General features: G+C 40.0%; 3 protein-coding genes and 1 pseudogene across 6 annotated transcripts; 1 reads left to right on the top strand and 3 right to left on the bottom strand.

Annotated features, from left to right (window-relative positions):
- Positions 1–43,232: 43,232 nt before the first annotated feature.
- On the top strand, positions 43,233–47,706 carry LOC107830786 (zinc finger CCCH domain-containing protein 18-like). Its single transcript, XM_075252139.1, has 4 exons — positions 43,233–43,437; positions 44,005–44,313; positions 46,085–46,145; positions 46,613–47,706. The coding sequence occupies exons 1-4, from the start codon at positions 43,306–43,308 to the stop codon at positions 47,593–47,595; spliced, it is 1,485 nt and encodes a 494-aa protein (XP_075108240.1). The 5' UTR covers positions 43,233–43,305; the 3' UTR covers positions 47,596–47,706.
- Positions 47,707–48,855: 1,149 nt separating this feature from the next.
- On the bottom strand, positions 48,856–54,787 carry LOC107830789 (uncharacterized). 4 transcript variants are annotated; one of them, XM_075252137.1, is made up of 8 exons: positions 54,578–54,787; positions 53,544–53,806; positions 51,156–51,216; positions 50,964–51,052; positions 50,782–50,862; positions 49,794–49,898; positions 49,641–49,694; positions 48,856–49,179 (listed from the first exon to the last, which is right to left on the bottom strand). In XM_075252137.1, exons 5-8 carry the CDS (start codon positions 50,830–50,832, stop codon positions 48,964–48,966), a joined length of 426 nt encoding a protein of 141 aa, XP_075108238.1. In that variant the 5' UTR covers positions 50,833–50,862; positions 50,964–51,052; positions 51,156–51,216; positions 53,544–53,806; positions 54,578–54,787; the 3' UTR covers positions 48,856–48,963. The 4 variants fall into 4 exon arrangements, with proteins under 4 accessions (XP_075108238.1, XP_075108236.1, XP_075108227.1 ...); XM_075252135.1 differs by having other exon boundaries at positions 49,794–49,880; XM_075252126.1 differs by lacking the exon at positions 54,578–54,787 and adding an exon at positions 54,332–54,467.
- Positions 54,788–62,664: 7,877 nt separating this feature from the next.
- Positions 62,665–63,084, bottom strand: LOC142162997 (uncharacterized). The gene has a single exon (XM_075220243.1). It carries the CDS (start codon positions 63,082–63,084, stop codon positions 62,665–62,667), a length of 420 nt encoding a protein of 139 aa, XP_075076344.1.
- Positions 63,085–80,440: 17,356 nt separating this feature from the next.
- Positions 80,441–139,559, bottom strand: LOC142162993 (uncharacterized; annotated as a pseudogene).
- Between the last annotated feature and the right edge of the window lie 4,620 nt (positions 139,560–144,179).

Below are 144,179 nucleotides of genomic sequence, written 5' to 3'. Positions count from 1 at the left end.
GTTCATGGTCGATCTACCGTAGCAGACTTAATCAAGTTAGACATGGTAGAATTTGATGTTATAATGGGTATGGATTGGTTGGCTTTTTGTCATGCCAATGTTGATTGTAGATCAAAGATAGTCCAATTTTAATTTCTAGGGGAGCCTGTTTTGGAGTGGAAAGGTAATACGATATCACTGAGAGGAAGATTCATTTCCTATCTCAAGGCAAGGAAGATGATCAATAAGGGCTAAATTTATCACTTAGTTTGGGTTCAGGATATGGAAGTAGAGTCACCAACCATTCAGTCCATTCCAGTGGTTAATGAGTTTCCCGATGTTTTTCCCGATGAACTTCCGGTTCTCCCTCCAGAGCGAGAAATTGAGTTTTTTATTGACCTACTACCAGATACCCACCCAATATCTATTCCTCCCTATAGAATGGCCCCCACAGATCTGAAAGAATTGAAAGAACAATTAAAGGATTTACTTGAAAAAGATTTTATCAGACCTAGTACGTCACCATGGGGAGCACCTATTTTTTTTGTGAGAAAGAAAGATGGTTCCTTACGAATGTGTATTGATATAGGTAGCTGGATAAGTTGACGATCAAGAATAAGTAGCCACTCCCGAGAATTGATGATTTATTTGATTAGTTGTAAGGTGCCACGTATTTTTCAAAGATAGACTTAAGGTCTGGGTACCATCAGGTAAGGGTTAAGGATGAAGATATTCCGAAGACAGCATTTAGGACTAGATATGGTCACTTTGAGTTTCGAGTTATGTCATTCGATATGACCAATGCCCTAGCAGTATTCATGGATTTGATGAACCGTGTGTTTAGGCTTTTTTAGATCTGCTCATAATTGTATTTATTGATGATAAATTGGTATATTCTCGTTCAGAGGCTGAGCATGTAGATCATCTGCATACTGTGCTTAGAGTTCTATAAGAAGGGAAGTTGTATGCAAAATTTTCTAAATGTGAATTCTGGTTGAACTCTGTAGCTTTCCTTGGGCATGTTATTTCGGGTGAAGGCATTCGGGTGGATACACAATAGATTGAGGCAGTAAATACTTGGCCTAGACCCACAACACCGACGGAGGTTCGTAGCTTTCTCGGTTTGGCAGGTTATTACAGGAGATTTGTGGAAGGATTTTCTTCCCTTTCAGCACCTTTGACAAAGTTGACTCAAAAGGGAGCAAAGTTTCAGTGGACTGATGCTTGTGAACGGAGTTTCTAGGCATTAAAGGACAGATTAACTTTAGCACCGGTTCTAATGCTCCCAAAAGGGACCGATGGTTATGTTATCTATTGTGATGCTTCACGCATTGGATTGGGTTGTGTGTTGATACAGCATGGTAAGGTTGTGGCTTATGTTTCTAGACAACTACGAAATCACGAGAAGAACTACCTGACCCACGATTTAGAGTTAACCGCGGTGATTTATGTACTAAAGATGTGGAGGCACTACTTGTATGGCATTCTTGTTGATATCTATACGGATCATAAGAGCCTCCAGTAGATCTTCAAGCAAAAGGAATTGAATCTACGTCAAAGGAGATGGTTGGAGCTACTTAAATACTATGACGTTGATATTTTATACCATCCGGGGAAGGCGAACATAGTAGCTGACGCCCTCAGCCGTAGATCTATGGGTAGCCTATCGTATTTGCAGCTAGAAAAGAGGGGAATAGGCCATGAGGTTCATTAGCTAGCTAGTCTTGGAGTTCGGTTACTGGACTTAGGTGACGTTGGAATTACTCTTCAGGATACGGCAACATCCTCTTTAGTAACTAAAGTAAAGGAACGACAGTACAACGATCCTATGTTAGTTCATCATAGGGATACCACCCTTCAGAAGGAGAAGACGCCATTTGAAATTACAGAAGATGGGGTCCTCAGATATCAAGGATGATTATGTGTGCCTAATGTTGCTAGGCTGTGTCGGCAGGTTATGGGAGAAACTCACTATTCTTGTTATTCTATCCATCCAGGGAGCAACAAAGATGTATCATGATATCAGGGAATTGTATTGGTGGGACGGAATGAAAAAGGATATAGCAGATTTTGTTGCTCAGTGTCCAAACTGTCAGCATGTTAAAATTGAGTATCAGAAACCTGGTGGGTTATTGCAGGCTATGGAGATTCCGACTTGGAAATGGGAAGTAATCAATATGGATTTCATCGTAGGCTTACCTCGTACCCAGCATAAGTTCGATTCGATATGGGTGATTATTGATAGGCTTACAAAGTTAGCCCATTTTTTGCCCGTTAGAACTACATATTCCTCAGAGGATTATGCAAGGCTTTATATTAAGGAGATAATACGACTACATGGTGTCCCTATATCTATTAACTTGAATAGAGGAGCTCAATTTACAGCTAACTTCTGGAGGTCCTTCCAAAAAGGATTGATGACTCAAGTAAGTCTTAGTACAGCATTTAATCCCCATAGAGACGGACAGGCTGAGCATATTATTCAGACATTGGAGGATATGTTACGAGCTTGTGTGATAGACTTCAAAGGTAGTTGGGACGATCATCTGCCGCTTATTGGGTTCGCATATAATAATAGCTACCATTCCAGTATTCAAATGGCTCTATACAAAGCCCTCTATGGACGGAAGTGTAGGTCACCTATAAGGTGGTTTGATGTTGGAGAATCTAGGTTACATGGGCCAGACCTGGTTCAGCACGCCATAGAAAAAGTAAAGCTTATCCGGGATCGACTATTGACAGCTCAGAGTTGTCAGAAGTCATATTCTGATGTGCGGCGTTGAGATTTAGAGTTCAGGGTTGATGATTGGGTATTCTTAAAGGTGTCACCTATGAAGGGTGTGATGAGGTTTGGCAAGAAAGGCAAACTTAGCCCACAGTATATTGGGCCTTATAAGATCATTTGGAGAGTGGGCCAAGTAGCTTATGAGTTGGAATTACCCTCGGAGTTAGAGTCTGTTCATCTAGTTTTTCACGTATCTATGTTACGAAAGTATATTGGCGATCCTACCCGAGTTGTGCCCACGGATGATGTATAGATTATAGAGGACTTATCATACGAGGAAATCCCGATTGCCATCTTAGAATGACAAACCCGCAAGCTGCGGAATAACGAGATAGCATCCATGAAAGTACTTTGGAGGAACAATAATGTGGAAGAAATGACTTGAGAGGCCGAGGAAAACATGAAGTCTAGATATCCCTACCTATTTCCTCCTCCAGAGGAGGGTCCGACCGAGACGTCATAATCATAAGGTACGTGTATAAATTCTTGTATTGGTTATTGTCGTTGGTCATGTGAGGCCATTGTCATTATTAATAATTATGGTCCGGTATGGCGTTGGGTTATTAAGCTTCTACGGGGAGAGTTGGTAGTAGTGTTGTTACAAAGGCGACCCTGCCAAAGTTATATGGATCATTAGGAGTTGAACATTCGAGGATGAATGTTTCTAAGGGGGGAAGGATGTTACATCTCGCGTTTTCGTACGTTAAAATTTTTTTTCAGTTAACCGACGTAGATTCGCGTACTTACGCTATTTATAACAAGCGATAAATAAGTGTTATGAAGGATAAAGGGGTACACGAATTAAAGAAAACAAGTTTCGTTAAAAGTGGAAATTTGGGATAAAATACGAGTTGAGCGATAATACCTGATAGTTATGGACTAGTACCACGGAAGGTATCATATGACTACGGTAGTATAATGTATAGAATATATACATAGTATATTAATAATAAGTGGAATTTTAAGTAATTTGGGGCTATTTTTAAATTATGCGGGTAATTGATTAATTACCGAGTAACGAGACATTACCCGATTAACTAATAAGCGGATAAAAATTTAATAATTTACACCCCCCCACCACGTGGCATCCCTCCCTACCAAAAAGAATGACTCTTTAGTCTACTATCCTAGGTGGCAACTTATTGTCTTGGATGGAAGACACCTTTTATGGTTTAAAATAACCAAGGTGATAATCCATTCAAAAACTCCATAATCCAAAAAGGGATATGTACGATTAGCCTTTTCTGATTCTATCATTGAGACTAATAACTAGGGCTTTTGACACATTTTATGTTCCTTCTTGCTTTCTCTTTGATTATAAATTCTTACAAATAGTCCCAAAAGGCTCATAAGTTTTGCTTGATTGCAGGTTTGATCAATAAAGTAACAAGATATCAAAGATCATCTCAAAAGGAGTGAAAACTTGCACAAGTACCAAAGACAAGACAAACTCAGGAAAAACAGGCCTAGTGCAGCCGCACTACACTTTGTGGAGTCCGCACTAGAGAGGTTCAGAGACTCAGCATTTCAGGCTTCGAAGCAATGTGGCCGCACTACACTTTGTGCAGTCCGCGGTGGACCTCTGCGGCCACTCACATTCTGTGCGATCCGCAGAGACAAGGTTCAGAGAGATGCCAAGTTCAGAGGTTCAAGCCTGTGCAGTCCAGGGTCGAGTTTGTGCGGGCCGCGCTAGAAGCCTCCGCGGCCGTAGTCCATTTTGTGCGGTCCGCGGAGCGTGGGTTCAGAGAGTCAAAATTTCAAGTTCAAGAGCCTAGTGCGGCCGCACACCATTTTGTGTGGTCCGCACTAACCCCGCAGGGGAAATTTTGTCCAGTTTTTCCAGCTTAGTATAAATAGAACCTTTTTCAATTTTTAGGGCATCAGATATTATCAAACGTTAGCTGCGCTCGTGAGAAGACTTTTCTTAGCCATTTTGGGCATTTTACTTAGTTTTTATCATTGAATCTTTGTATTTACCTTAGCAATTAATTAATATGTCTTTATCTTCATCTATTTCTCTGTTTTTCTCTTCAAGCATGAGTAGATCGACCCATTATCTAGGGTTGTGGCTCAACTCTAGTGTGGGTAATTGATGGGTGTTGTGATTTAAGGTTAGATTGACTATGGGTATTTGTTATTTGGGTCAATTTCATGGTTTAATCTATGAATTAGTGGTTGCAAACACTAGTTTGTGCTAAGTTGACTTGGGTTCTTCTTGAGAAAGAGAGCCTAAGTCTCAAAAATTGACCCAACAAGGAATTGGGATGGACTCAAGAGAATTGATAGTCCCAATTAAAGGGTTAAACCTCGAGAGAGTAATACCCGACTTGAACCCCAGTTGCTTGAGCAAATTTGCCTACCCTATTGGTCTTGAGAAAGTCAATTGGGCAAAATCACTCTCTCTACCGAGAGGTATGAGAGTGGATAAAATTTAGCAATGGTTGTAGCATATTCCCCAATTATGTCAATTGTGCCATAGGTTCAATTACCCGTCAATTGGCCACCTAGGAAGATGCCACTACCCTAGTTCCTTTTAAACTATTAGATACAACTTGTGGCAATTTACTCGTAGTTAATCTAGTAGCAATTATAATTTGTAGTTTGATAATAGTAGAATATAAAGAAAACCCAAAAATGATTAGAAGTGATATTTGGAACAAATACGCAATTCCAACCTAACTAGATACTCGACTCCATTCCTAGCTCTCTGTGGAAATCGATCTCGACCCACAAATCGGGTAAAAGCTATTGCGACCCTCTTTTCCTACTTTTTAGTAGTGTGGGGTAGGCTGCGATCACTTTTTGGCACCGTTGTCGGGGAGCTAACGGTTTTGGCTATCTATTTAGTTAGTTTTGTGTATTGTTCTTCTTTCCTTCTTTGTTACTTACTTGTTGTGTCATTACACATGTACCAACATAGCTTTAAACAACGCTAATGACCCTCTTGGAAATGTGATAGCGGGGGAGGAGGTAGATGATCTTGAGAAAGATGAGGTGCCTTTTGCACCTCAAGGACAACGTAGAGGTCGCAATGCCAATGCAAATCCAAATGACAATATTCTAGACCGTCCTCCGCCACCTCCAAGAGTGGCTCCCAGAGTACTTCCGAACCAGGGTTATGTAAGTGCTATTGTCCCAGCCAGAATTCGAGCGGGCAACTTTTAGATAACCAATGTGATGTTGACCTTACTTGAGCAGCTTGGGTACTTCACGGGCGCTACGAATCAAAATGACTACAAATATCTCAAGGGGTTCGTAGATACATGTTGGGGGAGAAAGCAGACGAATGTGTCCGAGGATGCGCTGAGATTGAGACATTTTCCGTTCTCACTTCAAGGGAAGGCATTAGACTGGATCGAGAGACTCCCCAACCATTCCATCACAACTTGGGATGAGTTGGCGGATAAGTTTATTGCCAAATTCTTCTCTCCTAGTCATATGGCGGCACTTCAAGATGAAATATTAGCCTTCAAGCAAGAGCCAACGGAACCTTTGCATGAGATTTGGGAGCGGTATAGGACAATGGTGAAGGAGTGCCCAAATAATGATATGACCGAGGCCATGATCCAACAAACCTTCTACCGGGTCATAAATACTACAAATCAATGCATTGTTAACCAATTGGCTGTGGGCAATTTTATGAAGCTTTCTTATGATGAGGCATGTGATGTACTTGATGAAATGGCGGACACTTCTTCATCACGACAGAGTAGAGCAAATGTGCCTCAAGGTGACCCTATGATTATCTATTTGCACAAGGAATTATATGATCGCGGGCAAGCGATAGCTGAGATTACTACTACTATGAACCAATTGGCTAAGGCGCAGTTGCAACAAGTTCAGAATCCTCACCAAGTGAAAGCCATAGAGGGTGTTAGTATGCTTGTCAACAAGAGAAGGCAAAGGAGGCAACAAAATTAAGGGAATTCTGAGCAATATGATGATACATGTGATGGGTTTCAAAATGATGGTTATGATGATCAAAGTGAAGAGGTACAATATGTCAACAACTATCAAGGCAATAGAGGCAACTCTTCAAACCAACAATGGCACCCCCAAGGAAATTGGGGCAATCAACAACAAGGTGGTGGTAATTGGAACAACAACAACCAAAACAACAATTGGGGTAATCAAAACAACAAATAAGGCAATTGGAATGGAAATAAAAACAATTGAGGCAATAATAACAATCAAGGCGGGTGGAACAACAATGGAAACCAAGGTAACCAGGGGCAAGGCTTTCAAAGGCCCCCAATGTACCAACAACTGAACAATCCACCCCCTTTCCCTTATCAAGGTCCTAGTTCTTCTGGTAATGATATGGGTAGAATTGAAATGATGTCCGAGCAGATGATGAAGAGGAATGCGGATTTTGATGTACAGTTAGCTTCTTACAACACCTCTATCCGAAACTTGGAGGTGCAATTAGGCCAAATCTCTCAGTCATTGAATACTTTCCCGAAGGGTTCTCTACCAAGTGATACGGTAGTGAACGCAAAGGGTAGGAACAATCATGTTATGCCGGTCACAACAAGAAGTGGAAGAGGCGGTGATGTGAATGCCTCTAAGCAAAAGCAAGTCGTGGATGATGATGTTGAGTTGCAAGATGATGAAGTCCCTTTGGTAGTTAAATATGTGGTTGATGAAAATATGAACAATAAAGTGAGGATTGATATTCAAGAAGTCGAGGTGGAAACTCAAAATGATGTGAACCCGTCTAGGGAACACATAATTGACATGCCGGAACCGGTTGTGCCAAAAGCCAAGGCTCCTTTGCCAAGGCCACCTCCACCTTATCCTCAAAGGCTTGCGAAGCAGAAGAATGATAATCAGTTTAAAAAGTTCATTGACATGATAAAGAGCTTATCTATTAATGTGTCTTTGGTGGTGGCACTTGAACAAATGCCAGGTTATGCAAAATTCATGAAGGACTTGGTTACAAAGAAGCGTTCTATGGATTGTGAAACTATAAAGATGACTCACCAAGTTAGTGTTATAGTGCATTCAATGGCCCCGAAGCTTAAAGATCCCGGTGCTTTAACCATTCCTTGCACCATTGGGAGTGCGGATTTTGCCAAGGCTCTATTTGACTTGGGAGCTAGTATCAATTTGATGCCCTACTCGGTTTTCAAAACTTTGGGTATCGGGCAACCTAGACCAACTTCAATGAGACTTCAAATGGCGGATCGATCGATGAAGCGACCTTTGGGCATTATTGATGACGTGCTTGTCCGGGTGGACAAATTCATATTGCCGGCCGACTTTGTCATTTTGGATTGTGAAGTGGACTATGAGGTTCCTATTATCTTGGGTAGACCTTTCCTTGCAACGGGGAAGGCATCGGTTGATGTTGAAGCGGGTGAGCTCACTTTTCGAGTGGGTGATGAAAAGGTCGTTTTCCATGTTTGCAAGTCTATGAAGCAACCCAATAGCACCGAGGTATGCTCTTTTGTAGACCTTGTCACAGCTGTGATTGTGGATGATACCAGTGCTATGATCAACGTGGAGGATCCTCTTGAGGCCGTGCTATTAAATCTTGATGTCAATGAGGATGCAAGTAGAGTGGAGTGTGTGAATGCCTTACATGGGATGGGCTCTTATTCTTATGAGCCTAGAAAATTGTCTTTGGATCTTGAAAACCGGAAAACTTCACCAACAAAACCATCAATTGAGGAGCCACAGGTGTTGGATTTGAAACCACTTCCTCCACACCCCAGGTATGAATTCTTGGGCTCAAACTCTACTTTACCAGTTATTCTTTCTTCTTGCCTTACTAATATGCAGGTTGAGGCCACTTTGGCGGTGCTTCAAAAGCGAAAAAGGGCAATTGGATGGACTCTAGCTGACATTCGGGGAATAAGCCCCGCATTTTGTGTCACGACCCAAACTGGAGGGCCATGACTAGCACCCGACCATACTTGTCGAGCACCAACGTACATTTCATTTAACCTTCTTTATTATCTTTTAGGGCTGACGAGATCAATATAAATGGTAGACCTGGATCATGGACAACCAGCAATAAAATATGACGGCATGAACATACATAGCAGGGGATGACCAGACAATCAAGAAACTACATATAAGGTATGAGCTACCACGCTACCATGAAAGACTATACAACAAAAACTAGCCGACAAGGCATACCAAACTACACATGAGTCAACACTTGTCTATGAGCCTCTAAATGAAAATAAGTGCTGCAACATAGCCGGAACAGGGCCCCGACATACCCATAATGTCTATAATAGAAATGCATACCAAGACCACAGCAAGTCCGGAGAAGGGATCTCGCCAATCACCGCTGAACTGGACAGCCTACTGTGGTGGGGGAGCTGCACCTGCCTGTCTATCAGGACCTGCAACATGACATGCAGCATCTACAAATAAAAGGATGTCAGTACGAATAAAGTACTGAGTATGTAAGGCAGGGAACCATAAATACGAACAGTAATGTAAGCATGGATAGAGAATATACAACCTGGAAAATCTGAGTACCTCTGAGGGCTACTGACATGCAATGCATGATACATATGTATGTATACATAAACTTTTAAAACATACGCCTCTGTGGGCATCATCATCATCATATCGTACCCAACCATAATAGGCTCGGTAAAAACATACTCGGCCATCATAAGGCTCGATAGAATCGTACCCAGCCATGGAGCTCGGTAAAACCCAACTGATTAGTAGTTGCATAATAGGTGTCGTACCCTGCCAACTATAGTGCGGCTCTGTAGAGTAAAATAGAAAAATAGATACATATATATAATGCTTGCTCGACTCATGGAATCACATTCTAAACCTTTCGGAGTGACGTAAGGTCGGTATCCTCTGTACACGTTATTAGGACCAACTCTTCAGTACGAACCTTATAAGAATCAGGAAGTACCAACAACATTGATAACATAAGAATAAGAGAAGCAACATTAACATCAATTGTTCCATAAGAGGGAATGCAATGTAAGTACTGCTAGCTTCTAAGAGTAGAGTATCTTTGGAAGCTCGTTCATTACATTATGTACAATCGGAGTCGTGCAAAAGAAGAAAAGGGATAGCCTCACATACCTTGTATATACTGCCCCAATCACAAGCTATGCAATTGTCACAACTCCTTAGTCTACGATAAGAGAAACGATACTATCGTTATCATTTAAGCGTCATAACTATTATGTATCAACCACAACCTATTTTATGTTGAAACGGACAGCACCTCCCCTATATATATGAATTCACACCATTCCAAACAATCACCAAACAGCCCAAACAACATCAATAATAAACATATTGAGCCTCCCAAAATAGTCCACGCACAACCTTATTACAGCATACATATGACGACCACCGTAGTCGTGTCAAACGACCCGGAAATGTTACGAATCACTATCAGCCCACAACCCTACATATATATGGTGTTCCTCTACACCCTTCCACCTCCAAAACTCCACAAAATAGTAGTAAAACACGCAGCCTAATAGCAACACAAAACAGTCCACAAAACAGTCCGCTACAAGTGAATAACTCGAACTCACGGCTTCCGATCACCGTCCCGTGAGTTCTTACATGTATAGAACGAATTACCATGAATTCACAGCAGATAAAAATGTATGAAAGATGGCAGTAACTTACCTTACTTGTTGGATAACCCTTGGTTCTTTAAACTCTAGGTTTTACCTTCAAATAGAACTTGAAAGAGAAGGAAAATATATTAGGGTTTGTGTGGGATTTTTGGGGAGGAGTTGCAGGGGTTAACTTTGGTTTTGAGGGTCTGAAATATGGATGAAATAACTGAGTTCATAACCCCTTAAAATTCCTCTCTTGTCCGACTTAGGTCTTTTAATTTTGTCCTATCATTTTGGCAAGTAGGTGATGCACCTACTTGTCATCTACCAATCTGCGCAGTCTTGCGAAAATATGAATATCTCTATACTCCGAGATTGTATTGATAAATGGTTTAATGCGTTGGAAACTAGACTCATAGATATTTAATTTGGTGGGTAGATCACCCCGTAATACCTTGTAAATTAGGAGAACAGCTTAGAAACATTTAACCTAATATTTAAGTAAAATTATGAACCTAAGTTGCGACAACGTTTGTCGACTTTTGTTTCATAACTCGTTTGACTTCAAGAGTTATGATACGGATAATATAAGATTCAAAAACCTTAATACATGACCTTGAGTGTATTAAGAACCTCTAGGTTTATCTGAAAATACGAGTTACTACATCCTTGATTTGTTTAACTTCTAATACTTGTTAATCACCCTTATACACCCTTGTATCACTTAAGACCAATAGGATTAACTTCTTATCATCTCAAAGGTAATTACTTCTTGAATTTATGTTAACTAATATATGGCATGAACTAACGCGTGTGGATATGGGTTGTAACACCCTTCCCCCTTAGGAACATTCGTCCTCGAATGTAAGGGTTCATGGGGAGTTTAAATCATCGTGGATTCCGGTCAAGTTTCTCCCATAAATAGAGGACAAACTTGCAAGAGGTTAACTCAACGTATGGCCTTACAAGAGTATGCAAAGCATTATGGACATGTACATTATCTGCATATCACCATTTTGTATTAAGGAAGAGTATTCTAAAGTTATTGATTACCTCATAGAGCCATTTCACCTTCCAATGTATCATGTGTTCCACCAGCATCCTTGTTATCTTCATTCTGGAATAGGTATGGGTATTTAGACTTCATCTCCTCTTCTGTTTCCCATTTTATTTCTTCCATATTCTTGTTCTTCCACAATACTTTGATGGAAGTTACATCTTTTGTTCTCAGCTTGAAGACTTGTCGATCTAATATAGCCAATGGCACTTCTTCATATGATAGGTCCTCTGTAACCTGTACATATTTGATAGGGACGACTCGAGAAGGGTCTCCAATACATTTCCTCAACATAGATACATGGAATACCGGGTGGATAAATTCCAATTCGGATGGCAATTCTAACTCATAAGCAACCTGTCCAATCCTTCGAAGAATTTTATACGGCCCGATATACCTTGGACTCAACTTACCTTTCTTCCCAAAACGCATAATACCTTTCATTGGTGAGATCCTCAGGAAAACCCAATCACCAACCTCAAACTCCAGATCACGATGTCGGACATCGGAATAAGATTTTTGCCTGATTTGTGCCGTCCTCAATCGCTCCTGTATCACTCTCACCTTCTCAATAGCTTGGTGAATCAAATCTGGCCCATATAATTCTGTTTCACCGACTTCGAACCATCCAACTGGTGATCTACATCTTCTCTCGTATAGTGCCTCGTATGGGGCCATTTTAATACTGGAATGGTAGCTATTATTATAGGCGAATTCTATGAGTGGAAGATGGTCATCCCAATTTCCCTTAAAATCTAGAACACATGCTCGTAGCATATCTTCCAGTGTCTGAATGGTACGTTCAGCATGTCCGTCAGTCTGCGGATGAAATGCAGTGCTGAGATTCACTTGTGTGCCTAAACCCTTCTGAAAAGACCTCCAAAAGTTAGCTGTAAATTGAGCTCCTCGGTCTGATATAATAGATACCGGCACACCATGAAGCCTAACAATCTCCTTGATATACAACTTCGCATAATCTTCAGCCGTGTAAGTTGTCTTAACTGGCAGAAAATGGGCACATTTTGTAATTCGATCAATTATCACCCAGATGGAGTCAAACTTATGATAAGAGCGAGGTAATCCAATAATGAAGTCCATATTAATCACCTTCCATTTCCAGGTCGGAATCTCTATATTCTGAAGCAATCCACCGGGTTTCTGATGTTCTATCTTTACTTGTTGACAATTGGGACACTGGGCTACAAATTCTGCAATAGACTTCTTCATGTTATCCCACTAATACTGCTCCTTGACATCATGATACATCTTTGTCGAGCCGGGATGGATGGAATATCGGGATTGATGAATCTCATTCATAATCTTCTCTCGCAACCCTGCCACATTGGGCATACATAATCGGCCCTGGTATCTCAGTGCCCCATCTCTTCGGATCTCAAAAGCCATACTTTTACACTGCTGAATGCTCTCTCTTAATCGTACTAAGATAGGATCTTCATATTGCCATGCTTTTACCTCGGCTACCAAAGATGATTCTGATGTATTCTGTACAGTAACACCTCCGTCATAAGAGTCTAACAATCTGATTCTCATATTGGCTAGCTGATGAAGCTCTTTAGTCAACCCCCATCTACCTGCCTCAATATGTACTAAGCTTCCTATTGATTTATGGCTGAGAGCGTCTGCCATAACATTGGCTTTACCGGGATGATACAATATCTCGACGTCATAGTCTTTCAATAATTCAAGCCACCTACGCTGCCTTAAATTCAACTCTTTCTGCTTGAAGATGTATTGTAAACTCTTGTGATCTGTGTAGATGTCAACATGGACGTCGTATAAGTAGTGCCACCATATCTTCAAAGCATATATTACTGCAGCCAATTCCAAATCATGGGTTGGAAAATTCTTTTCATGCTTCTTCAATTGTCTTGATGCATAAGCAATCACCTTCCCACGCTGCATCAATACGCACCCCAAACCTATACCTGAGGCATCACAATATACCACATAACCTTCTGTTCCTTCAGGAAGAGTGAGCACTGGTGCGGATGTCAATCGATTCTTCAGCTCCTGAAAACTACGTTCACAAGTGTCAGACCACTGGAACTTGGTAGCTTTCTGTGTTAACTTAGTCAATGGTGATGATATAGAGGAAAACCCTTCCACAAACCGCCTATAATATCCTGCTAGCCCTAGGAAGCTGCGGACTTCTGATGGTATTGTAGGTCTCGGCCAATTCTTTACTGCATCGATCTTCTGAGTGTCGACAGTAATACCCTCGTCAGATATCACTTGGCCAAGGAACGCTACTGAGTTCAGCCAAAATTCACATTTGGAGAGCTTAGCATATAACTTACGATCCTGAAGCGTCTGTAATACTATCCGCAAGTGGCCCGCATGTTCCGCCTCCGAACGAGAATATACTAGAATGTCATCAATGAATACAATCACGAACACATCAAGATAGGGCCTAAATATAGTATTCATGAGATCCATAAAAGCTGTTGGGGCATTTGTTAGCCCGAACGACATCACCAAGAACTCAAAGTGCCAGTATCTTGTCCGGAAGGCCGTCTTTGGAATATCCTTCTTCTTAACCCTCACCTGATGATACCCTGAACGTAAATCAATCTTGGAGAAATACTTGGCACCCTGGAGTTGGTCAAACAGGTCATCAATTCTTGGAAGTGGATACTTGTTCTTTATAGTAGACTTATTCAACTGTCGATAGTCGATACACATCCGTAACGACCCGTCTTTCTTCGGTACGAATAGGACTGGTGCACCCCAAGGTGAAGTGCTAGGTCTAATGAAGCCCTTATCCAGCAAGTCCTTCAACTGCACCTTCAACTCTCGCAACTCTGCCGGGGCCATTCTGTATGGAGGGATAGAGATCGGTTGAGTGTCAGGCAACACATCAATGCTAAACTCAATCTCCCTTTCAGGAGGAAGGCCTGGGAGTTCATCTAGGAAAATATCTGGGAATTCGTTGACCACGGGGATTGATTGTAAAGTAGGCGGTTTTTCCTCCGCATCCCTAACGCGAACGAAATGATAAATGTAACCTTTTGAGATCATTTTCCTTGCCTTAAGATAGGAAATAAACCTACCTTTTGGTGTAGCAATATTCCCTTTCCATTCAATGATAGGTTCACCAGGAAATTGAAACCTAACCATCTTTGTACGGCAGTCAACATTTGCATAGCATGAGACCAACCAGTCCATTCCCATTATCACATCAAAATCAACCATTTCTAACTCAAATAAATTTTTCGAGGTTTGACGACTACAAATCATCACAGTGCAACCTCTATATACCCTTCTAGCAATCACAGAATCTCCTATCGGAGTACATACCGCAAGGGGTTTACTTATTAATTCAGGTTCAATGCCAAAAGTATTAGCTACAAAGGGTGTAACATATGATAATGTAGATCCCGGATCAATCAACGGATATACATCATAAGAAAACACAGATAAAATACCTGTAACAACATCTGGAGACGACTCGAGATCCTGTCGACCTACTAGAGCATAGGTTCGATTTTGACCACCCCTAAAACTCGGAAATGCACCTCTACCTCTACCACGACCTGTCGACTACTGAAAACCTCGTGCTGGAGGTCGAACTGATGAGGAAGAAGCAGACACAGATCCAGTCGGCTGAGCCATACCATCACCTCCGCTGTTAGGACAATCCCGCATCATATGGCCAGTCTGTCCACAAGAATAACATGCATCAGAACCTCGATGGCAAAGTCCAAAATGGGCCTTGCTGCAATGATCACAACGTGGTGTTGTGGGTCTCGTCTGACTAGTATCCCTGTGATGTTGCGAGCCTGATGCCTGCGAACTATGACCTGGACCAAAATGGGTAAATCGATCATATTGAGGCCTCTGAAACTGTGGGGTAGCACTAGCTACAGGTGGCGCCGAACTCCTCGAAGATTGGGGCCTGACGCTGCCTCTGAAGTCATTAGAATACCTTGCAAATCTCGCCCTCTTATGATGGCCCCTATACTGCTCCCTATATGCCCTCTGCTGGCGCTTACGATCCTCTAGGGTCTGGGCATAAGCCTGAATATAGGAAATATCCATGCCCTCCACCAAGGAGGCTGTCGTGCACTCATTTATCAGATGTGGTCCCAATCCGTTCACGAACAAATGCACCCTATCACTCATCTCGGCCACCATATGGGGAGCATACCTTGCTAAAGAATCGAACTGCATACTGTACTCTCGCACACTCATATTACCTTGTTTAAGGTTCAAGAACTTATCAGCTCTAGCTCGTCGTATCTCAACTAGCAAGTAGTGACGAAGAAAGGCCTCAGAAAATTCCTTCCACACAGCTGGGAAGCGTTCGAACCCCTGGTTCTCTCCCAACTATCATACCAGAGAACCGCTAAATCCCGTAGCCGATAAGAAGCCAACTCTACTGCCTTTGTATCACTAACATGCATAACCCGAAGTGTACGATGAACCTGGTCAATAAAAGTCTGCAAGTCCTCCTTGGGGTCTGATCCGGTAAACATTGGAGGGTCTAAATTAATAAAATCACGAACTCTCGTACTAACTGGTTTCTCAGCAACACCTGTATTCTGCCTCTGAGCCTGATCAGCTACCAAGCTAGTCAATAACTGCAAAGCACTCCGCATATCCTGGTCTGTAGTGCTAGACGGAGGAACTGGAGGTGCTGGGTGCCTCCTAATATCCTCTGGAGGAGACGGGGTAGATGAGGTATGAGATGGCATCTCAATCTGAGCCTCACTTTGGCCTGCTCTGGCTTGGGGCACCTGACTGGTACCCTCTCCCGCAGCTGTATCAAGCCGTCTACTAATTGTTTGCTTCCTAGTCGAAGGCATCGCTGAAAGAAAATAAGGTGAATATTAGAGACAAACACTTAAAACTCAACTCTACGCACGATCTAGATTCAGGAAGAAGGTAACAACCCTAGATGTCATGTAGCCTCCTAATTATAAATGTCGTGCACTACACATCCATAATCAAGACTTTACTAGACATGGCTCATAGACAATCCCTAGGACAGACTTGCTCTAATACCAAGTTTGTCACGACCCAAACTGGAGGGCCATGACTAGCACCCGACCATACTTGCCGAGCACCAACGTACATTTCATCTAACCTTCTTTATTATCTTTTAGGGCTGACGATATCAATATAAATGGTAGACCTGGATCATGGACAACCAGCAATAAAATATGACGGCATGAACATACATAGCAGGGGATGACCAGACAATCAAGAAACTACATATAAGGTATGAGATACCATGCTACCATGAAAGACTATACAACAAAAACCAGCCGACAAGGCATACCAAACTATACATGAGTCGACACTTGTCTATGAGCCTCTAAATGAACATAAGTGCTGCAACAAAGCCGGAACAGGGCCCCGACATACCCATAATGTCTATAACAGAAATGCATACCAAGAACACGGCAAGTCCGGAGAAGGGATCTCGCCAATCACCGCTGAACTGGACAGCCAACTATGGTGGGGGAGCTGCACTTGCCTGTCTATCAGAACCTGCAACACGACATACAGCGTCTACAAACAAAAGGACGTCAGTACGAATAAAGTATTGAGTATGTAAGGCATGGAACCATAAATACGAACAGTAATGTAAGCAGGGATAGAGAATATACAACCTGGAAAATCTGAGTACCTCTGAGGGCTACTGACATGCAATGCATGATACATATGTATGTATACATAAACTTTTAAAACATACGCCTCTGTGGGCATCATCATCATCATATCGTACCCGACCATAATAGGCTCGGTAAAAACATACCCGACCATCATAAGGCTCGGTAGAATCGTACCCGGCCACGTGGAGCTCGGTGAAAACCCAACTGTTCAGTGTTTGCACAATAAGTGCCGTACCCGGTCGACTATAGCGCGGCTCGGTAGAGTAAAATAGATACATATATATAATGCATGCTCGACTCATAGAATCACATTCTAAATCTTTCAGAGTGACGTAAGGTCGGTATCCTCTGTACACGTTATTAGGACCAACTCTTCATTACGAACCTTATAAGAATCAGGAAACACCAACAACATTGATAACATAAGAATAAGAGAAGCAACATTAACATCAATCATTCCATAAGAGGGAGAGCAATGTAAGTACTGCTAGCTTCTAAGAGTAGAGTATCTTTGGAAGCTCGTTCATTACATTATGTACAATCGGAGTCATGCAAAAGAAGAAAAGGGATAGCCTCACATACCTTGTATATACTGCCCCAATCACAAGCTATGCAATTGTCACAACTCGTTAGTCTACAATAAGAGAAACGATACTATCGTTATCATTTAAGCATCATAACTATTATGTATCGACCACAACCTATTTTACGTTGAAACGGACAGCACCTCCCCTATATATATGACTTCACACAATTCCAAACAATCACCAAACAGCCCAAACAACATCAATAATAAAGATATTGAGCCTCCCAAAACAGTCCACACACAACCTTATTACATCATACATACGATGACCACCGTAGTCGTGCCAAACGACCCGGAAATGTTACGAATCACTATCAGCCCACAACCCTACATATATATGGTGTTACTTAACACCCTTACACCTCCAAAACTCCACAAAATATTAGTAAAACACGCAGCCCAATAGCAACACAAAACAGTCCACAAAACAGTCCGCTACAAGTGAATAACTCGAACTCACGGCTTCCGATCACCGTCCCGTGAGTTCTTACATGTATAGAACGAATTACCATGAATTCATAGCAGATAAAAATGTATGAAAGATGGCAGTAACTTACCTTACTTGTTGGATAACCCTTGGTTCTTCAAACTCTAGGTTTTACCTTCAAATAGAACTTGAAAGAGAGGGAAAATAGATTAGGGTTTGTGTGGGATTTTTGGGGAGGAGTTGCAGGGGTTAACTTTGGTTTTGAGGGTCTGAAATATGGATGAAATAACTGAGTTCATAACCCCTTAAAAGTCCTCTCTTGGCCGACTTAGGTCTTTTAATTTTGTCCTATCATTTTGGCAAGTAGGTGATGCACCTACTTGTCATCTACCAATCTGCGCATGCTTGCGAAAATATGAATATCTCTATACTACGAGATCACATTGATAAATGGTTTAATGCGTTGGAAACTAGACTCGTAGATCTTTAATTTGTTGTGTAGATCACCCCGTAATATCTTGTAAATTAGGAGAAAAGCTTAGAAACATTTAACCTAATGTTTAAGTAAAATTATGAACCTAAGTTGCAACAACATTTGTCGACTTTTGTTTCATAACTCGTTTGACTTCAAGACTTATGATACGGATATTATATTATTCAAACACCTTAATACATGACCTTGAGTGTATTAAGAACCTCTAGGTTTACCTGAAAATACGAGTTACCACATCCTTGATTCGTTTAACTTCTAATACTTGTTAATCACCCTTATACACCCTTGTATCACTTAAGACCAATAGGATTAACTTCTTATCATCTCAAAGGTAATTCTTTCTTGAATTTATGTTAACTAATATATGGCATAAACTAACGCGTGTGGATATGGGTTGTAACATTTTGTATGCACAAAATTATATTGGAGGATGATACAAAGCCTTCCTTGGAGCATCAAAGAAGATTGAACGAGGCTATGCAAGAAATAGTGAAGAAAGAAGTGATCAAATGGTTGGATGCCGGGGCTATGTACCCCATTTCTGATAGCTCATGGACTTCTCCAGTGCAATGTGTACCGAAGAAGGGTGGTATGACTGTGGTGACCAATGACAACAATGAACTTATTCCTACTCGGACAGTCATAGGTTGGAGGGTTTGCATGGACTACTGAAAGCTAAACAAGGTGACCCGAAAGGATCATTTCCCATTGCCATTACTTGACCAAATGCTTGATCATCTTGCGGGGCGTGCTTTTTATTGCATATTGGATGGATACTCGGGGTATAATTAAATCTTAATTGCCTCGGAGGACCAAGAGAAGACCACCTTTACTTGTCCATATGGAACCTTCGCTTTCTCTCGGATGTCGTTCGGATTGTGTAATGCTCCGGCGACATTCCAAAGATGCATGATGGCTATTTTCACCGACATGGTGGAAGATATATTGGAGGTCTTCATGGATGATTTCAGTGTGGTTGGTGATTCCTTTGAAGAATGTTTGAGAAATTTGGATAGAGTATTGGCCCGATGTGAAGACACAAACCTCGTACTCAATTGGGAAAAATGCCATTTCATGGTTGAAGAGGTTATAGTGTTGGGTCACAAAATTTCAAAGTGAGGGATTGAAGTTGACAAAGCCAAGATAGAGGTGATTTCGAGGCTTCCTCCCCCTACTTCTGTCAAAGGGGTGAGGAGTTTTCTTGGGCACGCGGGTTTTTACCGGAGGTTTATAAAAGATTTTTCAAAGGTGGTAAACCCCTTGTGCAAGCTACTAGAAAAGGATGCAAAGTTTGTGTTCGATGAGGAATGTATGCAAGCATTTGAGCTTCTCAAGCTTAAGTTGACCACTACCCCAATCATTACCACACCAAATTGGAGCTTGCCTTTCGAGCTCATGTGTGACGCAAGTGACGTTGCGGTTGGGGCTGTCTTGGGTCAAAAGGTTAACAACATGTTTCATCCAGTGTACTACACAAGCAAGACCATGAATGAATCTCAAAAGAACTACACGGTTACCGAAAAAGAGTTGTTGTCTATAGTATTTGCAATGGAAAAGTTTTGGCCGTATCTTATGGGGGCCAAAGTCATAGTGCACACCGATCATGCTGCCCTTAGGTATTTGATGACAAAGAAAGACTCCAAGGCAAGATTGATGAGATGGGTGTTACTACTTCAAGAGTTTGATCTAGAAATTGTGGACCAAAAAGGTAGTGAGAACCTGTTCAAAGATGCGGGTGATTTTGTAAAGAGGTGTGATGAATGCCAAAGAGAGGGTGAAATTTCAAAAAGGGATAAGATGCCTCTCAATACCATTCTTGAAGTGGATATCTTTGATGTTTAGGGCATCGATTTCATGGGTCCATTTGTTAGCTCTTGTGGGAATACTTACATTCTTGTGGCAGTCGATTATGTCTCAAAGTGGGTTGAAGTCGTGGCTCTACCCAACAATGAAGCCCGGAGTGTTTTGCATTTCTTAAAAAGAGCATTTTTACAATGTTTGGCACTCCTCGCGCGATTATTAGTGATGGGGGGTCTCACTTTTGCAATAAAGCTTTCGGCACGTTGCTTTCCAAGTACGGTGTCAATCACAAGGTTTCTACCCCCTATCATCCCCAAGCAAGTGGTCAAGTGGAAGTCTCCAATAGGGAAATAAAAAGTATATTGTCAAAGACGGTCAATGCTAATAGGACCGATTAGTCGAAGAAGTTGGATGACGCTTTATGAGCTTATCGGACGGCTTACAAGATTCTGATTGGTATGTCTCTGTATCGGTTGGTGTTTGGGAAAGCTTGCCATCTTCCGGTTGAGTTAGAGCACAAGGCCATGTGGGCTTTGAGGAAGTTTAATTTGGAATGGGATGTTGCAGCTAATCTTCGTGTTGAACAACTCAGTGAACTTGATGAATTTAGATTCCATGCCTACTCCAGTTCATCCTTGTATAAAGACAAGATGAAGTACCTTCATGATAAATATGCTCGTGGAAAGGAGTTCAAAGTTGGTGATTTGGTTCTCTTATTCAACTCTCGGTTATGTCTGTTTCCGGGAAAGCTCAAATCCAAATGGAGTGGACCGTTTGAAGTTGTGTTTGTGACCCTTTTTGGTGCTGTTGATTTGAAAAATAAAAATGGTGAAGTCTTCAGAGTTAACGGGCACCAGGTCAAGCATTATCTTGGGAAAATTGATGACAACCACGTGGTGGCACTTCTTCACTTCGAATGATGTGGTGGTAACATGCGTCGTGCCGCGACGTTAAATCAGGCACTTTTTGGGAGGCAACCCATGTGTTTTTCTTCTTGTTGTTTTCTTTGATTTTCTTTGTAGTATAGGATTGATTTTTGGGCTAACTGGTTGTGAGATGTTGCAGGGATTGTGTTGATGCAGTGCAAGACATAATGAAGAAATTGTTCAGTCTCTGAAGTTGCCAGTGCAGCCGCACTACACTTTGTGCGGTCAGCACTAGTGAAGGCCAAATTGATACCTCTCTGAAGTTGGCCACTGCGGCCGCACTACACTTTGTGCGGTCCGCAGTGGACCACTACGGCCGCGGTCTGCTTTCTGCAGACTGCAGTGGGATAATTGGCCAAGTTTGATCATAACAGCTCAGTGCAGAACGCAGTCCATTTTGTGCGGTCCGCACTAGTAGGTGAGAATGGGCCCCAGGGGTTTTTATAAATAGACCCTGAGGGCCTCCTTTTTACCATTTTTGCAAAATTGAACCTCAGAGACTCTAAATACTGTTCCTCTTCTTCTTTGATCGTAATTGCTTGATTGGCACTATTTAACTTCACTTCATCTCATAATTTGGTAACATTACACTCATTTATCCTTTGTTTAATTTTGTAATTTTGTCTAATTTCCATTTTTTTTAACTTCTGTTCTTCTTCCTCCCGTAATTAGTTCGATTTCTAGGTTAGATTAGTTTAAATGTTGATTCCTGTGGACTTAGTAGTTTAATGGACTGGGTAATCGATTAGGGCCTCTAATTAGGTGGAAATTTGACCTTAAAAGCAAAATCTCAAGCCCTAACTTAGTGCCACTTCTGGGCACCTTGTGCGGACCGCGGTCATTTTTGTGCGGTCCGTAGTGCCCTAGTGTGATCTGCAGTACCACTTTGTGTGGACTGAACTGATGAACTTCTGAAATATGACCCTTGGGCAGTGCGGCCACACTACATTTTGTGCGGTCCGCACTGGCCCCGTACGGCCGCAGTACCATTTTGTGCGGGTCGCACTGTCAAGATTCAGAGGGTGGGTATTCTGAACCCCACCCCTGTGCGGACCGCACTGGTCCCTGTGCAGACCGCACTGGTCCCTGTGCGGCCACACTCCATTTTGTGCGGTCCACACTGGGCAGCTTCTAAGGACTGTCTGCAACACTTTGATTCTGTTCTGCAATTTGTTCTGCTGCAATAACTTGAACTACCTTGATTGATACTAACAAATACATTGAATGATGTTTGTAGACAATGGTAAAACAAAGAGGCAAGGGATCAAAACAACCAGGCAGAGGTGAATCCTCCTAGGGTGGAAACAGAAAATGGTCAAACTCACTCCCCAAGCTAGGCAAAACATCAAGAACATGAGGAAGGCCATAAAAGCGGCTGGCAGAGCCATTGACATGTCAGGGAGTGAGTACGAGCGCTCTCGGGAGATCTCTTCGGACTCAGTCCCAAAATACAACCCGTATCCAGAGAGGGCCAGACATAGAGACATTTCTCCCTCTTCCCCCGATGCCCAAGCATCAGTGAACATTTCTTCTGGGTCGTCTGAGGGCTCAGGTGAAGGTAGTAAGGAATACTCCACCTCTCCCACACCTTCATTATCCGGGGAGGGTGCAGGAGGAGGTGAGGAGGATATACAGGGAGATGAGGGAGCAGTTGGAGGTGGTGAGCCTTAGGTAGGAGGTATTGCTAGAACAAGAAAACCTGATGTCTGGGAGGATAGGTTCGTGAGCGAGGTGGCGTACCACAAATTTTAGGAGTGGTGGCCGGTGAGGAAGTTGATACCGAAGCGAAGTTTCATTGACACAGATCTACTACCCCACAACCCCAATGTACAGAGATAGTTCAGAACTAGAGTGGGTTGGGAGCACTTCTTAGATAGTTGTGTGGACGCCAACGAGCACTTGGTCAAAGAGTTTTATTGTAATGTAGCCCACATCAAAAAGGTCTCCAAAGTGACCAAAGTTCGTAATTTGAAAGTTTTGTTCCATGGTAAGTCAATCAATGAATATTTGGGCTTTGATGAGGAGGATGAGACTCTATATATGGCGAAGATGGAGATGGGCGAGGAGGTCCGTCCATGGTTAGCTCAGTACCTGGCAATCCCAGGTACCGTTCCTGATTGGTTGACAGTTGGGGTCAAAATATTGTAGAAGACCCTAAACTTTGAGGCAAAGGGTTGGGAGACCTTTGTTTGCAGTCGGTTGGACCCGACCACTCATGACCAGACCCTTCCTCTCCACCAGGATGTTTTGGTTGCTTCCATTATGGCGGGGTACCCCACCAACATGGGGAATATGATGTCCAGAGTTATCACCATTGTAGGAGCAGAGCATGACCGGAACTACCCTTTCCCCAGCTTCCTCACTGAGTACTTAACAGATCTAGAGGTAGAGCCGAGGCCATATGATATCAAGGTCAAGGCGACAGCCCCATTTTCCCGGTATAGCTTGAAGGGGAATGACAACCCCAAGGACAAGAACTACAAAGCCCCTGCTTCTGCCCCAACTGGCCAGTCTGAAGAACCAGTTGTGGTAGAGGTCCCTCCTGAACCTACCTCCACTTCTGCTGACTTACCTCCTAGACCTTCCACATCTTCAGCCATTCCTCTTGGCCCTTCCACATCAGCAGGCTCGGAGATCCCATCTACCCGGGCCCATCCCATTACTGCCCACCGGTTGAGCCAGGCCCTACTGAGTATAAACAACTGGATGCAGACTGCCTCATCCAAGTTGTCCACATTGACTACTACTGTAGAGGCTCAATCGGTACCTTAGCCAGCACAGGTCCCACAGTCGATAGAGGATGCTTTGAAGGAGATACTTGAGAACCAGAAGAAAATCCTTACCACTCAGGATGCAATGGACAAGGCAGTTGATTCACACAGCAAGGATCTCAAGGAGCTTGCTCGGAAGCACAAAAAGCTTAGAAAGACACGGGCCTCCAAAGAGTCCATGAAGGAGCTGCGGGCAGATGTTGATAGACTGAAGGCAGACCAGCTGCCTTTGGACCTATTGCTTGATAATCTAGTCCCAGCAGCTCATCCACAGCCAGAGCAGACCCAAAGGCCTCTGAAGAGGAGGAGGATTCCTAGAGCAGATGATGCCATCATCCAGTTGGCGGACCCACCGAAGACTTCCTCCAGTCAGCCGTCGGATGTACCAGTTCCACAGCCTATCGAGGTCTAGGCCCCAATCCCAGTAGCAGCAAAGAAGACCATCGGGAACCAGTCTGAGGTTCCCGAGCACATAGAGGACCCAGGGACCACCCATGATCCTATGGAGACAGACACGACTTAGGGATTCTTCTATATCCTTTTTCTCTATATTTTTGGTGCTTAGTTAGACTAGTTGGCATTGGGGACAATGCCAGCTTTCATTTGAGGGGGTGCGCCCTACATTTTTTTTTAGATGACTGTATATATTGATTTTTTTATGCTTTCTTGATTTTTCACATTTGGTCTGTATATAATTTGATATTTAGTTACTTTTATCGCACTTTTTATCTTTCTTTGGGTCTGTATATAAAGTTATATCACATTGTATATATTCATCCCATTTGTTGTATATTCAAATCTCTTCTCGTATATATTCATTCTATTTTCCGCAAAATTTTTCGTTTTTAGCCTTCTTATTTATGTTCGTAGCTTTTTGATTTGTTTTGAACGTTTTCAATGTTCTTTCCAAAGGTGGAGTGTTGTATGAACCGGGTGACTCTTCCCAATGATGGATGGCGTGACAACCTTCTTAAGGGTTTGAGTCCGTTTTCTTTTTTGTTTTTAGTAGTTTGTAGTTAAGGATACCTCAAGCAAAGCTTCACTTGGGCCTAGCACATTTGCCTTTGATCTCATGATCAAAAACAAGTTGTTGTGTTTAAGATGGTGAAAGTCGTGACCTTGAGACTCTTGTGTCGACCAATAATCATCAAGTGGTTTTTTTCGGACCCTTGTGTGCTCAAATCGTATCTAAGGTCATTATGGGCCTCCGACTCTATGTCTTTAGCAATCCCTTAGCTTGTGTGGTGAGTAATTGAATTGCAAGTCCAAGTCCGAGCCATTGGTCTAGAACTTGCCCTGAATGTTTGTTGAGGCGAAATCATAAGTGAATTTTGACTTGAGGCATGATAGGCTCTCCTTGATCCAAATGATAGTTTGAACAAATCCATAGCCTACCAATGATATGATCCCTAGTTAACCCTTTTGAGCCTTAGACTTTCATCTTTCAAGAACCATGATACAAGCCTATACCCGTTCTAAAAGATACCCTCTCTTGGCACCTAATCTTTCCTTTAGCACATGACAAAAGTATAAGTTTGGGGGGAGAAACGAGGATGGCAACAAAGTGGTAAAAAAGCACAAAAAACGAAGAAAATAAAAGGCAATGAAAAAGAAAGAAAAGCAAAAGACAAAAAGAATGATCAATGTGAAAAGGAATAAAGAGGGATTCAAGAAAAGCAAAGAATGAAAGGTGTGGAAAAGTTGAAAAAGGAGAAAGGGTTTGAAAAGCATAAGAAAGAGTGACAATGTGTCTCTCTAACCCCTTGGAAAAGAAGTGAAATGACTCCAAGAGTCAAGAGAATGTTTGCCAAATGAATCAAAAGAAGTGCTTAAGGGAAGATGGAACCCACTTAGACCAAAACATTTCCTACCCTGAACCAAAAGCCTTCACAATGACTCCATAAAAGCCCTATATGATCTTGAGTTGAATGAAGCTTACATTAGTGGATACTCACATAAGGGGCAAGCATATGGTACTTAGAGCTGGACTTGTAACTTTTTCTTGAGAGAGATGAGCGAATTTCCATTAACCTCGGTTTGTGTGCCAATATTCTAAAAAGGTGAGATTTGCTTAAGGAGAGTTGAGGATGTGTGAGTTTGGGTTCCATAATGATCAAAGTAATTGAGAGAGTTCTTTGATGTGTTGAGTCAACTCTTGATGCTCTTGTGTCGCACTTGATCCATGGTTTTTCAAAGGTTAAATGTTGTTAATGATTCGTTTGTATTGAGGGAAATTGTTAGTTCCAATTGATGCTAGTTGAGGTTGCTTTAGGACAGCTAAAAATTTCTTGGATTTTCCTTTAAGGTGTGGTCTTATTTTGTTTGTTTGAGGACAAGCAAAAGCTTAAGTTTTGGGGAGTTGATAACTAGGGATTTTGACGCATTTTATGTTCCTTCTTGCTTGCACTTTAATTATAAATTCATACAAAATAGTCCCAAAAGGTTCATAAGTTGTGCTTGATTGTAGGTTTGATCAACAAAGTGACAAGATGTCAAAGATCAGCTCAAAAGGAGTGAAAACATGCACAAGTACCTAAGACAAGACAAACTCAGGAAAAACAGGACTAGTGCAGCCGCACTACACTTTTTGCAGTCCGCACTAGAGAGGTTCAGAGACTCAGCATTTCAGGCTTCGAAGCAATGCGGCCACACTACACTTTGTGTGGTCCGCAGTGGACCTTTGCGGCAGCACTCACATTCTGTGCGGTCCGCAGAGGCAAGGTTCAGAGAGATGCCAAGTTCAGAGTTTCAAGCCTGTGCAGTCCGGGGTCGAGTTTGTGCGGGCCGCGCTAGAAGCCTCCGCGGCCGCAGTCCATTTTGTGCGGTCCGCGGAGCCTGGGTTCAGAGAGTCAAGATTTCAAGTTCAAGAGCCTAGTGCGGCCGAACACCATTTTGTGCGGTCCGCACTAACCCCGCAAGGGCAATTTTGTTCAGTTTTTCCAGCTTAGAATAAATAGAACCTTTTTCCATTTTTAGGGCATCAGATATTATCAGACGTTAGCTGCGCTCGTGAGAAGACTTTTCTTAGCCATTTTGGGCATTTTTACTTAGTTTTTATCATTGATTCTTTGTATTTACCTTAGCAATTAATTAATATGTCTTTATCTTCATCTATTTCTCTGTTTTTCTCTTCAAGCATGAGTAGATCGACCCATTAACTAGGGTTGTGGCTCAACTCTAGTGTGGGTAATTGATGGGTGTTGTGATTTAAGGTTAGATTGACTATGGGTGTTTGTTATTTGGGTCAATTTCATGGTTTAATCTATGAATTAGTGGTTGCAAACACTAGTTTGTGCTAAGTTGACTTGGGTTCTTCTTGAGAAAGAGAGCCTAAGTCTCCAAAATTGATCCAACAAGGAATTGGGATGGACTCAAGAGAATTGATAGTCCCAACTAAAGGGTTAAACCTCGAGAGAGTAATACCCGACTTGAACCCCAGTTGCTTGAGCAAATTTACCTACCCTATTGGTCTTGAGAAAGTCAATTGGGCAAAATCACTCTCTCTACCGAGAGGTATGAGAGTGGATAAAATTGTGCAATAGTTGTAGCATATTCCCCAATCATGTCAATCGTGTCTTAGGTTCAATTACCCGTCAATTGGCCACCTAGGAAGATGCCACTACCCTAGTTCCTTTTAAACTATTAGATACAACTTGTGGCAATTTACTCGTAGTTAATCTAGTAGCAATTATAATTTGTAGTTTGATAATAGTAGAATATAAAGAAAACCCAAAAATGATTAGAAGTGATATTTGGAACAAATACGCAATTCCAACCTAAATAGATACTCGACTCCATTCCTAACTCTCTGTGGAAATCGATCCCAACCCACAAATCAGGTAAAAGCTATTGCGACCCTCTCTTCCTACTTTTTAGTAGTGTGGAGTAGGCTGCGATCACTTTTTGGCTCCGTTGCCGGGGAGCTAACGGTTTTGGCTATCTATTTAGTTAGTTTTGTGTATTATTCTTCTTTCCTTCTTTGTTACTTACTTGTTGTATCATTACTCAGGTACCAACATAGCTTTAAACAATGCTAATAACCCTCTTGGAAATGTGATAGCGAGGGAGGAGGTAGATGATCTTGAGAAAGATGAGGTGCCTCTTGCACCTCAAGGACAACGTAGAGGTCGCAATGCCAATGCAAATCCAAATGACAATATTCCAGATCCTCCTCCGCCACCTCCAAGAGTGTCTCCTAGAGTACTTCCAAACCAGGGTTATGCAAGTGTTATTGTCCCACCCAGAATTTGGGCGGGCAACTTTCAGATAACCAATGTGATGTTGAACTTACTTGAGCAGCGTGGGTACTTCACGGGCGCTGCGAATCAAAATGCCTACAAATATCTCAAGGGGTTCATAGATACATGTTGGGGGAGCAAATAGATGAATGTGTCCGAGGATACGCTGAGATTGAGACTTTTCCCGTTCTCACTTCGGGGGAAGGCATTAGACTGGCTCGAGAGACTCCCCAACCATTCCATCACAACTTGGGATGAGTTGGCGGATAAGTTTATTGCCAAATTCTTCTCTCCTAGTCATATGGCGACACTTCAAGATGAAATATTAGCCTTCAAGCAAGAGCCAACGGAACCTTTGCATGAGATTTGGGAGCGGTATAGGACAATGGTGAAGGAGTGCCCAAATAATGATATGACCGAGGCCATGATCCAACAAACCTTCTACCGGGGCATAAATACTACAAATTAATGTGTTGTTAAACAATTGGCCGGGGGCAATTTTATGAAGCTTTATTATGATGAGGCACGTGATGTACTTGATGAAATGGCAGACACTTTTTCAGCATGGCAGAGTAGAGCAAATGTGCCTCAAGGTGACCCTATGGTTATCCATTTGCACAAGGAATTATATGATCACGGGCAAGCGATAGCTAAACTTACTACTACTATGAACCAATTGGCTAAGGCACAGTTGCAACAAGTTCAGAATCCTCGCCAAGTGAATGCCATGGAGGGTGTTAGTATGCTTGTCAACAAAAGAAGGCAAAGGAGGCAACAAAATCAAGGGAATTCTGAGCAATATGATGATACATGTGATGGGTTTCAAAATGATGGTTATGATGATCAAAGTGAAGAGGTACAATATGTCAACAACTATCAAGGCAATAGAGGCAACTCTTCAAACCAACAATGGCGCCCCTAAGGAAATTGGGGCAATCAACAACAAGGTGGTGGTAATTGGAACAACAACAACCAAAACAACAATTGGGGTAATCAAAACAACAAACAATGCAATTGGAATAGAAAAAACAACAATTGGGGCAATAATAACAATCAAGGCGTGTGGAACAACAATGGAAACCAAGGTAACCGGGGGCAAGGCTTTCAAAGGCCCCCAATGTACTAACAACCGAACAATCCACTCCCTTTCCCTTCTCAAGGTCCTAGATTTTCTGGTAATGATATGGGTAGAATTGAAATGATGTTCGAGCAGATGATGAAGAGAAATGCCCAGAGAGTAATACCCGACTTGAACCCCAGTTGCTTGAGCAAATTTGCCTACCCTATTGGTCTTGAGAAAGTCATTTGGGCAAAATCACTCTCTCTACCGAGAGGTGTGAGAGTGGGTAAAACTATGCAACGGTTGTAGCATATTCCCCAATCATGTCAGTCGTGCCTTAGGTTCAATTACCCGTCAATTGGCCACCTAGGTAGATGCCACTACCCTAGTGCCTTTTAAACTATTAGATACAACTTGTGGCAATTTACTCGTAGTTAATCTAGTAGCAATTATAATTTGTAGTTTGATAATAGTAGAATATAAAGAAAACCCAAAAATGATTAGAAGTGATATTTGGAACAAATACGCAATTCCAACCTAAATAGATACTCGACTCCATTCTTAGCTCTCTATGGAAATAGATCTCGACCCACAAATCGGGTAAAAGCTATTGCGACCCTCTCTTCCTACTTTTTAGTAGTGTGAAGTAGGCTGCTATCAGAGACTTGGCATCATTTCTTAGTAAAACATTCAAGACAACAAATCTATCTTTGGTTTGAAACCAAGAATGTTGAAGCGGGAACCATTTCGTCCAAATTTTTAGCCAAATTTCGATTGAAATTTCAAAGAAGCAATTTTATCCGAGTTTCATAAAATCCAAGCAAGAAATTTCATTCAAATTCAAAGAAGCAGAAGCTTCACTTCGTGCAAATAATTCAAGGAACATGTATGTTAAGGTCATCCCTTCTTTCTTTTGGCATGGTCCAAATTATGCACAAGAAAACGAGCAAACACACAGTTTTCATAAATTACTCTATTCATAGAGATACTGGGGTGTCTATATTCTTGATTCCCCATGAGAAATATTATTATCTTCTATTCATGGGTCTCAGAATAATACGCAGTTGAAAAAGTTTATCTGGAAGGAATATTGAGATTATTACGTATTTTTCATGCATTTCACTCATTTATACATGTGCATTGACCCATGACCAGATGGTGTTATATACGCGTATATATGTAAATATATGTATATGAGATATGGGAAAAGGTTACGGCGTTATATACGCACCACCACCTGATCAGCTGGTATATGTTAATGATGTTGCCCACAGTGGCCGAGACGATTTGATGGGATTCCCTCAGTGGCTTGATGATATTATGTACACTCATACCTATGCATGGCACGAAATTTATACGCACGGGCATGGTATTATAAATGTTTCAGAATTTACAAAGTTATTCAAATTTAAAGATGTGTTTCTGTATTCCATGTTTCATCTATGTCTTTTACTTACTAATTTTCATGCCTTACATACTCAGTACATTTTTCGTACTGACGCCCTATTTCACGGGGCCTGCATTTTATGCCTGCAGGTACAGGTAGGCAAGCTGACGGTCCCCCTTCTTAGGATCCCTGATCAGCGAGAGTTGGCGTGCTTTACTTGATCCGGAGATGCTTTGATTTTGGTACGATAAAATTGTATTATATATATATATATATATATATATATATATATATATATATATATATATATATATATATATATATATATATATGTATATGGGTATGATGTGGCTCAGTCCCGTCTTTGTACAGTTATGTTTCTATTAGAGGTCTATAGACAGTATGTCTAGTTGGGTTGTATGTGGCCTTGTCGGCTTTCAGTTTCGGATGTATAGTTGTCTATAGCAGCCTTGCCGGCTCGCCCACTATATTCTTCATGTGTACGTACATATGCCTTGATGGCATGTTTCCTTCATGTAAGTTATTTTCGTAATGCAACAGATGTTATTCATATTCATATCTTAGACGCATGCTTAGGGGTGTTTGACAAGTAGGACTCAGGCATTCGTCGTGGCCCATCGGTTTGGGTCGTGACAATATGACTAAGAGGTAAGGACTATTCATGCCTCTGTAATGGGCCCTGAATAAGTTGACGAAGTGACAGGTTTGGTGAAATCCATTTGTCATTTCAAAGACTAATGTTAACGCCAGAAGCAACATTCCATGCAGTTCCTTCTCGACATAAAGGGGCAGCCTTTGCCATGCTTTTCCAAATTGAGGAGTCAATCAGTTTGATGTTAAAGGAATTTGTGTGAGGTAGTATAGCTCTAGGCGCACAATACTTGCCATGTAGTACACGAGCCCATAATGGGGTCGATTGTGTAGCAAAGCGCCATGTTAGGAAGCATGGCAATGTTTTTGGCATTAGTTTTCTGAAGGTCAAGGCCCCTTGTGTCTTTGGAGTGGTAACAATATCCCAGTTGATCAAATAAATTTTTTTGTGGGTGGTGGTAGAGCTCCACAGAAAATTTTGCTGAATACGGTCAATATGGTCCCTTGTTTTTAGGTGAAGCAAATTATTTTGCATTGCGTATATAGGGATAGAATTAAGGACAAAGGGCACGAGCGTTGTACGTCCTGCAAGGTTAAGGAACTTAGTTTTCCACCCTTGCAGTCGAGTATTCATGCGGTCTAGGATGTATTGGTACTCAGAAGATTTTGGGTGCATGTTCGGCATTGAAAAGCCTAGATATTTACCAAAAGCTGAAGAAGAGGGGATATTGTGGAGGAGGGGGTGCCTTTGGAGTCGGAGGGGACATTGTTGGAGAAAATAATTTTGGATTTGGAAAGGTTAACCAGTTGACCTGATTGTACATTTAAAATATTAAAAATGTGAAGTATGGAATGTGCACTAGGGATATCTGCTTTGGAAGGACAAGGTCATCCGCAAAAAGTAAGTGCGACAAAGTTGGTCCACTACGAGAAATGGTTATAGGGTTCCACTGTTTAGCAATGACAGTTTCCTCAATAAGCTGGGATAAGGTTTTCATGCAAATGATAAAATAATAAGGGGACAGAGGGGCGCCCTGAAAAATTCCATGAGAGGGTTGAAAGAATGGAGTTGCCCAATTATGAGAATAGAAATAGAAGAAGTGGTAATACAAGACATAATAGTGCTATAAGTGACCGTAGAAGGTTAAATTTTGAAGTGAATAACGCACAAAGGACCATTCTAGCTTATCAAATGCTTTTACAAGGTCTATTTTTAGCATCATTTTCCCTACACGCCATCTGGTTCAACAGAAAGAGTGAAGGGCTTCTTGTACAATGATTGCATTATCTACTGCTCAACGCCCTGAAAAAAAACTGGATTGAGTGGGATTGATGAGGGTTGGTAGAAAGGGCCTAGTCCGGTTAACTATGATTTTAGTAATAATTTTGTAAATTGTGTTGCAACGAGAAAAGGCCCACATTTGTTCTATATGTAATTTAAAAGAGACCTTTTATTCGAAAATGTTCATTAGAAAGTATAACAAAAGGCATGTGGTATCCATGGCGGAAAGCCCTAACAGCGGAAGGGTAATTTTGCACTAGTTTTATAATGTCAGGACCAAGATGCACCGAAAGTATAACAAAAGGCATAACTGATTTTTTTGCCCAAAAATAAATAAAATATTGACTTACTTTCCTTCGGAGACTACAAACATATTATCTTATTTACAAAGTCTTTTTAAGATAATTCTTGGTTGTTTATAATTTTGATTACATGTGAAAGTATTTTTTTCGTTTCAACTTTAGATAATATACTACTCCTAGTTGAATGCTGAAATCTATTGCTATGATTTATATTCTTTCACTTTCAACCATTTTGGTGGTAGTTGGTATTGTTGGAGTCATGTCTAATAAACTTAGAATCAAGGGAATTATTTGGTTAAGCAAATATAGTAGGTGAACATAATTTAAAGCAATGAATTAAAAAGGACTTCTATAAAATTAATAAAGATCTTTGATCTACTAATTTTGTTTTAATTGAACTTTGTCAATTTATGAAAATTATAGTTGAGACATTCTGCTGAGAATGTTTGGCTTGTCCAATGTGGCAATAGTCGAGGATCAAGTTGCCAGCAAATAATAATTTATTAGTTATCGTCAAGATGCTCGAATTGTATATTTGATATCCTCGCAAATCATGGATAGGCTATGTATTATTTATTAGATTGCCTAAAATTATTCCTTACTCCTTATTAAAATAAGAGATCTTAATATTTTTAAATATATTTTCACGCAACCACTTGGACATCCATCGAGAACAGACATGTCCTCTCTTTGTAGTTACTGGGACCAATAGGATCACCGACTAAAAGTTTTTAGTGTCACGATTCATCTAACTCACCATCATATAAAGTTAAGGCATTTATTAAAAGAGTTAATATCCTAAAACTCGTTTAAATCATATATTGTTTGTCAGTTGCTTATCTAAATTATCGCCTGAACACAAAAACCCCCTAAAGTATATCACACTTTATAATAAAACCATTTCGTCACATTTTTACTAGTGCGTATAATACACGCTTCAAAAAAAATTAAAATATGCCATATGAAAATTTACGTGGATATTTATTTAGCTTAATCTAAAAAATAGACGTAATTAAGATTTTAATACACTTTATTATATCATTGTAAAAAATTATATGGTAAAAATAAAAAAAGAGGACTAGGGTTAAAACTAGTGGGTCAATTGTAAAAAACTCATTTTCTCTTTGCTCTTACCGAAGAATGGCTACACCCTTCTTTTAGTAGGGATTTTCTCCATTATTCTTGATTCTAACCTCAATTGCTTTGTCTATTCTTGTTTCTGTTCGAAAATCGGGATAAAAATTAGGGTTATGCTTCTGAAGCAATATAGAATATTAGGGTTTTAACAAGAGAGAGAATCTCAGATGGATTCAGATGAAAAAATGTGGAAAAAAAATGGTGAATAAAAGTAAAGAAAGATGACAAAGGAAGGTGAAATATAAAGAAAAAGAGGAGAAAATAAAATAAATGTTTTTTTTTTAAAAAAAGAGGCTAATTAGCCATTAAATATTGTCAGGTGGCCCATTTTAATGATATTATTCAGTATTCACGCGCTCTTTGGCGGCTTAATATACACATTATGCCACATAAGTGACGAGGGGGTTTTATTATGAAGGGGGTATAGTTCAGACGGTTTTCGAGGACATGCGATAGTTTAGGTAGGCAACTGACAAAGGTTGTATAGTTTAGACGAGTTTTAGGGTATTAACTCTTTTTAAAAGCATTATAATCTAGAGCCTAACTACAATACGTAATTATAATTTCCCTAATTACTGTTGGTAGCTAATGTATCAATTTTGATGTATCAAACACATACAACCAAACTCAAACTTCGTTGTATCAATTTGTTGCCATGTTGTATCAATGAATACAATTTTGATGGAAAAATTGTATCAGTTGTATTCGTTCGAGCATAATGGTTGTATCAATTAATACAATTTTGATGAAAAGTTGTATCAACTGTATCATAGCATGTAATGGCTATTCGGGATACAGTCAATACAACCTGAGAAATTAGATACAGCTTAGAAAAATATATTTAATGTGTGAAAACTAGAATACAATTATTAAATAGCTCAATCATACACTGTATCAAAAAGAAAAAGCATCAATAAATAAAGTTAAATACAACTATATTCTTAATGTATACAGGTAGAGAATAGAGAAAAAATTCGTTGGAGATAACATTTTTCAACCAAGAACATTGTATACATTGTATTTATACTCAAAAGGGAGACGAATAAAAATTCGACTAGATGTGAGAATACATTGTATATATTGTATTTATTATTTGAAAATCCGACGATGTGAGAATGAGGCTTCCAAGCTTCGCGTCACCAGCATCACCAGAGATGAACTAAAATCTAGACAAATCTGAGAATACTCTATATTTACTCTATATTAACCATTCGAAATCCGGCTAGATCCGAGAATACACTATATATATCATATTATTGTACATAACTTCATATCATTGTATGTGACTCCATAAAGAGAAGAGAAGAAAGTTCGCTGAAAATGGCATCTTCCAGCCAAGCAAAATATTGTATATATTATATTAAAACTAAAAATGAAGACGAACAAAAATCCGGTCAGATATGAGAATACACTATTACACTATATTTACCAAAATCCGAACAAATCTAAGGATGAGGCTTCTTGGCTTCTCGTATCTCTTTTTACCATGGCCTATCATTATTCCTTCTCTGGAATCTCTCCGAATAGTTTCTCATATACCTTCAATCACTATATTCTGAGCTTTGCAAACGATTCGTGCTCCTCGTGGAACGATTTTGGAGAAGAAATTAGTGGAGATAGATGAGCGACTTCGCTGGATCTTAAGGGCTTAGAATTAAGAGAATCTAACAGAGGAATGAGGGCTTGAGAAGCAAGAATCAGCTACTAGAGCTAGTGACAATGAAGGTAGTGCCTGTTGTTGTTGTTTCCTGTATAGTACTTCTTATCTGGTATAAATATGGAATGATGGAAGATCAAGTTTTAACTTTTCCACTCTTAGATATATATTATCCTCTTTATCAGCTACCTACAGCAGTAACATATGTAAATATAAATGATATAACTGAAACAAAATTAATTCGAGCCCACTGAATTCACAGTATTTCCTTAAGGAATTTAATCTCCTCCTAGTACCCAAGGTCATGGATTATTTCCTTCCAGAATAGAACTAATTACACACTGGTGTAGCGGTACTTCAAACCCTAGTATTTCAGCGAACGCAAAGTTCGGCAGCAAATCACACTTACAGTTGCTTTGTTTGTAGTTTTAAAACAATGCAGAACAAGAGAGGAGAACTCAGAAGTCGAATGAAAATTCTGAGAGGAAGGAATGCAATGTATAGCCGATGTTGAATTCTTACTGAAGAGGATATCAGATTGCAATTCGTTTTTCCAATGTATACACAGTGTATACAGAGTGTAGTTTGAATGTATACAGAGTGTATATCAATTATATACAGAGTGTATATCAATTGGATACTGAGTGTTTCGAGTGTTTTTTTCCGGTGTGTTCTTCTTTCTCTACAACTTCTGATCTATTTATAGCAGTCATGTGAGAGAAATCCGCCCCCTCCATGGTGGAACAAGCATTAGGATATCATGGAGGAAGCACTTACATGGTGGAATGAACACTTGCTTGGTGGGAGGAGCACTTGGCCATGGTGGGAGGTGCACTAGGCATCTTGTTGCTTTCTTGGTGCAACACAATACACGGATTGGAAAACATCCGTTACAAACACGGATTATATCACGTTAATATTCACTATTAAAAAATAAATTTGGTCCAAATAATTAATCAATCGATCGATCATTTGATCAAATCCAAATCCAAATCTCATTTCCCATTCACTCTCATTTTAAGACTATTTCATCTTAAAGTAAAACTCAACAATCCAAAACTCAACAATCCCCCACATGAATGAGGAATGGCTATATCACGGAAGTATGCATGAAAAACTTGTGTGATTTGCAAGCAAGAATTAATCTGGATAAGTAGGTTTCTCTTTGAACTTTCCGTAGTGAACTTATGTCGGATATACTCGGTCAATCGGTAGATTTGATATCTTTGAACCGTCGAACTTTAGTGTATACCTAGACAACCATAAGTCACATAATCAATCCCTTAACCGTCTTTGGCTCTCATTGTTGTGTTCGTTTCAGCAATGAACACTACCTGGTTTCATAAGTGGGTAGAGAATTGGCCTTGCAAAATTCTCTTTGAAGCGGCTAACACTTCACACTTACATAGGTGATTCCTAAACGTGTCATCCCGTAGATACACTATTTGATATACCCTGTATCAAATTTAGAAATCATTAAAAAGCCTTAATGCTTTATACTTGGTACTGAACATTGTCTCATCACGAGAATGGACTAAAACTTTTTGTTGACAATGTTGAACCGTCATTAATGACTTTGTTTGATCTCCTTGAACCTAGATCTTGGGATCTCCAATCTTCTAGGTAGAGTTACCGCCACAATGACTTGTTCTCGGCCATAGTCTCATTCCCCTCGATGATTTCTCAACTACCTCTCTAGTTAGTCCTTTTGTAAGTAGATTCGACACATTATCACTTGACTTTACATAGTCAATCGTGATAATTCCTCTAGAGAGAAGTTGTCTAACGGTTTTATGTCTTCGTCGTATATGACGAGATTTACCCTTATACATAACACTCCCAGCCCTTCCAATTGTCGCTTGGCTATCACAGTGTATGCATATTGGTGCCAACGGTTTGGGCCAAAATAGAATATCTTCCAAGAAATTCCGGAGACATTCAGCTTCTTCACCGGCTTTTCTAAGGCTATGAACTCAGCCTCCATTGTAGAGCGGGCAATACATGTTTGTTTGGACGACTTCCAAGATACCGCTCCTCCACCAATAGTGAATACATATCCACTTGTGGACTTCGAATCAGTTGAACCGGTGATCCAATTTGCATCACAATATCCTTCAATCACCGTAGGATATTTACTGTAGTGCAAATCAAAGTTTTGGGTATGTTTTAAGTATCTCAAAACTCGTTTCATTGCCATCCAATGAGATTGACCTGGATTGCTTGTGTATCGGCTTAGTTTACTTATAGCACAAGCTATATCTGGTCGTGTACAATTCATGATGTACATTAAGCATCCCAATACACGAGCATAATCCAATTGTGATATGCTTTGGCCTTTATTCTTTGCTAGTGCAAGATTTACGTCAATTGGAGTCTTTGCAACTTTAAAGCCCAAGTGCTTGAATTTTTCAAGTATTGTCTTAATATAATGAGATTGTGACAATGCCAGACCTTGAGGAGTCTTTTGGATCGTAATCCCCAGAATTAAATCCGCAATTCCCAAGTCCTTTATATCAAACTTGCTAGTTAACATATGCTTAGTAGCATTTATGTTGGCAATGTTATTACTCATTATCAGCATATCATCCACATATAGGCAAACAATGACTATGTGATTTGGAACATTTTTAATGTACACACATTTATCAGATTCATTTATCTTAAAACCATTTGACAACATTATTTGGTCAAATTTCACATGCCATTGTTTGGGTGCTTGTTTTAGTCCGTAAAGGGACTTAACAAGTCTACATACCTTATTTTCTTTACCTGGAACCACAAACCCTTCAGGTTGTTCCATGTAAATTTCTTCCTCCAACTCTTCATTTAAGAAGGTCATTTTAGCATCCATTTGATGAATTTCAAGACCATACACTGCAGCTAATGCTACTAACATCCATATGGACGTAATCCTTGTAACTGGGGAGTATGTATCAAAGTAGTCAAGACCTTCTCATTGTCTGTACCCTTTGACAACAAGTCTTGCCTTAAATTTATCAATAGTGCCATCATCTTTTATTTTTCTCTTAAAAATCCATTTAGAACCCAAAGGTTTATTTCCAGGAGGAAGATCAACCAATTCTCATGTATGGTTTTTCAATATGGATTCTATTTCACTATTGACTACCTCTTTCCAGAACAATGATTCCGAAGAAGACATAACTTCTTTAAATGTTCGAGGCTCATTTTCCAATAAGAAAGTCACAAAATCTGGTCCAAACGAAGTAGACGTTCTTTGACGTTTACCGCGTCTTGGATCCCCCTGATTAAATGTACTTTCTTTTGTTTCTTCCCGAGGTCATTTAGATCCTTCACCAATCAAATCGCATTCCTTTTTATACGGATATATATATTCAAAGAACTCAGCATTATCTGATTCTATAACCGTATTGTTATGAATGTCGGGATTTTCTGATTTATGAACCAGAAATCGATATGCTTTACTATTGGTCGCATATCCAATGAAAACGCAGTCAACTATTTTTGGTCCTATTTTTACCCTTTTGGGTTTAGGAACTTGCACTTTTGCTAAAAACCCCCACACTTTAAAATAATTCAAGTTGGGCTTCCTTCCTTTCCATTTTTCATATGGAATGGATTGTGTTTTGCTATGGGGTACTCAATTTAGTATTCGGCTGGCCGTAAGAACGGCTTCCCCCCACAAGTTCTGTGGCAAACCAGAACTTATCAACAATGCGTTCATTATCTCCTTTAATGAACGATTCTTTCTTTCCGCATTCCCATTGGATTGGGGCGTGTAATGGGCTGTTGTTTGATGAATAATTCCATATTCTAAACATATTTGTTCAAAAGGAAATTCATATTCACCACCCCTATCACTTCTTATCATTTTGATTTTCTTGTTAAGTTGTATTTCAACTTCATTTTTGTATTGCTTGAATGCGTCTATTGCTTCATCTTTACTATCAAGTAAGTAAACATAGCAATATCGAGTACTATCGTCAATAAAAGTTATGAAATACTTCTTTCCACCGCGAGATGGTATTGACTTCATGTCACAAATATCTGTGTGAATTAAGTCTAAAGGATTTGAATTCCTTTCAACCGACTTATAAGGATGTTTAACATACTTAGATTCCACACATATTTGACATTTTGATTTTTCGCATTCAAACTTAGGCAATACTTCCAGGTTAATCATTTTTCGCAAGGTTTTATAATTGACATGACCCAAACGTACATGCCATAAATCATTTGACTCAAGTAAGTAAGAAGAAGCTGAAGTTTTATTATTAGTTTCAACAACTATTACATTCAGCTTGAAAAGGCCCTCAGTAAGGTAACCTTTTCCTACAAACATTTCATTCTTACTAATCACTACCTTGTCAGATACAAAAATGCACTTGAAACCGTGCTTTACAAGAAGTCCAGTAGAGACTAAGTTCTTCCTAATCTCGGGAACATGAAGGACGTTGTTCAAAGTCATGACCTTGCCAGAAGTCATCTTGAGAAATATCTTACCGTATCCTTCAATGTTTGTTGTAGCAGTATTTCCCATAGAGAGCGTCTCTTCGGGTCTAGCAGAAACATATGTAGAAAATGCTTCCCTCACAGCACAAACATGGCGAGTGGCTCCAGAATCAATCCACCACTCATTTGGGTTTCCTACCAGGTTTCATTCAGAAAGCATGGCGCACAAGTCATCAACATCATCATGCTTTTCTACCATGTTTGCTTGACCCTTTTGCTTGTCTTTCTTCCGAGCACGACACTCCGTAGATTTGTGTCCGGTTTTCCCACAGTTGTAGCAGTTTCCACTGAACCGCTTCTTGCTTGGGTTGTATTTCGGACCAGAAGCCTTCTTTCTCTTTTTGTTATCTTCAACAATATTTGCTCTCATTATTGTTGAATTTCCACGGCCTCTCCTTTCAGCAGCTTTATTGTCCTCTTCGATTCTCAATCGAACAACGAGATCTTCAAGGGACATCTCCTTTCGTTTGTGTTTCAAATAATTTTTAAAGTCCTTCCACAATGGAGGCAACTTCTCAATTATTGCTGCTACTTGGAATGCCTCATTGATGACAAGACCTTCAATGAAAATTCCGTTAGTAAAATTACTAACAATTTTACTTTCAACATTTTGAAATATACCTTCAGCAAGTAGATCATGAATAATCACTTGTAACTCCTGGACTTGGGTAATAATAGACTTGCTATCTACCATTTTGTAGTCCAAAAATTTTGCAGCAACGAATTTCTTCATCCCGACATCTTCAGTTTTGTATTTCTTTTCAAGCGCATTCCACAATTCTTTTGACGTCTCCACGCCACTATATACATTATACAGATTATCCTCCAGTCCGCTAAGAATATAATTCCTGCACAAGAAGTCAGAATGCTTCCACGCCTCAATCACGAGAAAGCTATCATTCTCTGGAGTTTCATCTGGAAGATCAGGAACATCTTCCTTGATGAACTTCTGTAGACATAACGTAGTCAAGTAGAAGAACATCTTTTGCTGCCAGCGCTTGAAATCCATCCCGAAAAATTTTCCGGGTTTCTCTGCCGGTGCCAACGTCGGAATTCGACTTGTCGATGCGTTGGCAATCATCATCGAAACAGCTTGATTTCCGTCATTCGCCATTTTTACTGTAAAAATGACACAAACAAACGTTTGAAACTGGAGTGAAAAATCACGTAGATTTTAATCTCCAACAAAACGCCACGAAGGCTGTACTCTCCAAATGGGAGTACACAAAACCACAAAGGTTTTAAGTTTCCAGAATAATAAAAGTAACACAAATACAGAAATTAAAATTATTAAATTTCTTAAGCTTGTTGTTGCTGTTTCCTGTATAGTACTTCTTATCTGGTATAAATATGGAATGATGGAAGATCAAGTTTTAACTTTTCCACTCTTAGATATATATTATCCTCTTTATCAACTACCTACAGCAGTAACATACGTAAATATAAATGATATAACTGAAACAAAAATTAATTCGAGCCCACTGAATTCACAGTGTTTCCTTAAGGAATTTAATCTCCTCCTAGTACCCAAGGTTATGGATTATTTTCTCCCAGGATAGGACGAATTACACACTGGTGTAGCGGTACTTCAAACCCCAGTATTTCAGCGAACGCAAAGTTCGGCAGCAAATCACACTTACAGTTGCTTTGTTTGTAGTTTTAAAACAATGTAGAATAAGGGAGGAGAACTCAGAAGTCGAATGGAAATTTTGAGAGGAAGGAATGCAATGTATAACCGATGTTGAATTCTTACTGAAGAGGATATCAGATTGCAATTTGTTTTTCCAGTGTATACACAGTGTATACAGAGTGTAGTTTGAGTGTATACATAGTGTATATCAATTATATACAGAGTGTATATCAATTGTATATTGAGTGTTTCGAGTGGCTTTTTCCGGTGTGCTCTTTATTCTCTACAACTTCTGCTCTATTTATAGCAGTCATGTGAGAGAAATCCGCCCCTCCATGGTGGAACAAGCATTAGGATATCATGGAGGAAGCACTTACATAGTGGAATGAACACTTGCTTGGTGGGATGAGCACTTGGCCATGGTGGGAGGTGCACTAGGCATCTTGTTGCTTTCTTGGTGCAACACAATACACGGATTGGAAAACATTCGTTACAAACACGGATTATATCACGTTAATATTCACTATTAACAAATAAATTTGGTCCAAATAATTAATCAATCTATCGATCATTTGATCAAATTCAAATCCAAATCCTATTTCTCATTCACTCTCATTTTAAGACTATTTCATCTTAAACAAAAACTCAACAATCCAAAACTCAACAGTGCCGAGGAGCGTGGGATTGTAATGGTTTCTAGCACACCAGCCATTGAAAGAGAGCCTGTGTTACAGAAAAAGGCAAGGGATCATGATTTTGCAGGCTAGCCCCATTGAATATAAAGAGTTTGGATATTTGCTATAAAACCCAAAGTGTAACTGTGTATTATTATTATTATTATTTTAAAGTATATTTATTTATTATAAATATAGTGTATAAGTTAGTTACACCATGTAAATTTTTCCTAAAGTTATTTAACCAAATCACAAAAGTATGTGTCTGTACCTCTATATTCACTCAATTTTTATGTTATTGTACAAAAAACTAACTATTTTTTTTTTTTATAATTTGAAAGTCACTATTCTCTCCATTCTAATTTACGTGAACCTGTTTGCACGGAGTTTAAAAAAATAATGAAATTTTTTGGAATTTATGGTCCTAAAAGACCTAAACAAGTCAAAAAGGGCATACAGTATTTGTGTAGTTATAAAAACTACTCGTCAATGGTAGAATTGTATGTTTAAGCTAAACTGTTTTCAAATTTTGAAAGAGATTATTTTTCTAAAATGGACCAAAAATGAAATATTTCACGTAAACTGGAACGGAGAGAGCAGCTTCTTCAAAATATCACACAAAATCACTAAACAATTTTTCTTTTAAAACTCAGTAAATAATTTTTCATTAAAAAAAGGTAATTTTGTAACATTAGCCAATAAAACAAAGCTGAGTACAGGAAGGTCTAAATTAATTCTTTGTCGGATTAATAATTTATACACCGTATAATCAAACCGCCAGGCCAAGGCTCTCGATAATCCGGGAAGGAAATGGCGGAGGAGGAGGAAGAGAGAGCAGTATTGGAAAGGGAGTTGGAGCTTCAGGTGGAAGAGCAGAGAGACGCCCTCCACTCTCTCGCTCAAGCCCTTTCCTCTGATCCTTCAAATCCCGAACTCCTTGAGGTTAGGGTTTTCTCCCCCCTTTTATTATGCAATTGTGTTGAGCCCTTTTTTGCATTTTACAGCCCCCTTCTATGCAATCGTGTTGAGCCCTTAAAAAAACTCTAGGAGTTATGTAACTATATCTTTCAGTTTGTGCAAATTATGAGAAGTTGAATTTATACAATCATCATTCCATCTAATAAAAAGTACTCCCTTTGTTTCAATTTATTTGACATGTTTTGATTGGGTAAGAAATTTAAGAAGAAAAAAAAAAGAAATACTAACTTGTGGTCTTGAATACGTTAAACTTTTGAAACTAGTGGTTTTAAGCATGACATAACATTTGTGTGGTTATAAAAACTTTTCATTAAGTGTAAAATGAGAAGATTAAGTTGATTTTTTCCTAATTTAAAGAGGTGTCATTCTTTATGAAACGGACTAATAAGGATATAATGTCAATTCTTTTTGAAATGGAGGGAGTAACTATCTAATTGCAAAATCCAGCTTTCAGGGATAACATAAAGGTTTCCAATTTAATGTGTTTAAGTGCAAGGAGATGCTTGAATATGACTAATTTTTTTTAAAAAGGTACATGAGGAGCTTGTTCAGTCTATAAAAGATGCTGAGGAAGGTCTCCTCCACCTAAAACGAGCCAGGTTGTTGCTAGAGGTTGATGCTATACATTGTCCCATAAAAGAACCTGCTGATGTTGTGGTGGAGCCTCTTGATCCGACAGAGGTTAAAACAGAACCACTAGTGGATGAAGAGTATTCTGTTGGATCAAAATGTAGATTCCGCAACAATGACGGAAGGTGGTATAATGGCCTAGTCGTGGGGTTGGAGGGTTCTCGTTCTGCCAAAATTTGTTTCCTTAATCCAACATCTGAAAACATGGTGGTGGGTACCCCCTGGTCTTGCTTTTCGTGTGTTCTAAACTTGCTTTTCCTATTCTCACTAACATTGGTTTTAATATGATGTCTCCTTATCGTTCTTAGTGTTTTCGTTGCATCATTTGAATTTTACTTTCTTTCAGTTTGATAAAGGAATTGGGTTTCCTCATGGGACATATATAAGGGATGATTGATAAATCCATTATATGTCGTCTAGACCATTTGGTGTGTTCATTTGTTTGATGTTGCTTCTGTAGTCTGTTTAGCAGGCTTAAACGACATGCCTGCTTGTTATGCTCGAGCTTAACCACCAAGCTTATGTATTGCGTATCAACAAAATCATATTCAATTACTTCTTGTTTACCAACTTTTGCCCATAGGAAGACTTTTGTTCAGCTCTTCTTTAAATTGGTATCTCCCAGAGAAGATCCTGTCTTAGTACTTCAATGCATGGAACCAAAATTCAATATGAACTAATCTGTCACTTCATGACGATTCTCAATAGCTGCATTTTGATAGAAATACTCGGGATTTAAATAATGTGCAGCTGCATGTAATGGTTGATGCACCTGGCATTCCCATCTTTTATAAGTGATCGTAAAGACATCTTTATACTTTGCATCATTCCCATTGAGTATCTTATTTAATGGCTTCGTTAGCTTTATCGGTAGCATCATAAAAATATATCCCACAGCAGATTTCTTCTCATTGTGAACCAATCGCAACACCTTTTCCATTATAATGTGATTTCAGTACGAAGGCATCATGGGCTAGATAATTTTGAGTTCTTCTCTCTTTTGGTTAGCAACATTCTGCAGGGGGATGAAACCCTGTGGGCAAGCAGATTGGACGCCGCAAAACCCACACCACTGAAATACCTCTCGCCTAACCACAATATATAAAAAAGAAATTAAAAACTTTTAATGAAGATGAGATCAGTTTTTAATGAAGATGAGATCCTCAAAACTTGGAATTCTGAATCCAGCAGAGAACGTTGATGAACTTTTACAGATTTGATGGGATGCATCATGCTTCCTATTTCTGACCACTGAAATTTTTATTTGGAGGCATCAGAATATTCACTTTTCACTATGTCGCACTTCCATATTTTTTCTCCTCCATATTGCCCCTATTCAAGGATACATATCAAAAAACAATTCTTCAAATTTGGAAGGATGGAGTCATTGGTAAGAGCTTTTGCTTGTTAGTGGATATGGCTCTGGCACAGAAAGCAATGGTACAGACATTGTCATTCAAACTGAGTTTTCTGAATATACATGGATAGATTGATGACTGATGACAATCGTCATAGTTATTTGAACAGAATTTAGTGCAGTTCATTGATCGGACCAAAAGATTAATTAAGCTTTCCACTTTGTGTTAGCATATTTTCCGTCTTTCTATTATCAAAACTTGTGGAACCTAATTCCAATTTGCTTTTTGTTTATCAGTCTAATTGTAAAAATTTGTCTCCTGTCTTTCATATACCAACATAGTTTGGGCAATTGTTGTGCTAGTCCTAGCAGTTTACTTCCATTCTAAAAAATTGATGTACTCTTGTCTCATTTTGATCTTTCGTATTTTTCGTGTTCACGGGTAAATCTTAGCACAATCACCTCCATTTCTGGTTGTGGTTGAGAAACAGTGAAGTCTTTTTTATATCTCTTTTTCTCAGATTATGCAGTCCTTGCTTCTTGAATCTTCTTTTGATTTTCCTAGTCACAAAGTGCATACATTCTAGTCATATCACTTGCTAATGATAGACCACCCTAGTGCAGATGTGCAAGTTCTTTCTACAGCAGCGATGTCGATTTGGTAGTAGTTGCCGCTTATCACACGGTATGTTGGAATGAATAGATCTGGACAGAGATCTTAAAATTGGTTTGACATTCACAGATTTCTTTTGTCTATCATTAGTGGAGAAAATCAGGCTTTTGCTTCCAGTTTGATCCTCTAGTCAAATTAAAAATGTATATCCATTATTTTGAAATAAAAGTAATTTGACTATGTAACATAAAGATCTTTCTCTTGAATGGAGTAATACTGGTCAAGTTTTCTCTGTTAGTGCAAGTCCTGTGGTACGCTACAGTCAAATGATCTACATTTTAATGAAACAGGTAGCAATCTTTAAGCACTATTGTTTGTATTTTGCTAACAGTTCTTTGCTGCGCTATTAGATGGATGATTATAAACATCGAGTTCCGAATTTACTGCTGCTGCATAGATCAGTGTGTGATCATGTTTGCTGCTTGGCAGTTTGCTGAGCCTCTTAAAACTAAGCTGATGTATAATTATTGATGTTTCAGGTATCAACATTCCAATATCCTCATTAAAGAAGTATATCCCTATGAAATGGGATCCATCACTTGCGGGTTCCAGTATCTGGGCTCTCTCAGATAGCAAAGTTGGCCTTTGGAAAGAAGCTGAACTTGAGTGTTGGGATGAAAAGCTTAATTTGGGTCACGTTGTTTTCCGTGATGATGGAAGTTCTGCTATGCTTGGAGCTGAAAATATTGAACTGTCCGAACTTGCTGAGGCTAGTGATGAAGAAGAGAGTTACTCAGGTTCCGAAGAATCTGATTCTAGTGACTATGAAGATGATAGTTCACAAGGGTTAGGATTTGTTGAAAGCACAGCCCTGCAGCGTGGGGTCCAGACAGAAACGACACTGTTTACGAAGTGGGAGAATCACACACGCGGCATAGCTTCCAGGATGATGGCAAACATGGGGTACCGTGAAGGAATGGGTTTAGGCGCATCTGGACAGGGAATGGTGGATCCTATTCCCGTGAAAGTTCTCCCACGAAAACAATCTCTTGACCATGCTGTTGGAAACCAGAAAGCTGTAGATGAAAACAAGGGTAAGAAAAGTAGGGGTGGTAAGAGGAAACGCGAGAAGAAATTTGCAGCAGCAGCTCGTGCTGCAAAAGAAGAAGAGGAATCAAGACCAGATGTGTTTACTCTTATCAATAATCAGCTTGCAGTGCATGGAGAAACCACTAATAATAGCGCAGTAAAGAGGCAGCAAAGTAAGACGAACAGGGAAGAGAAGAAAGAAGATAGGAGGGCTCTGGTTGCATATGATGATGAGATAAAAGAGTTGAGGATACGAGCTCAGAAACTGGAAGAAATGATGCAGCGGAACAGGAATGAGAAACTGGTTTATGAAGCTGCTATGAGGAAGCTAAATGAAACTCGAAAAGCTATAGCCAGTGCTGAAGCTGCTCATACTTCTGCATCTAATGCAGTTCATAGCAAGGAAAAAGAAAAGAGATGGCTGAAATTTTAGAGTAAAGCTCAAAACATATCTTGTATAACCTGAATGATTTCAAGGTCTTTCTATTTAGTATATGATGGTTCCGATGAATAATAATTCTTTTAATGTTATTTCTTCTCTTTTTATTTATAAGCCCCTTTTCATATGAGTTCATTTTACTACTTCGATTATTCTTTAACATGCATATGTTAAGATTTTGATCCCCTGCAATTTGATGTTTAAATATCTAGAATTTCAATGTAGTATGTTCTTGTTTGTTATGGTATCCTTTTTCCTCTTAAGCTTGCTAAGATTATCCTTGTTCTGCCTTTGTTTTTCTTTTAATAAGTGAATGAGAGAGTATTCTCGCTAATAGAACAAACTCACAAATTATTAAGCTTAATTAAGTACCTTTTACAGCAACTCATGCGGAGTTAGGGAAATAACCAACTACAAACTGTGAAGAAATAGAGTGATCACATAAGGAAAGACCTAATTGTGGGTGCTGTCATCCACGGTCTCCGAGGAGACTAGATAGAAGAGTCCGTCGACTTTTTTTAGTTTTAGAAGGTTTAAATAAGTATTTGTAGACGTAAAGTAATGTGTTTTAATTTAGGGTGTTCTTTGTCTTTTTTATTGGAGATCTACTCTGATGCCTACTGGAGATAGACTTCTATCTATGCTAGCTATCTTTGTTTGGTTTTATTTATTATGTTTGCAAATTGCATGTATGGCAAAACACCCTAGTTGAAAATGTTTACTTCTTATGCTAATATAATAATTAAGACTTTTTCATATAAATGTGCTGAAAATGCTGTTCTTTCTTTTTTTCAGATAGTCGCACGTAATGACAAACATATTATTAAAGGACTCTACCATTGCTTCTTTATCGTTGCAATATTTGATTGATCGCAATTCTATATATTCCATTGGCTATAGAAGTTCCAAGGAATTCATTAGAGGAATGTTTCCAATAAAAATTGTTTGTTCTTGCATAGGGATCAAAACTGAGAAGAATGAGGAAAAGCTATAAATACACTTGATGGGCAAATCCAGTAGTCAGCCCGACGATTAGATTTGACAATAAAAGAGGTAATTCATCCATTTGAAGATATTAACAACAAAAAACGCCTTTCAGTTATTTGACATACTTAACATAAGATAACAAATTAAGGAATAGGGAACAAAGGATGTTCATATACCTTTGAATTAGTTACTTTATAATAGGGAAAACTACCACTTCATTGATTATTTTACACTTGAGAATATCAAAAAGCACTTGCTCAAAGTGGAGAAGAAAAATGTTATAACCATTGTATTATATCGCTTCTTTGCATCTGGCAGCTCTAAGCTAAAGATAACATAAACCAGACCCAGAAAATAAAAAAGAAATTTTGCAATTCAATAATCAGTATCAAAATCTTCACTATTATAGTATCCAGTTTCATATCCATAGCATGAATCATCATTATTGTCTCTATATGAGTCATCATCTTCACCATACGCATTCTCCTGTTCAAGATCATGGAACCCGATATTCAGGTTATCAGCTGAATCACCATTAGCGCAAGCCTTAGGTTCCAATCGTCCTAGCTCTGCCTCTTCAGAAATTTGATTCTGCAGCACCATTCAACAACCATATAAGTGCATAAGAACTTGTTAAGTCCACTTCTGGCACGGTCAGAAGGAGTTGGTGTCCAGCATACATGTTCCTCACTAGTATGTATTCATGGTTCCTGATAAGAAGCAACTTGAAATGTAGCCGGAAATAGTTAAAAGTATATTATGCGCTGAAAGAGGTATTCATCTTTTTTAATCTAGGTGGAGGGTAGAGGTACGCAAAACAGAGTTACCAGGTAAGCTTCCCACTTTGCATAGCTCCCCCCCCCCCTTCCCCTCCTCCTCCTCCTCCCTCTTTTTCTTTTCTTTTTCAGAAAAATCATAATTTCCATCTTTCAGATCCTATGACATGATAATATGTGGATTAAGCACATCATTGGATGTTCTAACTAAAGCTCAAGAAGAGAGCACTAGAAAGGCATAGCAATTATTGCAAAAAGGTAAAAAGAAAGAGATACCAAATCGTCAGTCAGCTTCTGCAAAGCATCATAATTTATTTTCGAACTTGTTCTCTGCAAATATTTGAATCGTATTTAGGTAAAATCAGCACATTATACCATCTAAAATATGTAACATGAGCAAAAAGGATGTTTAGCTGAAAAAATGCGCACCTTGTTCTCAACTCTTTCAGTTGTTTTAGCAGATCTCTTCGCACAGACATCTTTTTTACATCCAGTTTCCTGTTTTCGTTTCTTCCCCTGTAATTTATCATCACTCTGAGAAAGAAAAAGGTTGAGTAATTTGTGGTACAACGTCACGTAGATGGGTGGTTAGTAGATCAAGAGAAGAGTTGTACATTTAAGAAGTAAGACAGACTAAAGTACTTCTCTTTATCTAATGAAAGATGGAGAGGAGAGAGTAAGTCATTGATCAAGAAATGTGCATCACATGACAGATCTCGTTGACTGTCATTCCTTTTCCTTTTTCTTTCATTTACACTGGAACAATTGAGTTCATTAGATACTTATTCCTATCTCATGAGTCTCTATTTGTCTAATGAATGGAGAGGGTAGGATGACATCACTGCATAAGAATAAACTGTCAGCAACCTAAGTTAGGCTAAGCACCTTTCAGCCTATCTCTCACTGGGACAGGGAGGTTCTTGGGCCTTTCCCCAATTTATAACATTAGCACATTAATAGACTTATATGAAGATCCAGCCATACGCATATATTATTATGTACAGCTAGCTAATACCGGTTTTAGAGGCATTTCACTTCAAAAATTTCCAGTCTTCAGTGTGACATAATCACATATGTCCTTTGACAGTAAGAGAGGAATCTAACTTTTGAACGAGTCTAATCAAATACCCAGAAGGTGGAAGACAAGGGGGGAGACAGGAAGGTGGAAGACAAGGGGGGAGACAGGAAGGTGGAAGGCAACCAGAAAGGAGAAAAATAACGAGGATAATGCATATGTATGAAATGATAAGTCAGGACACCACAACAAGAAATAAACAGAAACTCTATTGTTTATCTTATATATAGCACTTGAACGAGCAGAAAGGCATTAGTTTTTACAAAACGTGGCGATTACTTCAACCAAAATTCTCTAGAGCTAAACTACCATGTAGCGGAGTAGATGGAAGAAAGGCAATACCTTTGAAAACTCTTGATTCATTTTTTCCCATAAGATTTTCTTGTAATGCATCTCCTTCTTGTTATTGAGATATCCAACAACCTTTGCCACATCCAAAAGTTAAAAAATGTGATTACAAGATGTCCATAAGCACAGAACTAACACAGACATTGACTTGAACTGCCATTAGACATTGGAAGTACCTCGAAATCATCAATATCGGATAGATTTTCTGCATCATCTGCAGCTATATGTTCTCTCTTATCAAAATCCTGAAATTTAGTCCTACCACCTGACTCACCAAGAAATAATTTGAAATGGAATTTAACTTATCCATCAATGTATAAACGATGTCAAATATTTAACAATACAACAAGGGTAAGATATGATACTACCGCCGAAGTTTTTCACAAGTTCTGCAACCAAATTATGTTTGACTTCGGACGCTTCCACTGCCTAAAGACCAAAAAGCAAAAATGTCATTTTCCCGATGAAAGAGTTGTGGAACACATTCTAACATTACATTTCAATATAACAGACCAGAAAATAAGAAAGACATTCTGATTGAGGACCATTTTAATAATTTAGCAGTTAGATATAAGAATGAGTAGTGAATACATTTCCTTGCTTTATAAGGACCTCAATGCCATTTGGATCAGATATGCAAGTCTCCGAACCCAACTAGAACCTACCGACCAATCCAAAGTATCAACCTTATTCCCTGGTTTCTGCCTATGAACTACCAGAAAGAGTACGCTACAAAGAATTTGGAGTCCAGTACATTCCAAGAGGTACATACCAACCAATCTCAGACTCACAAAAACATATGGTATATAGGAACACCTCACTGGCTTACTGCAGAACCCCTTTGTGAGAAGTTCCCATAGACTATTAGCCAAAGCTAGAAGATCATGGCTCAGGGGGCAGTATCCAAAATTGGGCCACATGCTATGCATAGATAAGACAAGGACACTAATAATGTATCTTAATATTTCTCAACATGCAATTGATGCTCAGCATATCCTAAAGCAGAACTTGCGCAAATGAATTGCATTTTCCAGATTAAGGAAGGATTCAGTAGAACATAAAACAAACTATCCCTGGAAAAGCAATACAAATTTCTGCTGGATAATACGAAGAACGTGAAATTGATTTCAAATGGACATCATGAATTTCAACAGCTAGATTCTCGATTTACAGAAAAGCTTGTGGAATTGTGCACTCTCTTTCTAATGAAAGAACAGAGGCACGAAACATCCCTATTATAGAGACTCTTTTTGTTTCCAATTTCAATGATCGTCATGGTAAATTCTCAGACTTTTTTTTTTCAATTTCAATGATGTCAAGACGTCTTTGGAGCAACGGTAAAGTTGTCTCCATGTAACCTATAGGTCACGGGTAAGAGCCGATGATGTTATTGTAAATTCTAAAACCTAACAGAAACAAGTTTTATATGTAGTCCACCAGCTAACCATTACGCCACTGCTTCACCGCAAATGTTATAACACTAACAGAAAAAATCCTTCTACCGTAACTTAGAAAATATAAACAAAAGAAACGGACTACATATATGAGAGAAATAATAATGCAATAATCTGTACATACAAAAAGAAACAAATAAAACTTTCGATGAAGGCATACCCTTTGTTCTTTAGGTTTGCCAATGTCGGCGGGTCTCCGTGTGATGGCCATTGCCTTTTCAAGGCTTTCTCTAATTCGAATCAGTGGCAGATTTATAGAAAAAGGTATGAAGCGTTTGCCGACTCAACTCGATTCGGGGTTTTACGTCTCTCTTACCCGAGCCCGAGCCCGAAATCGAACCGACCTGTTTATTCTTTTCAAGTCAAGATCCCTATTTATTTTATTTTTTTATTTTTTTGTTTCTCAATCGATGTCTGGTACCCGTATTGGAGTCCGATTATATCCGGATTCGCACTGTGTAGGACCCCATTCGGGGGGAGTGCTCCCTACCAAGGATTTTTACATACCCAGGCTCGAATCCGAGACCTCTAGTTAAGGGAGGAGCAATCTCATCCACTACATCACACCCTTTAGTGATCCCTATTTAGTTAAACCGCGAAAATGCTAGTGCATATTTGCATATGATTTTGGACATATCCCTTGAATTTTTAATTATGTCTCGTTATTTAGCTAAGGGCAAAATACATATAATTTTGTCTCGTTATTTAGCTAAGAGCAAAATACAGACCCATTAAACTTGTCCAAAAAATAAGTTTGAATATTTAAACTAAAAAGGTATTTTTTTTACCCTCCCCCAAACGTATTTGGAGTGAATTTTATTCCACCCTAATAGCTGATGTGGCAAAAAAATAATTAAGCGCATACAAAGTGAAAACTAGTCACAGTTAGCCCGTACTAAGCACGGGCCTAATAATTTAAAGCTCAAATATTTGAACTCTTAGAGCTTGTTTGGAAGTTTTTATGTAATCGAATTTGAGTGTAGTTTAATGTAATTACACAATTTAACATATTTTTGTCTATACATTTAATTACTTAGTCCACATAAAATGATGCATAATTAAAATGAGGTAACTACAGTTTGTAATTATCAAAGAGGATAAAGAATTAATTATGGTAATGATATAGTATAATTACCATATGATATTTCAAATCTTATTTTTTCTTTTTAAATATATTTTAAAAAAACAAGAACGCATGCACTTCTCTAACCCCTTCATATTCTACATAACTAAATGGCAGGTTATGTCTAACTATAGCCTTGGCTACAATTTCACAATATTCTTTATGATCAATTGGCGTACCTTGCTTTGATGCTTCAATCTTGTGCTTAGCTAGACGTCGCTTTAAATTTGTTGTTCCAGCTTTTGAGTCAGCCAAAAATATTATCCCGCATTTCTTACATTTAGCTCTAAGTCTATTATCAGGATCTGTATCCAATGGCAACTTCTCATAAAAATCCCACACAACAGAAGTAGTTTTACGTTGTCCTTTTGAACTTGAAACACTTATTTCATTGGACTCTACATCATCATGCTCTATCGACATCTTCTTACACAATGAGATCCTACAGTAGATTAAATACCATAAACTTAGTTTCTAACTCAGTTTAAATATCTCATAAACTATGAAACAACAACATAGTCCTAAAATAAAGAGAAATAATGCTATTGTTGGAGCAGAAAGGACAAATGATTGAAACAAAATAAAGGCACAAATAATTAAAGATTTAACACCATGTAAACACCCACTTCATAAAAAATCTAAGAAAACTCTATGAGTAACAATGATGAAACAGTAAACTCCTAAAGGAAATGACAATTAGGTGATCATACATTGAAAAACCACAAAACTCATGCATACCTTTTTTACCATTTTTTTTAAAAAAAAAACACATACGGAAAAACCAAAAATCAAGAAAAGAATACCAATCAACCCCCCCCCCCCATCTCAACCCCATCCAAAACAAAACATTACAAGTTAATCACATATGCATAAAAGAGTAATCTGTATGAAAAACACCCAGTTGAACAAAATGCATAAAACAATGATATTTATGAAAAAAAACACATAAATAGTTGAGAAAACTCACTGGCTAGAGTTGAATTGCAGGATTGTGAAGAATATTTCAAACAATTTTGAGTGTTCAGTGAAGAAGAAAAAGTAAGAGAGTTACAAGGGTACTATATGTAGAGGTTTTTAGCTTCTATGGCAAGGAAAAATACACTCCCCACCCCACCCCACCGCCCCCACCCCCACCCCTTAATTCTCTATAACACCACCACCACTCACCCACCCCCAGGGAAAAGGCAATGATAGTACAATTTATTATCAATACCTTATACGTGAAAATTCGAGATCCAATGAAATCTCCAGCAAAGAGTTCGCCGGAGAGAAGGAAAACGCCGGAGAAATGGAAGTCGCCAGAAAAAAGACAGAGACCGGAGATCGTATTTGAAGTTTAGAGAGAAACTTGTCATTTTTTTGAGTGCAGAGAGAGTGGAAGAGAAAATGTCTGTCTTGTGTTTAGGTTTTGGGAGTTTGACGGGTTTGTTTGGGCACCTAAATGGGTTAGAATTGGGCTAACTATTTTAATGGGTTGAAATGGGTTTAGCCCGAAATGACCCATTAATAAAATTGTTTCAGCCCAACCCATTATTTGCTGGCTTAGTTGGGCGGGTTAGTTGGGCCGGGGCTCAAAATGCCACACCTACTTCCTACTTTCATTTTTCTTAGTGCATATGTATATTGTAGTAATTTGTGATTTATTGTATATTTTTCTTCTTTATTCTTCCTTATGATGTCATTATTAACAAATATTATGCTTTATTATAAATTTAAAATGCTCATTTTATATGTCTTCTAGATAGACTAATAAATAATGTTCATTTTTCTAATTGCTTTATCATGTAAGATTTCAATAATAAACTAAAAATTACGATGTTGAGAGACAATATATATGCAATGTAAGAGATAACTCAATAGAATTGATGCCAATAAATTTAATAAGAATTCTTTTAATGAGAAAGAATTTTTTAAACAAAAATACTACAATTTCACAAGTTACATTAGCTTTACTTAAAGGCGTAATGGCTTCCTGGCCACTTAAACTTGCATCAGTTTGTAAAGCCGATACATGAACTTGCACTTTTTCCATTTGAGCACTCCAACTTGATGCGACAAAAACTAATAAACACTTTTGACTGTTGACTATGCCTATGTGAAAGCGGCGCAACTGACATGGCTAAATTGTGTGCATATCACGCTACAAAGGCGCGTGGACAGTAATTACTTTTATTAAAAAAGAAAAAAAGAAAAGAAAAAAGAGACCTTTCTCCTTTTCTATTTTCCCCTCATGATGTCTAACGAAGCATGTGTTCAAGATGAGCAAACAATATTTGGCAAATGTCTCCTTGAAGAGCAATGTCAAGGTGCATCCACTTGCTATTCTATTAAGATAGTCACAAAGAATAATGAGGCTGGTGATGATTAGGAGGAGGAAGAGGCCATTTTGAAGGTATTTTAACTTCCAGTCCGTAATTAGATCTTCAAGATTATTTTAGTCCGGATCCATCCTAAACCAAAGAGCATCGGGATCCCCTTTTGGAAATTAATTAGGAAATGACAACAGTCTTCCCTACCAAATCCAGAATGACCACCTGAGCTGCTGCTATTAGTACTGACGGCGTAGACGGACGGAAAGCCTAACGGGTAGGCCTGAGATCGGTCGGGTTTGAAGAGGCCATAATTCCTGTCCGAGCTAGGACCAGGCTTGAGTTTCTCGTTAAACAAGGCAAAAACGTATATGTTCAAATCGAAGTTAGGCCTCATAGGCGTTCCCTTCTTCTGACCAATAAGCTTCATTAGAAATTGAAAAGCTGTTAGAAATTAGAAATTAGAAATTGAAAAGCTGTTAAAGCTTATTTCAGACCAGGTGTTTGATAAGTCGGTGTCGATTGGGCGACTCATCACTGACTACCAATTAGATGGTTGCGATAATGGTGATGAAGCTCTTGATTATGATGTTGGTGTAGCAGTTGAGTTTGAGGAGAATGAAGACGAAGAAGAAGATCAAGAGAGTGAGCTTGATGATGAAGAGGAGGATGATGTTGGAAAAGAGATGAAAAGTAAAGGGCCCACAAATTGGGATCTTGAATATACAGGTGTCAACAAATGTGAATGAATGGATGACGTACCTATATAAAATATTAAATTAAATCCATGTCAGCAGCAACTGAACAACACGCACCATCAAAAGTGTTTATTAGTAGCCATTTTTTCATGTAAAGGTGTTCAAATGGGAAACTCAAGAGTTTATATATCGGCTTTACAAACTGATGCAAGTTTAAGTGGCCAGAAAGCCATTTCGCCTTAATTAAACTATAAATCTTTTTGTGTAAATTATTGTGAAAGAAAATAATATTTTAGTTGCCAATTTGAGATAATTAAAGTAAAAAATTCACATTTAGATATTAAAATTTATGAAGTATTATTTTTTTTGAGTAAATAATACTAAATATCACATGTTAGTTACCCTGATCAATCTAACACTGAAACAGTATAAATCAAACGAAGAAATGGGAAAGATAAATGGGACCTGCAGGTGCATCGCTGAGCTCTTAGGGACGAAGTTGGGTGGGGTGGGAAGTGGGGCCCACGTGAGGGGTTGGAGTGTAAAAGTGTGTGGTGATGTTTGATGATGTAACTCCAGGGACAATTTAGTCAAAACACTCAAAAGATTATGTTGAAACTACAGTAAAGTAACTTTTTTTAAGCAATCATATTGCTACACTTTAACTGAAATTACCAAAACGCCTTTTAGGTGTCAAACAGGCATGTTGACCATCAGCTGCTTATTCTCTCTTATATTCCCTCCGTTTCAATTTATTTGAATCTATTTGACTGGGCACGGAGTTTAAGAAAAGAGAGAAGACTTTTGAACTTGTGGTGTAAAATGAGATACATATATTTCGTGTGGCTATAAATCATTGATAAAGGTAAATTGTTTCCAAATAAGAAAAGGGATCATTCTTTTTGGCACGGATAAAAAAAAATAGGTACACATAAATTGAAACGGAGGGAGTATATTAGTAGTAGATATAAATAGGTGGACCCCTTTTTATCTGTTCTTCAGATCGCTTCAACCACACATTCTTTCTCCTCCTCCCCTTTCTTCTTTAGATATTATTTCATTCTCTTTCTTCTTCTTTTTTTTCCTACTTGCTACAGTTAGTCATCGGCGTCGAAAATACTGTTCATCGCCCCAAATTTGAAATACTATCATGAGTCCACCAACCAACTGTCCAAACATAGAATCTTAGGCTCAAATTCAAGTCCACTGGTTCAAATTAGAAACCTTCGATCATAGCAATAATAGTGTGAATGATGAAATTGTTGGTTCCGTTGAAAATTTTGGCTGAAGGTATCATTCTGAAATAGTCAGGTAGCAAATATTGGTTGTTTTGAGTGGTTTGTGAGGTTGGTTTGGGTGTTGTTTCGGTCGAATCTTAAGCTAACGGTGAGCACTGGGTCTCCGACAATCTGATTTTTTCTTGTTTTCCTAATGCAGATCTTCTTTTTTGTGCAATTTTTCTATCTGGTATTGGTTTTCCCTTTTGCTTAGTATTATTATTTAATTATTTTAATGGTTAATTAGGAATATTAGGGTAAAACTATGAGTAAACAAAAGAAAAAGAAAAAGAAAAAGAAAAGGAGGAAAGTTAAAAGATTTCTGACATGGCGCTGACGTGATATTGACGTGGCACGCGTGTAAAACATGAGACTGGTACTAGTGTTTCGGTGGAAAATAATTCACTCCAAATACATTTGGGTGGGGGTGTTAAAAGAACACCCGTTTAGTTTAAGTGTTTAGACCTGTTTTTTGAACAAGTTTAATAGGGTCTTTATGTATTTTGCATTAGCTAAGTTATCTATTTCTTTAATACAAGTAGGGGTGGAAAACAGACGGGTCGGATCGCATACGGGCGGGTAAAAAATGGGTAATAAAAAATGAATAAATTATCCGACCAGACCCATATTTAATACGAATAAAAAACGGGTTAACTGATAGATAATATGGATATCCATATTATCTATGGCTTCTTGAATATGATCACTTTTTTGAGAGAATTTTTAGTCTCCCAAACTTGAGGAACCCATTTGAGGCTTTACAAATATAAAAGTTAAATCCATTAGTTATTCATTTTTAAGTAGATAATACGATTCTTATCTATATTTGACTCGTTTTTAAAAACTTTATTATCTAACCCATTATTAATGGATAATGGGTGGATAACTATTTTCTTTTGATCATTTTGTCACCACTAAATACAAGGTATTACTTGGGGAATGATGTTTTTCAGGTGAATTGTAAATGATCATGTATATTGTATTAGACAAATCATGTTCTTAATGAAGTAACAGAAACTTCTTTCGGGGACAAGAGAGTCAAAAATGATTTCTTCATACTTTATACTTCTAACTTATCTATAAAATATATATTTTGTCAAAATCAGCTATCCATAAAGCTTAGCCATGGAGTCTTAGCTGATTGAAACTGATATGATGAGCTTGAGTAAGTCTGCAAAACAAGGATGAAGATGGAGAGAGAATATTCCAAAAGATTCTATTATCTCTTGTGTATCTCATGTATCTGTACATGTATATGTATATGAATGAAACTAAAACTAACTCTACCATTAGATATGGTTAACTAACTCTACTATTAACCATAGTAAATTAAGTTACAATCAGTACAATTAACTAACTGTCATTACAACTAACTATTACAACTAAGTGACATTGCTTGGCTCATTACTCCCCCTCAAGCTGGAGGGCAGGAACAATTTTTCTACTCCCAGCTTGCTCAATAGATGATAGTGTGGTGCTTTCCCAAGGCCTTTGGTAAGTAAATCTGCAAGTTGATCCTTATTACTAATATGATTAGTTTGGATGAGACCTTGCTGCAACTTCTCCCGTACAAAATGACAATCGATGTCAATAGTTTGGTCCACTCGTGAAATATTGGATTGGCAGCTATCTGTAAAACTGCTTTACTGTCGTAAAAGAGGTCTATGGGCAATTCCACATTGATTCCTAACTCCTTAAACAGACCCGCAAGCCATGATAATTCAGCTACTATTGAAGCCATACTTCTAAACTCTGCCTCTGCTGAACTTCTTTACACTGTGCTTTGTTTCATGGATTTCCAAGAAATAAGTGATTCCCCATATTTCACAATGTAACATGTGACAGATTTTCTGGACTGTGGATAGGCTTCCCAGTCGGAGTCACAATAAGCAACCAAGGAATGAGAGTTTGCAGAAGACATCAGTAATCCAAAACCTGGAGCATTCTTCACATATCAGATGACTCTTAGGGCTGCATTCATGTGTGATCTTTTAGGTTTGTGGATGAATTGGCTCAATATCTGAACCATATAAGCTATATCAGGTCTGTCATGGTAAGGTAGAGCAACCTTCCTACGAGCCTTTGATAGGGTTCATCATTAGCCAGAATACTATCCTCATCATTCTTGGTCTTCGTAGCTTCTTCAAATTCCACTAATGTGAGCTTCTGATTGACTTCCAAAGGTGTTGACATAGGTTTTTCTCCCCCTAGCCCTGAATTAGATATCAAATCAAGGGCATATTTGCATTGATTCATTAGAATTCCCGCCTTACTTCTGGCAAATTCTATGCCTAAGAAGAATTTGAGCTCCGTTAAGTCTTTCATTTTGAATTTCTTCTGAAGGTTATCTCTAGCAGCTTGAATAAGTTGCTGATTATTACCTATCACCAGAAGGTTATCCACATAAACTAGGACAACAACCAAAGCATAATCTCTCCTTTGTGTAAACAAGGAATAATCAAAATGGCTTTGAACAAATCCCAGGTCTTGGAGAGCCTCTGTGAGTTTCAAGTTCCACTGTCGAGATGCTTGTTTGAGGCCATAAAGTGACTTTCTCAATTTGCATACCTTGGCTATAGACTCCCCCTTGGTGCCAAAACCTTGAGAAAGATGCATGCATACTTCTTCAAAGAGATCCCCCTGCAAGAATGTATCGTGCACATCCATCTGATAGATATGTCAATGCTCTGAAGCAGTTGCAGTTATGACTGATCTGACGGACACCAATTTAGCTACATGAGAAAAAGTCTCCTTATAGTCTAAACCTTCCTTTTGGCTGAAGCCTTTGGTTACAAGCCTAGCCTTGAACCTTTCCACCTCCCCATTGGCTTTGTATCTGACTTTTTATACCCACTTGCATCCGATAGGAGTTTTACCTTTAGGAAGATCAACTATATCCCAAGTCATGTTGTCTTCCAATGCTTGAATTTCTTGTTGCATAATTGTGACCCATCTTGCATCTTTGGCTGCTTCAGAGTAATATTTGTGCTCAACAATGACTGATTGTGCAGTGAGACATTTTATATATAAAGGATATAACCCATCATAGCTCAGATAATTGGACATAGGATATGCACAAGAACTTGTCACATAATCTTGCATCCATTTGGGAGGACCAATTGTTCTTTGGGATTTTCTAACTGCAATGGGTTGAACAACCTCTACATGTAAAGGAGATTAGGGAGTTTCAACATTCCGTGGTGCAGGAATATCAAATTTTGCTTTAGAAGTTAGTGGTGAATCAACATCAGTAAGTGCAAAGTCATTGGTAGGTGTAGGTGGATTCTCCTGAACAACATCAGAAGCAGGTGATGCTAAATGCTCATCTGTTAATTCAAGAACCGAAAATAAGGGATTAGGCAACATCTTCATCTGTTTAAAAGGAAACACCTACTCCTTAAACGCCATATGTCTACTGATTAGAAACTGCATGGATTGCAAGTCATACAGTTTATACCCCTTCTTTGTTGGTGAGTATCCCATAAACACTGCTGGCAATGCTCTCGCAAAAAACTTGTCTTGTTTTCTTACATTTACAGCATAACATAAACACCCAAAGACCCTAAGGTGATCTAGTGATGGTGCAGTGTTATAGAATACTTCATAGGGGGACTTTTCTTTCAAGGTTGTAGAAGGAGATCTATTTATTATGTGTACTGCTGTAAGAGCACACTCACCCCAATATCTTAAGGGTACTGCAGATTGAAATCTTAAAGCTCTAGCTGTTTCAAGGATATATCTGTGTCTTTTTTCCATTATGCCATTCTGCTGCGGAGTGTAAACACATGTAGTTTGATGTATAATTTCTAATGTCTCAACTAACTGCTTCATATTTGAATTAACAAATTCAGAACCATTATCTGTTCTCAGGATCTTAACAGAACAATCAAACTAAGTACTGATCATAGAAAATATTTTCATTAACCAACAAGTCTCATCTTTAGCATTCATCAGGAAGAGCCAAGTAATGCTAGAGAAATCATCTACTACTGTAAGGAAAAATCTTTTGCTATTATAAATGGGTACTTTGAAAGGTCCCATACATCAGCATGCAAAAGATCAAATGGTGCCTTAACTCTACTAGTACTAACTGGAAATGGTAATCGAGTCTGCCTAGCTAATAGAAAAACATGACACATTGCATGATCACTGTTGCTATTACTAATGTGGAGATTTTTGAACTTATCAATCCTCTTAAGTGTCTCCATAGGTAGGTGACCAAGTCTCTGGTGCCATATCTCCAGTTTTATTAAATCTTGACTAACTGACATAAAAGTAGGCATGATTGTGGTATGTACAGTTGGTGTCGTAAGATTTCTCTTGCATATGAAATCTTTGAGTATGTACAGTCCATTTGTGTCACTACCAATCTCCAACACCTTCCCAGTGTAGAGATCCTGAAATACACATATATCAGGAAAGAAAGCTACCAAATATTGCAGCTCTTTTGTCAATTTTGAAACTGACAGTAGGTTATACTTAAAGTTTGGAACATGAAGAACATCACTAATCTATTGGTTCTTGAATATACTAGCTGATCCACTATGTGTAATTACAGCCACATCCCCATTTGGTAAATGAACTGAGTTAGGTTTTAGGAATGAGGTTGAATTATCTAATTCTTCTAGCTTTGAAACTATGTGGTTAGAGGCACCTCTATCTACAATCCAAACATCTTGATCCAAGTTAGACATTAAGGACATTATAAAACTTGAATCCATTCCTGTGGCATTAGCTACTACTTTAGTTTCCTTGCCTTTAAGCAGTTGTAAAATCTGGTGATATTGTTCTGGAGTGAATGTAGGAGCCATATGAGTAGAACCAGTTGTTGTTGGGACATCTTCAGCTGCAAAATTAGTTGTTGCCTGTGAATTGTACTTCTTCATGAATTTGTTATCTTTTGGATATCCTACTACCTTGTATCAATTTCTTTAGTGTGGCCTTTCATGTGGCAGACATCACACTGAAGATTGTAATTTTTCTTTGGCCTCTGCTAATTTCCAGACCTATTCGTCATCAACGCCACCATCTCACCCCATCAACAATGGTAGTGTTGGACATTGTCCTCTGACTCTCACGCTCCATTAACATAGAATAAGCTTTGTTCACAGATGAAACATGAATCTTCATCAAGAGTTGGCTACATGTATGTTCATAAGACTCATTTAGTCCCATTAGAAATTGTAGAAGCTCTTGACGCTCTATAAATTGGACAAATTCACGAGAGTTGGCAGCATCACGACCAGAAATTGGTGCCAAACTATCAAATTCTACCCAAAGCACTCTCAATTTTGAGAAATAAGTCGAAATTGAGCTAGTGCCCTGCCTAGTAGTAGCAATTTTTCTGTGGATCTGAAAATTCCTAGAGCAATCCACCTTATCAAATCGCTCCTTCAAATCATCCCATACCTCATTAGAATTTGACGAATATACCATTCCACTAAACAATTCTGGAGAAACACATTTCATCAACCAAGACAATATAATCGCATTACAACATTCCTAGAGATATATGAGATTTGTACCGTAATTCTCCCTTTTGCATATGCCGTCAATGAACCCTAGCTTATTTTGACCTAGGATTGCAATCCTCATTGCCCGACTCCACACAGAGTAGTTTTACGGTCCTCGTAATTGCAACAAAATCAACACAACTCATGAATTATCATTTGAATTCAGGAAAAGCGGATGATTGTGACCTAATTTCTCTGGTTCAGTGTTATTGACAGTCGCCATTGTTGATCCTTAAAATTAGCTTGAAGAGGACTAAATTGGATGAAATTGAAAATGATAAGACCACACTAATGGCCGTGTGACTTTGATACCATGTCAAAACCAGCTATCCATGAAGCTTAGCCATGGAGTCTTAGCTGATTGAAACAGATTTGATGAACTTGAGTAAGTCGACAAAACAGAGGATGAAGGCGGAGAGAGAATATTCCAAAAGATTCGATTATCTCTTATGTATTTGTACATGTATATGTATATGAATGAAACTAAAACTAACTCTACCACTAGATATGGTTAACTAACTCTACTATTAACCATAGTAAACTTAACTTACAATTAGTACAACTAACTATTACAACTAACTAAGTGACATTGCTTGGCTCATTATATTTCATTTACTTTTTGAGGAGTTTAGTTCTTGTGACCACCCGGCCGGTCGTCTTAAGAATTTATGCCCCGATCCCCTATTAACTACTTTTCCCGTATTTATTTTTGCTATTTTGATTTGCCAGGATGTTCGGTTGTGAGTTTTGGAGATCTTTGGGACACTTAGTCCCTAAATGAGAGCTTAAGTATTAGAAATTTGACCGTAGTCGGAACAGTATGAAGACAGTCTCGGAATGGAATTCCGACGGTTACGTTAGCTCCGTTGGGTGATTTCGGGCTTAGGAGCATGATCAAATTGTGTTTTGGATATCCGTAGCTAATTTAGGCTTGAAATGCCGAAAGTCGAATTTTGAAGTTTCCGGTTCGATAGTGAGATTTTGATCCAAGGCTCGGAATGGAATTCCGGAAGTTGGAGTAGCTTGGTAGTGTTGAATGTGATGTGTGTGCAAAATTTCAGGTCATTCGGACGAGGTTTGATAGACTTTTTGATCGAAAGGGTGTTTTTAGAGTTTTGGAGTTCTTAGGCTTGAATCCGTAGTTGATTCGTCGTTTTGATGTTGTTTTAGGTGTTTTAAGGATTGGTATAAGTTTGGAAAGTGGTATTAGACTTGTTTGTATTTTTTGTTGAGGTCCCGGGGGCCTCGGGATGGTTTTGGAAGGTTGTCGGAAGAATTGGGAGTTGTTTGAGCAGCTGATCTTCTATCATAACCGCACCTGCGGTTGGGTACCGCAGGTGCGTAGCCGCAGAAGTGGCATTGTCATCGTACAAGCGGAGTTTGGGAGGAACAGAAGGATCCGCATATACGGGAGATTTACCGTAGAAGCGGTACCGCATCTACGAATGGGGAATCACATGTGCGGAGAAGGCTGAGTTAGTGATTGTCGTAGATGCGACCGTTGGTCAGCAAAAGCGGGGTCGCAGGTGCGGTCCTATGACCGCAGAAGCGGATTAGCTGGGCAGAAACATATAAATTCTTGCCTTCGCGAATTTGAGCTATTTTCACCTCTTTTCAAATGGGAAGAAGCCTTGGGGAGCATTTTCAAGGGATATTTTCAGAGGAATTCATTGGGGTAAGGTCTTTGGTCCCTAAACTCGTTATTGGGGTGATTGTTATCATTATAAACATGAAAATTTAAGGAAAATCAGTGGTAATTTGGGGGTTAGGGCTTGACTAATTAGAGACTTTTGAGTGATGATTTGAGGAACCATTTAAGGTCCGATTTTGGTACTTTTGGTATGACTGAACTCGTGAGAGTGTGAGGATTCTGGAAATATACATTTTACCCGATTCCAAGACATGGGCCCGAGGGGCATTTTGGTCATTTTACCTAATATTGCGTATTAGTTTAAAATTTCATTGTAGAATCAATTATTTAAAGTGTTATTTACATTATTAAATTTAATTGAATAGATTTGGGCCATTTGGAGCCGAGTACTCGTGGTAAGAGCGTGGTTTCAGATTGATTTGAGCTGGTTCTAGGTAAGTGGCTTGCCTAACCTTATGTGGGGGATATTCCCCTTAGGATTTGGTATTGTGGTAATTGAAGTACCTTGTACGTGAGGTGACGAGTGCGTACTTGTGCTAATTGTTGTAAAACCTGTTTCACTAAAGTAACTTTAATTGTGTTTTTCCTTCGTGCTTAATCTACTTGAAATTCTAGCATGTTGTTAGCTTAGAAAAACATGTTTAATTGACTTAATTGCTTTATTGCTTAAACTATCTTAATTGTATTATGTGAAGCATGTTAGGTTAGAATTACCTGTTTTACTTGGTACGAAATTGAGCTTAATTGAGTGTTCCTTGTGTTGTTACTGTGTGTTTTACTTTGGGACTACGGGAAGGCATCCGGGGAGATCCCCTGTATGTATTTATGATTGAGCTGAGGTACGGGATACCGAGAGATCCCTGGCATGTATATTGAGGATAACAATAGATCATCGGGATACCAAGAGATCCCTAGCATATATTGAGGATACCAAGAGATCCTCGGGATACCAAGAGATCCCTGACATATATTGAGGGTACTAAGAGATCCTTAGGATACTGAGAGATCCCCGGTTATTATCCTTGTGAAGAGTGGTATTTCCTTGTGATTGTTTTTCTTTGTCTCTGTTCCAGTCATTATATTCCTTATTATCCTGTGTTAAATTCTTACTGTTAGCTTTCAACTATACTACTTGTCTTATTCTGTCATCCCTTATATTTTATTTAATCTCAGTAGGGCCCTTACCTTCCTCGTCACTACCCGACTAAGGTTAGGCTTGACACTTACTAAATACCGCTGTGGTGTACTCATACCCCTTTCTGTACATGTTTTTCATGTGCAGATCCAGGTACCTCTACTCAGTCTTACCATCCTTGAGGCGAGGATATCCTTCGGAGACTTCGAGGTACATCTGTCGTGTCTGTAGACCGAGGAGTCTCTCTCCATTCTCTCTTGTAGTTATAGCCCTTCTGTATTTACTTTTTTTAGACATTCTGGATTTAGAGCACTATGTAGTATCCTTAGCTTGTGATTTCATGAGATTCCGGGTTTTAGGAAAATATTAGTTTTTTTAGAGTTGATATTGTGTATGTCAAGCGACACTATTAATCACTGTTTTATTCACTACTTCGGTTTTTATTTGTTTTCTTCTGCAAATTGGTTTATTTTACGCAATATTACACTTACCTAGTCATATGGACTAGGTGTCATCACGATGGTTTACAGAGGGCGAACCAGGGTCGTGAAAAGTTGGTATCAGAGCTCTTAGTTCATAGGAGTCATGAATCACAAGCCGGTTTATTAGAGTCTTGCTGATCGGTACAGAGATGTCTGTACTTATCTACGAGAGGCTATGTAACTGTTAGGAAAATTCCACTTTATTTGATTTCCTTATCGTGTGAGATTTTGATATCACAATTCTAAACTTATGTCTTCTATTATCTCACAGATGGTGAGGAAACGCGCTACCCGAGATGATATGGCACCCGCACCCCCTACTATAGCCGTCAGAAGCTGGGGCAGGGGTAGAGGCGAGGAAGCGTACGGGGTGCAGCTAGAGCACCTGCGCGAGCTGACATCGAGGTACCTACAACAGTTCCAGCCGGAGTCCAGGCACCTGATACGCCTATTACTACTACTATAACTCTAGCACTTCAGGAGACTCTGGCACAGTTCATGAGCATGTACACCACTTTGGATTAGGTAGGATTGCTTCCCCTTGCTGCAGCTACATATCAGGCCGGGGGAGGAGCATAGACTCCCGCCGCCCGCACTCCTGAGCATCGAGTGCATGTTGAGAAGGCCCCTGAGATTATTCTTGTACAACCTGCAGCCCGAGATCAGCCCGAGGACAGGGCAGCAGTTTCCGAGGATGAGCAGTTGAGGCTTGAGAGGTTCAAGAAGTACAAGCCTCCTATATTCAGTGTTCTAGCATCAGATGATGCTCTGGGATTTTTAGATGAGTGTTACCGCATTCTCCGTAGCATGAGCATATCGGGGTCGAGCGGGGTTTCCTTTACTATTTTCCAGCTTCGAGGAGCCGCCTATGAGTGGCGGCGCACCTATGAGTTAGACAGTCCGGATGGGGCTGCTTCACTGACTTGGACTCAGTTTTTAGATCTGTTCTTGAGGGAGTATGTTTCTCAGAGCGTCAGGGACACATGGCGCGTAGAGTTTGAGCATTTGCGCCAGAGTGCTATGACTATCTCAGAGTATGCTGTCTGTTACACTAGCTTGGCCAGACATGCACCAGCCTTAGTTTCTACTATTCGCGAGAGGGTTCACCGGTTTATTGAGGGGCTTATTCCCATCATCAGGTCTAGCATGGCTCGTGAGTTGGAGATGGATATTTCTTATCATCAGGTGGTGAGCATTACTAGGAGGATTGGGGGAATGCATGCTAGGGAGAGAGAGGAGAGGGAAGCCAAGAGGTCTCGAGAGTCGGGCCACTATTCTAGTGTCCGTGCCCCAGCTGTAGGTCGTCATTGTAAAGGTTATATGAGTCACCCTTTTCACTCAGCTCTTCCAGCAGCCAGTGGTATTCCAGCTCCTCCTAGGCCTCAGGAGCCTTATTATGCACCTCCAATTTCTAGCGCACCTCCTGCGCCGGGTGCTTTCAGAGGTCAGTCCAGCCGACCTGGCCCGAGCTAGTCACAACTGCCACGTCGTCCCAGTGCTTTTTTTAAGTGTGGTGACACACGCCATATGATAAGGGATTGCCCTAGACTTGGGAGGAGTGCGCCTCCACAGACTTCTTAGCCACAGCGCACCCCGCAGAGTTCTTAGGCTATGGTTACAGCTCCAGTTGCTACCCTACCCGCTCAGCCAGCTAGAGGTGAAGGTCGGGGAGGTAGAGGTCGCCCTAGAGGGGGAGTCCAGGACCGATACTATGCCTTTCCTGCCCGTATCGAGGTTGTTGCCTCCGATTCTGTCGTCATAGGTATTATACTAGTTTGTCACAGAGATGCATCGGTTCTATTCGATCCAGGCTCCACTTACTCGTATGTGTCTTCTTATTTTTCTCCGCATTTGGGTGTACCTCAGGATTATTTGAGTTCCCCTGTTTATGTTTCTACTTCTATGAGAGATTCTTTTTTTGTGGACCGCATTTATCAGTCGTGTTTGGTTGCTCTTAGTGGTTTTGAGATCCGAGCCGATTTATTGTTGCTCAGTATGGTAGATTTTGCCATTATCTTGGGCATAGACTGGTTATCGCCCCATTATGCTATTCTTGATTGTCACACCAAAATCGTGACACTAGCTATGCCAAGTGTACCGCGTGTTGAGTGGAGGAGTACTTTAGATCACACTCCCAGCAGAGTTATTTCTTTCCTTAAGGCTTAGTGAATGGTTGAGAAGGGGTGTGACGCATATTTAGCTTATGTGAAGAGTTATCAATATTGATACCCCCTCAGTTGATTCAGTCCCAATAGTACGGGATTTTCCCGATGTGTTTCTAACTGATCTTCCGGGCATGCCGCCTGATAGAGATAATGATTTTGGAATTGATCTGTTGCCGGGAACTCAACCTATTTCTATTCCTCTGTATCGTATGGCTCCTCCTGAGTTGAAGGATCAGTTACAGGAACTGCTTGATAAGGGTTTTATTTGGCCTAGTGTATCACCTTGGGGTGCTCCTGTCTTGTTTGTGAAGAAAAATGATGGTTCTATGCATATGTGTATTGATTATCGCCAGTTGAACAAAGTTACAATAAAGAACCATTATATTTTGCCTCGTATTGATGATCTGTTTGACCAGCTTCAGGGCGCATGAGTGTTTTCTAAGATTTACTTGTGCTTAGGTTACAATCAGTTGAAGATTCGGGAGCCAGATATGGTCGTTACGAGTTCCTTGTTATGTCATTTGGGCTGACCAATGCCATAGTAGCCTTTATGCATTTGGTGCACAGTATGTTCCCGCTGTATCTTGATTCGTTCGTCATTGTCTTTATTGATGATATTCTGGTGTATTCCCGGAGTCGGGAAGATCATGAGCAACACGCGAGGACAGTGTTTCAGACCTTTAGAGAAAAGAAGTTATATGCTAAGTTCTTGAAATGTGAGTTTTGGTTGGATTCCATGGCATTCTTAGGCCACGTGGTGTCGAGTGAGGGTATTCAGGTGGATTCAAAGAAAGTAAAGGCAGTGTAGAGCTGGCCCAGACCATCCTCAACCACAGAGATCCGTAGTTTTCTTGGCTTGGCGGGATATTACCGTCGTTTTGTTGAGGGTTTTTCAACGATTATAGCCCCTATGACCAGGTTGACCCAGAAAGGTGCTCCGTTCTAGTGGACAGAAGAGTGTGAGGCAAGCTTTCAAAAGCTCAAGACAGCTTTGACTACAACCCCAGTTTTGATATTTCCTACAGGTTTGGGGTCTTACACTGTCTATTATGATGCCTCGAGGATTGGCCTTGGAGCGGTTCTGATGTAAGACGGTAGGGTGATTGCCTACGCGTCCAGACAGTTAAAGGTGCATGAGAAAAACTACCACATTCATGACCTTGAGTTAGCTTCCATTGTTCACGCCTTGAAGATCTAGCGCCATTATTTGTACGAGGTTCCTTGTGAGATTTATACTGATCATCGGAGCTTGCAACACCTGTTCAAGCAAAAGGATCTAAATTTGCGCTAGAGGAGGTGGTTAGAGCTTCTGAAGGACTATGATATCACTATTTTGTATCACCCGGGCAAGGCCAATGTGGTAGACGATGCTTTGAGTCGCCGGGCAGAGAGTTTGGGGAGTTTGGCTTATTTACCAACATCGGAGAGGCCTATGCCGATGGATATTCAGGCCTTAGCCAACCAGTTTGTGAGATTGGATCTTTCGGAGCCCAGTCGGGTTCTAACTTGCGTGATTTCTCGGTCTTCCTTATTTGATCGTATCAGGGGCATCAGTATGATGACCCTCATTCGCTTGTCCTCAAAGACAAGGTTCAACATGGTGATGCCAAAGATGTGACTATTGGTGATGGCGGGGTATTGAAGATGCAGGTTCGGATTTGTGTACCAATGTTGACGAACTTCGAGAGTTGATTCTAGAAGAGGCCCACAGTTCGCGGTATTCCATCCATCCGGGTGCCGCGAAGATGTGCCATGATTTGAGGTAGCACTATTGGTGGAGGCGGATGAAGAAGGATATAGTTGGGTTTGTAGCTTGGTGCCTCAACTGTTAGCAGGTGAAGTATGAGCACCAGAGACCGGGTGGGTTGCTTCAGCAGATAGAGATTCTGGAGTGGTAGTGGGAGCGGATCACCATGGACTTTGTAGTTGGATTCCCACGGACTTTGAGAAAGTTTGATGCTATTTGGATGATTGTGGATCAACTAACCAAGTCCGCTCACTTTATTACTATGTGTACTACCTATTCTTCGGAGCGGTTGGCGGAGATTTATATCCGGGAGATTGTTCGTCTGCATGATATTCCAATTTCCATCATTTCAGATAGCGGTACTCAGTTCATATCTTGGTTCTGGAGGACCGTTCAGCATGAGTTGGGGACTCGGGTAGAGTTGAGTACAACATTTCACTCTTTGATGGATGGACAGTCCGAGCGCACTATTCAGATTCTTGAGGATATTCTCCGTGCGTGTGTGATCTTGTTTGGAGGGTCTTGGGATCAGTTCCTGCCACTTGCAGAGTTTGTTTACTACATTAGCTGTCAGTCTAGCATTCAGATAGCACCGTATGAGGCCTTATATGGTAGGTGGTGTAGAACCCCGGTGGGTTGGTTTGAGCCGGGCGAGGCTAGATTATTAGGTACAGACTTGGTTCAGGATGCTTTGGAGAATGTCAAGGTGATTCAGGATAGACTCCGTACAGCCCAGTCCAGACAGAAGAGTTACGCAGACTAAAAGGTTCGTGATGTTTCCTATATGGTTAGAGAGCGGGTTCTACTTCGAGTTTTGCCTATGAAGGGCGTTATGAGATTTGGGAAGAAGGTGAAGTTGAGTCCGAGGTTTATTGGCCCTTTTGAGATATTGAGGCGTGTTGGGGAGGTTGCTTATGAGCTTGCCTTACCTCCCAGTTTGGCGGGAGTTCATCCGGTATTTCATGTTTCGATGCTCTGGAGGTATCACGGCGATCTATCGCACGTGTTGGATTTAAGTTCAGTCCTGTTGGAAAAGGATCTATCTTATGTTGAGGAGCCAGTGGCATTATTGGACAGACAGGTTAGAAAGCTGAGGTCAAAGAACATTGCATCAGTAAAGGTTCAGTGGCGGGGTCAGCCAGTCGAGGAGGCGACCTGGGAGACCGAGCAGGATATGCGCAGCCGTTACCCTCATCTTTTTACTACTTCAGGTATGTCTCTATGCTCGTTCGAGGATGGACGAATGTTTAAGTGTAGAAGGATGTGACGACTCGGCCGGTTATCTTAAGAATTTATGCCCCGATCCCCAATTAACTGCTTTTCCTGTGTTTATTTCTGCTATTTTGATTTGCCGGGATGTTCGGTTGTGAGTTTCAGAGAGTTTTGGGACACTTAGTCCCTAAATGAGAGCTTAAGTGTTGGAAATTTGACTGTAATTGGAACAATGTGAAGACGGCCTCAGAATGGAATTTCGATAGTTCCTTTAGCTTTGTTGGGTGATTTCGGGCTTAGGGGCGTGATCAGATTGTGTTTTGGAGGACCGTAGCTAATTTAGGCTTAAAATGCTGAAAGTCGAATTTTGAAGTTTCTGGTTCGATATTGAGATTTTGATCCGAGGGTCAGAATGGAATTTTGAAAGTTGGAGTAGCTCCGTAGTGTTGAATGTGACGTGTGTGCAAATTTTCAGGTCATTCGGACGAGGTTTGATAGACTTTTTGATCAAAAGCATATTTTTAGAGTTTTTGAGTTCTTAGGCTTGAATCCGTAGTTGATTCGTCGTTTCGATGTTGTTTTAGGTTTTTTAAGGATTGGTATAAGTTTGGACAGTGGTATTAGACTTGTTTGTGTTTTTGGTTGAGGTCCCGAGGGCCTTCGGATGGTTTCGGAAGGTTGTCGGAAGAATTGGGAGTTGTTTGAGCAGCTGATCTTCTATCATAACCGCACCTGCGGTTGGGTCCCGCAGGTGCGTAGCCGCAGAAGAGGCATTGTCATCGTAGAAGCGGAATTGGGGAGGAACAGCAGGATCCGCAGATGCGGAGATTTACCGTAGAAGCGGTACCGCATCTGCGAATGGGGAATCGCAGGTGTGGAGAAGGCTAAGTTAGTGATTGTCGCAGATGCGACCGTTGGGCCGTAAAAGCGGGACCGCAGGTGCGGTCCCATGATCGTTGAAGCGGATTAGCTTGGCAGAAACATATAAATTCTTGCCTTCGCGAATTTGAGCTATTTTCACCTCTTTTCAAACGGGAAGAAGCCTTGGGGAGCATTTTCAAGGGAGATTTCACAGGACTTCATTGGGGTAAGGTCTTTGGTCCCTAAACTCGTTATTGGGGTGATTTTTATCATTATAAACATGAAAATTTAAGGAAAATCGATGGTAACTTGGGGGTTAGGGCTTGACTAATTAGAGACCTTTGAGTGATGATTTGAGGGACCATTTGAGGTCCGATTATGGTACTTTTGGACTTTTGGTATGACTGAACTCGTGAGAGTGTGAGATTCTTGAAATGTATATTTTACCCGATTTCGAGACGTGGGCCCGAGGGGTGTTTTGGTCATTTTACCTAATATCACTTATCAACTTAGACTTTCTGTGTAGAATCAGTTACTTGAAGTGTTATTTACATTATGAAATTTAATTGAATAGATTTGGGCCATTTGGATTCGAGTACTCGTGGCAAGAGCGTGGTTTCAGACTGATTTGAGCTGGTTCGAAGTAAGTGGCTTGCCTAACCTTGTGTGAGGGACATTCCCTTTACGATTTGGTATTGTGGTAATTGAAATGCCTTGTACGTGAGGTAACGAGTGCGTACTTGTGCTAATTGTTGAAAAACCTGTTTCACTAAAGTAGCTTTAATTGGGTTTTTCCTTCCTTCTTACTCTACTTGTAATTCTAGCCTACTGTTAGCTTAGAAAAACATGTTTAATTCACTTAATTGCTTTATTGCTTAAACTGTCTTAATTGTATTATGTAAAGCATGTTAGGTTAGAATTACCTGTTTTACTTGGTACGAAATTGAGCTTAATTAAGTGTTCCTTGTGTTGTTTCTATGTGTTTTACTGTGGGACTACGGGAAGGCATCCCGGAAGATCCCCTATATGTATTTATGATTGAGCTGAGGTGCGGGATACCGAGAGATCCCTGGCACGTATATTGAGGATACCAAGATATCCTCGAGATACCAAGAGATCCCTAGCATATATTGACGATACCAAGAGATCCTCGGGATACCAAGAGATCCCTGACATATATTGAGGGTACTAAGAGATCCCCGGTTATTATCCTTGTGAAGAGTGGTATTTCCTTGTGATTGTTTTTCTTTGTCTCTGTTCCAGTCATTGTATTCCTTATTATCGTGTGTTAAAGTCTTACTGTTAGCTTTTAACCGTACTGCTTATCTTATTCTGTCATCCCTTATTTTTTATTTAATCCCAGTAGGGCCCTGACCTTCCTCGTCACTACTCGGTCGAGGTTAGGCTTAGCACTTACTGAGTACCGCTATGGTGTACTCATACCCCTTTCTGTACATGTTTTTCATGTGCAGACCCAGGTACCTCTACTTAGTCTTAGCATCCTTGAGGCGTTGCGATACTTCAGAGACTTCGAGGTATATTTGCCACGTCCGCAGACCGAGGAGTCTCTCTCCATTCTCTCTTGTAGTTACGGCCATTCTGTATATACTTTATTTTAGACATTCTGGAGTTAAAGCACTATGTAGTATCCTTAGCTTGTGATTTCATGAGATTCTGGGTTTTGGGAAAAGTATTAGATTTTTTGAGAGTTGATATTGTGTATGCCGAGCGGCACTATTAAGTACTGTTTTATTCACTACTTTGGTTTTTATTTGTTTTCTTCCACAAATTGGTTTATTTTCTGCATTATTAGGTTTACCTAGTCGTAGGGACTAGGTGCCATCACGATTGTTCACGGAGGGTGAACCGGGGTCGTGACAAGTTGATATTAGAGCTCTAGGCTCATAGGAGTCATGAATCACAAGCCAGTTTATTAGAGTCTCGCTGACCGGTATGGAGACGTCAGTACTTATCTACGAGAGGCTATGTAACTGTTAGGAAAATTCCACTTCATTTGATTTAGTTGTCGTGCGAGATTTTGATATCACAATTCTAAACTTCTGTCTTCTATTCTCTCACAGATGGTGAGGATACGCGCTACTCGAGATGATCAGGCACCTGCACCCCCTACTACAGCCGTTAGAGGCCGGGGCCGGGGTAGAGGTCGAGGATGCGCACATGGTGCAGCCAGAGCACCTGTGCGAGCTGCCGCCGAGGTACCACCAGCAGTTCCAGTCAGAGTCCAAGCACCTGATACACCTACTGCTACTACTACTCTAGCACTTCAGGAGACTCTGACACAGTTCATGAGCATGTACACCACTTTGGCTCAGGCAGGGTTGCTTCCCTTTACAGTAGCTACATCTCAGGTCGGGGGAGGAGCACAGACTCCCGCCACCCGTACTCCTGAGCAGCGAGTGCATGTTGAGAAGGTCCCTGAGATTATTCCTGTACAGCCTGCAGCCCGAGATCAGCCCGAGGACAGGGCAGCGGTTTTCGAGGATGAGCAGCTGAGGCTTGATAGGTTCAAAAAGTACAAACCTCCTGTATTCAGTGGTCCAGTATCGGATGATGCTTTGGGATATCTAGATAAGTGTTACCGCATTCTCCGTACCATGGGTATATCAGGGTTGAGCGGGGTTTCCTTCACTACTTTCTAGCTTCGAGGATCCGCCTATGAGTGGTGGCACACCTATGAGTTAGATAGTCCGGATGAGGCTGCTTCACTGATTTGGACTCAGTTTTCAGATTTGTTCCTGAGGGAGTATGTTCCTTAGGACCTTAGAGACGCATGACACACATAGTTTGAGCATTTTCGCTAGGGTGCTATGACTGTCTCAGAGTATGTTGCCCGTTACACTAGTTTGGCTAGATATGCATCGGCCTTAGTTTCTACTATTCATGAGAGGGTTTTCCCGTTTATTGAGGGGCTTATTCCTAGCATTAGGTCTAACATGGCTCGTGAGTTGGATATGGATATTTCTTATCAGTAGGTGGTAAGCATTGCTAGGAGGATTGAGGGTATGCATGCTAGGGAGAGGGAGGAGAGAGGAGAGGGAGGCCAAGAGGTCTCGAGAGTCGGGCAATTATTCTGGTGCCCGTGCCCCAGCTACAGGTTGTCATGGTAGGGATTATATGAGTCGCACCGTTCATTCAGCTCTTCCTACAGCCAGTGGTATTCCAGCTCCTCCTAGGCCTTAGGAGCCTTATTATGCACATCCGGTTTCTAGCGCGCCTCTTGCGCATGGTGACTTCAGAGGTCAGTCCAGCCGACCTGGCCCGAGCCAGTCATAACCGCCACGTCCTCCCAGATCTTGTTTTGAGTGTGGTGACACATGCCATGTGGTGAGTGATTGACCTAGACTTGGGAGGTGTGAGCCTCCACAAACTTCTCAGCCACAGCGCGCCCCGCAGATTTCTTAGGCTATAATTACAGCTCCAATTGCTACCCTACCTGCTCAGCTAGCCAGAGGTGGAGGTCGGGGAGGTAGAGGTCGCCCTAGAGGGGGAGGCCAAGCCCGATACTATGCCCTTCCTGCCCGTACCGAGGCTGTTGCCTTGATTCTATCATCACAGGTATTATACTAGTTTGTCACAGAGATGCATCGGTTCTATTCGATCCAGGCTCCACTTACTCCTATGTGTCTTCTTATTTTGCTCTGCATTTGGGTGTACCTTGGGATTCTTTGAGTTTCCCTGTTTATGTTTCTACTTTTGTAGGAGATTCTCTTGTTGAGGACCGCATTTATAGGTCGTGTTTGGTTGCTCTTAGTAATTTTGAGACCCGAGCCGATTTATTGTAGCTTAGCATGGTAGATTTTGATATTATCTTGGGCATAGACTGGTTGTCACCCCATTATGCTATTCTTGATTGTCACGCCAAAATCGTGACGCTAGCTATGCCAGGTGTACCACATGTTGAGTGGATGGTACTTTAGATCACACTTCCAACAGAGTTATTTCTTTCCTTAAGGCTCAGCGAATGGTTGAGAAAGGGTGTGACGCATATTTAGCTTATGTGAGAGATGTCAGTATTGATACCCCCTCAGTTAATTCAGTCCCAGTAGTACGAGATTTTCCTGATGTGTTTCTAGCTGATCTTCCGGGCATGCCGCCTGATAGAGATATTAATTTTGGCATTGATCTGTTGCCGGGCACTCAGCCCATTTCTATTTCTCCGTATCGTATGACTCCTCCTGAGTTGAAGGATCAGTTACAAGAACTACTTGATAAGGGTTTTATTTGGCCCAGTGTATCACCTTGGGGTGCTCCTATCTTGTTTGTGAAGAAAAAGGATGGTTCTATGCGTATGTGTATTGATTATTGCCAGTTAAACAAAGTTAAAGTAAAGAATCGTTATCCTTTGCCTCGTATTGATGATCTGTTTGACCAGCTTCAGGGCGCACGAGTGTTTTCTAAGATTGACTTGCACTCAGGTTACCATCAGTTGAAAATTCGGGAGCCAGATATCCCGAAGACTGCTTTCAGGACTCGATATGGTCATTACGAGTTCCTTGTTATGTCATTTAGGCTGACCAATGCCCAGCAGCCTTTATGCATTTGATGCACATTATGTTCCAACTGTATCTTGACTCATTCGTCAATGTCTTTATTGATGATATTCTGGTGTATTCCCGGAGTCAGGAAGATCATAAGCAGCACCTGAGGACAGTGCTTCAGACCTTGAGAGAAAAGAAGTTATATGCTAAGTTCTCGAAATGTGAGTTTTGGTTGGATTCCATGGCATTCTTAGGCCACGTGGTGTCGAGTGAGGGTATTCAGGTGGATCCAAAGAAAGTAGAGGCAGTGCAGAGCTAGCCCAGATCATCCTCAACCATAGAGATCCGCAGTTTTGTTGGCTTGGCGGGATATTACCGTCGTTTTGTTGAGGGTTTTTCAACGATTGCAGCCCCTGTGACCAGGATGACCTAGAAAGGTGCTCCGTTCTAGTGGGCGGAAGAGTGTGAGGCAAGCTTTCAGAAGCTCAAGACAACTTTGACTACAACCCCAGTTTTGATATTGCCTACAGGTTCGGGGTCTTACACTGTCTGTTGTGATGCCTCGAGGATTGGCCTTGGAGCGAATTTGTTGCAGGACGGTAGGGTGATTGCCTACGCGTCCAGACAGTTGAAGGTGCATGAGAAGAACTACCCTGTTCATGACCTTGATTTAGCTGCCATTGTTCACGCCCGAAAGATCTGGCGCCATTCTTTGTACGGGGTTCCTTGTGAGATTTATACTGATCATCGGAGCTTGCAACACCTGTTCAAGCAAAAGGATCTAAATTTGTGCCAGAGGAGGTGGTTAGAGTTGCTGAAGGACTATGATATCACTATTTTGTATCACCCGAGCAAGGCCAATATGGTGGCCGATGCTTTAAGTCGCCGGGCAGAGATTTTGGGGAGTTTGGCTTATTTACCAGCATCGGAGAGACCTATGGGGATGGATGTTCAGGCCTTAGCCAGCTAGTTTGTGAGATTGGATCTTTCCGAGCCCAGTCGGGTTCTAGCTTGCGTAGTTTCTCGGTCTTCCTTATTTGATTGTATCAGGGAGCGTCAGTATGATGACCCTCATTTGCTTGTCCTCAAGGACAAGGTTCAGCACGGTGATGCCAGAGATGTGACTATTGGTGATGACGAAGTATTAAGGATGCAGGGTCGGATTTGTGTACCCAATGTTAACGGACTTCGGGAGTTGATTCTAGAGGAGGCCCACAATTCGCGGTATTCCATCCATCTGGGTGCCGCGAAGATGTACCAGGATTTGAGGCAACACTATTGGTGAAGGCGGATGAAGAAGGATATAATTGGGTTCGTAGCTCGGTGCCTCAACTGTCAGTAGGTGAAGTATGAGCACCAGAGACCGGGTGAGTTTCTTGAGCAGATAGAGATTCCGGAGTGGAAGTGGGAGCGGATCACCATGGACTTTGTAGTTGGGCTCCCACGGACTTTGAGAAAGTTCGATGCTATTTAGGTGATTGTGGATCGGCTAACCAAGTCCGATCACTTCATTCCTGTGTCTACTACCTATTCTTCGGAGCGGTTGGCGGAGATTCATACCCGGGAGATTGTTCGTCTGCATGGTATTCCAGTTTCCATCATTTCAGATAGAGGTACTTAGTTCACATCACAGTTATGGAGGGTCGTTCAGCATGAATTGGGGATTCGGGTAGAGTTGAGTACAACATTTCACCCTTAGACGGACGGACAGTCCAAGCGCACTATTCAGATTCTTGAGGATATGCTCCGTGCATGTGTGATCGAGTTTGGAGGGTCTTAGGATAAGTTCCTGCTACTGGTGGAGTTTGCTTACAACAACAGTGTCACACCTCCTTTTCTACACCTACACGGGTAAGGGCGTAAAGGAGTTTTTCCATTTAAAGGACAATTGGAATGGGATTTAATTATTAATTATTTAGAGTCACCACTTGGGAGATTAATGGTGTCCCAAGTCACCGGTTGAATCCCGAACCGAGGAAGAATATGACTCTGTTACAGTCTGCGAACCAGAAATCCGAGTAGGGAATTCTGTTAACCCGAGAGAAGGTGTTAGGCATTCTCGGGTTCCGTGGTTCTAGCACGGTCGCTTAACTGTTGTATTGATTATATCTGATTTTAATACATGCTAGATTATGTTCCTTCTATTCGTAAACCACTTTTTATCATTATTTATTTTATAAGAATTACGATGTCGTGAAAATGCGTTTTGAACCCCGTCGCAATCAATGCGCCCGTGGTTGTTGACACATTTCGACTTCATCGAGATTTGGATTTGGGTCGCATCAATGCGCACCCGAATTTAAGAAAGTAATTTAATTAAATCGTGCCTAAAGATGCTAACGTAGTATTATTTTGGGGAAAAACTATGAAGTTTGCTAAATGGCCATTCCAAATTCTAATCATTTCGGTAATTATTTATTGAGGGCCCCATATTTATTTATTTTTTGTGCGGTGAGGCTCGTCTCAATTTGTGAACCTCTTTTCTATCATCATTTATTTTATAAGGATTACGACGTCGCGAAAACGTGTTTCGAACCACGTCACAATCAATGCACCCGTGTTTGTCAACACATTTTTGACTTTGTCGAGATTTGGATTTGGGTCGCATCAATGCGCACCCGAGTTTAAGAAAGTAATTTAATTAAAACTGCGTTTAAAGATTCTAACGTAAGGTTATGGAGAGAACCGTGGAGTTTGCTAAATGGCCATCCTAACTCCTAATCCATTTTATACACCATCATTGAGGACAGCCGCGTACGTGATTTGCGTTGGGCGAAATTCACTTCTAACATTTTAAAATAAACCAATTGAGATTAACTTACAATTTTTAATGATCAAATGTCCCAAAAAAAAGAACTCAATTGTGTGTAGACTGAAAAAGTTCAGTCGCCCAATTTCTACACTGGACTGGACCATTGACGGGCCTCAAAAGTGGCCCAAAGTTTGGATCAGGCAACGAAAGGGAGGCCCAGGCGACAGACTTCAATACCTGGGCTCGAATCCCTTGAGAAGCCCAGATTCACGAAGGCTGTTCGCATACTAGCCTGAGATGGCTTATCTTTGAGCCAGCGAAGCCTTAATTTGTTTGCCCAGACAACACTTTGAAATTATCTCTAAACTATTGCAAGTATTCAATAATCAGCCAAGGGGAAGTAATGCACATCTACTTAACTTATAAGGAAATTAGTCAATTGAATTCCACTTCATATATAGGCTACTTCATCTACTGACATTCTGGTGATTTTCTTAGACATCATCAAGGTAAACTAAGCTATAAACACAATCTCAATAACATGAAGCAAACGAGCTATTTCTGAATCAATTCATGTCAACATTGCTATCAATCTATCATGTAGTCAACTAGCACTGGTGTTCACTTCATAGTACTAACATGACTCTAAAATATAACAGTTCATATGATTTATTTAGCTCTAGAGCAAGCAAAACTTTAAATAATATCCATGAATTGAACACTGAGTAATTAGATCTGAAAGTTAGCTAAATCAGAACTCAGTTCTGCATGTACATTAATTCTTCAAATAATTCATTTCTGCCCATTTCAGCTCACATTCATCAGGGGTATAATTGTGTACCTGGACAAATGAAAATATAAGAAGGAAAGGAGTCAGCTACTTTGAACAGCAACAGCAGCAAACTCAACAATATATACCCCAGAACAGGCCAGGAACTACTTTTGAAGACCAGAAATACAGGCAACCCCACAGAGCAATCCAACACATACTTCAAATACACTTCTAGACCTCACAACTGAGTTTAGTCTAAACAACCCTACAATTCTGCTGGACCCCAAACCCAACTAAAATCCTAAACTAGTAATGAAACTGTAAAATTGTTTAGGATTTCTTCATATTTTTTTTGCTGTTTTGTTTTCTGAATAAACTTGGGATTAAAGTGCCAGCTGAAATTGAAAACAGGAAGAAGGGTCTTTAGTGGAGGTTTTTAAGCTTAGAGCTGAAGGCAGAAGAGGAAGAAGCCCCCTTTTCCAAGGCATTTCATGCCCTTTTATAGGCAAACCCCAAAGAGAATAGATCAGATTCTCATTTTCTATTCAGTCCCTTCCCTATTTTCAGTTTGGTCCCTCTATTCTTAACTTGCTAAACAAGTAAATGCATTACAATTATTAAAATCTACACTTGTACCCCAATCTAGAAGGCCCTAGGGTATTCCTCTACCCATACAATACCTATACTGCCCTTCCATATACCTTGGTATTACTATTCCTATCAGAACTACCCTTTTTCATACCCAGATTACCCCTGAAAGTCCCTCAAAGTTACTGAACCTAACCTCATCCTTAACAGCTATAACCAATACTCTAACCCAATCTAAAACTAACTGAGAATGATTAACTAGCACTCAGAAAACAATTAATCAACTGACCAAACCCAATTGTTCAATTATATTAATTCAATCAAAACTAAATGATATCAAACTAAACTTAAACTAACATGAACAATATTAAATGAACTAAAGCTAATTCTTAATCCGTAAACTCATAATCATTCAAACAAATATCGATTCAGAACTAATCAACCATTGGCAGAACTTAAACTAATACGAATAAATCATAAAATTTAACAGAAAAAATTAACGAAACAACAACTGTAAATAACACTTCAAACATGCGAGTAAAAGGAAGCAGTAAAACTCACAGAGGCACAAGGGACTCCGTCCAGTCAGAAACGTCTGAATCCTTTCAGATTTTTGACGCGTAACATCCCTATCCATGTGTTCTTACAAGAGAACACATGGTTAAGGATACTACGGTTCGAAATCAAAAGGATTTGGTTTTAGGGTTTGGCCAGAAATTCTTAGATCTAAGATTCGGGCCGTTTCACAGTGATTTGAAGGAAAAAAACCATGGATTAGTGTTGAGGAAGGGCCAGGGGTTGCGTGGTGTGATTTTGGACTGATTTGGATGAACTTGTCACTTGGCCGGAAAACTTCAAACTAAGATTCGACGAGTTCCGGCCTTGTTCGAGGTGAACCAGTGGGTGCAATGGACAGAGGAGAGTGAGGGGGATCTATGGTGTTAATCTCGAAGTGAACAGCGTAGGTTGTGTTCACCGCCGGCGAGGGGTTTGATGGCAACGCGGATTAGGGTTTGTTTAGGAGGGGTAGGGTAAGGACGATGAGGCAAATGGGGGTAGGGGGGAGAGTTTCGAACCCTTTTATATTAAGAACCTCGTTAGTTCTGGACCGTTGGATTGATGAGATCCAGCGGTCCTGATTTGGAGGCCACGAAACGACGTCGTTTCGATTAGAAAGGGGGTCGAACCGGGTTGGGGACTTGGGCTGGGGCTGATTTACAACGGGTTGAGACGTTTGGGCCTGAACAAATCCTCTGATTTGGCCCAAATTTGGGCCTTTTATTAAGACCCAATTTCTATTCTTATTTCCTTTTTGTTTTCTTTTCCCACTTTTACAATTTTTATAATTTTCTAATTTTTATGGAAATGTAAAACTAACGTGAAATCCTAGCTATTTCAAAAAAAGACTAATTAATTACTAAAATTGTTCAAAAGCTATTTCATGACAAGTTCATGGTAAAAATCATTAAAATGTGAAAGTGACTAATTTTTGTGATTTTCATGTTTTGCTTTTTTTTAAACAATTAACCCTTAATTGATACTAAAACCTAAGCGCAAAAAATGCATGTTTTTGTACTTTATAGAATTAACATGCGCAAATAGCATGCAACAATTATCAGAAAATGACGCCAAAATTGCAAAAAATTGTAAAAAATAAAGGAAAATTATTTTGTTTGGGATTTTGGGAATAATCATATTTTAGGGCAAAAATCACGTGCTCACAGCTACCCCTCTTTGCTCGGAAACACGAAGGGTTTTCGGGCAAAGATAAGTGAGCAAATACGAGCGATTTTTGCTCGTTTGAAAATTCCGTGTGAAGCATTTTTGAAAAGTTTGACCGCATCCTGCTTCGAAGGTTGCCTACATATCCTGGGCTGAACAGGAATCAGGTCAGTGTAGTTCGGGAATGTTTGGTAGCTGGGACTACCAGGAATTATGATTGTACTATGCTTGCTGTTGTTACTGCTGCCGTTACTGCTTGCTGACCTCCCTTATTACACCATGTCAAAGATAAAAGAAGCTAAACTAACTATGCTCTATGAATCATAAAAATCCTATCTAAATTCTTCAAACTTGCTCTTGTACTTCCTTGTTGCCTTGTTGTCTTGTTCTTTCTCGATAAAATCCATATCGCTATTCCCTTAGGCGGACTCCCAACTTCTGAAACTTGAACTGTATGTATTCCTCTGTTATATAGGCGGGCTCCTGACTTCTGAAACTTGAACTGTATGTATTCCTCTGTTATACAGGCGGGCTCCTGACTTCTGAAACTTGAACTATATGTATTCCTCTGTTATACAGGCGGGCTCCTGACTTCACAACACAAACACAACAACGGAAACTTTCTGCCCCAGTTTGAAAGCTGAGCACATGTTACTGGCTGAGATTTTAAAAACTAAAACTTGAATCATAATACCTCTATTCTCCAGGCGGATTCCCTGACCTCCGAAACTTGAATCGCATGCCTCTATTCTTCAGGCGGGCTCCTGTCTTCAAAATAAACAAAGAGATTGATTGAAAACTAAAATTGAATTATATCACCTCTGTTCTCCAGGCGGGCTCCTGATTTCGACTGCTATAAATATTTAACACCTCCATTTTCCAGGCGGGCTCCTGACTTTTGAACCTAAAATTGAAACTATGTCTCTATTCTTCAGGCGGACTCCTGATTACTAAAATTAAATTGTATGTCTCTATTCTTCAGGCGGACTCCTGATTACTAGATGAACAAAGAGATTGAAGGGAAGCTAAAAACTTGAATTGTATCACCTCCGTTCTTCAGGCGGGCCCCTGACTGCTTAAAAATCTGAATGATATGTCTCTATTTTCCAGGCGGACTCTTGATTTTAGGGTATATGAACTACGTCTTATTATCCAGGAAGGTCCTGACAACTTGCACTTATTCTAATCATGCCAACTTTGCAATCAAATTCCATTCCCCTTATGCACTTCAAGATTATCTCGTATTTAATCAAACCGCACTTTGCGATCAAACCTGATTACTGCTTGTTTCCTTCTTGGAGAATTCCTTTTCAACGGCTAACTTTTTGCCCCTGTTACAATCAAAGAAAATTTCGTCAGTTTAAAATGGTGGTTAGTTGATGGCCTTCTTGCTGACAAATCCTTCCACTGCCTTGCTTCGTGTTGATTGCCTTCCACGCACTGTCCCTGAATCGCTTGACTTTCTGACCAACTTTTAAATTTCCCAACATCCGGCGACCTAAATGTTTTATGTACATGCTGTTATTTCATTTTCTGACCTTTTGTTTAAGCTTTTGCCTTTCCCACGACATTCCCCAATCATTTCACCGATGAAACTTCCGTTAATTCCCTGTGTTCCACCTGACATCAAGTTATTTTTTGACATGCTCTGACCACGTTATTCTTTACATTTCTAGAAACCGGTAGTGAGCTTTGAAGTCCTTTCTACTTGCATTGACCAAGACTAGCACTGAAACATCTCAACTAGATAAAACCCTCAAAAGGAAATGAAATGCGATGATTTTTGAGTCAAGGATAAGAAGAATCCAAAACCAGATGGTTATTTCAAAAAGAGAAGGAAAAGAAACTTATCTGAGCGAGACAGATGGTACCAATGGTTATGACATGCATTTTGAATTGATCGGCCCGATCTGTCCATATAACCGTCTTTCAATCGCCGCACTTTGTTGCCCAGAACTTCATCACTTGTTTGAATTACCCAGACCTTAACTTTGCTTTCCTGCGGTACCTCAAAACATTTTTCTACCCACAGACCTTTTGCCATTAAAACGTTTTCCAGCTCACTTTCGCCTCAAGGTGCCCGCGAGGGTTTTCACCAATAAGACTCTCTCATTTATTTTATCTTAGCTCCCGTCGCCTTACGGTGCCCGTGAAGGTTTTCACCAATAAGACTCTCTCATTTTTACTTTCGTTCTTTCTTGCTTGGATCAGAGTGTCGCCACTGATACGAATTACCGTCACCTGCTCGACCTGGCATTTCTTAGAAATTGATCAAAAGGTCTTTCTTTGGACCATAACGTAGGCTTTTGGATTGGGTTAGAAAGAAAGGTATAAAGGCTCAAAACAATTCGAATGGGTTTGAATTACAACTTTCGGAATCCAATTTTCACAAAAAATCACAACTTCTGCCCCAGTTTCTTACTTGGGGATTTTTGGATTTCTATTTTGGTATGACTGAACCTCGGAATAAGGCTGCCTACGTACCCTTTCGAAATCAAGTCAAACGTAGTTCACTGTATTTAACTTTTGTTGTTGTGTTTTTCTTTCTTCTCTTTTCTTTCTCTTTCTTTTTCCTTTTCCTTTTCTTTCTCTTTCTTTTTCCTTTTCCTTTTCTTTCTTTTCCTTTTCCTTTGTTTTTCTCTTCTTTCTTTCTTTTGCTCTTCTTTCTTTCCTTTTCTTCTTTGCTTTTCTTTTCTTTCTTTTTCCTTTCCTTTGTTCTTTTTTTCCTTTGTTTTTGTTTTTGTATTTCTCTTCTTTCTTTTTCTTTTGGTCTTTCTCTTCTTTCTTTTATGTTCGGCACCTATGTTCCCTGATAGTGCCGTTGATTCCGAAAGAGGGGTATGAAAAATAACTAAGGCTCAAAGGGGATAACAAGGGATAATAGTGTTTGGATAGCAGGACAAAATGCCTTCATCATTTCAATCTTTAAGATATGCCAAATACAAACAGATACATTCAGAAAATAAAGAAATCATACATAATATCTCTTGACCGCATCAGAATTGATGGCCATTTCTATACATTTTCCTTCCACATCTGTCAAATACAATGCTACGTTAGACAACACTCTGGTTATTACGAATGGTCCCTACCAGTTTGGGGCAAACTTTCCTTTCTCCTCAACCCAATGAGGCAAAATCCGCCTCAGTACTAATTGCCCGACTTTGAATTTCCTTGGACGTACTTTCTTGTTGTATGCTCTTGCCATTCTTCGTTGGTACAGTTGGCCATGCTCTTGCCATTCTTCGTTGGTACAGTTGGCCATGACACACTGATGCCAATCTCTTCTCGTCAATCAAACTCAACTGCTCAAGACGGCTTTTCACCCATTCATCATCATCGATCTTAGCCTTTGCAATGATTCGCAGTGATGGGATTTCCACTTCTGCGGGTATTAATGCCTCGGTACCATATACCAAAGAATAAGGAGTTGCCCCCACCGAGGTACGGACGGTGGTGCGATATCCTAACAAAGCAAAAGGTAATTTCTCATGCCACTGTCTAGATCCTTCAACCATATTCCGGAGTATTTTCTTTATATTCTTATTGGCTGCTTCAACCGCACCATTTGCCTTGGGGCGGTACGGAGTAGAATGCCTGTGAGTAATCTTAAACTGCTCACATGTCTCCTTCATCAAATGACTATTAAGATTAGCCCCATTATCTGTGATGATTATCTTTGGAATCCCAAACCGACAGATGATATTTGAATGCACGAAGTCGACTACAACTTTCTTAGTCACAAACTTGAATGTCTTAGCTTCCACCCATTTGGTAAAATAATCTATAGCTACCAGAATAAACCTGTGCCCATTTGATGCTGCTGGATCAATTGGCCCAATAACATCCATGCCCCACGCAACAAAAGGCCATGGTGCGGACATCGTATGTAATTCTGATGGTGGAGAATGAATCAAATCTCCATGTACTTGGCATTGATGACACTTACGCACAAAACTAATACAATCCCGCTCCATCGTGAGCCAATAATAACCAGCTCGGAGAATCTTTTTTTCTAGCATATACCCACTCATATGCGGTCCACAAACTCCGGAATGTACCTCAGTCATGATAGTTGTGGCCTGCCTTGCATCTATACATCTCAACAACCCGAGATCTGGAGTTCTTTTGTACAGCACTCCTCCACTAAGGAAAAACCCGCTTGCCAATCGCCGAATAGTTCTTTTCTGATCACCAATGGCCTGTATCGGATATATTCCCATTCTAATGTACTCTTTGATATCATCGAACCACAGCTCTTCATCAATTTCCTCTTCTATCACATTACAGTAAGCATGCTGATCACGAACCTGAATCTGCAATGGATCAACATAAGCTTTATCCGGATGGTGCAACATTGACGCCAAAGTAGCCAAAGCGTCAGCAACCTCATTATGAATCCTTGGAATGTGCCTGAATTCTATGACCTGAAAACGCTGGCAAAGCTCATGCAAACACTGCCGATACGGTATAAGCTTCAAATCCCGTGTTTCCCATTCTCCTTGAATCTGGTGTACCAGTAAGTCCGAGTCACCCATGACCAAGACTTCCCATACACCCATATCCACAGCTAATCTCAATCCCAATATACACGCCTCATATTCTGCTATGTTGTTTGTACAATAGAAACGAAGCCAAGCCGTAACAGGGTAATGCTGACCTGTTTCCGAAATAAGTACCGCTCCTATTCCCACGCCTTTCATATTTGCAGCCCCATCAAAGAAAAGTTTCCATCCCGACTTCTCAGCTTGTTCTAATTCATCAATGTGCATCACCTCTTCATCAGGGAAATAGGTTTTCAAAGGCTCATAATCTTCATCGACGGGGTTCTCAGCCAAATGATCGGCTAATGCCTGTGCTTTCATGGCGGTCCATGTTACATAGATAATGTCGAACTCGGTAAGAAAGATCATCCACTTTGCAAGCCTTCCTGTGGGCATGGGTTTCTGAAAAATATACTTCAATGGGTCTAAGCGAGATATAAGGTAAGTAGTGTAAGATGACAAATAATGTTTCAACTTCTGTGCCACCCAAGTTAGGGCGCAACATGTCCTTTCCAGATGAGTATACTTAACCTTGTAAGATGTGAACTTCTTGCTGAGATAGTAGATAGCCTGCTCCTTTCTGCCCGTAGCATCGTGCTGCCCCAGTACACAGCCGAATGAACTGTCCACAACTGTCAGATATAAAATCAAAGGCCTCCCTGGTTCTGGCGGAACCAACACGGGTGGGTCTGACAAATACCCCTTTATCTTATGAAAAGCCTCCTGACATTCATCAGTCCAATTGACCGCGACATCTTTCTTCAACAACTTGAAAATTGGTTCACACGTTGCCGTGAGCTGAGCAATGAACTTGCTGATATAGTTCAATCTTCCCAATAAACTCATCACCTCGGTTTTGTTTCTTGGAGGTGGCAACTCTTGAATGTCTTTGATCTTCGACGGGTCTAATTCAATACCCCGCCGGCTGATTATAAACCCCAACAACTTCCCGGATGGCACCCCGAAAGCACACTTTGCAGGATTGAGCTTAAGAATGTACCTGCAAAGCCTTTGAAAGAACTTTCTCAAATCTCTGACATGGTCGGATTGCTGTCTAGACTTCACGATCACATCATCCACGTATACCTCGATTTCCTTATGTATCATATCATGGAAGATGGTTGTCATGGCCCTCATATAAGTTGCCCTAGCATTTTTCAAACCAAACGGCATGACCCGATAACAATATGTTCCCCACGGCGTGATAAATGCCGTCTTTTCTGCATCTTCCTTGTCCATTAGAATCTGATGATAACCCGCATAACAATCCACAAAAGAGCCAATATCATGTTTGGCACAATTGTCGATCAGTATATGGATGTTAGGCAATGGGAAATTATCTTTTGGACTTGCTTTGTTAAGGTCTCGATAATCGACGCACACCCTGGTCTTGCCATCTTTCTTCGGCACAGGCACGACATTAGCTAACCAAGTGGGATACCATGTAACCTGAATGACCTTTGCCTCAAACTGCTTGGTAATCTCTTCTTTGATCTTCACACTTATGTCCGTTTTGAACTTTCTCAACCTCTGCTTGACAGGGGGAAGTGCCAGATCAATGGGTAATTTGTGAACCACCAAATCGGTGCTCAAACCTGGCATATCATCATATGACCATGCAAAGACATCTTTGTACTCATGCAATACTTTAATTATCTCCTCCTTGAGTTGTGGCCCCGGATGAACACTTATTTTAGTTTCTCGCACATTATCTTGGTCCCCTAGATTAACTGCTTCTGTGTCGTTTAGGTTAGGTTTGGGTTTTTCTTCAAAATGACATATTTCTTTACTAATTTCCTCATAAGCTTCATCATTGTTACAATCCACCCCATCATCACACTCGATTTCTTGTATTATTACTTCCGAGCTAAATTGTCTTTTAAAACTGGGCCGAAGATTCCTCACGCATGTCATATCATTGATATCAGCATAAAAAGAACTGTACAAAAAGAAAAGAAAATGGAAAGAGAATTAGGGACGAAAAAATTTGCATTTCATTAAAGGTAAAGATAACAAGGTTTTAACTCATCCAAACGGACGAAACATAGCAACTGGATTACAAAAATCTGGAATAATCCAGGTGACAAAAGGAAAACAAAGCCCACTACCACGACTCCCTCCGAATTGGAAGAGGAGTAGCTTCCCAATTGTTGATGTTAGCATGTGGTCCGATGTACTGTATGTCTGCTCCGCTTGACCCTTCCCCGGCCTCAACCATGTTTACTTCAGCAAATACTCTCTCGAACACCTTATCCAAATTCCCCTCTGCCCCAATCAACGAACCTGACATCTTTGCCAATGACTGTTTCTTACTACCCGGCCTGACGAAGGACCTGGACAAACGTGGAATAGGTTTAGGAAGAAACCAAGCTTTCTTTTTCAATTTACGGGCTCTTCTAACATCTGCCGCTGTTGGTTTGAAACCTAATCCGAAGGTGTCCAGATTTTTGGGAAGGGATACAGGTTGAATAATGCCCTGAAGTTCAGCCCCCAGACCCTTCCCTGGCACGAACCCGTTATTCAGCATTTCTGATACTACCATGACGGTCGCAGCTGCCACCCTAGGACATGGCATGCTTTTCCCTTCGGGCACTCTACTCACCGGGATCGTGTCGAAGACTTGATAAACCCATGGTCCCTTATCATCTTCAGTTTCTATAAAGGGCACAATGGTATCATTCATGGCGCATGTGGGATCTTCCCCATGTAGCACAATTTCTTGTCTGTCCCACTCGAATTTAACCATTTGGTGCAGCATGGAAGGCACGGCTTTGGCCGCGTGAATCCATGGTCGGCCCAACAAAAGATTGTAGGATACTGCAGCATCCAACACCTGAAATTCCATAGTGAACTCGACTGGGCCGATAGTTAATTCGAGTACGATATCCCCTACTGTGTTTGTTCCCCCTCCGTCAAACCCTCGAACACAAATGCTATTTTTTCGAACTCTATCCTCATCGATCTTTAACTTGTTCAATGTGGACAACGTGCAAATATTGGCGCTTGACCCATTATCGATCAGTGCCCGGGTAACCATTGAACCTTCACATTTGACCGTCAAATAGAGAGCCTTGTTGTGTTCTGTGCCTTCCACATGCAATTCATCATCAGAAAATGCTACCCTATTCACTTCAAAGATCTTGTTGGCAATTGTCTCCAGATGGTTCACCGAAATTTTGTCGGGCACATGAGCCTCATTCAATATCTTCATCAAAGCTTGGCAATGTTCGTCAGAGTGAATCAATAATGATAACAACGAAATTTGGGCCGGTGTTTTTCTCAGTTGTTCAACAATGGAATAATCTTGTACTTTCATCTTTTTCAGAAACTCTTCTGCTTCTTCTTCCGTCACAGCTTTTTGACTGGCACTGGATTGTCTTTAGTGCACTTAGCCTTTCTCAACTCTTCGGGAGCGAAACAACGTCCCGACCGGGTTAGTCCTTGTGCTTCACAACTTTCTTCTTCAACTTCCTTTCCTTTTTATGTCACCATTACCTTGTCATATCTCCACGGTACGGCTTTGCTATCAACCACGGGCAACTGGACTACCGGTTTTATGACAACCGGCTCCACGTAAGCTCCTCTCACAACCACCACGGGTGCAGATGATGACCCTGGTACCATTAACTTGACTGGCTCTGGCTTTTTTGCAGCCACAAATGGTCCCTTTCCCATTACCAATACTGGCTTGTCTTTTATTGATTTTAACTGAACCACTGGCCTTGCACTCACTGTCTTTTCTTTGGCTTCCGTAGAACGAATCACCATAACCACTTGCGAAGGTTTTTTAGGCTCTGCCCCTTTGTGTATCAGTTCGATCATGTTGGCCTCATAATGCGCTGGTAAAGGATTTTGATTGATGTTCGGGGCTTCTGGAGCCAGTACTTCAATACGGCGATTATCAATGAGCTCTTGTATTGCGTTTTTCAACTTCCAACATCTTTCAGTATCATGCCCCGGCATCCCTGAGCAATACTCGTAGCTAACAGAGTGGTCCGGGTTTCTGGGAAGAGGGTTTGGTGCTTTGGATTCAACTGGGGTCAGCATTCCCAACTGTTTCAATCTATGGAAGAGAGCAGTGTAAGATTCTCCCAGCGGAGTAAATGTTTTTCTGTTTGGGGCCTTCTCACTTCTAAAGGCTTGGTTTGGGTGGAAGTTGGTTGCTGGTCTGTTTGCCCTGGGAGGTGGATAGGTGTTTTGTGGGGATGGATGTGTGTTTTGAGGATTCGGTGCACGCCATTGCGAGTGCACCGGGGGCTGAGTGTAGGTCTGGGCGTGGTGAATAGAAAAGCGTGGTTCCGGTGGTGAATAGTAGTGTTGTGGTGGGCCATATGGGGTATATTGGTAGCTTGGGTGGTGGGGTCTGGGTTGGTTGTAATAGAGTGGAGGGTTATTGGGCCTGGACCAAGCACTAGCTTCAATTGTAGCCACTTCTTCTTTCTTCTTCTTTCCAAGCACACCACCAGTACCGCTTTGGATGGCCTGGGTGGTTGCTTTCAACGCCGAGTAACTCAAGATTTTGTTAGATTTCAATCCTTATTCAATTATGGCTCCTATCTTTACCACTTCATTAAACGACTTTCCGACAGATCTCACTAGATGACCAAAATAGGTAGGTTCCAATGTTTGCAAGAAGTAATCTACTATCTCACTCTCCCTCATGGGAGGATCAACCCTTGCAGCTTGTTCCCTCCAGCGGAAACCAAACTCTCTAAAACTTTCCCCAGGTTTCTTTTCCAGTTTCAACAATGACAGACGATCGGGGACTATCTCGAGGTTATATTGAAAATGGCCAATGAATGCCTGTGCCAAATCATCCCATGTATACCATCGGCCGAGGTCTTGCCTCGTGTACCATTCTAGCGCTGACCCGCTCAGGCTTTGACCGAAATATGCTATCAACAATTCATCCTTTCCCCCAGCACCTCTCATTTTGCTACAGAAACCACGCAGATGGGCTACTGGGTCACCGTGCCCCTCATATAAGTCAAACTTCGGCATTTTAAACCCCGCAGGCAACTGGACATCAGGAAAAGGGAACAAATCTTTGTATGCGACGCTAACTTGGTTACCTAAACCATGCATGTTCCTGAAGGATTGCTCCAGGCTTTTGACTTTACGAATCACTTCCTCTTATTCTGTATTCTTAACCGGTTTCTCAACTTCTCCCGAGATTTCAAAATGGGGAGAATAGGTATATGGCTCAGGCGCTTTGAAAGTGGGTTCGGGAGGGTAATATTGTGTGTCGTGAGCTTGGAATAGCGGCTCACTGGATGATCTATGTAGTGGGGCTGGGGGAGGTGCCATAAAGACGGGAACCATGGGTGGTGGAGGGTTCTGTTTAGAGGGTGGAGCTGGGGGAGCGTATGAAGTGGTACCATAACCCTGGGTCTGATAGGGGAAAGCTGAAGATGCGTGGGGAGTGGTAGGCTCCTGAGCTTGAGCCAGGGGTGGGATGTAAGATGGGTTAGCAGGATATAGTGGCGCCGGATGTCCCTGAGACCATGCCCGATGCATTTCAGCCATCTGTGCTTTTAATTTCCTCATCTCCTCTTTCATAGCACCCACATCTGTTACCTCAACCTCATTCGAAGGGTCTACAATGCTGATTTCCGAATCCTGCCCTGTCATTTTTACTTGATCTTTCGACCGGGTGTTGTACGGGTGAGTTGCCAGAATTGCCAATCAACTAACCACCTGCCTGGACTCACACATTTAGACAACCACTTTGTTAGCGATTAGGTCTTAACAGATTTAACAACCGCATGTTGGCATGAATGCACTTATACAGTTATTCATTTCTATTATGCGTTTGCTCGATTGCATGCGTCATCCCGACATTTCGTTCCTTATTTCTTTTTACCCTTCTTTCGCATTTCTTCACCTTATCCCTCTCTTGTGATTCTTCTTTCTCTTTCTGTTTTTCCGCTCTTTTCTTTCTTTCTCTATTTCTCGGTTTTCCTTCTATTTTCCTTTTCTTCTTTCTATTTTTCTTACGATTATGGTCGAATCCTATGGAGATTGCCTACGTATCGTGACACCGCACGAATCAGACCAAGCGTAGTTCATGAAGATAAATGCAAAAATAAGGGTGGAAATAAAATTCTCAACTTTCATTAATAAAACAAATTCTTACAAACTCGACATCCTTCGTTTTGGAAAGAAACTAATAGACGCAACCTAAAAGCAAACCAAAGACTCTAAGCCTGCAAACATACTCAATCCAGAAAGATAACGGACATACAAAAGGCTGACTCGAAATGGTAGAAAATTACAGACACGGACTATGCATATTCTAGTGCTTCAAACTTAGGTGTCCGCGGGGCGTCGTTCGGCCTCGCCTCGGGTCTAGGATCCAAATCCCTTTCAAGCTGCTCTAATTCATTCATGGTTCGCTTAACATAGATCATCACTGCTGAGACAAAAGTAGTACGGGTCATGTCTTCACAAACCCGACATCTCCTGATAATAGCATGAGCAATGGCTCTAATCCTGTCTTTTGTTTGCTTCTTTTCTATGAGCAAGCGTCTTATCTGATCGCTGCACGTCTTTAAAGCTCGAGAGTCTTGCAGGTGTTGGTCTTGCAGCTGCTGCACTTCTACCTCCATTTGGGCCAACAAGTTGTAACAATGTCCACTTTCAATTTCAAAATCTCTAGCCTGCCTAACCGCTTTACCCTCAAGGGCAACCACTTTTCTCTTTAAATTGGCAACAATTTTCTCATGGTCCCTTTTCAACTGATTCAAGTATTGGCGACGATCCTCTGTTCTTGTAGCCCACTGTGCTTTAAGTTCTGCCATGACATTCTCAGATTTTTCTAACTCATCCCGCCATTCCCTGACTTCGTTTTCCAATCTTTTTACCAATTGTTCATCAGATCGGCTCCTCGGTTGCTTATCGATGGTTATCTTCAACTGTCGGATTTGGGTCCTAAGTGCTTCATTTTCTCGAGCCAGTTTATTCTTTTCCCCTTGATCCGCGGCAACCTGTACACTGTTCTCGAATTTCAGACTCTCAACTTGCTGCTTTAGTTTACCAATCTCAACTCGATAGCTTTCTTCCTTTGCTAACCAGTCCTACTGCTCTTGGGATGACTTGGAGAAATCTTCGAGATGAGGTATTTTCGCCGGTCTCCCACATGCCACGTCACCTTTGAACCACTCGTGATATGCTGGGGCAACTTCCCCTTTGACCCTATCTGACACGCAAGTGTTTGCCATCAAATATTGACACTCGCTCCAAATTTGGCGAACTTCTTCCTCGGGGAATCGACCGTCAGGACTGATTTCGACCACTTGGGTACTCAAATCTTCATCTCTCGGTACTACTTGATATCTACCGAGTTGCCTCAGAATCCGATATGGCGCATAGGGCTGGATGCTTTTGAGTCCCATCAACAGAAAATGCGGGCGGGCTGCTGGCATATATACGACCTCTTCGACAGGCAACCATCCAAGCACCCATTGTATCTGGCTGGCATTGAGGTTCCGAAATAGTAATGCCCAGGCCGCGACTTCTTCAAGTAGACTAGCCCCTTTGATTCTTGTGTAAAATTCACCTATACAGGTTTTCTCAACCGAACCATAACTCAATAACTGAGAGCGAGAGCACAAATGCTCAGCCATCCACATTTGTAACAACAAGTTACATCCCTCAAAAAATTTGCCCCCAGCTTTGCATGCAGTGAGAGCTTTGAAGATATCAGCCACAATCATAGGTGCTAAAGTGCTTTTCCCCATGGTTTGCAAGGTACTGACGACTCCCGCTACTTTCAAATCAATATTGTGAGCACGTGATTTTTGCCCTATGTATGAATAATTCCCAAAATTCCAACAAAATATTTTTTCTTTATTTTTACAATTCTTGTGAATTTTGGTGTCATTTTGTTTCAATTATCGGCATCTTATTTGTGCATGTTAATTCATATAAAACACAAGGAGTATGCATTTGCATTTAGGTTTGAATTTTTATATTTAGTATCAATTAAGGGATAATTTCTTTAGAACAAAGCATGAAAATCACAAAAATAGTTCACTTTTGCATTTTAATGATTTTGTTGTGAATTTGTTATGAAATAGTTTTTGAACAATTTTAGGAATTAATTAGTCTTTGTTTTGAAAAATCAGGATTTCATGTTAGTATACATCTTTATAAAAATTATAAAATAAAAATTATAAAAATTGTAAAAGTAAGAAAATAAAATAAAAAGAAAATAAGATTAGAAATTAGGGTCTTGATAAAAGACCCAAATTTGGGCCAAATTAAGGGGATTTCTCAGGCCCAAATGCCTCAAAATCATTGCAAATTTAGTCCAGCCCAAGTCCTTACCCGATCTGCCCCTACCTTCTAAACGAAACGGTGTCGTTTCGGGGTTCCTGAATCAGGACCGCTGGATCTCATCAATCCAACGGTCCGAAACTAACGAGGTTCTTAATATAAAAGGGTCCGAACCTTCCCCCCTACCCCCATTTGCATCGTCTTCCTTACCCCACCCTTCCCCTCAACAAACCCTAGCCCGCGCCGCCATCAAACCCCTCACCGGCGGTGAACACAAACTACGCCGTTCACTCCGAGGTTAACACCACAGATCCCCCTCACTCTCCTCTTTCCATTGCACCCACTGGTGTACCTCGAACAAGGCCGGAACTCGTCGAATCTTGGTTTAAAGTTTTCCGGCCAAGTGACAAGTTCATCGAAATCAGTCCAAAATCACACCCCACAACCCCTGGCCCTTCCTCAACACTAATCCACGGCTATTTTCTTTCAAATCACCGTGAAACGGCCCGAATCTTAGATCTAAGAATTTCTGGCCAAACCCTAAAACCAAATCCTTTTGATTTCGAACCGTAGTATCCTTAACCATGTGTCCTCTTGTAAGAACACATGGTTAGGGATGTTACGCGTCAAAAATCTGAAAGGATTCAGATGTTTCTGACTGGCCGGAGTCCCTCATGCCTTTGTGAGTTTTATTGCTTCCTTTTACTCGCATGTTTGAAGTGTTATTTACAGTGTTGTTTCATAAATTTTTCTATTGATTTTATGATTTAATTGTATTAGTTTAAGTTCTGTCAATTACTGTTGATTCTGAGTTTGATATTTGTTTGAATGATCGTAAGTTCATGGTTTAAGAATTAGTTTAAGTTCACTTAATATTAATCATGGTAGCTTAAGCTCAGTTTAATTTCGTTTAGCCTGTTTGATTTGGTATAATTGAACAGAATTGGTTTTGGTCAGTCTGATTAGTTATTTTCTGAATGCTGATTAATTAACTTCAGTTAGTTTTAGATTGGGTTAGGGTACTGGGTATAACTGTTAAGGATGAGGTTAGGTTCAGTGATTTTAAGAGGCTTTCAGGGGTAATCTAGGTATGGAAAAGGGTAGTTCTAATGAGAATAGTAATATCAAGACATAGGGAAGGGCAGTATAGGTATTGTATGGGTAGAGAAATACCCTAGGGCCTTCTAGAATGGGGTACAAGTGTAGATTTTAATAAATGTAAGGCATTTACTTGTTTATCAAGTTAGGAATAGAGGGACCAAACTGAAAATAGGGAGGGGCTGATTGGAAAATCAGAACCTGATCTATTCTCTTTGGGGTTGCCTATAAAAGGGCATGAAATGCCTTGGAAAAGGGGGTTCTTCTCTCTTCTTCTGCCTTCAGCCCTAAGTTTCAATTTGAGCTTTCATTCCTGCTTTTAATTTCAGTTAGCATTTCAATTCTAAGATTATTCAGAAAACAAAAACATCAAAAATGGAGAAATCCGAAACAACTTCACAGTTTCATCACTAGTCTTGGATTTCAATTTTGGGTTTTGGGTTTAGCCCTCTTACAGAGGTGCTTAGGTGCAGCTGTAAGGGTCAGGGGTATATTTGAAGCATGTTAAACTAATCTGTGGGAGTCTGCTTATATATCTGGTTTTCAAAGCAATCTGCCTGTATTTCTGTGCTGTAACATTGCTGAGTTTGTTGCTGTTGCTGTTGAAAGTAGCTGATTCCTCTCCTTTTCTCTATTTTCATTTCAATTTCCAGGTACTGGTTCTGTAACTCTCAAGTTTATGGAATTGAAGTAAACATGCTGTCTGAAGTTGATCTCTGAATTTTTTTATGTTGTTTTTGTCTAATTTAATGTATGAAACAATTAGCTTACCCATGTCATTTAGGTACTGTACTAATCTTGGTTTGTATGAATTGGACTGATAAATTGTCGAGTATGAGTTAGTTCATTTCGATTAGTAAGTGGATATTTGGGTATTAAGATTCATGTATGTAATCCAGGTTGTGGATTGTTTAAATTGTGCATTTCATGTTTATGCAATTATCATTTTCAATTTGTTTAAGTTCCATAGTATGCTGAAGTTAAATCTGCAAAGTTGTAGTTGATTTGGAGTTCCATACGCATGGCTGCTTTTAAGTTTTGTCTAGTATGAATTGCATATTTAACAGCTTCATATTGGGCCAGTTTTGGGCCTGGCATATTAATAGTTGGCCAGACTTTGGCTAGGTGATAATTGAATTAGGGCCTAGGTGCATCAAGGTTTAAGAATTAGATAAATCAAAAGGTGCCCAAGGATTATATCCCTGGGCTGTACGACTGCAAGCCAAAATTTTGGGCCTACTTTATACCTAATGCCTAGCGCTCTAAGGGCCTGTGCCTGTAGCATGTGCAATGGCAGGAGCTGGGCCTTATGGGTTCAGAGCCCATTTGCTCGGCATTTCTACCCGGATGTTCAAATTCGAATTCAACAAAGTACTGGCTTTAATCAATTAGAATCCTTAAGTGCTTAGTAGCATAATTATCTCACCGTTTAGATTTGGAAAGGTTGTTTAGTGAATTTCACCGCCTTCCCCAAAATAACAATACGCTAGAATCTTTAAGCGAGACTTACTTAAAGTACCTTCTTAAACTCGGGTGCGCATTGATGCGACCCAAATCCAAATCTCGACAAAGTCAAAATGTGTTGACAATCACGGGTGCATTGATTGTGACGTGGTTCGAAACATGTTTTCATGACGTCGTAATTCCTAAAAATAAATAATGATAGAAAAGAGGTCCACAAATTGAGACGAGCCTCACCACATAAATAAATAAATGTGGGGCCCTCAATAAATAATTATCAAAATAATTAGTATTTGGGATGGCCACTTAGCAAACTTCATGGCTTTTCCCCAAAATAATACTACGTTAGCTTCTTAGGCACGATTTAATTAAATTACTTTCTTAAATTCGGATGCGCATTGATGCGACCCAAATCCAAATCTCGATGAAGTCGAAATGTGTCAACAACCACGGGCGCATTGATTGTGACGGGGTTCAAAACACGTTTTCACGACATCGTAATTCTTATAAAATAAATAATGATAAAAGCGGTTTACGAATAGAAGGCACATAAGCTAGCATGTATTAAAATCAGATAAAATCAGATACAACAGTTAAGCGACCGTGCTAGAACCACGGAACCCGGGAATGCCTAACACCTTCTCCCGGGTTAACAGAATTCCTTACTCGGATTTCTTGTATGCGGACTGTTAACAAAGTCATAAATTTCCTCGGTTCGGGATTCAACCGGTGACTTGGGACACCATTAATCTCTCAAGTGGCGACTCTGAATAATTAATAATTAAATCCCGTTCCGATTTTCCTTTAAATGGAAAAACTCCTTTACGCCCTTTGCGGGGTGTAGGTAGTAGAAAGGAGGTGTGACAGCTCTGGTGACTCTGCTGGGGATTGAACCCAGAATCTCTGGTTCAGGGTTCAGAATTCGAGATTAGAAAAATTGCTGTATTTAATTGTATCTGATTTTCCTACATGTTTTATGCCGAATGTGCTTAATGTTACCGCTTTGATATTTTCTGAACCGTATATAAACTATGCCGACGCCCTTCTCTCTTCACCTCCGGGGATGTGCTTACTGGTTGAGACTCCCTATTCTGTTAGTGTCATACCTTGAAATAAGAAAGAGGCCGGACAAGTTACGAAGCCGGATGGCCTTTTGGTTCCCGGTAAGTTGCCCCCTCCTCGACTCGAGTTGTCCGCTCGGGTACACAGTCTAGAACACTGACCCAGGTTTTGAACATAGAATAACGTGACTTCATGCCGGATCCCTAGTAGGAACGCTTATTTGCATCACGTTGCATTTGACTTAGGGGACTCAACACAGGGGTTGGGTCCGTCTAGGACTAGCAACCTGAAAAGAAAAGACCATTCTGATGCATCCTACTTGCTCTGTACATATATTCGTTTGGATCCTGCATGTTGACCGGTTTTTGAATCTCGGGAATGTTGGAAAATTGAGGAAAAAAGAGAAAAGAGAAAAAAAAAGAAATATCAGTTAGGGAGTTAATTGATTATTTTAGAAATAAAAATCAATTACTAGCAAAACTCTGCCTAAATTTTGAGAAAAAAAAGGAAATGTTTTATTTTACTAAAAAAAAAGAGCAAAGAAAAATAGAAAAAAAGAGTCTTTTATTTTTAGTTTGGAAAATAGGTTGTTTTCTTGCCTATGGAAAATGAAAAAAGAAAAGAGTCTGTTATTTTTAGCTCGAAAAAATAGGTTGTTTTATTTTCTAAAAATATTTTTTATTCGCTTATGAAATACCAAAAATAAAAATGGAAAAGAGTCATGTTTTAAAATAGTTCGGTTAATTTGCCCGAACTACGCATGGTTTGATTCTCACAAGGCGTGAGATATGTAGGCAACCCTCATCGGGTCCAACTTTCCCTTTTAAAAAAATAACCAGAACATATCAAAATTTTAATTTTGTCATGAATAAACCAGATAATGCCGTTTTTGTCGAAATTAGCAAAATGTTCCCAAACGGGACGCCGGAAGGCTGATTTTGCGTAAATAGCCACCTTTGGTCCCGTGTTTTTGTTTTTTTTATATATTTTATCTCGAAATGAAAAAAAAGATAAACTAAGTAGAGTCGTCTTGTCATAAATAGCCTTAAAATCTTTTCCCAGAGCATTGAAAGACCATGTTTGAAAGTCAAGTTCCTCGTTTGACAATAAATAGGTAATTTCAAGTCGCAAATATAGGCAGTTTATTTTTGTGTCAAACAAAAATTTTCTTTTGCTTAAAACGCTGTAATAAATGTGCAGGATGAGCACAATGGTGAATGAGCCCTTTGCAATAATGACCAAAATCCTTTTTGAGCTGCAATTATGGTGGAATGACTTAGGCAAAGAGGGGCAAGATGAAGTGAGAAAATATTTGAAAGACCTTCCGGATTTATTAAACATTCAGCCTCGGAGGGATATTATCAGGTCATTGGTCGCCCATTGGGATTCAGCACATAATGTATTTCATTTTTCAAACTTTTAACTCGCCCCAACATTGGAAGAAATAGCGGGGTACATTGGAAGTGATCAAGCTCCATTGAGATTCAAATACTTGATTGCTCCTAGGGCCATTACCATACACCGATTCTTGGATTCCTTGAAAATACCCCGAACAGTTCACCATCCAGATTTTGCAAAGGGCTTCTGTAGTTTCCGCTTCATGTATGATAGATATGGCCATGTGGGCGGGTTCAATAATCCAGACTTTAAGCTTTGCAGCAGAAATAGCCGGCAAAAATGGGAGGAACACAGACGAGTGTCATTTATGATAGCTTTTTTGGGCCTCGTAATATTCCCAAGGAAAGATGGTAATATTGATTTGAAAGTAGCGGGCATCGTCAGTACTTTGCAAACCATGGGGAAAAGCACTTTAGCACATATGATTGTGGCTGATATCTTCAGAGCTCTCACTGCGTGCAAAGCTGGGGGCAAATATTTTGAGGGATGTAACTTGTTGTTACAAATGTGGATGACTGAGCATTTGTGCCCTCGCTCTCAGTTATGGAGTTATGGTTCGGTTGAGAAGACTTGTATAGGTGAATTTTACACAAGAATCAAAGGGGTTAGTCTACCTGAAGGAGTCGCGGCCTGGGCATTATTATTTCGGAACCTCAATGCCAGCCAGATATAGTGGGTGCTTGGATGGTTGCCTGTCGAAGAAGTCGTATATATGCCAGTAGCCCGCCCGCATTTTCTATTGATGGGACTCAAAAGCATCCAGCCCTATGCGCCATATTGGGTTCTGAGGCAACTCAAAAGATATCAAGTAGTACCGAGAGACGAAGATTTGAGTACCCAAGTGGTCGAAATCAGTCCTGACGGTCGATTCCCCGAGGAAGAAGTTCGCCAAATTTGGAGCGAGTGTCAACATTTGATGGCAAACACTTGCGTGCCAGATAGAGTCAAAGGGGGAGTTGCCCCAGGGTATCACGAGTGGTTCAAAGGCGATGTGGCATGTGGGAGACCGGCTAAAAGACCTCACCTCGAAGATTTCGCCAAGTCATCCCAAGAGCAGTGGGACTGGTTAGCAAAGGAAGAAAGCTATCGAGTTGAGTTTGGTAAACTAAAGCAGCAAGTTGAAAGTTTAAAATTTGAAAACAGCGTACAGGTTGCCGCGGATCAAGGAGAAAAGAATATACTAGCCCGAGAAAATGAAGCACTTAGGGCCCAAATCCGACAGTTGAAGATAACCATCGATAAGCAACCGAGGAGCCGATCCGATGAACAATTGGTAAAAAGATTGGAAAGCGAAGTCAGAGAATGGCGGGATGAGTTAGAAAAATCTGAAAATGTCAAGGCAGAACTTAAAGCATAGTGGGCGACAAGAACCGAAGAGCGTCGCCAATACTTGAATCAGTTGAAAAGGGACCATGAGAAAATTGTTGCCAATTTAAAGAGAAAAGTGGTTGCCCTTAAGGGTAAAACGGTTAGGCAGGCTAGAAATTTTGAAACTGAAAGCGGACATTGTTACAACTTGTTGGCCCAAATGGAGGCAGAAATGCAACAGCTGCAAGACCAGCACTTGCAAGACTCCCGAGCTTTAAAGACGTGCAGCGATCAGATAAGACGCTTGCTCATAGAAAAGAAGCAAACAAAAGACAGGATTAGAGCCATTGCTCATGCTATTGTCAGGAGATGCCGGGTTTGTGAAGACATGACCCGTACTACTTTTATCTCAGCAGTGATGATCTATGTGAAGCGAACCATGAATGAGTTAGAGCAGCTTGAAAGGGATTTGGATCCTAGACCCGCGGCGAGGCCGAACGATGCCCCGCGGACACCTAAGTTTGAAGCACTAGAATATGCATAGTCCGTGTCTGTAAGTTTCTACCATTTCGAGTCAGTCTTTTGTACATCCGTTATCTTTTTGGTTTGCTTTCAGGTTGCGTTTGTTAGTTTCTTTCCAAAACAAAAGATGTCGAGTTTGTAAGAGTTTGTTTTATTAATGAAAGTTGAGCATTTTATTCCAACCCTTATTTTTGCATTTATCTTCACGAACTACGCTTGGTCTGATTCATGCGGGGTCATGATACGTAGGAAATCTCCATAAGGATTCGACCATAATCGTAAGAAAAATAGGAGGAAGAAAAGGAAACTAGAAGGAAAACCGAGAAAGAGAGAAAGAAAGAAAAGAGCGGAAAAACAGAGAGAGAAAGAAAAGAACAGAGAGGGATAAGGTGAAAGAATGGTAAAAAGAAACAAGGAACGAAATGCCGGGATGGCTCATGCAATCGAGCAAACGCATAATAGAAATGAATAACTGTATAAGTGCATTCATGCCAACGTGCGATTATTAAAAATCTGATAAGACCTAATCGCTAACAAATTGGTTGTCTAAATATGTGAGTCCAGGTAGGTGGTTAGTTGATTGGCAATTCTGGCAACTCACCCGTACAACACCCAGTCGAAAGATCAAGTAAAAATGACAGGGCAGGATTCGGAAATCAGCATCGTAGACCCTTCGAATGAGGCTGAGGTAACCGATGTAAGTGATATGAAAGAAGAGATGAGGAAATTAAAAGCACAAATGGCTGAAATGCATCGGGCATGGTCGCAGGGACATCCGGCACCACTATATCCTGCTAACCCATCTTACATCCCACCCCTGGCTCAAGCTCAGGGGTTTTCCCACGTGTCTTCAGCTTTCCCTTATCAGGCCCAGGGTTATGGTACCACGTCATACGCTTCCCCAGCTCCACCCTCTAAACAGAACCCTCCACCACCCATGGTTCCCGTCTTTGTGGCACCTCCCCCAGCTCCACTACATAGATCATCCAGTGAGCCGCTATTCCAAGCTCACGACACCCAATATTACCCTCCCGAACCCACTTTCAAAGCACCTGAGCCATATACCTATTCTCCTCATTTTGAAATCCCGGGAGAAGTTGAGAAACCGGTTAAGAATGCAGAACAAGAGGAAGTGATTCGTAAAGTCAAAAGCCTGGAGCAATCCTTCAGGAACATGCATGGTTTAAGTAACCAAGTTAGCATCGCATACAAAGATTTGTGCCATTTTCCTGATGTCCAGTTGCCTGTAGGGTTTAAAATGCCGAAGTTTGACTTATATGAGGGGCAAGGTGACCTAGTAGCCCATTTGCGTGGTTTCTGTAGCAAAATGAGAGGTGCTGGGGGAAAGGATGAATTGTTGATAGCATATTTCGGTCAAAGCCTGATCGGGTCAGCGCTAGAATGGTACACGAGGCAAGACCCCGGCCGATGGTATACATGGGATGATTTGGCACAAGCATTCATTGGCCATTTTCAATATAACCTCGAGATAGTCCTCGATCGTCTGTCATTGTTGAAACTGGAGAAGAAACCTGGGGAATGTTTTAGAGAGTTTGGTTTCCGATGGAGGGAACAAGCTGCAAGGGTTGATCCTCCCATGAGGGAGAGTGAGATGGTAGATTAATTCTTGCAAACATTGGAACCTACCTATTTTGGTCATCTAGTAACATCTGTCGGAAAGTCATTTAATGAAGTGGTAAAGATGGGAGCCATGATTGAAGAAGGATTGAAATCTAACAATATATTGAGCTACTCGGCGTTGAAAGCAACCACCCAGGCCATCCAAAGCGGTACTGGTGGTGTGCTTGGGAAGAAGAAAAAAGAAGAAGTTGCTGCAGTTGAAGCTAGTGCTTGGTCCAGGCCCAATAACCCTCCACTCTACTACAACCAACCCAGACCCCACCACCCAAACTACCAATATACCCCATATGGCCCACCGCAACACTATTATCCACCACCAGAACCACACTTTTCTATCCACCACGCCCAGACCTACACTCAACCCCCAGTGCACTCGCAATGGCGTACACCAAGTCCCCAAAATACACAGCCACACCCACAAAACACCTATCCACCTCCCAGGGCTAACAAACCAGGAACCAACTTCCGCCCGAACCAAGCTTTTAGAAGTGAGAAGGCCCCAAACAGAAAAACATTTACTCCGCTGGGAGAATCTTACACTGCTCTCTTCCACAGATTGAAACAGTTGGGAATGCTAACCCCAGTTCAATCCAAAGCACCAAACCCTCTTCCCAGAAACCTGGACCACTCTGTTAGCTGTGAGTATTGCTCAGGGATGCCGAGGCATGATATTGAAAAATGCTGGAAGTTGAAAAACGCGATACAAGAGCTCATTGATAATCGCCGTATTGAAGTACAGGCTCCAGAAGCCCCGAACATCAATCAAAATCCGTTACCAGCGCATTACGAGGCCAACATGATCGAACTGATACATAAGGGGGCAGAGCTTAAGAAACCATCGCAGGTGGTTATGGTGATTCGTTCTACGGAAGCCAAAGAAGAGACAGTGAGTGCAAGGCCAGCGGTTCAGTTAAAAGTAATAAAAGACAAGCCAGTGGTGGTAATGGGAAAGGGACCATTTGCGGTTGCAAAAAAACCCGAGCCAGTCAAGTTAATGGTACCGGGGTCATCATCTGTACCCATGGTGGTGGTGAAAGGAGCTTATGTAGAACCGGTTGTCATAAAACCGGTAGTCCAGTTACCCATGGTTGACAGCAAAGCCGTACCGTGGAGATATGATAAGGTAGTGGTGACATACAAAGGAAAGGAAATTGAGGAAGAGAGTTGTTAAGCACAAGGACTAACCCGGTCGGGACGTTGTTTCGCTCCCGAAGAGTTAAGAAAGGCTAAGGGTGCTAAAGACAATCCAGTGCCAGTCAAAAAAGCTGTGATGGAAGAAGAGGCAGAAGAGTTTCTGAAGAAGATGAAAGTACAAGATTATTCCATTGTTGAACAACTGAGAAAAACACCGGCTCAAATCTCGTTGTTGTCATTACTGATTCACTCTGATGAGCATTGCCGAGCTTTGATGAAGATATTGAATGAGGCTCATGTGCTCGACAAAATTTCAGTGAACCATCTAGAGACAATTGCCAACAAGATCTTTGAAGTGAACAGGGTAGCATTTTCTGATGATGAATTGCCTATGGAAGGCACAGAACACAACAAGGCTCTCTATTTGACAGTCAAATGTGAAGGATCAATGGTTACTCGGGCACTAATCGATAACGGGTCGAGCGCTAATATTTGCACGTTATCCACATTGAACAAGTTAAAGATCGATGAGGATAGAATCCGAAAAAATAGCATTTGTGTTCGAGGGTTCGACGGAGGGGGAACAAACACAGCAGGGGATATTGTACTCGAATTGACTATTGGCCCAGTCGAGTTCACGATGGAATTTCAGGTGTTGGATGCTGCAGTATCCTATAATCTTTTACTGGGTCGACCATGGATTCATGCGGCCAAAGCCGTGCCCTCCACGCTGCACCAAATGGTCAAATTCGAGTGGGACAGACAAGAAATTGTGTTACATGGGGAAGATCCCACATGCGCCTTGAATGATGCCATTGTACCCTTTATAGAGACTGAAGATGATAGGGGACCATGGGTTTATCAGGTCTTTGACACGGTTCCGGTAAACAGGGTGCCCGAGGGTAAAAGCATGCCATGTCCCAAGGTGCCAGCTGCGACCGTCATGGTAGTGTCAGAAATGCTGAATAACGGGTTCGTGCCCGGGAAAGGTTTGGGGGTTGAACTTCAGGGCATTACTCAACCTGTGTCTTTGCCCAAAAATCTGGACACCTTCGGGTTAGGGTTCAAACCAACAGCGGCAGATGTCAGAAGGGCCCTTAAATTGAAGAAGAAAGCTTGGGTGCTGCCTAAACCAATTCCTCGATTGTACAGGTCCTTCGTCAGGCCGGGTATCAAGAAACAGTCATTGGCAAAGATGTCAGGTTCGTTAATTGGGGCAGAGGGGAATTTGGATAAGGTGTTTGAGAAAGTATTTGCTGAAGTAAACATGGTTGAGGCCGGGGAAGGGTCAAGCAGAGCAGACATACAGTACATCGGACCATATGCTAACATCAACAATTGGGAAGCTACTCCTCTTCTAGTTCGGAGGGAGTCGTGGTAGTGGGTTTTGTTTTCCTTTTTGTCACATAGGGTTTGTAATCCAGTTGCTATGTTCCGTCCGTTTGGATGAGTTAAAACCTTGTTGTCTTTACATTTAATGAAATGCAATTTTCTTCGTCCCTAATTCTCTTTCCGTTTTCTTTTCTTTTATTTCTTTGTACAGTTCTTTTTATGCTGATATCAATGATATGACATGTATGAGGAACCTTCGGCCCAGTTTTAAAAGCCAATCTAGCTCAGAAGTAGTAATACAAGAGATCGAGTGTGATGATGGGGTGGATTGTAACGATGATGAAGCTTATGAGGAAATTAGTAAAGAATTAAGTCATTTTGAAGAAAAACCCAAACCTAACCTAAATGACACAGAAGCGGTTAATCTAGGGGACCAAGACAATGTGCGGGAAACTAAAGTAAGTGTTCATCTGGAGCCACAACTCAAGGAGGAGATAATTAAAGTATTGCATGAGTACAAAGATGTTTTTGCATGGTCATATGATGATATGCCAGGTCTAAGCACCGATTTGGTGGTTCATAAATTACCCACTGATCCGGCACTCCTCCCTATCAAGCAGAAGTTGAGAAAGTTCAAAACGGACATAAGTGTGAAGATCAAAGAAGAGATTACCAAGCAGTTTGAGGCAAAGGTCATTCAGGTTACACGGTACCCCACTTGGTTAGCTAATGTTGTGCCTGTGCCGAAGAAAGATGGCAAAACCAGGGTGTGCGTCGATTATCGAGACCTTAACAAGGCAAGCCCAAAAGATAATTTCCCATTGGCCAACATCCATATACTGATCGACAATTGTGCCAAACATGATATTGGTTATTTTGTGGATTGTTATGCGAGTTATCATCAGATTCTAATGGACAAGGAGGATGCAGAAAAGACGGCATTCATCACGCCGTAGGGAACATATTGTTATTGGGTCATGCCGTTTGGTTTGAAAAATGCTGGGGCAACTTATATGAGGGCCATGACAACCATTTTCCATGATATGATACATAAAGAAATCGAGGTATACGTGGATGATGTGATCGTGAAGTCTAGACAACAATCCGACCATGTCAGAGATTTGAGAAAGTTCTTTCAAAGGCTTCGCAGGTACAATCTGAAGCTCAATCCTGCAAAGTGTGCTTTCGGGGTGCCATCCGGGAAGTTGTTGGGGTTTATAGTCAGCCGGCGGGGTATTGAATTAGACCCGTCAAAGATCAAAGCTATTCAGGAGTTGCCACCTCCAAGAAACAAAACCGAGGTGATGAGTTTGTTGGGAAGATTGAACTATATCAGCAGGTTTATTGCTCAGCTCACGGCGACATGTGAACCAATTTTCAAGTTGTTGAAGAAAGATGTCGCGGTCAATTGGACTGATGAATGTCAAGAGGCTTTTGATAAGATAAATGGGTATTTGTCAAACCCACCCGTGTTGGTTCCGCCAGAACCAGGGAGGCCTTTGATTTTATATTTGACAGTTGTGGACAGTTCATTCGGCTGTGTACTGGGGTAGCACGATGTTACGGGCAGAAAGGAGCAGGCTATCTACTATCTCAGCAAGAAGTTCACATCTTACGAGGTTAAGTATACTCATCTGGAAAGGACATGTTGCGCCCTAACTTGGGTGGCACAGAAGTTGAAACATTATTTGTCATCTTACACTACTTACCTTATATCTCGCTTGGACCCGTTGAAGTATATTTTTCAGAAACCCATGCCCATAGGAAGGCTTGCAAAGTGGCAGATCTTGCTTACAGAATTTGACATTATATACGTGACGCGGACTGCCATGAAAGCACAGGCATTAGCCGATCATTTGGCTGAGAACCCCGTCGATGAAGATTATGAGCCTTTGAAAACCTATTTCCCTGATGAAGAGGTGATGCACATTGATAAATTGGAACAAGCAGAGAAGTCGGGATGGAAACTTTTCTTTGATAGGCTGCAAATATGAAAGGCGTGGGAATAGGAGCAGTACTTATTTCGGAAACAGGTCAGCATTACCCTGTTACGGCTCGACTTCATTTCTACTATACAAACAACATGGCAGAATATGAGGCATGTAAATTGGGATTGAGATTAGCTGTGGATATGGGTGTACGGGAAATCTTGGTCATGGATGACTCGGACTTACTGGTACACCAGATTCAAGGGGAGTGGGAAACACGGGACTTGAAGCTTATACCGTATCGGCAGTGTCTGCATGAGCTTTGCCAGCGTTTTCAGGCCATAGAATTCAGGCACATTCCAAGGATTCATAATGATGTTGCTGACGCTTTGGCGACTTTGGTGTCAATGTTGCACCATCCAGATAAGGCTTATGTTGATCCATTGCAGATTCAGGTCCGTGATCAGCATGCTTACTGTAATGTGATAGAAGAGGAAATCGATGGAGAGCCGTGGTTCCATGATATCAAAGAGTACATTAGAGCGGGAGTATATCCAACGCAGGCCACAGGTGATCAGAAAAGAACAATTCGGCGATTGGCAAGTGGGTTTTTCCTTAGTGGAGGAGTGCTGTACAAAAGAACTCCATATCTCGGTTTGTTGAGATGTATAGATGCAAGGCAGGCCACAACTATTATGACTGAGGTACATTCCGAAGTTTGTGGACCGCATATGAGTGGGTATGTTCTAGCAAAAAAGATTCTCCGAGCGGGTTATTATTGGCTCACGATGGAGCGGGATTGTATCAATTTTGTGCGTAAGTGTTATCAATGCCAAGTACATGGAGATTTGATTCATTCTCCACCATCAGAATTACATACGATGTCCGCACCATGGCCTTTTGTTGCGTGGGGCATGGATGTTATTGGGCCAATTGATCCAGCAGCATCAAATGGGCACATGTTTATTTTGGTAGCTATAGATTATTTTACCAAGTGGGTGGAAGCTAAGACGTTCAAGTCTGTGACTAAGAAAGCTGTAGTCGACTTCGTGCATTCAAATATCATCTGTCGGTTTGGGATTCCAAAGGTAATCATCACAGATAATGGGGCTAATCTTAATAGTCATTTGATGAAGGAGACATGCGAGCAGTTTAAGATTACTCATAGGCATTCTACTCCGTACCGTCCCAAGGCAAATGGTGCGGTTGACGCAGCCAATAAGAATATAAAGAAAATACTCCGAAAGATGGTTGAGGGATCTAGACAGTGGCACGAGAAATTGCCTTTTGCATTGTTAGGATATTGCACCACCGTTCGTACCTCGGTGGGGGCGACTCCTTACTCACTGGTATATGGTACCGAGGCAGTAATACCCGCAGAAGTGGAAATTCCATCCCTGCGAATCATTGCCGAGGCTGAGATCGATGATGATGAATGGGTGAAAAGCCATCTTGAGCAGTTGAGTTTGATTGACGAGAAGAGATTGGCATCAGTGTGTCATGGCTAACTGTACCAACGAATAAAGGCAAGAGCATACAACAAGAAAGTGCGTCCAAGGAAATTCGAAGTCGGGCAATTTGTCCTGAGGCGGATTTTGCCTCATTGGGCTGAAGCAAATGGAAAGTTTGCTCCAAACTGGCAGGGACCATTTGTAATAACCAGAGTGTTGTCTAATGGAGCATTGTATTTGACAGATGTGGAAGGAAAATGTATAGAAATGGCCATCAATTCTGATGCGGTCAAGAGATACTATGTATGATTTCTTTATTTTCTGGATGTGCCTGTTTGTATTTGGCATATCTTAAAGATTGAAATAATGAAGGCATTTTGTCCTACTATCCAAACACTCTTATCCCTTGTTATCCCCTTCGAGCCTTACTTATTTTTCATACCCCTCTTTCAGAATCAACGGCACTATCAGGGAACACAGGTGCCAAACATAAAGGAAAGAAGAGAAAAACAAAAGGAAAAGAAAGAAGAGAAAAACAAAAAGAAAAGAAAGAGAGAAGAAGAAAAAGAAAAGAAAGAAAAGAAAAAGAAAAGAAGAAAAGAAAAAGAAAAGAAAGAAAAGAAGAAAAAGAAAAGAAAATAAGAAAAGGAAAAGAAAGAAAAGCGAAAGAAAAGGAAAGAAAGAAAATCACAATAACAAAGGATAAATATAGTGAACTACGTTTGACTTGATCCCGAAAGGGTACTAGGCAGCCTTACTCCGAGGTTCAGTCATACCAAAATAGAAATCCAAAAATCCCCAAGCAAGAAACTGGGGCAGAAGGTGTGATTTTTGTGAAAATTGGATTCCGAAAGTTGTAATTTAAACCCATTCGAATTGTTTTGAGCCTTTTATACCTTTCTTTCTAACCCAATCCAAAAGCCTACATTACGGTCCAAAGAAAAACCTTTTGATCAAATTCTAAGAAATGCCAGGTCGAGCAGGTGACGGTAATTCGTATCAGTGGCGACACTCTGGTTCAAGCAAGAAAAAATGAAAGTAAAATTAGAGAGTCTTATTGGTGAAAACCTTCACGGGCACCGTAAGGCGACGAGAGCTGAGAGAAAATAAATGAGAGAGTCTTATTAGTAAAAACCCTCGCGGGCACCTTGAGGCGAAGTGAGTTGGAAAGTGTTTGAATGGCAAAAGGTATGTGGGTGGAAAATGTTTCGAGGTACCGTAGTAAAGCAAAGTTAAGATCTGGGTAATCCAAACAAGTTCGGAAGTTTTGGGCAACAAAGTATGGCGATTGAAAGCCGGTTATTTGGACAGATTGGGCTGATCAATTCAAAATGCATGTCATAACCATTGGTACCAGCTGTCTCGCTCAGATAAGTTTCTTTTCCTTCTCTTTTTGAAATAACCATCTGGTTTTGGATTCTCCTTATCCTTGACTCAAAAATCATCGCATTTCATTTTCTTTTGAGGGTTTTATCTAGTTGAGATATTTAGTACTAGTCTTGGTCAATGCAAGCGGAAAGGACTTCAAAGCTCACTACCGGTTTCTAGAATTGTAAAACACAACGTGGTCAGAGCATGTCAAAAACAACTTGATGTCAAGTGGAACACGGGGAATTAACGAAAGTTTCATCGGTGAAATGATTGGGGAATGTCGGGGGAAAGGCAAAAGCCTAAACAAAAGGTCAGAAAATGAAATAATAGCATGGGTATAAAACATTTAGGTCGCCGGATGTTGGGAAATTTAAAAGTTGGTCAGAAAGTCAAGCGGTTCAGGGACAGGGCGTGGAAGGCAGTCAACGCAAAGCAAGCCAGTGGAAGGACTTTTCAGCAAGAAGGCCATCAACTAACCACCATTTTAAACTGATGAAATTTTCTTTGATTGAAACAGGGGCAGAAAGTTAGCCGTTGAAAAGGAATTCTCCAAGAAGGAAAACAATCAGTAATCAGGTTTGATCGCAAAGTGCGGTTTGATTAAATACGAGATAATCTTGAAGTGCATAAGGGGAATGGAATTTGATTGCAAAGATGGCATGATTAGAATAAGTGCAAGTTGTCAAGACCTTCCTGGATAATAGGACGTAGTTCATATACCCGAAAGTCAGGAGTCCGCCTGGAAAATAGAGACATATCATTCAGATTTTTAAGCAGTCAGGGGCCCGCCTGAAGAACGGAGGTGATACAATTCAAGTTTTTAGCTTCCCTTCAATCTCTTTGTTCATCTAGTAATCAGGAGTCCGCCTGAAGAATAGAGACATACAATTTAATTTTAGTAATCAGGAGTCCGCCTGAAGAACAGAGACATACAATTTAATTTTGGTAATCAGGAGTCCGCCTGGAGAATAGAGACATACAATTTAATTTTAGCAATCAGGAGTCCGCCTAGAGAATAGAGACATACAATTTAATTTTAGCAATCAGGAGCCCGCCTGGATAATGGAGGAGTAGTTTCAACTTTAGGTTCAAAAGTCAGGAGCCCGCCTAGAAAATGGAGGTGTTAAATATTTTAGCAGTCGAAATCAGGAGCCCGCCTGTATAACAGAGGAATACATATAGTTTAAGTTTCAGAAGTCAGGAGCCCGCCTGTATAACAGAGGAATACATACAGTTCAAGTTTCAGAAGTCAGGAGCCCACCTGTATAACAGAGGAATGCATACAGTTCAAGTTGCGGAAGTTGGGGGTCCGCCTAAGGGAATGGCAATATGGAATTTTATCGAGGAAACACAAGACAACAAGGCAACAAGGAAGTACAAGAGCAAGTTTGAAGAATTTAGATAGGATTTTTTATAATTCATAGAGCATAGTTAGTTTAGCTTCTTTTATCTTTGACATGATGTAATAAGGGAGGTCAGCAAGCAGCAACAGCAGCAGTAACAGCAGCAAGCGCAGTGCAATCACAGTTCCTGGTAGTCCCAGCTACCAGACACTCCCGAACTACACTGACCTGATTCCTGTTTAGCCCAGGATATGTAGGCAACCTCCGAAGCAGGATGCGGTCAAACTTTTCAAAATGCTTCGCACGGAATTTTCAAACGGGAAAAAATTGCTCATATTTGCTCACTTGTCTTTGCCCGAAAACCTTTCGTGTTTCCGAGCAAAGAGGGGAAGCTGTGAGCACGTAATTTTTGCCCTATGTATGAATAATTCCCAAAATTCCAACAAAATAATTTTTCTTTATTTTTAAAATTCTTGTGAATTTTGGTGTCATTTTTTTTCAATTATCGGCATCTTATTTGTGCATGTTAATTCATATAAAACACAAGGAGTATGCATTTGCATTTAGGTTTGAATTTTTATATTTAGTATCAATTAAGGGATAATTTGTTTAGAACAAAGCATGAAAATCACAAAAATAGTTCACTTTTGCATTTTAATGATTTTATTGTGAATTTGTCATGAAATAGTTTTTGAACAATTTTAGGAATTAATTAGTCTTGTTTTGAAAAATCAGGATTTCATGTTAGTTTACATCTTTATAAAAATTATAAAAATTGTAAAAGTAAGAAAAGAAAATAAAATGAAAATAAGATTAGAAATTAGGGTCTTAATAAAAGACCCAAATTTGGGCCAAATTAAAGGGATTTCTCAGGCCCAAATGCCTCAAAATCATTGCAAATTTAGTCCAGCCCAAGTCCCTACCCGGTTTGCCCCTACCTTCTAAACGAAACGGTGTCGTTTCGGGGTTCCTAAATCAGGACCGCTGGATCTCATCAATCCAACGGTCCAGAACTAACGAGGTTTTTAATATAAAAGGGTCCGAACCTTCCCCCTACCCCCATTTGCATCGTCTTCCTTACCCCACCCTTCCCCTCAACAAATCCTAGCCCGCGCCGCCATCAAACCCCTCGCCGGCGGTGAACACAAACTACGCCGTTCACTCCGAGGTTAACACCACAGATCCCCCTCACTCTCCTCTTTCCATTGCACCCACTGGTGTACCTCGAACAAGGCCGGAACTCGTCGAATCTTGGTTTGAAGTTTTCCGGCCAAGTGACAAGTTCATCCAAATCAGTCCAAAATCACACCCCATAACCCCTGGCCCTTCCTCAACACTAATCCACGGCTATTTTCTTTCAAATCACCGTGAAACGGCCCGAATCTTAGATCTAAGAATTTCTGGCCAAACCCTAAAACCAAATCTTTTTGATTTCGAACCGCAATATCCTTAACCATGTGTCCTCTTGTAAGAACACATGGTTAGGGATGTTACGCGTCAAAAATCTGAAAGGATTCAGATGTTTCTGACTGGCCGGAGTCCCTCATGCCTTTGTGAGTTTTATTGCTTCCTTTTACTCGCATGTTTGAAGTGTTATTTACAGTGTTGTTTCATAAATTTTTCTGTTGATTTTATGATTTAATTGTATTAGTTTAAGTTCTGTCAATTACTGTTGATTCTGAGTTTGATATTTGTTTGAATGATCGTAAGTTCATGGTTTAAGAATTAGTTTAAGTTCACTTAATATTAATCATGGTAGCTTAAGCTCAGTTTAATTTCGTTTAGCCTGTTTGAGTTGGTATAATTGAACAGAATTGGTTTTGGTCAGTCTGATTAGTTATTTTCTGAATGCTGATTAATTAACTTCAGTTAGTTTTAGATTGGGTTAGGGTACTGGGTATAGCTGCGTTAAGGATTTTGTTACTGTTGCTGTTGAAAGTAGTTGATTCCTCTCCTTTTCTCTATTTTCATTTCAATTTCCAGGTACTGGTTCTGTAACTCTCAAGTTTATGGAATTGAAGTAAACATGCTGTCTGAAGTTGATCTCTGAATTTTTTTATGTTGTTTTTGTCTAATTTAATGTATGAAACAATTAGCTTACCCATGTCATTTAGGTACTGTACTAATCTTGGTTTGTATGAATTGGACTGATAAACTGTCGAGTATGAGTTAGTTCATTTTGATTAGTAAGTGGATATTTGGGTATTTAGATTCATGTATGTAATCCAGGTTGTGGACTGTTTAAATTGTGTATTTCATGTTTATGCAATTGTCATTTTCAATTTGTTTAAGTTCCATAGTATGCTGAAGTTAAATCTGCAAAGTTGTAGTTGATTTGGAGTTCCATACGCATGGCTGCTTTTAAGTTTTGTCTAGTATGAATTGCATATTTAACAGCTTCATATTGGGCCAGTTTTGGGCCTGTCATATTAACAGTTGGCCCAGACTTTGGCTAGGTGATAATTGAATTAGGGCCTAGGTGCATCAAGGTTTAAGAATTAGATAAATCAAAAGGTGCCCAAGGATTCGATCCCTGGGCTGTACGACTGCAAGCCAAAATTTTGGGCCTGCTTTATACCTGCCTAGCACTCTAAGGGCCTGTGCCTGCAGCATGTGCAATGGCAGGAGCTGGGACTTATGGGTTCAGAGCCCATTTGCTCGGCATTTCTACTCGGATGTTCAAATTCGATTTCAACAAAGTACTGGCTTTAATCAATTAGAATTCTTAAGTGCTTAGTAGCATAATTATCTCACCGTTTAGATTTGGAAAGGTTGTTTAGTGAATTTCACCGCCTTCCCCAAAATAACAATACGCTAGAATCTTTAAGCGCGACTTACTTAAAGTACCTTCTTAAACTCGGGTGCGCATTGATGCGACCCAAATCCAAATCTCGACAAAGTCAAAATATGTTGAAAATCACGGGTGCATTGATTGTGACGTGGTTCGAAACATGTTTTCATGACGTCGTAATTCCTAAAAATAAATAATGATAGAAAAGAGGTCCACAAATTGAGACGAGCCTCACCACACAAATAAATAAATGTGGGGCCCTCAATAAATAATTATCAAAATAATTAGTATTTGGGATGGCCACTTAGCAAACTTCATGGCTTTTCCCCAAAATAATACTACGTTAGCTTCTTAGGCACGATTTAATTAAATTACTTTCTTAAATTCGGGTGCGCATTGATGCGACCCAAATCCAAATCTCGATGAAGTCGAAATGTGTCAACAACCACGGGCGCATTGATTGCGACGGGGTTCAAAACGCGTTTTCACGACATCGTAATTCTTATAAAATAAATAATGATAAAAGCGGTTTACGAATAGAAGGCACACAAGCTAGCGTGTATTAAAATCAGATTAAATCAGATACAACAGTTAAGCGACCGTGCTAGAAACACGGAACCCGGGAATGCCTAACACCTTCTCCTAGGTTAACAGAATTCCTTACTCGGATTTCTGGTATGTGGACTGTTAACAGAGTCATAAATTTCCTCGGTTCGGGATTCAACCGGTGACTTGGGACACCATTAATCTCTCAAGTGGCGACTCTGAATAATTAATAATTAAATTCCGTTCCGATTGTCCTTTAAATGGAAAAACTCCTTTACGCCCTTTGCGGGGTGTAGGTAGTAGAAAGGAGGTGTGACAAATATTACCATCTTTCCTTGGGAATATTACGAGGCCCAAAAAAGCTATCATAAATGCCTCTCGTCTGTGTTCCTCCCATTTTTGTCGGCTATTTCTGCTGCACAGCTTAAAGTCTGGATTATTGAACCCGCCCACATGGCCATATCTATCATACATGAAGCGGAAACTGCAGAAACCCTTTGCAAAATCTAGGTGATGAACTGTTCGGGGTATTTTCAAGGAATCCAAGAATCGGTGTATGGTAATGGCCCTAGGAGCAATCAAGTATTTGAATCTCAATGGAGCTTGATCACTTCCAATGTACCCCGCTATTTCTTCCAATGTTGGGGTGAGTTCAAAGTCTGAAAAATTAAATACATTATGTGCCGAATCCCAATGGGCGACCAATGCCCTGATAATATCCCCCCGAGGCTGAATGTTTAATAGATCCGGAAGGTCTTTCAAATATTTTCTCACTTCGTCTTGCCCCTCTTTGCCTAAATCATTCCACCATAATTGCAGCTCAAAAGGGATTTTGGTCATTATTGAAAAGGGCTCATTCACCATCGTGCTCATCCTGCACATTTATTAAAGCATTTTAAGCAAAAGAAAACTCTTGTTTGACACAAAAAAATAAGCTGTCTATATTTGCGACTCAAAATTACCTATTTATTGTCAAGCGAAGAACTTGACTTTCAAACATGGCCTTTCAGTGCTTTGGGAAAAGATTTTAAGTCTATTTATGACTAGATGGCTCTACTTAGCTTCTTTTTTTTTCATAAAATAAAAAAACGAAAACACACGACCAAAAGTGGCTGTTTATGCAAAGTTAGCCTTCCGGCGCCCCGTTTGGAAACATTTGGCTATTTTTGACAAAACGGCATTACCTGGTTTATTTATGACAAAAATTAAATTTTTGATATGTTCCGGTTATTTTTTGCAAAAGGGAAAGTTGGACCAGATGAGGGTTGCCTACGTATCTCACGCCCTGTAAGAATCAAACCAGGCGTAGTTCGGGCAAATTAACCGAACTATTTTAAACATGACTCTTTTCCATCTTTGTTTTTAGCATAAGCGAATAACAACTATTAAAAACAAAACTTTTTTTTCAACAACTAAAACAACCTATTTTCCAAGCTAATAAAACGGACTCTTTTTTTTCTTTTTCATTTTCTTTCAACAAAATAATGAAACAACTTATGTTTTCCAAAACAAAGACTCTTTTTCTATAAATAATTCCTTTTTTTTTCAAGAGTTTCGCCAGTAATTGGTCATTGATTTCTTATTTCTAAAATAATCAATTAACTCCCCAACTGCTATTTTATTTCACTTTTTTTTTCAATTTTCCAACACCCGAGATTCAGAAACCGGTCAACATGCAGGTTCGGAACAAATAAATGCACAACACAAGAGAATGCATCAGGATGATCTTTTCATTTCAGGTTGCTAGTCCTAGACGGACCCAACCCCTGTGTTGAGTCCCCTAAGTCAAATGCAACGTGATGCTAATAAGGGTTCCTACTAGGGATCCGGCATAAAGTCATGTTATTCTATGTTCAAAACCTGGGTTAGTGTTCTAGACTGTGTACCTGAGCGGACAACTCGAGTCGAGGAGGGGGCAACTTACCGGGAACCAAAAGGCCATCCGGCTTCGTAACTTGTCCGGCCTCTTTCTTATTTCAGGGTATGACACTAACAGAATAAGGAGTCTCAACCAGTAAGCACATCCCCGGAGGTGAAGAGAGAAGGGTGTCGGCACAGTTTATATACAGTTCAGATAATATCAAAACGGTAACATTTAGCACATTCGGCACAAAACATGTAGGAAAATCAGATACAATTAAATACAACAATTTTCTAAGCTCGAATTCTGAACCCTGAACCAGAGATTCTGGGTTCGTTCCCCAGCAGAGTCCCAGAGCTGTCACACCTCCTTTTCTACACCTACACCGGTAAGGGCGTAAAAGAGTTTTTCCATTTAAAGGACAATCGGAACGGGATTTAATTATTAATTATTCAGAGTCGCCACTTGGGAGATTAATGGTGTCCCAAGTCACCGGTTGAATCCCGAACCGAGGAAGAATATGACTCTGTTATAGTCTGCGAACCAGAAATCCGAGTAGGGAATTATGTTAACCCGAGAGAAGATGTTAGGCATTCTCGGGTTCCGTGGTTCTAGCACGGTCGCTTAACTGTTGTATTTGATTTTATCTGATTTTAATACATGCTAGCTTATGTGCCTTCTATTCGTAAACCGCTTTTTATCATTATTTATTTTATAAGAATTACGATGTCGTGAAAACGCGTTTTGAACCCCGTTGCAATCAATGCGCCCGTGGTTGTTGACACATTTCGACTTCATCGAGATTTGGATTTGGGTCGCATCAATGCGCACCCGAATTTAAGAAAGTAATTTAATTAAATCGTGCCTAAAGATGCTAACGTAGTATTATTTTGGGGAAAAACCATGAAGTTCGTTAAATGGCCATTCCAAATTCTAATCATTTCGGTAATTATTTATTGAGGGCCCCACATTTATTTATTTTTTGTGCGGTGAGGCTCGTCTCAATTTGTGAACCTCTTTTCTATCATCATTTATTTTATAAGGATTACGACGTCGCGAAAACGTGTTTCGAACCACGTCACAATCAATGCACCCGTGTTTGTCAACACATTTTTGACTTTGTCGAGATTTGGATTTGGGTCGCATCAATGCGCACCCGAGTTTAAGAAAGTAATTTAATTAAAACTGCATTTAAAGATTCTAACGTAAGGTTATTTTGGAGAGAACCGTGGAGTTTGCTAAATGGCCATCCTAACTCCTAATCCATTTTATACACCATCATTGAGGACAGTCGCGTACGTGATTTACGTTGGGCGAAATTCACTTCTAACATTTAAAATAAACCAATTGAGATTAACTTACAATTTTTAATGATCAAATGTCCCTAAAAAAAGAACTCAATTGTGTGTAGACTGAAAAAGTTCAGTCGCCCAATTTCTACACTGGACTGGACCATTGACGGGCCTCAAAAGTGGCCCAAAGTTTGGATCAGGCAACGAAAGGGAGGCCCAGGCGACGGACTTCAATACCTGGGCTCGAATCCCTTGAGAAGCCCAGATTCATGAAGGTTGTTCGCATACTAGCCTGAGATGGCTTATCTTTGAGTCTAGCGAAGCCTTAATTTGTTTGCCCAGACAACACTTTGAAATTATCTCTAAACTATTGCAAGTATTCAATAATCAGCCAAGGGGAAGTAATGCACATCTACTTAACTAAGAAGGAAATTAGTCAATTGAATTCCACTTCATATACAGGCTACTTCATCTACTGACATTCTGGTGATTTTCTTAGACATCATCAAGGTAAACTAAGCTATAAACACAATCTCAATAACATGAAGCAAACGAGCTATTTCTGAATCAATTCATGTCAACATTGCTATCAATCTATCATGTAGTCAACTAGCACTGGTGTTCACTTCATAGTACTCACATGACTCTAAAATATAACAGTTCATATGATTTATTTAGCTCTAGAGCAAGCAAAACTTTAAATAATATCCATGAATTGAACACTGAGTAATTAGATCTGAAAGTTAGCTAAATCAGAACTCAGTTCTGCATGTACATTAATTCTTCAAATAATTCATTTCTGCCCATTTCAGCTCACATTCATCAGGGGTATAATTGTGTACCTGGACAAATGAAAATATAAGAAGGAAAGGAGTCAGCTACTTTGAACAGCAACAACAGCAAACTCAACAATATATACCCCAGAACAGGCCAGGAACTACTTTTGAAGACCAAAAATACAGGCAACCCCACAGAGCAATTCAACACATACTTCAAATACACTTCTAGCCCTCACAGCTGAGTCTAAACAACCCTGCAATCCTGCTGGACCCCAAACCCAACTGAAATCCTAAACTAGTAATGAAACTGTAAAATTGTTTAGGATTTCTTCATATTTTTTTTTGCTGTTTTGTTTTCTGAATAAACTTGGGATTAAAGTGCCAGCTGAAATTGAAAACAGGAAGAAGGGTCTTTAGTGGAGGTTTTTAAGCTTAGAGCTGAAGGCAGAAGAGGAAGAAGCCCCCTTTTCCAAGGCATTTCATGCCCTTTTATAGGCAAACCCCAAAGAGAATAGATCAGATTCTCATTTTCTATTCAGTCCCTTCCCTATTTTCAGTTTGGTCCCTCTATTCTTAACTTGCTAAACAAGTAAATGCATTACAATTATTAAAATCTACACTTGTACCCCATTCTAGAAGGCCCTAGGGTATTCCTCTACCCATACAATACCTATACTGCCCTTCCATATACCTTGATATTACTATTCCTATCAGAACTATCCTTTTTCATACCCAGATTACCCCTGAAAGTCGCTCAAAGTTACTGAACCTAACCTCATCCTTAACAGCTATAACCAATACCCTAACCCAATCTAAAACTAACTGAGAATGATTAACTAGCACTCAAAAAACAATTAATCAACTGACCAAACCCAATTGTTCAATTATATTAATTAAATCAAAACTAAATGATATCAAACTAAACTTAAACTAACATGAACAACATTAAATGAACTAAAGCTAATTCTTAATCCGTAAACTCATAATCATTCAAACAAATATCAATTCAGAACTAATCAACCATTGGCAGAACTTAAACTAATACGAATAAATCATAAAATTAACAGAAAAAATTAACGAAACAACAACTGTAAATAACACTTCAAACATGCGAGTAAAAGGAAGCAGTAAAACTCACAGAGGCACAAGGGACTCCGGCCAGTCAGAAACGTCTGAATCCTTTCAGATTTTTGACGCGTAACATCCCTAACCATATGTTCTTACAAGAGAACACATGGTTAAGGATACTACGGTTCGAAATCAAAAGGATTTGGTTTTAGGGTTTGGCCAGAAATTCTTAGATCTAAGATTCGGGCTGTTTCACAGTAATTTGAACGAAAACAACCATGGATTAGTGTTGAGGAAGGGCCAGGGGTTGCGTGGTGTGATTTTGGACTGATTTGGATGAACTTGTCACTTGGCCGGAAAACTTCAAACTAAGATTCGACGAGTTCCGGCCTTGTTCGAGGTGAACCAGTGGGTGCAATGGACAGAGGAGAGTGAGGGGGACCTGTGGTGTTAATCTCGGAGTGAACGGCGTAGATTGTGTTCACCGCCGGCGAGGGGTTTGATGGCAGCGCGGATTAGGGTTTGTTGAGGAGGGGTAGGGTAAGGACGATGAGGCAAATGGGGGTAGAGGGGAGAGTTTTGGACCCTTTTATATTAAGAACCTCGTTAGTTCCGGACCGTTGGATTGATGAGATCCAGCGGTCCTGATTTGGAGGCCACGAAACGTCGTCGTTTCGATTAGAAGGGGGGACGGACCGGGTTGGGGACTTGGGCTGGGGCTGATTTACAACGGGTTGAGACGTTTGGGCCTGAACAAATCCTCTAATTTGGCCCAAATTTGGGTCTTTTATTAAGACCCAATTTCTATTCTTATTTCCTTTTTGTTTTCTTTTCCCACTTTTACAATTTTTATAATTTTCTAATTTTTATGGAAATGTAAAACTAACATGAAATCCTAGCTATTTCAAAACAAAGACTAATTAATTACTAAAATTTTTCAAAAGCTATTTCATGACAAGTTCATGGTAAAAATCATTAAAATGTGAAAGTGACTAATTTTTGTGATTTTCATGTTTTGTTTTTTTTAAAACAATTAACCCTTAATTGATACTAAAACCTAAGCGCAAAAAATGCATGTTTTTGTACTTTATAGAATTAACATGAGCAAATAGCATGCAACAATTATCAGAAAATGACGCCAAAATTGCAAAAAATTTTAAAAAATAAAGGAAAATTATTTTGTTTGGGATTTTGGGAATAATCATATTTTAGGGCAAAAATCATGTGCTCACAAACAGCTATCAGACCAGCATTCAGATGGCACCGTATGAGGCCTTATATGGTAGGCAGTGTAGATCCCCGGTGGATTGGTTTGAGCCGGGTGAGGCTAGATTATTGGGCACAGACTTGGTTCAGGATGCTTTGGAGAAGGTCAAGGTGATTCAGGATAGACTCTGTACAGCCCAGTCCAGAGAGAAGAGTTATGCGGACCGGAAGGTTCGTGATGTTTCCTATAAGGTTGGAGAGCGGGTTATACTTCGGGTTTTTCCTATTAAAGGCGTTATGAGATTTGAGAAGAAGGGGAAGTTGAGTCCGAGGTTTATTGGCCCTTTTGAGATATTGATGCATGTTGGGGAGGTTGCTTATGAGCTTGTCTTACCTCCCAGCTTGACAGGAGTTCATCTAGTATTTTATGTTTCGATGCTCCGGAGGTATCACGGGGATCTGTTGTACGTGTTGGATTTCAGTTCAGTCCAGTTGCACAAGGATCTATCTTATGTTGAGGAGCCAGTGGCAATATTGGACAGGAAGGTTAGAAAGCTGAGGTCAAAGAACATTGCATCAGGAAAGGTTCAGTGGCGGGGTCAGCCAGTTGAGGAGGCGACATGGGAGACCGAGCAGGATATGCACAACCATTACCCTCATCTTTTCACTACTGCAGGCACGTCTCTATGCTCGTTCGAGGACGAACGAATGTTTAAGTATAGGAGGATGTGACGACCCGGCCGATAATCTTAAGAATTTATGCCCCGATCCCCTATTAACTGCTTTCCCCATGTTTATTTCTGCTATTTTGATTTGTCGGGATGTTTGGTTGTGAGTTTCGGAGAGTTTTGGGACACTTAGTCCCTAAATGAGAGCTTAAGTGTTGGAAATTTGACCGTAGTCAGAACAATGTTATGATGGCCTCAGAATGTAATTCCGATGGTTTTGTTAGCTCCGTTGGGTGATTTCAGGCATAGGGGCATGATCAGATTGTGTCTTAGAGGTCCATAGCTAATTTACACTTGAAATGCCAAAAGTCGAATTTTGAAGTTTCCGGTTCGATAGTGAGATTATTATTCGAGGGTCAAAATGGAATTCCGGAAGTTGTCGTAGCTCCGTAGTGTTGAATATGACGTGTATGCAAAATTTCAGGTCATTCGGACGAGGTTTGATAGACTTTTTTATCGAAAGCATATCTTTAGAGTTTTGGAGTCCTTAGGCTTGAATCCGTAATTGATTCGTCGTTTCGATGTTGTTTTAGGTGTTTTAAGGATTGGTATAAGTTTGGACAGTGGTACTAGACTTGTTTATGTTTTTGGTTGAGGTCCCGGGGGCCTCGGGATGGTTTCAGAAGGTTGTCGGAAGAATTCGGAGTTGTTTTGGCATCTGATCTTCTGTCATAACCGCACCTACGATTGGGTCCTGCAGGTGCGTAGCCGCAGAAGCGACATTGTAATCACAGAAGAGGAATTGGGGAGGAATAGCAGGATCCGCATATGCGGGAGATTTACCGTATAAGCGGTACCGCCTCTACGAATGGGGAATCACAGGTGCGGAGAAGGTTGAGTTAGTGATTATTGCAGATGCGACCATTGGTCCGCAAAAGCGGGACCGCAGGTGTAGATTAGCTGGGCAGAAACATATAAATTCTTGCCTTTGCGAATTTGAGCTATTTTCACCTCTTTTCAAATGGGAAGAAGCCTTGGGGAGCATTTTCAAGGGAGATTTTCAAAGGAATTCATTGGGGTAAGGTCTTTGGTCCCTAAACTCGTTATTGGGGTAATTTTTATCATTATAAACATCAAAATTTAAGGAAAATCAGTGGTAATTTGGGGGTTAGGGCTTGACTAATTAGAGACGTTTGAGTGATGATTTGAGGGACCATTTGAGGTTCGATTTTGGTATGACTGAACTCGTGAGAGTGTGAGGATTCTAGAAATGTACATTTTACCCGATTCCGAGACGTGGGCCTGAGGGACGTTTTGGTTATTTTACCTAATATCGCATATTAGCTTAGAGTTTCTTTGTACAATCAGTTGCTTGAAGTGTTATTTATATTATGAAATTTAATTGAATAGATTTGGGCCATTTGGAGCTGAGCACTCGTGGCAAGAGCGTGGTTTCGGATTGATTTGAGTTGGTTCGAGGTAAGTGGCTTGCCTAACCTTGTGTGGGGGAAATTTTCCTTAGGATTTGGTATTGTTGTAATTGAAATGCCTTGTACTTGAGGTGGCGAGTGCATACTTGTGCTAATTGTTGAAAAAACTATTTCACTAAAGTAGCTTTAATTGTGTTTTTCCTTCCTTCTTACTCTACTTGAAATTCTAACCTTCTGTTAGCTTAGAAAAACATGTTTAATTGACTTAATTGCTTTATTGCTTAAACTGTCTTAATTGTATTATGTGAATCAAGTTAGGTTAGAATTACCTGTTTTACTTGGTACAAAATTGAGCTTAATTGAGTGTTCCTTATGTTGTTGTTGTGTGTTTTACTTTGGGACTACGGGAAGGCATCTCGGGAGATCCCCTGTACGTATTTATGAATGAGCTGAGGTGTGGGGTACCGAGTGATTCTTGGCACGTATATTGAGGATACCAAGAGATCCTCGGGATACCAAGAGATCCCTAGCATATATTGAGGATACCAAAAGATCCCTAGCATATATTGAGGTACTAAGAGATCCCCGGTTATTATCCTTGTGAAGTGTGGTATTTCCTTGTGATTGTTTTGTTTGACTCTATTCCAGTCATTGTATTCCTTGTTATCCTGTGTTAAATTCTTACTGTTAGCTTTCAACTGTATTGCTTATCTTATTTTGTCATCCCTTATATTTTATTTAACCTCAGTAGGGCCCTGACCTTCCTCGTCACTACCCGACCGAGGTTAGGCTTGGCACTTACTGAGTACCGCTGTAGTGTACTCATGCCCTTTTTATATGTTTTTCATGTGCAGATCCATGTACTTCGACTCAGACTTACCATCCTTGAGGTGAGGCGACCCTTCGGAGACTTCGAGGTATATCTGTCGCGTCCGCAGATCGAGGAGTCTCTCTCTATTCTATCTTGTAGTTACAGCCCTTCTGTATTTACTTTGTTTTAGACATTCTGGAGTTAGAGCACTATGTAATATCCTTAGTTTGTGATTTCATGAGATTCCAGGTTTGGGAAAAGTATTAGTTTTTTAAGAGTTGATATTCTGTATGCCGAGTTGATATTCCAGGATTTCTAGATGAGTGTTACCGCATTCTCCGTACCATGGGCATATTAGGGTCGAGCGGGATTTCCTTCACTACTTTCCAGCTTCGAGGAGCCGCCTATGAGTGGTGGCACACCTATGAGTTAGACAGTCCGGTTGAGGCTGCTTCACTGATTTGGACTCAGTTTTCAGATCTGTTCCTGAGGGAGTATGTTCCTTAGGGCCTCAGGGACGCATGGCGCACAGAGTTTGAGCATTTGCGCCAGGGTGCTATGACTTTCTTAGAGTATGTTGTCCGTTACACTAGTTTGGCTAGACATGCACCAGCCTTAGTTTCTACTATTCACGAGAGGGTTCACCGGTTTATTGAGGGGCTTATTCCCACCATCAAGTCTAGCATGGCTCGTGAGTTGGAGATGGATATTTCTTATCAGCAGGTGGTGAGCATTGCTAGGAGGATTGAGGGTATGCATGCTAGAGAGAGAGAGGAGAGGGAGGCCAAGAGGTCTCTAGAGTCGGGCCATTATTCTGGTGCCTGTGCTCCAACTGCAGGTCGTCATGGTAGGGATTATATGAGTCGCCCTATTCACTCAGTTGTTTCAACAACCAGTGGTATTCCAGCTTCTCTTAGGCCTCAGGAGCCTTATTATGCACCTCCGGTTTCTAGCGCACATCAAGAACTTTGAAAATAACACTATCAAAATATTACAACAACCAAATTTCCACTTGAAAAAATAGCTCAAATTACAAAATTTGACGTATAAACTGGAAAATGAACAACTTATATAAAAGTACTTCGTTAATTATGATGTGTAGTTTTTTGCCTTTCGAGCTCGAGAATGCTAGCATATATTTTCCCTTTCTTTTGATTTATGCCATCTAAACTTTTTTCCAAAGATTTATGTCATTTTTAATAGATTCGATTTCTCTCTTGAGGTTCTCCACAGTAAGATCAAAAGTCCACTTTTGCCTCCTTATAATTTGTATTTCAGCGAATTTGACCTGTAACACTTCAAGTCCAGGTGTTAATTTCCAAAAGAATCATAAAACAATTAATATCATAAAACAATTAGTTTTACTGTTTAAAAAGATCGAGATTATTAAATTAATAATAAATCTAAATTTAAAAGAGCATTTACGACATTAATCATATTCTTAAAAACCTTCCACATGTTAACTAATTTTCGTACAAAATGTTGTTACCTGATTTTGATTTAATTTTGTGTCTTTGGTGGAGACAACTTCTTTTCCTATTTCCATTTCTCTTCTCATCTCCCTGAAAATTCTCTTCTCATCAGCCAAAGTTTTACTCCCATGTTGTGTCTCTTAACCCAAAGTCTTAATCTGTCATTAACAGAACGTAAATTATAATAATTTGATAACGAGTTATCCAATTAGCCTTTGAATCAAAGTGTAATAAAAAAACAAAGACAACTTACAGACAAAGGTTCATCAAGCTCTTATTTTTCTCCGAACTGGGAAATCTTTCATACCAAATATATTGTGTTTTGTAAGAATCTTCCCTCTGTTTTCGCCTAACTCTATATTCGCGAGGTAGTAGCTCCATCAGTCTTCCAAGTAAAAAGTATTTATCTGACTATATATAGAAAGAGAGCATAGACTACAAATACGGGATTAATAGCAATAATGACAATGATGATTACATGAATTCCTTTGTTATGCCATAGATATTAAAACGCAAATTATAGGAAACATAATAGAGATAAAATTATATTTATTTATTATTTATCTTATCTTATCTTATCTTATCTTATTATTATAAAAGTGGGAAACTCAAAACTAAAAAGTTAAAAGACTTTAATGCCCTTTCAAATCAAACAAACTTAACGTTCTAAATATGGATAAATAAAATATTTTAGTGAAGAGTTGTGTCTTAAGATGAAAGGTTGCATATTTTCATCTTAAGTTGATTTTTTCTTCCCTATAAACTGTTTTACTTTGCAATAAATAATTACTTCCGAAATCAAGTCTTCCTTTTCCAATGTGACTTAGATAGAAGTTTGGAAAATATTTTTCTTCAAAAAGTATAGTAATTTTGATTTTGAAGTCGCCGGAGCACGATATACCGAAATTCTCTATACGACATATAGTGGTTCTTCCATCTCTACTTCTTTATTTATACAAAGAAATGAATGAAAAATGGAAAATTCACAGTTGGGCATGTTGACACCGTTTCGTTAAAATTAGTGTCTCTCTTTGAAGTTGAAAGAGTAACAACGGTCTCCACTCAAAGTAAGAAGTGGATCCTGTTGACTTGGATAATGAGTAAGAAACTGCTAATTTCTTTTCGAGGTATTACAACACATTTTCATTATTTTTAAATGAAAAAAGAAAAGGATGGAACTATGCATGCATGTGGTATTTTTTGTCAACAATATGAATGCCTAGCTAGAGTGGTGGTTTTGTTGCCAATGCCATGTAAACACCACACCAAGCGGAAATGGCATTTTAAAATGGCAAAAGGCTGCACAGTGCACTTCTTTCGGAAGCAAATTTATATAAATGTAGAGAATAATGATCTTTAAAGCCTGTGATTTGATGATGGAGTGCACGGCTTTGAAATTGTGAAGATGGTCAAAGCAAATACTATCAAATTAAAGCCAGGGCCCATGCAGCAAACAAAGGTAAAGATATATGAAGAGGCACACGGGAAAAATTATATAAAATGAATTCAAGTACGAAGAAATTTTTCATCTGGCCTTGTTGCACGTACAACTACATTTTCCTGTTTGATGCTTATGGAAATTCCTTCGTCACTTCCAATATAAGATTCTAGCGGTCTTGACATTGCATAGTCAAAAAGATGACATCAAAATCAAAATGGTGACAAAATAACAACTAAATCAGGTTTTTACTTTCTAAAACTCCACTCATTGTGAGTTTTGTGAAATTTATTACTCTTAAAAAAGATTGGCATAATTCGGAGTAGTATAAGAGTCAAAGTACTTAACTTTGACCGTAAATTTGGACATAAATTCTTTAAGTTTTTAAAAATAAAATTTATATTTTTGCAAACTACATAAAGAGTATTATAAGTCATAATAAATCATAATTTATATATATATATATATATATATATATATATATATATATATATATATATATATATATATATATATATATAAAATATTAAAATATGGTAAAAAAACAACCAGACTTCCCAAATAGTAATAGCCCCAATCTTTTTAAAAGATAAGGAGTATCATAAATATTCGAGTAGGTTATCCGTACTCTTCTCATATATCTTTAATTAATCAGTTTATTTTTTGCTTTTTCAGTTGTGTTTCTTCAAAGTGTACATATGTTATTACTGATTGAGTTGCTGTAATTTTTTTAGTATAAAAGTAAATACAAATATTTTTATCAAATAATAGTATAATACATGTGAATAAAAAGAACCTTGGAGAAACGGTAAAGTTATTTACGGGTGATTTATATGACATGAGTTCGACCTTAGAAACAGCCACTAATGGATGCATTAGAGTATATAGACTGTTTATATTACATTACTTGGGGTGCGATCCTTCCCCGGACCCTGCATGACAAGTTACCTTGTGCAACTGCCTAATATAATGTATGTGAATATATGTAGATGCACATGCACCTAAACACATGTATAATTATATGTATATGTTGGCTTTGGATCACTATGTACATCTTTATTACGTAGTAACATATAGTATTACAATTAATTTTCATTTGTTTCCTCTTAATTTATTATGTGATGAGTATACGAATTGTGACAAAAGTACAATATTAATCACTAACTAATAACTTTGTTCGGTTTACCTGATTTTTTGTGTACGTTTGTCATGATTTTGCTATATTTAATTTCCTTGTATAAAATGCAATATATTTCCATTCAACATATTTCCATCCTGGGGTAAAAACATATCTTGGCATGTATAGATAAAATGACATGATCAATCAATAAAATTGATAATGTTCGAAGGGACATAAAATAATTATTATTAATATTAGTACCTCTATATGCAACATATCAACCCCGGCAAAGAAGTAACCGCACGACGATCCATATTGATCATTCATAGAAATTTATACTTTATTTTTTAATGTATAATAATTTTTTTAAAGCTTAGTTGAATACTGTTATTTTTATTTTACAAATCATGTAGTATTACATAATTTGACATACACGTGTAACGCACGTGTGGAGAAACTAGTATATTAAAAGTAGGAAACCCTTAAATCAAAAGATAAATTACCAAAATACCCTTTTAAATAATTTAAATACTTTACATATAAGAAAATTACACAAAAATACTGAATTTACTTGGAAAGATGTGATCCTTCCTATTAGTATCTAATGCTCAAACCAATTTCTAACTAACATGTGCCTATTAGTCTATAGTATATCCTAATAAGTTAATTAGTTAAATAGTGTCAATTAGTGTCGATTTGATAAAAGCCACCTGTTTGGAACGATTTTAAGTGCATGTTTTGAAAGTACGGGGGAGGGGGTGGGGGAATTTTAGTCAATTTAAAATCTTGGTCGACTAAGTGCGAGTTTAGTCGACTAGTGTTGAACAATGAAAAACTTCAATGAGAATAAGATAAATTGACAGAAAAGTAAAAGAGGTTTATCAATTTTTATACTGGTTCAGTACCGGTGTAATACCTACGTCCAGTTCCCTTGGATCACAAGGGTTCTCTTAGATCTTTGATAAATGATTACAAATGTGATGGTTTTAGTTTGTTTACCATCAACGACATTCAACAACAATGATCCTTTTGTAATGTTGCCACAACTCTCTTTGTGTGTTCTAACTTTTTTTTTATCTTTTGTGATACTTGTAAACTCAAGAATACAGTATTTGTACTAAGAACTAGAAATGCTTAGAAAACAGTTTGCGTAGTTGTGTAAGTCTTCTTTATGAACAGAGCAGACTTCTAATAGGAGAGTTTGAGAGCCGTTGCAATTTGTCTTGATTGAGACACAAAATCCTCTAAGAGATTTGACCCAAGGAATGCCTCTCGAATCCTGCACTTGAGATGGGATGGATTCGTTCATGACTTTCTTTGTAACGTCCCTATTTTAAGGAGAGATTTGAGCCTTCGACTTTGCTGATTGAAGATGCCGGATATTCTTTGTCACACCTCCTTTTTTACCCGAAAGGGGTATATAGGGGAGTTTTTTCAATTTAAGTACATAAATCGAAAAGAGATTATTTTATTTATTTAGAGTCGCCACTTGGAATATTTATTATGGTGTCCCAAGCCACCGGTTTATTTTAAAATCCCAAATCGAGGAAAATTTGACTTTATTTAAAAGTCTGTGAAACCAAAAAACTAGGTTAGGAATTCTCTTAACCCGGTAGAAGGTGTTAGGCATTCCCGGGTTCCGTGGTTCGAGCACGGTCACTTAACTATTAATAATTGGCCTAATTATTTGATTTATTCCATGTTTTAAACCTATTGTATTTTTAAATTTATAACCGCTTTTAATTATTTTAACTGCTTTTTAAGATTTATGGAATTATTTCTTGAACAAGTTATAATTGTCGTACACTTGCCGTTTTGGAACACACCACAAACCACGCTACATGAAATGCACCCGCGATTCGCGACATGTTTATTTTATTATTGTTCAAACTTGTTATGATCGGGTCACATGAAATGCACACCCGAATTTGAAAAATTAAGCATCGTGACTATATCACGGGAAGCGTACCCATAATCGTGATCGTTTATTAATCGTGCCTAAAACATGCTACGAATATTCAGATTTTTCTAAACTAATCTTGATGGTTGTAAGCATCTAAAAGTGTCTAATGATAGAATTACCAACTAATTTTAAGAAAAGGTGTGGCTTTAATGGTTACACGCCCAAGATATCAGAGGAAACATCCCAATTGGGCTGAATAGCGAAAGCTGGCCCACTCACCACTTTCAAATGACTGGGCCTATTACAAGTTGTGTTTAATATCAATAAAAATCGTCCGAAATACACATTTGTCCAAAGTCTAGAATTTAGTTCCTTTTAAAAAAAATCAAAATACAATTTGAGTTTTAACATTGATTATATATGATTTCTAATACATAAAAATGAATTGCAATTCGAAAAGGCAAACCCATAGCTGGGATCAGGCTGTTGGGCTTAATGCTCAAGCCCAATGGCCTGGGTTCAGACTCACTTTAGGTCATTTCCCCAATTGGGCCTATCCACGAATCTGGCCCAACTAAATCATAGAGGCAAAAGCCCAATTTGACATTCAGCCCATGGCCTGAACTACTTCAACATTATAAATTACAATAATAAAGAGAAATACTACTGATTCTAACAATGATGATACTAATCACAACACCTGAATTCAAAAGAAAACCTATTTAACTAAAATAAATAATGTAAAGGTTTTCGAAAATCAGGAATTTACATTGTAATCCATTAATACATAAACTACTATATTAATAACTAATCTAGTACATCAGAATTCTACTTTTTTGAAAGAATACATTAACTAGTTCTATTACAATATCTGAAAAATTAACAGCCTGGTGAATTTTTGCCCTTTTTGGATATCACTGATCCAACCAAGGCTTAATTCACCACATGGAGCCACCAATTTCTGCATAATAGTAACAACCAAATTCCAGCTTTTGGCCTTAAAACATGCTGATTTGGCCAACTAGTGACCAAATTCACAAGTTATAACCCCATCGGCAACATGTCCTCAAATAAAAACACCAAATCATTCATCAATCAATAGAAGCAGAAACATAACAAATTAAATAGCTAACACTCAGATTCAGTATTTAACATGACGAGCATTTAACTTAAAGAGGCATCTTCAAACAAAATCACTTTTAAGAGAAGAAGCTACAAGTATCAATTTATCAACCAAAACTACTCATGCTAGGTTATTTCAAACCCTTGAACCAAACATAGCAATAGATTAACTAGATCTATAAGAATGTAATCAAACAACTACATGAAAGGACACTCATTTAGCACATATAGTTGCATCTTGTGATCTTATATCATTAAAACAAACAGTACATGAAGAAGGCTGAAATCGGTACCTTGAAAAAAATAGCAAAAACCAGCAGCAAAAACAAGTGAAATGCTGGCTGAAACTTAAATATGGAGTAGCAACCGAAACTCAAACAGCAGGAGTAAGGAATCAACCCAGAAACCCAAAGGACCAGAACTTAAAATTCTCAGAAATCAAAGTATTCGAGAAAATCAGCCTAAAAATCTAACTAGGAAGACTGATGCTTTTTTTTGAAAAAGTTTTAGGAATTTTTCTCTTTGTATTAAGAACTTTTAGATGAGGATTTGCTATTGAAAAATCTCTATAGAATTAGGGTATAACTTTTTCTTTTATAGGGTATGCCAAAACAACATCAAAAGAGCATATTCTACCCTAAATTCCCTAAGTGCCAGATAGTACAACATATTTGGATAGTTGTCTGTCCCTTTTCAGCCCAATTCACCATTTTTCATGCTAGAAATGGGGACAGCTGTGCAATGCTAGAACCTTATGATTTTTTTACCTAATGTAAAACCCAATTTAAACCCTTCAATTACTGATTATTTCAATTCTAACCAATTCTGACCTAAATTCTGATTTCAAAAACCCTTGTGGAACCTCATAGACTAGAAGATTCCAGCATTGAACTTCCCAACATTGTTTCAATTGTCCTTTTAATTCTAAAATTAGTCTTAAACTTAAGGGCATCCAAGGTTTAATTCAAACAAATTAATCCTAACTAGCAAATTAACAAGTTCTCCTAATTAACCCTAAACAAGAACACTGAATTCAAACTTGTATCTAAAACAGTAACCAAACAAAACAGAATGATGATGCAAGGAAACCCTAAAAATTAACCTAATCAGTTTGCAAAATTAAACAAATTAATCAACTAATCTTTCTAAACAGCTTATCAGAAATAGACCAGATAGCCCATTAATTAACTTTTGGAATTTGAATAAAACTATTCTAATCAACTTAAACTAAACACTGAATCTAAAACAAACAATACAAAAGAGAAACAACCACAAAAATGGAAAAACAGAATAATCATGCAATAAAAACCTAAGAGCTAACCTTAATTAATCTAAACGTGATGAGATTAAACAAAATATGCAATCAAAACTAACTTTCACATAATTAAACTTAATCATAAAGTTCAACATGCTCCAATAATTTTTTTTTAAAAAATTAACCTAACAGTGAATAACACACTAATTCATCTAAACAACATGGTCAATCATATGCACATTCAGTAAAGGAAAAGAAAAGAGAAAGAACAGGAGAAAACAACAGAAAAAAGGAAAGAAGAAAGATGAAATATACCTAACGGGCTCAAAACGACTTCTGGCTAGTCGAACAGCTTCGAGATTGGACCAAAAATACGTTAATCAATCATTCTTGTTGATAACGATCAATTAGCGTAAGTTTTAAACCCAAATCGAGTCTTAAAACTCGAAGGAAACAGAAGAAGAATCGACCAAATTTGGCAAACTAGGGTTTCTGGTTTCTCTGAGATTTAGGATTTGAGGAGATTAAAGGTTTTTTTTTGGGGAATCCATGGTAGGATGGTGGTGAGGGAAGGCTAGGGGTTATTTGGCATGAATTTGTGGTTTTTTCTCTAGGTGGTTTAAGGTTTGGGTTGGAATCTCAGATCCGAGATTAACGAAGATAGGTGGGGATTTTGGTGAAGACGTTGACGGATTAGTGCAAAGGGGAGGCTGGGGATTATCTGATATAAGTTTGGGGTGGTTTGAAGTGTCACCGCCACCGTGAGGCGATTTCCGATGGGCGGCGGACGATGGGGATTTGTGAGATGATAGAGATGGGAGAGGGGGGAATGAGGTCCGTCTCTAGGATTTGAGGGGCTGGTTAGGACAGTTTTAAGGGCAAATGGCAATCAGTTATTGAGCCCTTGGATCAGAAGAATCCAATGGCTATGATTAAAAGACGGGGAAACGATGTCATTTGGTAAGAGGGAAATTGGACCTGGTATTTATGGGAGTTGGGATGGGGCAGATTTGGGTAAAATATTACATTTGGGCCATTGCATTTTGCTCTTTGGGGTGGCCCAATATCAGAAAACCCAATTGTTCCTTTCCCATTTTCCTTTTTCTTTTCTTTAATTCTAAATACCTAATTAATTAAAGTCCTAAATTAATCTTATCTGTAAAATCAAACTAATTATCTATTTATAATTTTATACAAAATTAACTAATCCTAAATTGATGAAGAGATAATTACTAATCTAATATTAAAAGCTAAAATTGTGAAAAGGACAATATTTTTTTTGTGATTTTTATTTTAATAAAACAATTAATTAACCAAATAATCCTAAAATATGACTACAAAACCTAATATGCAATGCATGCAATTTTTGACATTTTTAGGGTATTTTAACAAAATTAAAACGTGCGCAAAATGCAAACAATTAATAAAATCCTGTAAAATTGAAAAACAATTTGGAAAAAATCTATTTCTTTAATTTTGTACGAGTAATTTTGATAGGGCAAATATCACATGCTCATAGCTGCCCCTCTTTGCTCGAAAACACGAAGAGTTTTCGGGCAAAAATAAAATGAGCAATTAGGAGCGATTTTTGCCAGTCTGGATACTCCCTGGGAAGCATTTTTTTGGAAAAAGTCTGACCGAACCTTGCTTCAGAGGTTGCCTACATATCCTTGTCTATAAAGGAACCAGGTAATTATAGTTCTGGAAGTTTTGGTAGCTGGGACTACCGAGAAACTATGATTTTACTGCTGTTGCTGCTTGCTGAGATCCTTATTACACCAAAATGAAAAATGAAAAACTAGCTAACTAAGCCTATCAACTACGAGTTACAAGATTCCTATCTATAAACCTTCTGAAGTTTGATCTTGAGTCTTGGTTGGTTCTTCCTGCAGACTCTGATCTGAATCTTGATGCTCATTAGCTGGGAATGCTGGTTCATTTTTCTTCAGATTTTCAATCAAGGAAGGACATGCAAAGCTTGTAACTTCAATTATATATTGAGCAGTCCACATCTTTTCTCCGCTTCTACACTTAGAGTTCACTTCTTTTCTTTTATTTGAATTGAGACTTCTTCTTTTGGTCATATAAAACCTCGTGCCTTACGGTAAAAACCTGTTCAGGCACCAAAACAAACAAACGAACGAAATTTTTCTGCCCTAGTTTTCACTAGGAAAATTTCGTGAGTTATTGCAAAAATCAAACCTACTTCTTTATTGAAAGAAATAAAAATCAGGATTGTGTACCCTTGAGAAAAGAGATTATGGAGTGGAGACCCTATATCTAAAATGAAATCAACTGGGGATTGGAGGCCATAAGTTGGAAAGATTACCAGGTTATACTGGTATCAACTAAGGAGTGGGACCCTATGTTGGAAAAGATTACCAGGTTATACTGGCATCAACTAGGGAGTGGGACCCTATATTGGAAAAGTCATCGGGTTATGCTAGAAAAGTCATCGGATTATGCCGAAAAGGTCATCGGGTTATGCCGAAAAAGTCATCAGGTTATGCCAGAAAAGTCATCGGGTTATGCCGGAAAAGTCATCGGGTTATACCGAAAAAGTCATCGGGTTATACCGAAAAAGTCATTGGACTATGCCGAAAAAGTCATCGGGTTATGCCGGAATCAACTAGGGAATGGGAACCTACATTGGAAAGATTACCAGGTTATGCTGGCATCGACTAGGGAATGAGACCCTATATTGGAAAAGACGTAGCTAGAGATTGGAGACCCTGTGCTACCATGATTTTGAATTTTTCTTATTCTTTCTTTTCATTTCACTTTTCATTTTATTTAGGAGAATGAATAAAGAATTTGAAGGGGACTTCCCCTTTTTGGGTTAAATTTTGCTGCAGACCCATTTTGGTCTCTGTGTACTTTGCTTTTATCGCACTTGCTCCTTGTAGAGTTGTTTTGGATTGTACCTGTTTACCTATTTTCAAATCAAAGAACATTTTGTCAGTTTGAAACGGTGGTTGGTTTTGTGGCCTTGATTGTTTTAATCACTTGATCTTGGCCTGACTCTTTCAATAAAAATCTCCATTGCTCGCTATCTCTCTGGAAATTGGTTTCATTTCTAAACCCGGGGATCTTAACTTTCCCAAATTCCACATGATGATTAACCCATGTGGGGCTCTGCCCTTTTCCATCTTATTTTGCCTTTATGGGCACTTGACATTGATTTCCTTTCTTCTCAAAAGTTTTTAACTCTGGAGCATCGACCATCATGGCCAGTCGAGGTCGACTTGATGCACCTGTCGAGGCTGGGTGCTTTTTTTGAATTTTAGCTTTTTGTCAAACAAAAACCTTGTAAAACCAATCTTGCCATCTTTTCTTTATATTAGTTTCGGAGGAGAGTTAGACCGAAAGGGATTTAAAGAAAAGTAAACAATGGACAGGATAATGAATTTAAACTAAAAGTGTCCCTTTTGGGGGAAAGGAAAGAAGGACTTATCTGGAGTGCATGCAGACTTCAATAGACATGACATGCTTCTTGGACTGGATACCCGATTTGCGCAAACCATCCAATTCTTGTAAACCCATCATAACCCATACCTCAAAACCGAGAAACCTTGCCAGGACTCTACTAGTGCCACTAACTGTGAGGATCCTTTTTTTGATGAGTGGCGCCCTTTGCAGGTTTTCGCCATCTGACCTCTCTCATTTCTCTTCTCACCATCGCCATGTAGTACTCTTTGCGTGTTTTCACTAACAAGACTCTCTCATTTCAATTTCTCTGCTTACCATCGCCTTATGGTGTGAGGGTTTTCACCGATGAGGCTCTCTTATTTTATCTCTCTCATTTGGTTGCATCAAATCTAAGTCATTGTATTCTTCCATTTTTTAACATCTTTACCGATTTATCGGAAGGGCTTGAATAGGATTTGGGATAAAAAGAGTTTGGATTGAATTACAATTTTGGAACTTTTCAAGCAAACCATCACCGAACCATTATAACTTCTGCCCCAGTTTCAACTTTCGGGGAAATGTGGCTTTTTGTTTTGGTGTGACTGAACCTCTAAAAGAAGCTGCCTACGTATCCTTTCGGAATCAAGTCGAACGTAGTTCAAGAATCTTTGTTTTTGATTTTTTTTTGTTTTTGTTATTTTTTTTACAACATTTTCGGGCTCCAAAGAGGGTAATCAAAGAAAGGTAACTGGCTTAAAGGGTTTGCAAAGGGTTGACAGTGTTTGGGTAGCGAGAATGAAAGCCTTCGTCATCCCAATTAAAGAATATTAGCACCGTAGAAGGGTTAAACGTAATACCTTTTGACCGCGTCCGGATTGATAGTTGTTTCCGGGTCATTTCGTTCGATGTCTCCCAAGTACAGTGCCCCTTTTGGCAACAATTTGCTTATAATGTATGGACCCTTCCAGTTTGGAGCGAATTTTCCTCTTGCTTCCTTATGATGCGGGAGAATACGTCTCAAAATGAGTTGCCCCACTTCAAAGTTCCTAGGCCACACTTTCTTGTTGTAGGCACGAGCCATTCTTTGTTGATACAACTACCCGTGGCAAACTGCGGCCATCCGCTTTTCGCCAATCATGGTTAACTGTTCTAGACGGGTCTTGACCCATTCATTGTCCTCAATCTCAGCTTCAACGATGATTCGAAGAGATGGCTTTTCAACTTCTGCAGGTATTACAAATTCAGTGCCATAAACCAATAGATAGGGTGTTGCCCCAACTAATGGGCGCACGGTTGTGCGATGTCCCAACAATACAAAAGGCAACTTTCATGCCATTGTCTAGAACTTTGGATCATTTTCCTGAGGATCTTCTTGATATTTTTGTTTGCTGCTTCAACAACACCATTAGCTTTGGGCCAATAAGGGGTAACATTCCAATGCGTGATCTTAAATTGTTCGCATACCTCCCTTATCAAATGACTGTTCAAATTTGCAGCATTGTCCGTAATATAGTTTTAGAAATACCAAAATGACAGATAATGTTGGAATGCACGAAGTCTACCACTGCTTTCTTGGTGATGACTTTGAGAGTGACTGCTTCAACCCACTTTGTGAAATAGGTAATGGCAACTTAGATAAATCTGTGCCCATTTGAAGCTTTCGGCTCGATTGGCCCAATGACATCCATACCCCAAGCAACGAATGACCACTGTACTGAAATAGGATGTAGTTCTGAAGGAGGTGCATGAATCAGGTCACCGTGTACCTGACAGTGATGACACTTTTGGACAAAACTAAAGAAATCCTTTTCCATGGTCATCCAGTAATAACCTGCTGGCAGGATTTTCTTCTCAAGGACGTATCCGTTCATATGGGGTCCGCATACTCCTACATTCACTTCATTCATGATTCTTCCGGCCTCGTGGGCATCCACACATCTTAAAAGGTTCAGACCTGGAGTTCTTTTATACAAGACTTCTACGCTTAAGAAGAAACTACTAGCGAGCCTTCTAATGGTTCTCTTTTGATCTCCGCTGGCTTGTTCGGGATATTCTTTTGTTTTCAAGAATCTTTTGATATATGATACCATGGCTGAACATCTAGCTCCATCTCAATTGTATTGCAATAACCATGTCTTTCTCGAATTTGGATTTCCAGTGGATCAATGTGGACATTGCCTAGATACGGCAGCATCGAGGCCAAACTAGCCAGTGCATCAACTAACTCATTGTGGAATCGAGGAATATACCTGAACTTGACAGACTTGAATCATTTTCTAAGATCTTCCACATGTTTCCTGTATGGAATAAGCTTGATATTCCGAGTTTGCCATTCACCTTGAGCTTGTCGAATAATCAAGTTAGAATCTCCCATGATTAACAATTCTTCCACATCCTGATCGACTACCATGTTCATACCCATAATGCAAGCTTCATACTCGACAGTGTTGTTCGTGCAAAAAACTGAAGCTGGGCTATAGACGAATAGTGTTGACCAGTGGGCGAAATCAAAATTACCCCAATCCCGACACCTTTTGCATTCACAGCTTAGTTGACGAACATTTTCCAAGCATTGGTGTCTTCTGGACTTACCTCAAATTAATTTACCTCATCGTTCGGAAAGTAAGTACTCAAGGGTTGATATTCATCGTCAACAGGATTCTCAGCTAGGCGATCCGCCAAGGCCTGAGCTTTCATTGCTGTACGAATGACATAGACTATGTCAAACTTGGTAAGAAGGATTTTCCATTTCGCTAACCTTGCGGTGGGCATTGGCTTTTGGAATATGTATTTCAAAGGATCCAACCTAGTAATGAGATAGGTGGTATAAGCCAACAAGTAATGCCTAAGCTTCTGAGCGACCCAAGTTAGGGCGCAACAAGTTCTTTCCAACAAAGTGTACTTGGCTTCATAACTAGTGAACTTCTTGCTCAAATAGTATATGGCTTGTTCTTTCTTCCCAGTCACATCATGTTTCCCGAGAACACATCCAAAAGAACTCTCCAACACTGTCAAGTATAAGAACAAAGGCCTTTCAGGCTCAGGTGGGACCAACACTGGCGGATTCGACATATATTCTTTGATTTTGTCGAAAGCTTCTTGACACTCATCTATCCATCTTATCATTGAATCTTTCTTCAATAGCTTAAATATGGGCTCACATGTGGAAGTCAACTGAGAAATGAATATGCTAATGTTATTCAACCTTTCTAGCAGACTCATAACTTCTTTCCTGGTTCTCGGAGGGGGCAAATCCCAAATAAACTTTATCTTTGCTTGATCTATCTCGATGCCCCTCCGACTGACTATAAACCCCAAAAGTTTCCCAGAGGGAACTCCGAATGCACATTTAGCTGGATTTAACTTCAAGTCATACTTACGCAGATGCTCAAAGAACTTTCTCAGATCTCACACATGGTCTTTCTGCATTCTGGATTTAATGATCATATTATCCACGTATACCTCGATTTCCTAGTGCATTATGTCATGAAAGATGGCGGTCATAGCTCTCATGTAAGTTGCCCTGGCGTTCTTCAAACCAAATGGCATGACCCTGTAACACTAAGTACCCCAAGGTGTGGTGAAATCCATCTTTCTGCATCTTCTTCATCCATTAGAACCTGATGATACCCAACATAACAATCCTTGAAAGACTATATCTCATGTTTGGCACAGTTGTCAACAAGGATGTGGATGTTTGGTAATGGAAAGTTGTCCTTGCGGCTTGCTTTATTCAAATCCTGATAATCAACACACACTCGGGTTTTCCCATCTTTCTTTGGCACTAGGACCATATTAGCTAACCATGTGGTGTATCAGACCACTTGGATCACACCCGCTTTCAACTTTTTGGTGACTTCCTCTTTGATCTTGTCACTAGTGTCAGTTTTAAACTTGTCTATTTTTGTTGGACAGGAGGATAACCGGGGTAAGTTGGCAATTTGTGCACCACTAAATCAACACTTAATCCTGGCATATCATCATAGGACCAAGCAAACACGTCTTTGAATTCGAACAAAAGTTGGACCAATGCATCTCTAGATCTTTCATCAGCGTGAATGCTTATCATGGTTTCCTGGACCTGTTCCGAACTACCCAAATTAACTGGCTCAGTTTCATTTAAGTTTGGCTTAGGCTTATTCTCAAATTGTTCCAGTTTTCGGTTTATTTCCCTAAAGGCCTTATCTTCATCATATTATGGTTCTTGGTTCATTATTTCACAGTTAGACAGCGTATTAAGATCTGGGCATGAAGTCTGCAAGCATATCATGTTATTATAACTGAAAAGAGATATAAGAAAAATAACAAAAATCAGAAATAATAAAGAAAGAGATACATAGACGATGAAATATTGATTTCATTTCATTGAATTTGAAGATAGGAGAGTTTACATCAGAATTTTAAAAGATAATAAACTAAAAACATTCGAGTTACACCCTGAAATAACTCGGAATGCAGAAAAGATGGCAAGACTAAACTACCGGGATTCTTTCCTGACTAGGAATGAAGTAGCCTTCCAATTTTGAAGCTTGGAATTTGGCCCCACATATTGCACCTCAGCAGTGCTTGAGCCTTCACCCAGCTAGACCATATGAGCCTCATATAACATTTTCCTCATCGCTCCACAAATGTCCTCAATTGCTTCGGCCGTGAAGGCCTTATCTTCTTCTTCTATGTACCTTGGCTTAACAAACGTTCTGGAGAGATACAGGACCGGATGAGGTAGGACCCATCCATTGTTCTTATGTTTATTAGCCCAAGTTACGTCAGCTTCTGTAGCTTGGAAACCTACGCCAAAGAATTTCTCACTGGCAGTTAGAGTGATGGGCTCCGTGATGCCTTGCAAAGATACCCCGAGCCCTTTCACGGGCTTGTACCCGTGTTTGATCATTTCAGCGGCGACCATGATTGATGCATTGGACAAGAAGGGTTGAGGACCCGGGGTTCCCTCCTCACACTGGTCCACGATCACGATCTCAAAAGCTTGGTAGACTATGTGCTCACTACCTTCCTTAGCCTCCAGACAGGGAACTGAAGGGTCCTTGTAGATTGATTGCTCATTTTCTCCGTGGACCACGATCTCTTGGTCTTCATGCTCAAACCTAACCCTTTGGTGGAGAGTAGAAGGTACGGCTCCTGTAGCATGGATCCAAGGCCTTCCTAGGAGAAAATTTTAGGAGGTGTCCATGTCCAAAACCTGAAATATTACTTCAAAATCTACAGGGACGAGGGTTAGGATCAAATCAATTTCCCCTATTGTATCCCTCTTGATGCCGTCAAAACCACGTACACAAACATTACTGGGTCTAATCCTTTCAGTCCCAATTTCTATTCTCTGTAAGGTTGAGAGAGAGTAGATGTAAACCCCAGATCCGCCATCCAACATAACTCTTTTCACGTAGTATCCTTCACATTTAACAGTCAAATGAAGAGCTTTGTTGTGGGAAGCCCCTTCCTAAGGCAAATCATTTTGGCTGAATGAGATCCGGTTGACTTCAAAAAATCGTTCCGCCATTCTTTCCAATTGCTCAACCGTGGTCTCGACCGGAACATATGCCTCATTAATTGTCTTTAACAACACTTTCTGATGCTCATTCGAGCTTATCAGCAGGGACAAAAGTGAGACCCAAGAGAGAGACTTTCTGAGTTGATAAATCACGGCGTAGTATGAGGTTTTCATCTTTTGAAAGAATTCTTCTGCCTCTTCAACACTGACTAGTTTTTTAAGCAGAAAATGCTTCTATTTGGTCTTGTTCAATTCTTCCAAGTTGAGGTACTTCCCAGACAGGTTTGTTTCATTCACCTCCCCCATGATTTCCTTTCCCTTGTACGTCACCACTGCTTTATTATAGATCCAAGAGACGGCAGTGGGGTCCTTCATGGGATTTTGTGGTGCACGGCTAATAACCATGGGCTCAATCAACCTAGGTGAAATTAATGCCCCTCACAACATAAGTCCCCTTTGGTACGTACATCTTTGGTACCTTCAGCATAACCTTGTTTTTCTCAAACTTTTTGGGGCGACTCAACATGAACTGTTCCTTTTTGGGGGCCCTGGGAACATAAAGAACGGCCTGCCCTCATCTTGGTTTCCATAGCCTTTTATATTCTTTGAGGAGTGGCGCTACTTTTCTTCTCATCCTTAGCTTGCTTTGCTGCCGCTTTGGGTTTCTTTTATGCATTGACAATAACAATGATAGCTTCCAAAACTGGGTCGAACTCTCTATCCTCACAAATCATCCGAATAACTGTCCCGTTGTTGTGAGCTAGCTATGGGTTATTGGTTACATTGGGGACCTCCTCATCCCTCAACACTACCCGCTTTTGATTTATCAGGTTCTCGACTACTTTTTTAAGGGTTCAACAATCTTCAGTGTTGTGCCCTTCTGCCCCCATATGATAAGCGCATCGGGTACCTGGTCGGTAGGAGGGTGACTCTGGGTTTTGCCTGTTTGGAGGTACGGGTTGTAACAAACCCATTTGGACCAATTTTAGGAAGAGGCTGGAATATGATTCACCGATGGGTGTGAAGTTAGTTTTTTTGGGTGGTTCACGGGTACGGGCGTTATGTGGGAAATGATTCTGTGGAGGACGTGGATTATACGGGGCTTGGTGAGGAGGATTATTTTTTGGAGGTAGAGCTCGGTTTCTGTTATAATATTGTTGCGGCGAAGCGTATGGCTGGATGTTCATTACTGCATAAGGCTGAGGAGTCATGGCATATGCCGCATCTTGGTGAGGGTAGTAATGTTGTGGGGTGCTTGAAGAGGAATCAAAGTAACCTTGGGGTTGACGAGGGTTTCTCATACTTGAGGCCATCAGTACCACAACTTCTTTCTTTTTCGATTTGCGGCACCCCCGACCCACTCTAGATTGCTTGAGAAGTGGATCTTATAGTCGACTGGCTCACGATGTGACTCGTTTTCAAACCAATTTCCACCATTTACCCAATCTTTATGGCTTCTACAAACGGATTGCCCATAACGGACATCATGTTATGGAAATAATCAACCTCTTGGGCTTGCAAGAAGACACTGACCATCTCGGTCTCATCCATTGGGAGTTTTACCCTGGCAGCTTGTTCACGCCACTTGATAGCATACTCTCGGAAGCTTTCTGAAGATTTCTTTTTGAAATTGGACAAAGAGTTTCTATCTGGAGCTATGTCCACATTGTACTGGAACTGTCTAACAAAGTCTTGGGATAATTCGTCCCATATGTGCCAGTGGGAGATGCCTTGGTCCATATACCATTCGGATGCAATTCCGTTTAAACTCTCCCCGAAGTAAGCCATAGTTCTTCTTTTCTGTCCGCTCCTTTTAACTGATTGCAATACCTTTTCAGGTGGTCTATGGGGTCTCCATGTCCCTCATACTTTTCAAATTTGGGAGT

Source organism: Nicotiana tabacum, chromosome 1 (genome assembly GCF_000715075.1).
Source record: "Nicotiana tabacum cultivar K326 chromosome 1, ASM71507v2, whole genome shotgun sequence".
In the NCBI taxonomy this organism is placed as follows: Eukaryota; Viridiplantae; Streptophyta; class Magnoliopsida; order Solanales; family Solanaceae; genus Nicotiana; species Nicotiana tabacum.
This window is presented reverse-complemented; position numbering and strand designations above follow the sequence as displayed.

Bases quoted from the DNA above. Each gene is read 5' to 3' on its own strand.
- LOC142162997 (XM_075220243.1), bottom strand. From the start codon at position 63,084: ATGGTATATTCGTCAAATTCTAATGAGGTATGGGATGATTTGAAGGAG.
- LOC107830789 (XM_075252137.1), bottom strand. From the start codon at position 50,832: ATGCATTACAAGAAAATCTTATGGGAAAAAATGAATCAAGAGTTTTCA. The intron at 49,899-50,781 runs GTATTGCCTTTC...TTTCTTTCTCAG, and splicing joins TGAATCAAGAGTTTTCAAAG to AGTGATGATAAATTACAGGG. The intron at 49,180-49,640 runs GTATCTCTTTCT...ATGGTGCTGCAG, and splicing joins AGAAGCTGACTGACGATTTG to AATCAAATTTCTGAAGAGGC.
- LOC107830786 (XM_075252139.1), top strand. From the start codon at position 43,306: ATGGCGGAGGAGGAGGAAGAGAGAGCAGTATTGGAAAGGGAGTTGGAG. The intron at 44,314-46,084 runs GTGGGTACCCCC...ACCCTAGTGCAG, and splicing joins CAACATCTGAAAACATGGTG to ATGTGCAAGTTCTTTCTACA. The intron at 46,146-46,612 runs GTATGTTGGAAT...TTGATGTTTCAG, and splicing joins TAGTTGCCGCTTATCACACG to GTATCAACATTCCAATATCC.